General features: G+C 38.9%; 1 protein-coding gene across 10 annotated transcripts; it reads left to right on the top strand.

The window, feature by feature from the left end:
* Positions 1–29,150: 29,150 nt before the first annotated feature.
* On the top strand, positions 29,151–118,902 carry FBLN1 (fibulin 1). 10 transcript variants are annotated; one of them, XM_068657807.1, is made up of 19 exons: positions 29,151–29,336; positions 30,669–30,879; positions 47,083–47,182; positions 54,890–55,025; positions 66,586–66,757; positions 69,189–69,248; positions 70,787–70,867; positions 71,518–71,619; positions 72,898–73,035; positions 75,377–75,514; positions 77,727–77,870; positions 78,795–78,923; positions 79,422–79,547; positions 80,121–80,240; positions 81,129–81,260; positions 81,803–81,926; positions 94,873–95,015; positions 97,008–97,139; positions 118,024–118,902. In XM_068657807.1, the coding sequence occupies exons 1-19, from the start codon at positions 29,166–29,168 to the stop codon at positions 118,161–118,163; spliced, it is 2,499 nt and encodes an 832-aa protein (XP_068513908.1). In that variant the 5' UTR covers positions 29,151–29,165; the 3' UTR covers positions 118,164–118,902. The 10 variants fall into 10 exon arrangements, with proteins under 10 accessions (XP_068513908.1, XP_068513925.1, XP_068513917.1 ...); XM_068657838.1 differs by lacking the exon at positions 29,151–29,336 and adding an exon at positions 29,436–29,586; XM_068657853.1 differs by lacking the exon at positions 29,151–29,336 and adding an exon at positions 30,048–30,082.
* Positions 118,903–121,896: the final 2,994 nt, after the last annotated feature.

Consider the following 121,896-nt stretch of genomic DNA (forward strand, 5'->3'; position numbering starts at 1 on the left):
GCAATAACAGTAAATAATAAGGGTAAATGTCAAAATAAACTATTTGAGTGATGCTAGCCTTTCTACTTAAAAATGAGTGATCTCTAGATCTCTACCATATGAGAACTATGGCGTTGAGGTATTATGACACAGTTATAGAAAATACTTCATGGATAAATGAAGTAGAGGTATTTAAACTTATCATACCATACTTCATATTTGTAATAAAACTCCCAGTCTCCCTCCAATGTCACTTAACCACAAATTATATGGTTTATTCAGAGCTACAGAGCTCTTCCACAACCTGAAGGGTGCCTACAAGAAAGCTGGGGAGGGATGCTTTGTAAGGGCACGTAGTGATAAGACAAGGGGGAATGGTTTTAAACTAAAAGAGGGTAGATTTAGATTAAATATTCAAAAGTTCTTTACTCAGGGGTGGTGAGGTTGCCTGGAGAAGTTGTGGATGCCCCATCATGGAATTGCTCAAGGCCAGGTTGGATGGGGCTTTGAGCAACCTGGAGTGGGAGGTGTCCCTGCCTATATCAATGGAGGTGGAATTATATGATTTTTAAAGTCCCTTCCAACACAAACCGTTCTATGATACTACAGGTGTGCTGACTGAGTAGCTATACAGCTAGCTTCAGCAGAAATGTTGAGCCTCTGCTGCATCCTTTCCTTAAATGTTGTGATTAACTTTTTTTTTTTTTTTTTTTTTTTTTTTTTTCCCACTTCCTCTAAGCCAAACTTGTGAAATTCAAAGGAATCTATATTTGCAAATTTTCCTCTTATTTTGGTTGAAACTGGCAAGAGATTCAATGTTACTGTGAGAAGAGGCAATCTGGGCAGGCAATGTGATTGTGCAAGTGTTACTTCTACAGAAAAGGAGCAACTCATGTTAACCTGTGAACATAGCATAAATATTATACGTTCCCTAGTCCACATCTCTGAAAATGTTAAGATGCGTTATGAAGTAATTTTGTATAATAGTAACTATTTTAGAACACTTCACTGTTAAAGTCAATAAGCAGCATGATAATACTTTAAACCCATTGAAAAGTAATAATGCATCCTAAAAATAATAATAAAAATTATAAATTAGAAATTTCAACCACTGGAAGAAAAAAACAACCCTGAAGATGAGTACAGACAGATGGGGGAAAGTTTATAGCTGCTGTTTGATCCTGCCCTCTTCCCCCATATCCAAACTATAGATTAACAAGTCCTGTAACTCAGTAGCATTCAGTCTAATACATTATGCTTGGCTCTGATTGTACCCTCTCAAAAAAATTAAAAGAGGAGAGAGATAGAGGGAGGGATTTTGGAGATGAGAAAGGAGGAAAAAAATACATATGTATGTATTTGAATCTTAAAAAATAGTTTTGTACAAAGGCTTAGAACAAGGGAGACCATGATTGTATATACTTGGTCTTCCACATGTCTGACCACAAGAACATTCTTTATGCTTTCTCCTCTTACATTTCTAGCATGAAAAATTAGAATGATAGTGTAGAGAAAAACATAAATTAAACCTACTCTTACTTTCTGTGCTCACTTGAAATTTAAAGAGATTGTTGCACAGTACTACTTTCATAAGATTGTTGTATCAAATGATAAAGACAAGTGAAGCAGAAGAGCTGACTATAGCAGGTTAAATATACTAAAGATTGTATGTCACTTTGGAAAGGTACAAACATCATTAAAAAATTGATAGGTACAATGGGCTTCAAGTTGTATCAGGCATCTCATAGGCTTGAACATCTAAGCCAATACACACACATTGAGCCATTGCAGGTCTTGTATTATTCTGAGTTACTACTTCTGTAGTTCTCTGTGGGTATCAGGTTTGCGAGGACCTTTCTTACCTGCCCTCTGCCATGTGATAACAATCACAGAATCAAGTTTGGAAGAGACCTCCAAGATCACCTAGTCCAACCTCTGACCTAACACTAGCAAGTCCTCCACTAAACCATATCACTAAGCTCCACATTTAAACATCTTTTAAAGACCTCCAAGGATGGTGACCTAACCACTTCTCTGGGCAGCCAATTCCAATGCCTAACAACCATTTTGGTAAAGAAGTTCTTCTGAAAATCTAACCTAAACCTGCCCTTGTGCAGCTTTAGCCCATTCCCCCTCATCTTCTCACCAGGCACATGGGAGAATAGACCAACCCCCACCTCACTACAGCCTCCTTTAAGGTACCTCTAGAGAGCAATAAGGTCACCCCGAGCCTCCTCTTCTCCAGGCTGAACAAACCCACCTCCCTCAGCCACTCCTCATAGAACTTGTTCTCCAGACCTCTCACCGGCTTTGTTGCCCTTCTCTGGACTCGCTCCAGACAGGCTGGGGGATGACCTGCTGGAGAGGAGCTCTGAGGAGAAGGACCTGGGAGTCCTGGTGGACGACAGGTTGACCATGAGCCAGCAGTGTGCCCTTGAGGCCAAGAGGACCAATGGCATCCTGGCGTGCATTAAAAGGAGCGTGGCCAGCAGTTCAAGAGAGGTGATCCTCCCCCTCTACTCTGCCCTGGTCAGGCCTCACCTGGAGTACTGTGTCCAGTTCTGGGCTCCCCAGAACAAGAAAGACAGGGATCTCCTGGAAAGAGTCCAGCAGAGGGCCACAAGGGCCACAAAGATGATACGGGGCCTGGACCATCTTCCTAATGAGGAAAGGCTGAGAGACCTGTGTCTGTTCAGCCTGGAGAAGAGAAGACTGAGAGGGGATCTCCTCAGTGTATATAAATATCTGAGGGGTGGGGGTCAGAAGGATGTAGCCAACCTCTTCTCAGTGGTTTATGGGGACAGGACAAAGGGCAATGGCCACAAAATGGAGCACAGGAAGTTCTGCACTGACATGCAAAAGAACGTCTTCATGGTGAGGGTGACGGAGAATGACGGAGCATTGGAACAGGCTGCCCAGGGAGGTTGTGGAGTCTCCTTCTCTGGAGATATTCAAGGCCTGTCTGGACGCCTACATGGGCAGCCTGCTCAGAGAAACCTGCTTTGGCAGGGGCAGTTGGACCTCACGATCTTTCGAGGTCCTTTCCAACCCCTAAAGCCCCTACAAATTCTGTGATTCTGTGATTTCCTTCTTGTAGCGAGAGGCCCAAAACTGAACACAGTACTCAAGGTGTGGCCTCACCAGAGCTGAGTACAGGGGACAATCACTTCCCTAGACCCATTGGCCACACTGTTTCTGATACAAACCAGAATGCTGTTTGCCTTCTTGGCCACCTGAGCACACTGCTGGCTCATATTCAGCCGACTATCAACCAATACTCCCAGGTACTTCTCTGCCAGGCATCTTTCCAACCACTCATCTCCCAGCCTGTAATGCTGCTTGGGGTTGTTGTGCCCCAGGTGCAGAACCCGACACTTGTCCTTGTTGAACTTCATACAGTTGGCCTCAGCCCATCGGTCCAGCCTATCCAGATCCTCCTGCAGAGCCTTCCTACCCTCAAGCAGATCGACACACGCAGCTAACTTGGTGTCATCTGCAAACTTACTGAGGGTGCACTTGATCCCCTCATCCAGATCATCGATAAAGATATTAAAGAAAACTGGGACACCAACTGCTTCTGAAAAACAGCGAGTCTTGAAAGTAGAGCATCTACATTCATACAGAAATGCAATCTAAATTAGTCCTAGTTTGGGCTAGCTGAGGAGTCTCCAGTCATTCAAGCTTTCCACAGATAGTACAGCTGACAACATAGAGAAAGTGAATGGGCCATTCTATTTATTCTCAGTTAACATGGTAGATAATGAAATTGGAAGGCAATGCATTTAAAATTGTAGAAGGAAATGTCTGAAAGCAGTTTCATCACATATAGTGATGAAATAGAATCTTTAAGACAGTTTAATAAAATCTATGGTTAATGAGAATCTATGGAACTGCTTTGGGTATGATGTGAAAATTACTGTGTAAACAGTTGTGTGTCAAAGCTTAAGCTAATTATTAAGACAACCATCTGATAAATCACTAAAGTATTTTAAGAACATGTATAGTTTCATTCAAGGTAATGGAACCATTAGAGATGTTACACATTTGTTTTACCAGGTCAGAAACCAGTAGTTCAATGGTAGAAGATTCTTTCAAAGAAGATTCTTTGGGAAGATTCTTTCAAAGGTGTCTATTTTGTCTTTCTCGTACTTCTCCCTGAAATAAATAGCACAAAGTACTGTTAAAGGCAGTACTTTACAATAGATGAATCAATGTTCTGATCGAATAAGTAGTTTGTTTTGGTCTTTTTCTCTAGCTGTTTTTTGATGGTAGTCTTGTTTTTCCTTTTCCTTTAATGCCCACAGACAAAAAAGAAATTATGAGTCCTACCTTCTGCATGATCTGTTTGACCTCTAAAAATAGATGTATCCTCTAGAAAACATAAATTATTAGAAATTTACATACTATAAACAGATAATGAAGATTGCCTATTTTAAACATTTTGCAGCATCCATTTTTTTTAAAGTAGATGGTAAAGTCATTTCATTCTTCAACAATGATATCACTAAGCTTGTAGCCCAGATGTTGTTCTCATTCTTGGCAAGTAACATTAAACAAAGAATGTATGGTTTTCAAATGCTGTTCAGTTTCAGCAAAAAGCATTTATGCAAACAAAAGCTGTTGTTGTGTCTAGAAACTGTTGTTTATCTTTAGAATGGAGCCATGTTAATAGCTTTAATATGCTAAAATATGATATCCTAGATGCACAGAATAATCAAATTCTGATCATTTTGCTTCATGTCACTGTCATACTGTGATCTGAATTAGGACTATGTGCAAGAGAAAGAGATTTGAATGGTGAAGCTTAAGGCCTGAGTAATTTGGGCACAAATTAGATACCATAGAAGTCTTCACGCATGTATTTTTATTCTTTATAGAAAGTATAGTTGTGTTTTGAACTTTTAGCTGTATTTTATGGAACACCTAGAGAAAATACATGCACAACAGCTGTTGTGCTGCATCAATATACAAGTTTATTCACCTGATTAAACTGAGATCTGTCTTGTAAGAGAGATGTATATTGAACAGACATCATGAGTCTTAGTTTAAAGTGGTTAAATGTCCTCATCCAAAATCATTCAAGTCAGTAGTGGGATCTCGATGCCTCTGGTACCTTTATTTTCTGATGAATGCTTATAATTTTATCAAATGATATGATGGTACAAATGAAGAAATATCTTCATGCTCATTTTACAGAGAACAAACAAGGACTGAAATTGTTCAGTTGAGAAAAGACTCCGTGTTAATAATTATGAATATTTGAGTAGATACAAAGTAGAATGAACAGTGTATTCTTGTGATGGCTTACTTGAGTGCCAACATTAATTTTCAGTTTTAGCTTTTCTGCTTTTGCATGAACATTAATACTTCATTATAAAATAGAACACTACCACTTTTGAATGGGGCTGGCCTTTTGTATGTAGCAAGTTATTCCCACAAGGATAACCAAGTTAAAAACAGGTTGTCAAGAGGTTGTGGCATCTCCCTCCTTTAAGTGAGTTATACAAAGGTTCTAGGTGACCCTGTTTTGAGAAGGGGGTTGGACAAGATGACCTCTTAGTCCCTTCCAAATTCAAGCATTCTGTAATTCTGTGATTTCATTTCCTGGCTCATTAATTAAAATGAATAAATACATAGAATAAAAATAAAAAAGAAAATAGCATAAGAAGTTGCAGCACCATTCAGAGCTTTCTTGGTGAAGATATTCAGCAAATCACCATGAAAAAGTTTGTAAGTTTCCAATGCAGAAAAGTTAATATGGCATATTAACTTATGGGGAATGGCAGAAGGCTGCACTCCTCATAGTTGTCAGGTGCAATCGGATAGACAATATAATATTCTAACCAGGCAAAGTTTAGCAAGTGAGAATAAGAATACAGAATGTAATTACAGGTCTCTATGGAGTAAAATGTATACAGCAATTCTCTGCATGACTTTATCTGGATGGCTCCCCTGATAAGTCTGTGCTCCTTTTCTTTTACAAAAAAAATCTTTCACGGGTCTTGTTGAAGAAAAGTCTACAGCTATATTCAACCCCCTAAAAATTAAATGAGGAGTGGAAAAATAATTTCTTCAGCCACAAGAAACACTTCAAATGGAGTTTGTATCTTTTTAAACATCTGCTTCAAATAGTGATGGGGAAAAAAAAAATCAGGAATCAAATGTTAGTTTTGATATTTTAGTGTGACTTGTCTTAATATTTACTTAATGTTCAGGAAAAATGATGAGAAGAAAACAAGAAAGGAAGTGGAAGTTTGGAAGAGAAAAGAGTTGACTATGATTAAAGTGAAATTTCAGGAAAAAAAAAAAAACAGTTAAATTTTTCATCTGTTTATCTAAACATCTTTTCATCTAAACATCAATGTGACATTCAGTGGAACGATGGAGAATCCGTATGTCAGCTACATAAAATATAATTGCAAAGCGTGACTTCCAGACCATTTGGATGACTATTGAGGCATGCAATGCGTAAGCCAGTTCTGAGTAATATACAAAGATTGATTCTTAGTTTGGTTTCCCGTTGCTTTACTTTGCTTAGGTAAGAATTCTCTGGTATCTAATTAAGTAGGAAACTGGGATCAGATAGGATCCTTCTTTATCTGAGTACCTGTCATCACAGGTCTTAATGGAAGTTAATTGTTTTTTGGACATTCATGTGTCTATTGAATCTGGTCTGAGTTGCACAAATTGAGGAATGTAGAAGAGACAGTAGTGCAACTACATTAGGAAAGCAAAAGAGTAATTTAATTTAGTTTTTTAAAAAATAATTTAGGCAATCTGACCTCATTTGTTTCCTGCTTTTTAGTTTTTAGCCTTTCATGTTTGCCCTAGAACACTTTTTATCTATGAAGATTATGCCAGTCCAGCTAGAAATCAAGCAGGAGAGCTGAATGCAAAAGGAACTAGCAGGAATGCAGTTGGAGTAACATAGAGCAATAATAAGTGGCAGGTAGGGAATTCTAATGTGCCAAGGTAATAGAAAAAAAATAATAAAAAAGAAGTTCAAATTTGCCAATGTGCAAATACACCAATCTGGTACATTGTCACCATTCACTAGTTCCCTAAAATGTAACACAACCCAAGTGTACCCAGGGAAGCATCAGTTCACATTGGGAATTTGCCGTTATTTACCAAGGCAATTCATGGTCACTTACCTATGTGTTAGATTTTTATAGCTGAGTTTTCTATGGTCTAGAGAACAATTGTTATCTGATACTGTGATGCAGTATTCATACTTGGAGTTTGAGTGTTCATATGGAGAACAGAGAGATTTCCAATGGGATTCTGAACTTTAAAAACACTATTAAGAAGATTCTTCTCTTTTGGAAGCTTCTTGAATCTCAATTACAAGGTGCACTGAGGAGGCAGGTAAATCGTATTTCAAACTTTCATTGGAGATAAGCCTCTATTATCAGGATCAGCTAAGCAGTTTAGTCTAGCTATAAGCATATCTATAGGGACAGAATTGTAGCTTAGGCTTTGTGCTCATACAATGGCATTAAAAGCAAAGGATTACCTTTCCACCACCTAGTTCTTAGATGTAGGTATGAAAGGCCATGGGCTACTGAATGCCTACTTTGCTCTACAGCAGATTGCGTGTGGAACAGATGCTAGCCTCAAGACTTGAATTATTTGAATGCATTTGAATTGATACTGGGTTTTGCTATGATTTTATACAAACTATCTATGCTAAAGATGTTTTTAACTGAGATGCCATGTATAGAAATCAAACCCACAACTCATTACAATCTAAAGCGATTACAGTAAGTTGGAAGTTTTACCACTCTTGTTACTTTTTTCTATATAGTCATATAGAATTGTAACATCTGTTATTATTACAACCACTAAAGGGCAAAAAATTCTCTGCTCACATGCACAGCTTCCATTGCCAAAGACCCAGCAATTGCCCCTAAAATATTCTGATTTTCATCTTGTTGCTATAGCTACCTCTTTCGTTCATGCTGTTGAAACATACAGTAAGAATGCTGTAATTGTAACATGCTCCCTGCTGTCTTAAATAGTTTTTACAGCAGTATTTTCAGAGTGTTTGTGAAGTGTACCATATGGTTTCCACACATGAGTGCTGACCAGACTGGTTATTACCAAAAAACATGAAAAACACATCTTCAGAAACTCATGTCCCTTACTCCTTGCCTCCTGCATCAGTTCATTTTTGCAGAAGATCTGTAGTAAAGCAGTCTTCATTAAAACAGGATAAACTGAAATCAGTCTTTTCTGTGTATGTTAAGCTGTTGCCCACACCCAGGACACTAATCTGTGGCAGCTCCACTACTGCTGGTTGTCCTTGTACTCCTCCTAAATTCACTTTATGGTGAATATGTCTGTTCAGAATGAGATTTCTAGGAGTTTTGAGCCACTGAGATATATGGAAGTTAGATGGTAGTACATCTGGCTGTAGAACACTCACTGTGGGTATCACTTTTAAAAAGTAACTTTAGTTAGCACAGTTATTTTTAAATCACATTCCATTTGAAGGAGGGAAAAGATTCATAGTGAAGTGCTCTATTTTTCTTTGAAGATTTTTCGTATATATTTTAACTAACCTTTTGTTTGGCTAAGTTCAAGTAATAGCTATATGAGCTTGCTTCTCAGACAGCTATAGCTTTCCAGGTTTCTAGGTTTACGTAATTATTTGTTTATTTCTTTCCCTTCTTATCAATTAAGGAAAAAGAACGATTAATTTAGTTGTACATTTGCTGTAAAACCTGTGATTTTAACTCATAGAGTAGTACATTCTGATAAAGTTAAAGCCAATCAGTATTCCCAGAGTGAAGGGTATAATAGTGGTACACCAATTTGATTGATATATATCAATATAGCTTTAGCTACTTTTGCACAGTAAGAAGTCTAATATTTTAACACCATAAAAACTGTTTTTTTACAAACTATTTTTTTTTTAGCATGGCTATGGCCATTGCTAAAGCTATAGCAAAACTGCTAACACAGACTGAAGATTAGTAGAACCATTTCTCTGCTCTGGAAGATGGTATTATGTTATGTTTGAGGTGTGTATGTGGGTTTCAGAAGCACAGAATGACAGCTTTTGCTTTGAGAACCTCACTCACTGAATAACAAAATCTCTCTCGAAGTTTTCTTGAATCTGTATGAAAATTTAGAAGATAAAATTCAACTGCACATCTATGTAAAGAAGTTAAATGCACCAAGACATTCTACTTCTTTCTTTACTTTAGGATCTGACATACAGAAGTGAAAGGCGCAACATACTGATTTTCTCCCCTTCAGACCAGGCAGCCTAAACATAGATGAGGAGCTTTGTGTAATATAAGCGTAGCTTTGCTGAGCTACTTGCTGAGCTCAGCATTAGCACAATGGTGCTAATTTACAACTAGTTTGGCCCATAAGTCAACTTGGGTTCCTCAAGTGTCAAGACAGCAAGAAGGATTTTCAGATTTTCTGAACCATAATTATTGTCCTGTCAATCTAGCAGGATAATAAGGTATTACCCCATCATTTATACCTTGGGCCAGAAGAAGCATGCCAAGGATGCATCCTCTGACACTCCTTAAAGTCACTGCCTTTCTTTCTTTGCCTTATTGCCATCCTCCTCCCCTCCATATTTATAAAAACAGTACCTGTTGCATTTGGAAATTAATTAATTTATTAGCATTTGTAAATTGCTTCAAGTTCTATGTGGAAAATTAGTGGAAACCTGACTAAATGTGGTCTACCTAAGAGACTCAGTACGGCTTCTAAGCCCTGCTTTAGCAGACCTGAGTGATCTTTCAGAGGATCAATATATTTGTGGACAATGGCATTTAATGAAATCCTCACTGAAAGCTTTTAAGGAAATCAATCAGCCATAGAACAAAAAAGATGGTCCTTGAATAGCTAAATAGTTAAGCAAATATCAAATAAGGGGGATAAGAGTACAAAGTCAATTTCACAACAGACGTTGGTCACTGGTAGTCTGTGCTAGGATCTACTGTATTCAACATACATACAAGTAACCTGGAAATGGAGGTGAACAATGAGGGGGAGAAGTCTGTGAAAGATACTCATCATTCAAGGTAAGTAGTTATTCAAAGTATAAAGGAGAAGAGAAAACTGTAAAGAACTTATAAAGAGGGTAATAAAATGGGACTTGAAATTCAGTGTAGATAGATGTGAAGTGATACACATGGTGAAAACAGCTCTAGAGTTGTATGTAAAACTGAACCAGCTGTAACTACTCAAGAGCAAGATTCTGAGGTTACGATCTTTAGCTTCATGAAAACATTGATTCATTGCTCAATGACATTCAAAAAATAAATCAACTGTTAGGCATTTCCAGGACTGAAAACAGAACAGAACACCATTATGCCACCCTGTGCATTTGTAGTTCAACCATGTTTTGAATACTGTGTAAATTCCGATCCCTTGATCTTAGGAAGGAGTACATTAAAACTGGAAAAAGGTTCGGAGAAGGCAAAAAAGGTTTTGTAGGTCTGGATCAGTTTCTACTGAAGGGATGGATTAGGAGGCAAGGTATTTTTAATTTGGAAAAATGGTGACTTAGGGGGCTGATGACAGAGATTTACAGAATCCTAAATTTCATGGGTATAGTCTACGGGGATCAGCTGTTCACTGTCTCTTGTCAGACAAGAACTGAGATCCATCAAATGAAACAGCCTAAGTCACCTAAGCATTGTCTATGCTTTAAATTTATGTGTATCTTGGTGGAGAGTGGACAAACACTTCGAAAAGAAACCCACTGAAGATTATTAAATAGAAAAACTCAATTGAGCTCAGGAAATGCTGGAGGCTGAAGCACTATTAAAGGGAGAGGCAAGTCTGCTTTGGTGCTTCTCCTGCTCTTCTCTGAGCATCCGTTTATGGCTACTGTTAGAAAAAAGATGCTAGGCTAAGTGGACACTTGTTTTGAATCTACAGATGAATTTCTTCTTCTCAGCTCCAGATGCTGAGCACTCATGCTCATAATATCTGAAGTGCAAATAGCATGTTTCTTTTTAAAAAACAATAAAGACAAAAGGTACCTAATTAGAGATCAATAGGCATGCAGTATTCTGTGTTACTAGGCTGCACAGATATCAAAGAAAGAACTTAGAGTTGATATTTTTAGAAAAGGCAGGGAGCCTGGATTCCAAATCTGACTGAATTGCAGTACATTTAGATATTTAATTGTATCTGATGTCCTTGAAAACTGGGGCATAAAGTATCATACAAGGAATATTAGAAAATTATGATTCCAGTTAAATTATGTTGACTTCTTTATTTTAATTAGCTGTTCATCTCTTTTCTTACTCTCTAAGACTATTAAGCTGCTGTACATTCAATACAGGGTGCGTAGAAACTCATGTTTCTGTTTTAAGTTTTCATCCCCAAAGCCTAGAAAGAGAAAACAAAACAAAACAAAACAAAACAAACAAACAAAAAAGTCCAAAACCAATCTGATCTTAATAATGATTTTTGATTTTCCAGGAAACATGACTGTTCTATAAATGTGCTCTGTTGTTCATTCAAGCAGAATAGTGCTCTCTGCATTTGCTGATTCACTAAGGCTTTTATGACACTTTAGAATGTGTAACTCTTTAGAATGTCTTTTTTTTTTGAAGAATCAACTGTTTTTCTTTGTTCAGCTAAGACTCAACAAAAAATGTATGTGGTTCTTTAATGCATATATTTATTAAAACCTCAAACTAATCAACTTAAGGTCTAGAAGAATGTTGATGTCCAGGATTATATTAATGTTTTCAACTATTTCATCTGAGATTTTATGTATGAATGGATGTTCCCAAAGCATATACATTAGATTAATATTCAGTTCACCACAGCTACAGTGCATAACATTTTGTAATGAATTCCAGGGATTTCAGAAGAGTATATTTTACATTATCAGCTTCATCTTAATGCTCTTATAGCAATTAATCCTTTTTTTTATTTTTTTTTTTAATTCAACATCATGAGATTTATACAGGTTTAGGACTTTGAAAATAATATTGTTACATTAGCATAAATCTACTAATGAAGGGCTAAATAGTGAAAAATCTCATAATTCACTGTCTATCCAGATACTACCACACTGCCCATCATTAGCATGCCTCCGTTCATACTTAAATAAGTCTTTTAGTTATCACACCAGCACTCTGAATTCCACCTAAGACTGTTTCTGACTGATGAGAAAATGAATACATATGTATATATATAGTATACGTAGCAATCTAGTACAAGATTTCTGATAAAATCAGGAATTTGTTCACTACAATAATGCATTTGCTTATATTATTTGCTGTTCGCAGTGTATATTGATTCTCAATAATCATAATTTTCTGTAAGGGCAGCACATTAATTCTTAATGTCAGATTCATGTGCAGTATAACAATATGAGGTAGTAGACAACAGCCTGTTTCTTGGTCTACACATCTAGGAAATAATAAAATGCAAAACCACAGAAAATTCTTGAGTTGGAATAAGAAATAATGTTTCTCACATTTTGAATGAAGGAGGGAAAACTCATTAAGAATTTTGCTACCATCTTCTGTGTGTGCAAGAGTCAAGTCTAAAATACAAAAAATGTAGATCATCATGTTGTTCTTTTGATTTTTTTTTTCTTTCTCTGGCTCTAAAAAATAATTTTATTAGCCAGTTTACTTGATGGCATCTAGCATTTTTAATAGTTTAGCATATTACTTGAATCATAAGTAAAGTTGAATATGAGCCAGCAGTGTGCCCTGGCAGCCAGGAGGGCCAACCGTGTCCTGGGGTGCATCAAGCATGGCATCGCTAGTAGGTCAAGGGAGGTGATTGTCCCGCTCTACTCTGCTCTGGTGCGGCCTCACCTCAAGTACTGTGTGCAGTTCTGGGCACCACAGTATAAAAAGGACATGAAACTGTTGGAGAGTGTCCAGAGGAGGGCTACGAAGATGGTGAAAGGTCTGGAGGGGAAGACGTACGAGGAACGGCTGAGGGCACTGGGCCTGTTCAGCCTGGAGAAGAGGAGGCTGAGGGGAGACCTCATCGCAGTCTACAACTTCCTCGTAAGGGGGTGTCGAGAGGCAGGAGACCTTTTCTCCATTAACACCAGTGACAGGACCCGCGGGAACGGGGTTAAGCTGAGGCAGGGGAAATTTAGGCTTGACATCAGGAGGGGGTTCTTCACAGAGAGGGTGGTTGCACACTGGAACAGGCTCCCCAGGGAAGTGGTCACTGCACCAAGCCTGTCTGAATTTAAGAAGAGATTGGACTGTGCACTTAGTCACATGGTCTGAACTTTTGGGTAGACCTGTGCGGTGTCAAGAGTTGGACTTGATGATCCTTAAGGGTCCCTTCCAACTCAGGATATTCTATGATTCTATGATTCTATGATAAGACAGAGTGCATCACTTCCTGTCTAGTGGGCATTCATTCAGGAAGATGCTCAATGCAGTTTGTCACAATAAACAAGAGTTGTTGTGATCAGCTAAGAGCATTATTCAAGTGTTTAAAAATTATGCTTAAGTTTAAATTCCTTGCTGCACTGGAGTTTTATTTCTTAAAGTAATGTATGCCACTTTCAATATAACCAAACAATTTCTGTTTTGCCAGCAGATAATATGTGTCTGGATTCAGGCAATTGCCAAAAAGCATCTGCTATATTGTCTTTCTCACATTAAAAAAATTGTTCTTAGTACATGAGAGAGTTTCATACAGGCAAATATAAGCAGCAGAGATCAGATTAGGAAAGCCAAAGCCCTATTAGAATTAAATTTGGCTAAGAACATCAAGGGCAACAAGAAAAGACTCTATAGGTACATCGGTGATTAAAAGAAGACTAGAGAAATTGGGCCCTCTCCAGAAGAAAATGGGAGACCTGATCACCCATGATACAGAGAAGGCCAAGGTACTCAGTGACTTTTTTGCCTCAGTCTTCACCAACAAGAGCTCCAGCCACATAGCCTGGCCCCCAGAAGGCAAAGTCAGGGACTGGGAGAATGATGAACCACCCAGGGTAGGAGAAGTTCAGGTTTGAGACCAACTAAGGAACCTAAAGGTGCACAAGTCTGTGGGACCTGATGAGATACATCCACAGGTCCTGAGGTAACTGGCAGATGTAGTTGCTAAGCCATTATCCATCATATTTGAGAAGGTGTAGCAGTCCAGTGAAGTTCTCACTGACTGGAAGAAGGCAAACATAATACCTATTTTTAAAAAGGGAAAAAAGGAAGACCCAGGGAACTAAAGGCCAATCAGTCTTACCTCTGTGCCTGGCAAGATCGTGGAGTAGATCCTCCTGGAAGCTGTGCACACAGAAAATAAGGAGGTGATTAGCAACAGTCAACATGGCTCCACCAAGGGTAGATCATGCCTGACAAATCTGGTGGCTTTCTATGGTGGAGTTATAGCATTGGTGGATAGGAGAAGAATAACTGACATCATGTACCTGGACTTGTGCAAAACATTTTGCACTGTCCCCCATGATATTCTTGTCTCTAAATTGGAAAGACATGTATTTGATGAATGGACTGCTTGATGGGTAAGGAATTGGCTGGATGGTCACACTCAAAGAATTGTGGTCAACAGTTCAATATCCAAGTGGGGATGAGTGGTGTTCCTTAGGGGTCAGTACTGGGACTGGTGCTGTTTAGCATCTTTGTTGGTGACATGGACAGTGAAAGTGAGTGTACCCTCATCAAGTTTGCCAATGACACCAAGCTGCATGGTGTGGTCAACATGCTGGAGGGAGGGCTTCCCATGCAGAGGGACCTTCACAGGCTTGAAAGGTGGGTCCATTCAAACCTCATGAAGTTCAACGGTGCCATGTGCAAGGTCTGGCATTTTGTTCAGGGCAATCATAAGTATAAATACTGGCTGAGCAGAGAATTAATTGAGAACAGCTCTGAGGAGAAGGACCTGGGGGTGTTGGTGGATGAGAAGTTCAACATGAGCTGCCAATGTGCACTTGCAGCCCAGAAAGCCAACCATGTTGTGGGCTTCAAAAGAAGTGTGGTCAGCAAGGCAAGGAATGTGATTTTCCCCTTCTGCTCTGTTCTCATGGAGCCCTGCGTTCAGCTCTGGAGCCCTGACACAAGAAAGACATGGACCTATTAGAATGAGTCCAGAGGAGGGCCACGAGGATGATCAGAGGGCTGGAGCACATCTCCTATGAAGACAGTGAAGACAGGCTGAGAGAGCTGGGGTCGTTCAGCCTGGAGAAGAGAAGGTTTCAGGGAGAGCAGGTACTTCTTACAGAGGCCTTACGATACTTAAAGGGAGCCTACAGAGCCTACAGGAAAGCTGGGGAGGGATGCTTTGTTGGGAATTGTAGTGATAGGATGAGGAGTAATGGTTTTAAACTAAAAAAGGGAAGATTTAGGTTAGATATTAGAAAGAAATTTGTTAATGTGAGGATGGTGTGGTTCTAGAACAGGTTGCCCAGAGAAGCTGTGGATGCTCCATCCCTGGAAGCATTTAAGGCCAGATTAGTTGGGGCTTTGGGCAACCTGGTCTAGTGGGAGGTGACCCTGCTCAAGGCAGGGGGGTTTGGAACTAGGTGGTCTTTAAGATTCCTTCCAACCCAAACCATTCTATGGTTACATGAAATCTGTAGTAATATAGGCAAAACTTAATAGATTTATTTTTCCCGTTTCTCACTGGGAAGACAAACTGGCTGTTTGAAAGGAGACACAGCATGTACAAAAAGAGTTGCTTTTTAAATTACTTCAGGATGTTAAAGTCTTTTTTTCTTCCCTTAGTACTCCTAAAAGAGTGAAGCATTGCAAAAATGCTACAAGGAGGATTTTCATTCTCATAAGGATCTCACTGTTTATATTTAATTTCCATAATGAATTTAATGTACAAATCTTAACTAGCAGTAATGCTTTGAGCACACAATACACATCATAAAAACAGAAATAGCATTCATACATTTGCTTCCAACATTTTTCATTCTGCCCCCTACACACCCCATGAAAAAATCATGTTCTGCTTCTGATAGGTCCTCAGGACCTGCTGGACCCTTAGAGACTTGAGACAAACAGTCACTGAGCTGGAAGGGAAGGCTGTGAATTGTGGTGCAGCCAAAGAAGCTGGTTCTATCCCTTTGTATACCTGAATTACTAGTTATAAAGCATAAGCCTCTGGTTGTGCTAGATATGGTGAGGTACTCCTTCAAGCAGCTCTACTTCATATATTTCCAATGTTTGGTCACGTTGCTTGGAGGTATTTACAATCTGAGAGAACTGGAGTAGCATATATGGGTCTTTGCCTGCTGCAGTTTGTGAGGGATAAAATACACTGCACTCTGCAGTGTTGTCACCTCAGCACTTTGTGTCATGAGAATCTGCTTTAAGTCTTCATGAAAGATTGTTGCATGCATTGAAAACATCTAAGGCTGTGCCTGCTTCTGTCCCAGTCTGGTGTGTATGTTACATAAGGTAATATAAGGCAGGTACAGGGTTTACTTGCCATCTTCCTTCTCTTCCCTCTATGATTCTGTGGTTCTGTGATTTCCTCTACCAGTCAAAGTTGCCATTCCTGCCATTGTCTAGGGTGGATGCTGTTTGCTTTCCTCACTAAATGTTGAAGGCAAGACATTCTGAGCTTGAAATGATGCTCTGAACACTTCCTTTGAGGTCATGAAATATCATGTAAGACAAACTGGTTAAAAACATGCTTGCAGCCTTTATTTTCTGCTTCGTGCAATTGTTACAAGAAGGTGGTTTGCTTCTCTCATTTTCATCTGCATTATTAAGCCTTCAGAACTCTTCTATTCAGAGACTTTATATAAATCCTTTAAGGATTCATTTAATCCTTTAAACCAGGGATTAAATGAACTGAAAATCTAAAGAATCCTTTTAAAAGAATGGGAAGTGACTCCATACTAGAATTCAGTTGTATCTGCCAGTTGCTAATTAACTGAAAATTTTAGGTGAAAAACTCAGTTTTTGTTGAAATTCACTTCTAGGTTCCATCTCCCCTTCTCCTGAGGCTTGGTCTTCCTAAGAAATTACAACTTCCTCAATGCCCAGTGTCCATCTGTCTCCTACAATACATGACAATATGTCCACAAGACAGTTTAATGGGAAAGGCAGTCAGACTGCCTAGCACTGCATATCAGAATAATTATAATGATATAAGGATACAGCAATAAAAATGATCATGAAGAATAAAACAGGATCTCACTGTTAAAAACCTTTATTTACAGAACAAATGCATTTCAATTGCAGTATGGAAATACAGATCTTAATATTCATAAGACCATGGAATTAAGAGTACATTTTACACATCAATAAATGACATCCAAGAATAACAAACACATGGTTGATTATTGTATGAGTAGAGGCCAATTGCCTGCTAGTTTTCATTTTCTTTGATGGACAGAGTATGGCCAAAGTAATCTCCACAATGTAAAATATTTTATCTAAGTTGGATTGGTTCCTGTTTCCCACAAAGTCAATGGCCTTCAATGGGCCTAACTCTTGCCTGAATACTTACGTAGTCATTTGAGACAAAGCAAAGAAAATGAAAGAATAAAACCACTGTTATTCTGTCTTGCAATGATCACCGGTGCTAATAACATGAGACATGGGAATGGTGGATAGATAATAAGGCTCACTCCATTTAGAGTATGCCAGACTTTATCTGTTCAATTATACTGTTATATTGTACTGTAGGGAAAAAAAATATAAATACTAAATCAATGTTTTTAATTGTGCACAAGTATCTTACATAATTAGCTAATTATCAGACAGTAAGCCTGACAACAACTTCATTGAAAGAGTTGTTGGTTGACTTCAGTGGACTTTGGAGCAAGCTTGCATGTAAATGTTGTGGGTAGTTAGGGTCTGGCGGCCGGAAGATGTCGCGATGTACGGAAAGGTGGAGCCCCTCCCTTGATGGACAGTGGCGTGTGGCCAGTGATGTAAGCAAGCGGAAGTGACGCTATGGGCCTCGGCTATATAAGCCCATGTGACTCGACAATAAACGCCATTTGCCATCCACCACATTGGTGTCTGTGAGCCGATGGACCGAGCGGCCTGGGGTTGGCCGCCGTGCCGTTCCTGAACCAGGTCGCCACTGCCCCCTGAAGGCAACAAAATGTACAAAACTCTCTTGATTATTTGTAATTAGATGCTTTAATTTTTTTTAAAGACTAGATTTCAAATTGAGTATGGTCTATTCTAACTCTGTGGGCAGTAAGTATTTGTGTTGATTCAGTTAGTGGATCAGTAACGTATTTACCTTGGCCCTTTAGTCATTGAAATTAACAGTAAACTTCCTGCTGATTTCAACAGCAAAAAGGTCTGCACCATAACTAACCACAGCTCCTACTCTTCCGTACTTCCCCAGATATCTTGTTTATTACAGAAAATACATTTTTAAATGTTCTTTATTTAATGATCTACAGAAAGACATTTAACTCTTTCAATTTAAATTTATTTTTTAAACATCAAAAGCTAAGAAACTGGTTGCTTGATATGAGAAACAAAATACTTTGATTAACAGCTTTCTTTCTCAGTCTGTGTATATACAAAACCTATGAATAGAAAAAAAATGTTAATGTGGTATATAGTATATTGCAAATATTGATAACATTTAGAAAGATCTGTATTAAAGTAATTTTCCTACTTAAAGTTATACTTTTCATGGACTAGTTAAAGCTTATTGTCATGCAAGCTAAATGAAAGAGCCTAGTGAAACAGGCTGTTGTCAGATCCCACATGATAAATTGTAACTTCAGGCATCTCCATTTAAATCTCTCTGCTAACCTGTTACCAATTAGTGACATATGGGTCCAGATTTTCTTCATTCAAAGCAGAGGCTTTAGGAATTTTTGAGTCTGAAAAAAGTAGACATAAAAAAGGATATGGGAAATGTAATAACAGAAGGAACTTTAAATCTAAGCCCTATATATGATTTTACAAGCAACATCAGAGTATCTTTAAGTGTTACAGCTAAGTGTAGTCCATGTGTTAAAGGTCAGATGGTAATCGGTATTTTTCCAAGTCTAAGTTTCAATACTTTAGCTAGGATTTTTGAAAACCTTCCCTTCCCTTCCCTTCCCTTCCCTTCCCTTCCCTTCCCTTCCCTTCCCTTCCCTTCCCTTCCCAGATGAACTGGAGTGTCTTTGAAGAAACACTACAAAACTGCCTATGCTACAAATAGAAATACAGAAAGAGGTAAGATACTATACCTCCTTTTTTAATAAGAGTTGGAAATCTTGTGTTGCAAAATTGGCACAGTTCAGTTCAAATGAGTGGAACCATGAGGATTTACACAGTTGACAGTCTTGACATACATATATTTATACTACTCTTGCATTGTTGGTTAGGATACCACTTCTGTTTTACTTCATGCCATGGATGACTTCTTAGAGTGTGCAGTCTTCTCCTGAAATTATAGCCGGAGTGTAGGAGTTCTTAGGCAAAAACATCTAACTTACTGAAATGTGTAAGTGATATTTGAAATAAGAATTCTTCATTTTGAGAGACACTGATCATTAACCTCCCATCTCTTTCCACTGGAACTGTGGATAAGTTGAACCAAAAACCAGACCAGTGCAAAACTGCATGCATGCGTACATAAATACACAAGCAAATATATGCTCAAACTTTGCATTTTTGTAGTGATAATTTAAGTAAATTGTTTTCTTGATTTTCTAGAAAATATGTACCCTGTTCTTATGATAACTAAGAGTTCTGTAAGAAAAACAGCTATACATATATATATATATACTTCTGAGTCCTCTGCAATACAGAGAGGAACACCATGAATATGCTTCCAAATAAAGTACAACCTGGGTGTGCAATGCCAAAGTAGTACAAGCTATGTAAAATCTGAGCCAGACAAACTCACATTTGCTGAATTTGATGAATATTTCATCTTTAAAAAAAAAATAAATTGGAACAGTGTCACATAGAACAGAGATAGACAGATAGAAATTGTTATGTGCGTACTCAGGTTCTCAAGCTGTGTAAGGACCTCATAGTCGTAATGTGTGACTTAAATCGCTCCATGCTGCTATATATGTTGCTCAGCTCTTATTTACAGTGACTGTAAATAAGAAAGAGATTGTAAACAAAACCCTTTTATGTTACTCTGGGCATAACAAAGTAACTTCTAAGTGTTTATTAGTGTACAATGGTTTTGTGGCAGCCAAAGTGTTCATCAAAATGACTGCAAATAAATAAATAAACCAAAAAAAATCAAAGAATGTCAACTAGGAAATACTCAAAATGATAGCAGCAACCTGAGATGGCTGAAATACACAAATCATTTGTCATTATTTTGATATAATATAATAATTTGTCATTATTTTAGGTTCCCCCATTATTATATGTTTTGACTTAAGGGCCATAAAGGACTTAAGACCCAATGAAAACATCTAGAAAATACTGTGAATACTCACAATAAGCCCCAAAGAGCCCATGCTGAAAGCAGTATTAAAGCTGCTAAAATCTTTCCAATGAGTACTTTTTTGGCCTTGCTTACCTGCCATCATAAATAGTGAGGCTTGTATAAGGTCACATTTAAGTCTCATGTCCAGCCTGACTCTGCTTCTAAGAGCAGTTATGTCTTTCAAACAAGAAACATATCTAGTTAATCTTCCATCTTAAAAGCTCCCAGTCTGATGAGAAGCTGTTAACAGCTTTGACAGCTTAAAGCCTGAGTATTTTAACTGCATCTAAGGCAAATAGTAAGTATATTTTGTAAGGAGGAGCCATGTAGGAAGGGAGAAAGTATGAAAGGAATTCTGTAGGCTACCATCAAACAGTTTTTTTCCCTTGTTATTTATTGAGATCACTTATACTGTTATTACTACTATTAGGTACTGTTTTTATCAAGACAATATCTAGATATCTCTCGCACAAATGGGATCCCACCAGATAGTCTAGCTGTATACAGCTAATGTCTATGTAATAAGATAAGGGAGTGATTCTACCATGTGTAACCATTAGCAATAGTCATGATGGTGTGACAGCATGTATTAAGTAAAAACTAGCAACCTGTGTATTTCCTTGAAGCCCAAATGAAAGCCCCTGTGTGTTCACTCCTGTAGTTAGCTCTACCATGTAGGTTAAAGATAATATGGGATGTACTTTCTTGAAATACAAGCGTGTTCTTGTGTCTGATCTCGAAGAAAGTCATTACTGAAGAAAAATTAAGTGACAAGCTGGCTAGCCCTTTTAAAAGGAGAACATCGTTGCCCTCTTCATAGTAACAGACTATTCAGAAAAACAGTCTATTCAGTTAACACCTTTTCAAAATCTAAGGTCACTTTTAGACATAAAAGCAATGCTGACATTATTATTCATGTCATTTTCTCCAAAAATGCGTTAAAAACATCAGGAGCTCAGCTCCAGCAAGAAATTTTTACTAGAAAATGTACAGGAAAACAGGAGAGATCATACAGACATTTCTAGTAAGGATGGATTTTCTAAAAAAATGAAATAGATCACTATAACAACAAATGAAGTCCAAAGGACTTCAAATTGCACAAATGGTCAGTAAATACAGAAGGAGGCGTGAGTAGTGTGTACATGGAAAAGATTGTTTTGATCCATGATGGAGCCTTGCAAAAGCTAATTTTTAAATAGCACTTGAGAAATAGTAGTGAAAGACAACAGTTCCCAGCATATATATTAGAAAATGAAAAGTATGACTGAGCTTTTCTGTATAGGACACTTTATATAACCCAGTTTAGTAAAGAATTTAAGGGCATACATAAATTCAGGTGTGTGAGTAATCCCGCTGAAATTAATAACACTATTAAAAAATTAAGTGTTTTGCTATATTGAAATCAGACTACATGACATCTCATGGGAACAAGTCCTACACTACTCTGGTAGGAATATTACAATTTACTTCAGTGGCAGTTATTTGCAAACTTATATCTATTTTTAGCTTTTCTGGTTTGGGGCAAACAGTCACATTTCTTTCACCTAGGAAAAGAACAGCAGCACTTTAAAATCCACAGGAAAATTTTCCAGAGTTCATAAGAAAAATGCATCTAAGCTGGAAGGACTGATAAGGGGACAGAGAGATTTTATTCAGTGACCACTAACAAGTATGTGAATTCAGTGTATTTAGCAAAGCCCCTTAAAAATGGAAGATGTATCATGATAGAGAATCTTCATGGTTAGATTTTTAGTTGTTGTTTTTTTTGTTGTTGTTGTTGTTGCCATATGACAATACTACTGTATTTTCTTTCATGTGTTGAATGCAGAATTTCTTGTTACCTGGTGATGTGGTTTTCAAGCTTTGTGTAGTAGTCAAGAAGTGGACAGGAATAAGTTGTGCACACTACATCTTAAAAAACATCATGCCACCAAACAAGTCCTGATTGTAAAGTATAGCTCAGTAGCAGAATATGTGGTATAAGGTTATATTGTGATTGATATTAATGCCCTGGCTTTGGTAAATGAAACAAACAAAACAGTATTGGATTTTGGTATTGATGCCACTAGGTGGAACAGATCTGAGGTACAAGACACATTATGAGAAATATCTAAATATGTGTAGAAACTTCAGTAGATTACTGAAGTAGATCTGATGAGACCTTTGTGGAAGGTGTGGAACTGTTATCTCTGTATCTTTGTGCATACATGTTCTAGCAGTTTAAGTTTGTTGTTGTTGTTGTTTGTTCAGATCACAAAGTCTTCTTTATATTTTGATGGGAACAAACAAGCTGAAACATACTAAGTACAGCAAAGTAATGATTAGTCTGGTGTAAACACATATTTAAATCATCCTTAATTCTGATAGCTTCAGGAGGTACAAAATAACATGTTATTTTTTTTTATATTTGTTTCACCAAACTTTGTATATTCTAGTGTGTTTACAGTGAAATGTCAGACCTGAGGGCAAAACATTTCATCAGTGTTCCTTTAACACGATTTTTTTTTTTTCTGAAATTGAGAATGATTTCTTAAAATTTCTATACAAGATAAACTGTCAGTGATGCCATTGGAAGGTATGTCTGCATAGGTGCTTTCATTTATAAAGTGAGAGGTATGTTTTACTCCAAGGCAGAACTTTGGGGAAAATTAATGATGCTAGTTTTGTCTTAAGGATTTGGCAAATTCTCAAGAATAACAGCCTTAGTAATTGTAAAAGGTCACTTCAAGTTGTAAGCAGTCTGGATCTTAGTCTTAATAGAGGCAGGTCAATTTCTTAGGCAATCTTGATTTTCCTTGTGGGGAAGGGTTAACAGCAGTATTGGCCCCACTGAAGTCAGTGGGAATGTTGCCAATGATTTCCTTAGAGCCAAGATTTCATACGTCTTTAGCAGAGCTATTAAATACAGTATATTGCATAAACTGAAGAAAAATGTGAAAGATGCAAATAAAGAAACTTCTTTTTATGGTTTCAGGTTAATGATTCTGCAAATGTCTTTCTAACTAGCTATCTGCTTTGAAAGAGCTAAGACAATTTATACTACCCTTAAATGCATGCCTAATGACACCTACTTAACAGAGAATCGAAAATCTTAGAAGAATCCCATGTTCTGACTTGCAATGAAGCTATGACTTACATGCATAAATTAGATTATCATAATGCCTGACCTGTATGTTTGTGGAGCATTTCAGAAGTACAAATTATGGAATAACTATCCAAGCAAATGTATGTATCAGCTGGAAATTTTTCTGTCTGTAGATTTCTATGTTTAGATGAAAGAATAGGAGAGCTATTCTGAGCACTAATATTATTCTAACATAGACAATTGTATAAGATGCTGTCTTTAAATAGGGGAAATAGAAGTTAAGTTAAAATTGACCTAAATTGCTTCATATCAATTCGTGTGAACTTAATGGCTCAAGGTTGCTAGTTTGTAACAGCTAACTGTTCTGCAGCTTGTTGAATTTTGTGGAGTTCAAAACATTTTACAAATTGGGTTACTCTTATAGATAAATGAGGCACAGAAAGGTAAAGTGTTTTACGAAAAGATGTCTTATAAGCCAAGAAGAGAGCTGGAAGCACAACCTCTTTTAAACGCTGCACAAATGTGCTGTTTAGCAGGCCACATTTCTTCCAGATAATTAAATCCTGAACGGTTGGGGCTTGCAGTATGTGGGGGGTCGTTTTTTGTGTATGGTTTTTCAGCTTCACTGTGGTGTAAGCTGCTGCTGCCACACCCTCTTTTCATATAGCTAGGGACTATTCTTTCCTCTAGTAGGAATATGTCATTGAGCCAGTTCCAAACTGTATGACTAGGTCTAAGAACAGTTGTGAGATCACAGCTGAAAGAACTAAGCAGAGAGTGAGTGGAAACAGCTTGCTGGAATAAATGGATAGCACAGGGCTGGTTGGTTGGAGCTTGTTTTTAAATTGAACCTCACATCTGTTGCTAGCTCTGCTTCCAGAGCTCAGCAAGGACCTAAGGGAACATGAGAGTAGTCCCTTACAGACAGAAAAGTCCATTTTTATGCAAAACCAAAAGTAAACTCACAGTTGCGCTCCAACTGTGAGCCAATCTCCTCCTCTACGTAGGCTGTGGCTACTGATGTAGTGTATACAATTCAAAATGTCTAACCTGAGACCTGGCAGCCATAGGGCACATGTAGTATGGAACAATTTAACCCATTAGGGTTCATTTTATAGATATAATCTCTTTATTTTTACTTTTTCAGTTGTCCAAAGGTATTCTGATCCAGCCAGCTTTCCGATTAAGAGCCAGTGTCCACCAACTTTGCATATCCCAGATGTCAGTTTCTGAAGAACTGTACCAGAAAATATGGTAAATTTATAGTATTTTCTTTCCAAACAGTTTGCTGCACTACAATAACTCTTAAATTAATTTGTATTAAGGTGCCCTCTCATAGCCACCACTCAGAATTGTGTAAGCATTGGCTAAATCCCCACTCCTTCTGTATAATATTATTAACATGTGTTTGTAGCATCAGGCCACCAAGGAAGATCTTGGGTTCCTAGGACAAAGACATTACTGCCCAAGTAAAGTCTAGAAGAATGGTACATGAGTAAATAAAGTTTGTGAACCTCTATTAAAGAAACCAAGCCTGAGGAAAAGAAACAGAGGCAGTATGTGAGGCTCAGGGAAAGGAAGAAACCCAATATACATCAATTTACTATAGAGTTTTATCAGCTCTGTTCTGCTGACTTGCTGCTTACATTATACTGAGTTTAAATTTCAGTTTCTGCTGAGAGGTAAGACAAAAGTTTTCTGGCAAGACTGGGATTGTTTGCAGATGGATAGGATGGCTTCTTTTCTTATTAGATTTAGGCAAAAATGTTTGTAAATAATGGAGCAAATTAATAAAACAATAATGAAACAGCCCTGAATGAACTAGGTTTTAAGTGACCACGAGGAAATGTTATAGAAAACTGTATGCCCCTGATGTTGAGCTGTTAAATACAGTAGACTCTGGAATTTTATTTATGCAAACCTGAAATGTCTTGTATTCTCTTTTGTATATTTGCTCTTTCCCAAAGATCATTTGGTCACATACTTGGATATTTTTTTTGTTTGACAGGGATGGAGCTCAGATTTATCAGAGATGTCAGGAAGGGAGAAGGCCTTTTGCCAGAATGGCCTTTTGCCAGAATAGCCATTTACTTTATTGATGGCTTTTCCCCACCCTTTGTAATGAGATCTTATTTCTGTTTGAACATTGAAACTAACCACTGGCACAGATGCTGATGGGCAACTTTAAGAGTCACCCCTTGAGAAACTGCAGCAAAAATAATGACTGATCCCTGCTGTTAGAATTGCGGAGGCTCCAGTCAGAGTCTAAGGCAATACCATTGTCCCCTCCCTCCAAGCCATATGTGCATGACTCACATTGCTCTCCATCTTATGTAAATGGAGCCTCAACTTCCCAGGCCTGAGGTCCTGGAAAGTGCCTTGACTGTTCACAAAGACTAGCTCTGCCTGCAGTGACACGACAGAGTCTAGAAGGGGAAAGGAAATTTATGGGAAGGGGGAGATCTGAGAGACTGCAAGGATGCAACTCTAGAAGGAGAGGCAGGAAATACCTCATGAATGTCAGACTGACTTATCCCTGAATTCTACAAGTAATGCCACAAGGGATATGACACGGATCATCAAAGCATTCCTTTATCCCCCAATAAACTCCTCTTTGTCTTAGAAGCAGACCCTATACATATTAATAGAAAACCATGGCGTCTCTTGAGTGTCCAAGATAGATTTTTTTTTTCTTAATTTGTCAGAAAAGAAAACAGAACACAGGCAACACTTACAAAATAGATACAAACTCAAAAATGGGTAAAAACTCAAAGAAGTTAGAATCAGTGATGTCAAAAAGGGCTCAGGGTTATGAGTCTCAGTCTGGAATATTAAACAACAACAACAACAAAAAAAAAGTTGAATTTTGCCTTGGTATTCACAAGCTAATCCATGCAAAGAGGAAAAATGTTCATAGATCAATCTAGCAATGAAAGGGTTCTTCTGTGCAGGGAAAGCTCTATTAACTAAGCTCTTCTAACAGTCCTTATGTATTATTTGAGCATAGAGACCAGCTACATTTCCTGGTTTGGTTACAAGCATCTGTATTGCTGTCCACAGAGAATAAGTGGCTTGAACTATTGGCATCCACATTATTTTATATACATGTATATATACATATCTATATATTTATATAAAGAGCAGTTCAAATTTAGGATGGTTATAAATTTCATCTGACATTGTAATTATTCTGGAAAGAGTCCCAGACCAGCTTAGCTACAGGATGCCTTCATAAACCAGATGGGATATAAGATGGTGCCTAGGCTAGCCTTCTTGACTAGACTTGGAGGCATGATTTCCTATGTATTAGAGAACAGAGCAGGCTCTCAGTCCTCCCATCTTCCCTTGCTCATCTATGGCCTGGCATGATTCAGGCCAGTATCACTTTGGTGTGGATAGTTAGTAGTTCTGCATTTGAGAGCGAAGATGAGCCTGTGGCTTGGGGTACAAACTGATTTATCAAAAAAGAGATTTTATTCCAAGCTAATCCCTGGCAAGGATAATGGAAGGTGCATACAAAGTGTCCACAGGCTACATTACCCTAAATTGCCTTGATGGTCACTGATGATACACAAAGCACAGAGTACAAACAAACAGTAACTTCCCTGTGAGTATGAGCCCACAGATCTATTAAGAACTGAACTAGATTGCTTTAGACACAAAATAAGCAAGAAATGGTGATCTGTGATGTCATTAATAGTTTCAAGAATTAACTAAGGATTGTGGTGCACTCATCTCTGAAAACTCTGATGTAGATTATTGTAAAATGTGTGATCTAGTTTAATCAGAAAAATGTCTGCCTTTTCAGGACAGACAAGAGAGTCAGAACGGTTCCCACAAGCCTTAAAAATCAGTTTCCAATATTAAGATGTTAAAAACAACAAATTTCCCAACTTTCTAATATTGAAACAATTATGTGACACTGTTTCCTCGTGTTGCAAATAGAATGTCTTCCTTATTATTCTAATTATTTTTTAAGTCAGAAAAGTTTTTGGTAGTGTTTTCTCTAGGAAAGAAGCTGAATGCCAGTTGTACTTTGCATATACTAATATTTGGAGCTAAGCTGAATGACTCATTTGTACTCCAATAGATGTGGATTTGCTTACTATAGAGTGTTTTTTGTTTGTTTGTTTTTTTTAATGTAGAGTCTTTTTTTAATGTTGAGAGATAAGATCTCCATGGGCTTTTCTTAATCTTTGTGCACGTATAGCAGTGAATGAGTAATATTTTTCTTCAGAAGGCAAAAGAGGCCCTTTTATGCGTCTTCAGTATGGCACATTTCCTTAATGAAAGACAAAACATGGCTTCAGTTTTTGCCATGGGGCCCAATGAGTTTCCCTTCGGTAACTACAGATAGATTTCATTTCCAGGTGTATCTATTTTCTTCCTTGCAATATCTGTCAAAACAGGGAAGATAAAGCAATTTCCTTTCCCTCTGTTTTGCTCAACTTCTGGGACAGATAGGTGGAAGAAAAAACAAACAAACAAACAACAACAACAAGGCAGGATCTGGGAGCTGCAGTAAACCAGAAAGGCTAGGAAGTACAACAGTTGGGACAATAGGGCAGCTTTGTTCACCAGGTAGAATTTGATGTCCTTACATAGGCTTATTTAGTCCATTTCAAGAATTGCTATTCCCACAAAAGTAAACAAATAAAGAAAGAACTGTGAACCTGCTACCATAGATGGTAATGGGTTTGTTAGAGTAATTCAATTCTTTGTTAGAGTAATTCTTTGTCAGACCACTTGTGTGTATCTACTCTCAACAAGACCCTTGGAAATGACTTGCGTAATGATTTGTTACACTGTCATTACTCATTAATCTGAGCTTCTGCAAATGATTTTTATTCTTCTGAAGTAAAAATAAAATCCTCATTAAAGAATTTGTTTGTTTTAAAAGCTACACAAAGGATTACAGGGCCTTTGCAAACAGATGTAAGAAAAAATGTGGTTATGCAAAATGTTCCCTCTCATGAGCCCTTACTTTCCATTGACTTCCAGGAGCTTTGAATTGAGCCCTAAGTGCATGGCTTAGCTTATTATGAAGCTTGGAGTCACTAATTAGAATCACATGTACTCAAGGCCACCGAATGTGATTGTAGGGGAGAGTCCCAATTTATACTAGAAGTATGCATTAATATTATGCAAAAGAACCACCAATAACAACAAAACCAACAAAAAACTATTATGAGATCTTGAGATAACTATAGCTGTGATGGTTTCTAGAAATATTTCTTAAAACAGTTACTTGAATTTGCCTTGTTTCTGGTAAACAGCTTGTGGTGGCAAACTAAGCAGGAAGGAAGAATTCTTACTCTAGATTAATCATGTCCACACATGGTGTTAATCAGAGTAAGTCCATGTGTGGACAAGCTATTATGTGTGACTTTACAGTGATTTAGTCAAACTGATGAACTTCTTTATATTCACCTTTAATCAATTAGGAGTGGGTATAAAGTGAAATAAGCCACAATGGAACTCAATCCAGGGATTCCATAGATGAGATGCCCCAGGTTCAGTAAGCTGGTACAAACAAGGTGTCATCTTTGTCATTTGCCTCCTGCAGCTGTCTGAGGTGTAAAAGATCTGTAGTGTGGAGGTTGTGATGAAACACCGTGAAAGTGTCGCTATAACTGATGTTAAACTTAAAAACAGGGTGTTTAAAGAAGAGAGATGCGTGTAAGGAATGGAAGCAAAAAATACACCCAAATATAGTCAGTCCTCCATCCTTCTTCCCCTTTCCCAAATGTCCCCTCCCAATAAAGTGGGGACGGGGGGGAAGAGGGAGGGGAGAGAGAAGGGGGAAGGAAACAGTCAAAAAGCTGACCTGGCAAAATATGATCATGGCACTAAGAGAGTGGATAAGGCTAGTTCTTTGGTGTCTCTTCATGCAGCAGTTAGGAGGTGCTGTAAGAAGGTAGCTGGAGTAACAAAAAGAAACAGCCCTCCACCCAGTCAGTGTCAGAGCTACAAAACCTGCTCCCAAAGGGTATTTTGGATGATAAAGGTTTACTCATGTGGAGACTGGATAAATACCTGGAATAGAAACTCACTGAGGGCTACTGGTTACACAGAAACTGCATTCCACAGAGGAAATGCTCCAAACTCAAAGCAGCCGGAGGTTGGAGGACATCACATGTGCTTGCCTTGGTCTTACCCTTCCTCTGGTGAGCACTTACGATCATCGCTGAAAACAAACTTTTGGCTAGTTGGACTACTGGCCATGTGGCCATTTTTCTGTTCTTGTGTAAGGAAAGAGCAAGTAACCAGGTGCAGGAAAAAATGCATGCTTTCAACTCTAAGTGCCTTAAATCTAACATTGGTATTGAGGGGTTACAACATGAACAGTCCAGTCAGGGTCCCTGTGACACAACAACCAAGTAAATATAAAGTGCTTCCAACTGCTCTTCTGAGTAAAACATAGGGCAAAGTGTAGAGGGGTGATGAACTCCCCAGTTGTTTCCACATGCATTTGCCTGCAAATATTATCGCCCACATTATCTAAAAGATCTTGGCAACAGCATAGCCAACTGGGTGCTTTCAAACCAGCTCTTCCTTTGACCACTATCAGTGTTTGTGTTCCTGTTTAAATAAGATAAGAGGTAAAAAAAAAAAAAAAAAGGGGGGGGGGGTCGACAGAGCAGAGCTGACTGCCTCATTTGGGTAGAAATTCTCATCCTGTTTCTTTACAAGGAGGGGGAGGAAAAAGGGGAAGGTTTTTTTTTTTTTTCCTCCAGTAAATTTCATTGAAATATTCTAGAATACCTCTCATTTTTAAAGCCCTCTTCATAAAGAAAAAAAAAAAAGTTATCGTGGAGTAAAATCGGTGGAAAGACCACGAAATGGGGGTTGGAAATCTCCTCTCCAGAGGTTGAACCCTGCCTTCCCGGCTAGGTGGCTTCTTTTGTTTTGTTTTTGCTTCACTTTGCTTTTTGTTTGTGGCTTTCTTCTACTTGGCACCGAGGGAATTTGCTGCATTTCCCCCTCGCAGAATCAGTCACGCCGTCCCTAGGTTCACGCTGAGGATCTGCAAAGTTTTCCGAGCCGAAGGGAGTCACTTTTACAGCGTGTGTGGGGGTGGCGGAGAGAGAGTAGGGGTATCAGATGCAATAGGGTCCCTGCCTCCCAGCCGCAGTGCTGCTCTCCTCTGCCGAACACTTGCAGGCTGTGCAATTAACAGGGCAGGAGGTGAATTAAATCTTTGTGAAGCCCACCGAGAAGGGGGTTCCTGCGAGCTCTTTCCCAACAGGTCTCGGGCGGCTGGGATAACAACAGAAACACGCAGCAAGAGCGAGAGAAAAGCGGGGAGCCCCGCCGGCCGCCTCAGGATCGCCGAGCCCCCCCCGGCCCCGCTCGGTGCCAGTGCTCCCGCCGGCGGCCGATGGACAACCTCGGCGGGGCCCGGCCGCTGCGGCTGCTCCTGCTCGTGGCGCTGCTGCCGCCCGCGCTCCGCGGCCAAGGTAAGGGCTGTCTGTCCGTGAGGTGACCCCCGGAGCGGCCCCGCGGGGCGAGAGGGCTTCGGGGAAGGGGGCGGCGGGGACCACCGTAACCCCCCCCCCGGGTGTCCCCGGGCAGGCTTTGAAGCCCCGCCGCTGCCACGAGGGCGAGGGAGCAGAAAGGCGGGGCGTGCACCGGCTCCGCTGCCCGAATTGCGGAGGGTGCCTGCTGGGGCGGCCGGGCTGCAGCTCTCGGTGCCCTGCAGTCCCCCGGCCCGGCTCGTTCAGGGACCCTGAAACGCCGGGCTTCCTCTGAGTTGCGGTGCCCCGAAGCCTGGCCTCGGGATAGGGGGCTGGTCCGGTCCGCTGGCTGCGGGACCCCACAAAGAAAAGTGGGACCAAGAGTGTGGAATCGCGCTGCTGCAGGAGGCATAGCAAAGCAAAGCGTACGGGCCTTTTAAATACTGAAGTATTTATGAATGATATCGCGTGGTGGGGGTGCTTGTGAAAGTAGGGCTCTGGATCTAAGCCCGTGTTTCCCTTTCTAGATTATGCACTTTTTTCCCATTCTCTAAAAACTATATAAACGGAGGATATTCATTTAAGTCAGCAGAGTAATCCAACGAAAACATAACTGATAAGATACAGCAAAGAAGCTGCTTTTCATGTGGTGACGGTGAATTTATCCTAGCCCGCAGCTAAGTGACTTTCTGCTAGAGGAGCACCAAAGGGGGCCTTTGCGAGTTGAGGCTTGGGCATGCCATTCCCCAGGCAAGTGTTTACAAACATATGGTTCCTGGCATCAGCCTAACAGCTGCAAACAAGAACTAGTGAAGTAAATTATTTCTTATCGTTGCAGTATTTTAGTTCTTATATTTTTGTATATTGCAGAGCATTTGTCACAGATACCTTGCTTTTGACAAAGAGGTGTTAGCTGCTCCTTTTTGAAAAAGGAGGAACGGAATAAAGAAGCTTAAGAAAGCAATGTTTAGTGCTAAAATCCCAGGGCAGTGCCTACTTTCTTTCAGACAACAGGGTACATCAACAAATTTGTAACTGTGATTCGCTGTAGGGGTATAGTAATTCTCAGCATTATTGTGAAACACTAAATAACATCACTTTGTAATGCAGTGTACCTTTAGCCTTAACTAGTGCACTGCTTTTTAGAAAAACTAAGTAATTAGATAAGTTCTGGTTTTCTAAGGTTGTTATCACAAAGTATAGACAAATTTGGTGATAAAAGGTACGTTAGGTATCTAGTCTCAAATAAAGATCAATACTCTAATTTCCCTGTGAGTTTCTGCATCCTTAGGATTTTGAAAACAGTAACTCGGATAAAATTAGATTTGCATGTTTAAAAGCAGTTAAGAAACTTTTTCTAGGACACTACTTCTTGAAGAGTAGACTGCTGAGGTTAAATATTTTTTGAGAATATAAATATGCTTTCGTAATTACTAGCAATCGTAGTTGCTGTAAGATAACTTTTCTGCATTATTTCACAAGGCCATCTGTGTTTTGCAGGCCAATGAAGAAACTACATGGTGAATTCATGTTATGCAAGTATATGCTCTTTGTGGCAGAGTCTGGATTCCTCTGTACACCTAGTATCAAGGGGCTTGGGGTGAAGATGATCTTCAGAGGGCTTTACAGATACAATTGCCAAGTTGCTATAGCAACATATTTCTGAAATACAACTTCCTCTTAAGCTTCTTTCTGTCAGTTTTCTAACTGATTTTCCTTACTAGTGAATCTCCAGTATCTATTAATCAGTAGTCCTCATTCTGAAAAAAAGAAGAGGCTGGATTAAGGGGAACTGCCCAGTGCATATGAAGATAGTTATGCATGTCATTCTTTGCAAGAGTAAGGGTCCTAAAAACCTGCTAGGTTGTATAACACAACTTGATTTTCCTGTAAACATTGCATTCTTGTTATAAAAAAAAAATTGCCTTGGTATAAACTACTGTCTCTGCTGAAAAAGATGGATTACTCACATCATTATGTCCAGTCAGTGTATGAACAGTTCATCCTCTAGCCGTGCCTTTGGCATGTCTTGGTACTACAGACACAGACAGTTTAACTCACTAAACATCTGGAAACATAGCTATTCAGGGTGAGCTTATAGTTTGTAATAATAATAATAAAAAAATGTTCCACTGAGTGTGTGGAATGAGTTTTATTTTAAGATCATGGCTTTTACATTTGCTTTCATAGAAGTAAATTTATAACAAATATATGGGTGGAGGTAGGACTTAGAAAAGACTAGGTTTGTGCTTTCTTGCGTGTTATCATAGAGAATATCTCCCTAAAAATCACATACCAACAAAAAGTCTAATTCTGAAACATGAGTGCTATCTTTAAATTAGTTTTCACTTGAATTTCCTTTTAATAGTCCACTTTCCGGCATGACATTTTATTGCAATCAGGGGAAGAACAAAATGTTAAACTCTTGTTTTTCATCTGTATAATTGAAAGCAGACATGTTAGTGAAATCCAAGATGAAAATTCACAAACTAGCTTATCAAGTTACTGCAGTATATTTATACTATTCTGTCAGATTTCAGGCAAAATCTGATAGCAGGTCAATGGATTTTCAAAATTTATTTATTTATTGTATCGCTTCAGCCCATTCTGCAAGTTTCATATCAACTCTACATGTTTTTAATAAATAGTTGTCTTAAGACCAACTGAAGTTCAACAATATTTTTATTAACCTTTTTTGAAATGAAGGATGGGTCATAGGTCTTCCAGAACTTTTCAGAAATAGGTACCTGGGACCATAATAGAATATAAATTTGATTTCAGGAGTTACGGTTAGACCGTAAGAAGTAGTTGGCAAAATCAACTGAGTAAGCAGATTATAGGTCTACTAGTTGTAAAGAATACCTGTAAATAGTACAAGGGGATGAGAAAGAGAAGATCAAGAAAGAGAGAGTTGAAATCTGAATTAAAAAATCATGGCATGGGTGAGAATTTTCATGGTGGGATACAATGGTTTAGTATGAAAAAAGTAAATGAATAAAAGTTTATGAATACAGTTAGCAAAAAGTGATAGTAACAGTGAATAAGGAAAATGAATAAAGTTAAGGAAGAAAAAACTTAGCTGATCTTTTTAGCTGGAATAGACAAACATTTCTGTAAACCACTTGGGAAAAGTGAGGCACATGTATGTACACGTAAATTAGATGGAAGGAAGTAGGTCAGGAGCTGAGATTTTAGTAGTTGAGTCATTACATGTAATAAAACTGGGAGAGTGAATAACACTGCCCCAAGATAAAACGTATTAGTGGAGCCAGAAGGCTGAGAAGACTCTGCAGGGTAAGAAATAATAGAAACGTAGAAACATTGTAAAAGTCAATGAAGGAGTCAACAGGAGCCAGAACAACAAAAACAAAACAAAACAAAACAAACAAAAAAAAAAAACAAAAAACACTGGAAGGGGGCATATAAAGCAAAAAGACAGAATACGAAGGAGAGAAAAGGTCGAAACAGATCAGTGAAGAGTCCTAGAAGAACGTAAAGAATTCCTGGGTGTAATATTTTATAAGTAAATATCAATTTAGAAACATTCAGGGTAATGTCAGGTAGCTGGGGAAGGAATAGTCACAGTAGTGTCTACAAAGGTGATGTACTGGTTAGTTTACAGTGACAGGGAGAATGCATATAATAAAGGAAAAATTGTGACAGTGACCTGCCTGTTTATCACACAGGGTGATGATTCTTGTCCTGCTGAAATCATCTCTTGGCAAGATACTAGGGTGCTTCAGTAAGAGTTGTGTTGAAATTCTTCTCCGTTTGAAAGGATACAATAATCTCCAGTGCTAATGCTTTGCTTAATACACTGGCACATCTTCAGCTAATGCAGTTAATGAAGATTTTCACCTTCACTTTTTACATTTTTTTAAACACTTTTTTTTTTTTTCTTCCCAGCACTTTTGCATCCTCTGTCTCTGTTTTGTGCTTAGCATAGCTTACTTTAGACTTCTTAAAGGTTTTAAGAAATTGCCCTCCAGATTTCAAGTGTGTGCTGTTGGATCTTACAAAAGGAACTGAATAAGACTTTCTAAATTCTCAGGAATTTTCATTTGAGTTCATTTTAATTATTCCAATTTGTTTTTAATTTTCCTTCTAGAAGAGTTGATGAATTTTCCACACAAGTACAGGAAGTACATTGGAGTCATACTATTTTCTGAATTATGGTAGCATCTGCAAACAACCCATGCTGCACAAGCACATAAGACATTCTTTGCTAAAGGGTTCACTTTAGTACTGTCAAAATCTATGTTGAGACCTTGAGCTTAGTAGTAGAGAAAGCAATACCTAAAGAAATGCCAAAGTAAGCATGTGGATATAGAAATACTTTGACTGACATATTTGAGTTTTTTTAGGACATTTACTGAACATTTACTTAAGTATTTACTTAAGTATTTACACTGGAATGATACACCATGCAAATGCTACCAGCACTACATCCATTTGAAATATTACTGTCTTCTAGCTTTGAAGGCCTTAGCACTGACTGAGCTCCAGGCTCAGAGTACTGAGTACTTCTAATGTCTGTACTTGGGAAGAAAACCTGGAAGAGGTAGATATCTATTTGCAGCTCAATATATATAGAGAGAGTTTGAATAATGAGGAAAATCTAATGTAAGACAGAGTTTTAGAAATGTCTCCAAAAGATAACTTTTCCTAAATCATTGCTATATAAATATATAAGAGAAATTTATCTTTATTTTGTTCCTACTTTGTAAAGCCTACAGGTTCCTTCCAAGTTTATTAGTTGCTTGAACCTTGTCTCATTGGGCTGTATAGATGTGCCCATCTATATAGTCTTTCCAGAGTATTCTTTAAATATAGCAGCAGTACAATATTAGAATCTTCTATCATTGTCTGTCTTTATCTTTTATTTGCAATAGCAATGAATCACAGAATCACAGAATTTTCTAGGTTGGAAGAGACCTCAAGATCATCGAGTCCAACCTCTGACCTAACACTAACAGTCCCCACTAAACCATATCCCTAAGCTCTACATCTAAACATCTTTTGAAGACTTCCAGGGATGGTGACTCCACCACCTCCCTGGGCAGCCCGTTCCAGTACCTAACAACCCTTTCAGTAAAGAAATTCTTCCTAACATCTAACCTAAAACTCCCCTGGCGTAACTTTAGCCCATTCCCCCTCGTCCTGTCACCAGGCACATGGGAGAACAGGCCAAACCCCACCTCGCTACAGCCTCCTTTAATGTACTTATACAGAGCAATAAGGTCACCCCTGAGCCTCCTCTTCTCTAGGCTGAACAAGCCCAGCTCCTTCAGCCGCTCCTCATAGGACTTGCTCTCCAGGCCCCTCACCAGCTTCGTCGCCCTTCTTTGGACCCGCTCAAGCACCTCGATGTCCTTCTTGTAGCGAGGGGCCCAAAACTGAACACAGTACTCGAGGTGCGGCCTCACCAGAGCCGAGTACAGGGGGACGATCACCTCCCTAGCCCTGCTGGTCACAGTGTTTCTGATACAAGCCAGGATGCCGTTGGCCTTCTTGGCCACCTGAGCACACTGCTGGCTCATATTCAGCCGACTGTCCACCATCACTCCCAGGTCCTTCTCTGCCTGGCAGCTCTCCAACCATTCCTCTCCCAGCCTGTAGTTCTGCTTGGGGTTATTGCGCCCCAGGTGCAGGACCCGGCACTTGGCCTTGTTGAACTTCATACAGTTGACCTCAGCCCATCGGTGCAGCCTATCCAGATCCTCCTGCAGAGCCTTCCTACCCTCGAGCAGATCGACACACGCACCTAGCTTGGTGTCATCTGCAAACTTACTGAGGGTGCACTCGATGCCGTCATCCAGATCATTGATGAAGATGTTAAAGAGGACCGGCCCCAGCACCGAGCCCTGGGGGACACCACTAGTGACTGGCCTCCAACTGGACTTGGCTCCATTCACCACAACTCTTTGGGCCCGGCTATCCAGCCAGTTTCTAACCCAACGAAGCGTGCGCCAGTCCAAGCCAAGAGCAGCCAGTTTCTTGAGGAGAATGCTGTGGGAGACGGTGTCAAAAGCCTTGCTGAAGTCAAGGTAGACCACATCCACAGCCTTTCCCTCGTCCACCCAGCGCGTCACTTTGTCGTAGAAGGAGATCAGGTTCGTCAAGCAGGACCTGCCTTCCATAAACCCATGCTGGCTGGGCCTGATCGCCTGCTTGCCCTTCAAGTGCCGCATGATGACTCCCAAGAGGATCTGCTCCATGAGCTTCCCTGGTACTGAGGTCAAACTGACCGGCCTGTAGTTCCCCGGGTCTGCCCTCCGGCCCTTCTTGTAGATGGGCGTCACATTTGCTAGCCGCCAGTCAGCTGGGACCTCCCCCGATAGCCAGGACTGCTGATAAATGATGGATAGGGGCTTGGCCAGCTCATCTGCCAGTTCTCTCAGTACCCTTGGGTGGATCCCATCCGGCCCCATCGATTTGTGGACATCCAAGTGCCGTAGCAGGTCACCAACCAGTTCTTCGTGGATGGTGAGGGCCACATCCTGCCCCCCGTCCCCTTCCACCAGTTCTGGGTACTGGGTATCCAGAAAGCAACCGGTTTTGCCGCTAAAGACTGAGGCAAAGAAGGCGTTGAGCACCTCCGCCTTTTCCTCATCTCTTGTAACTAAGTTTCCCCCTGCATCCAGTAAAGGATGGAGATTCTCCCTAGTCCTCCTTTTTGTGTTGATGTATTTATAAAAGCGTTTTTTATTATCTTTAACGGCAGTAGCCAGATTGAGCTCCAGATGAGCTTTGGCCTTCCTAATCTTGTCCCTGCACAGCCTCGCTACATCCTTATAGTCCTCCTTAGTGGCCTGCCCAATTTTCCAAAGATTATAAACCCTCTTTTTTCTCAATAAACCCTCTTTTTTCTCAAATGCTTACACAGTAGATATATCTCACTTAAGCAGTATATAAAAAACATTGTTATTGCTGATTTTCTGGTTAGATGAAAACAGAGAGATCCCAGTATGAAACTGATTTTCCTGCAACCATTTAACATGACAAATTACAGGAGTGTTTGAGCATAAATGTGTTTTATACTCTGAGACACACTGCTCAGTTACACTTTCATATCCTTCCTGTTTCAGTTGCTTTAACTTAAATGGATGTGTATGCTTGCACTTGAACCAAAGTTATTTGAGGTCTATCTAAAGACTGTCATTTACTACAGTACATATCATGATCATGGCTTTAAACAAATGAACAGGACTACTAACAAATGAATTATAACACGTTATATAAAACTTCTCAGTGATATATTTTCTGAAGATTTGAAAGAAGAGATCAAGAGAAGATAAAAATTTGTTCCTAAATGAGAAAGAAAAAATACACCATAGGATTATCAACACAGTGTGAAGTAATTTCATTATTTGCACAATGAAAAAATTCAAGTTAATTTGTTCACAGAGAAGACATCTGGGTGAAGTTTCAGGCTTCAGCTACCCAGAAGGTGGTTGAGGTGTGTAACAGCCTGTCTATTTGAGGTAGTAATGGAAACAGTGGGTTTAAATGGTCTTTTGGAGTGGACAGTAAGGTAATATAGTAGTAAAAATTATCTGCCAGTAAGGACATTTGAAATACAAGCCCATTGCATAGAGAGGTTGTGGAAGCAGTCTCACTTGCTATTGTTATGAACAACTAAATAGAAATCTGCCTAGAACTGATCACATTTTATCAGTTCTGCCTGAGAATAGTAGGTAGGACAAGAAAATCTTGAGGGCTTCTTCATCCCTATTTTCTATGTGTTTTTTTTTTTTTTTTTTTTTTTTTTTTGTTTCTTTGTTTGTTTTTATGTGCATATAGGATACCTTATGGTTTTCCTGCAATAGGTGGAGCCCTTTGTAATTTTTGAGTAGCCAATTGTCTCCCTTTTTTGAATGACTTTTTATTAGACCTTAGGCAAGATAAGAAACCCACACTTAAAGCACTTACTTTCCCTGCCAGAGGAAATAAGGCATGTTGCATTATAGCATTGCCTCCCTTAAGCTTGTCCTTATCACCAAACACATCAGCTACCTCATCACCAGCTGCCACCATCAACAATTTTAAGAGCTACTTTTATAAACTGCAAACAGACTCCTCATAAATTGAGGTTTGGCCATATCTGAAAAATCCCCTTAATTGTGTGACAGCCATTGCTGGTACTACTAGAGCCACATTCCCAATAAATGAGTGTTTTCCAGAGCTAAGGAAATTTCCAGTAAAATGTTGGCTGTTTTAAAACCAACCACAAAACAGACTCACATACCAGGCATTTCCTTTAGGGTGCTGCTACTTTAGTTAGTATGCTCACTGGGTTTTCTTAGCAATGTCAGCTATCCTGAAATAATCACACTCAGCTGAGAATTCATCAGAAGGTAGAGGCTGAAATACTTAAAGGGTCTTTGTGGAGAGCATCATGTTTCTTAGCAGTGTATAAACTGTGGGTGATTATCTGCCAGTCCATAATTATTAAATATCCCCTCCCCACCTGGAAGAGATACGCTGTTGTCATCAGAACTCCCAGAATAGCCTGGAGTACTGGAGAGAGCCAGTGGGTGATGGAGAGTCTTGTAGACTGCATCAGATGCACTGGCTCCTGGCTTGTGCTTTTGTGGGAAGGACATCTTGGCTATCACACGTACATTATGAAGTTTAAGCTGGTAGATTCATAAGGGAACCTGTAAGAACAACGTAATGGGAGGACTGAAGATATCTTTCTATCCAAACGTTAATAATGCAGCAGTTTGGCTCTTTCTTTTCCTCTTACTTGATCTGTATACTGGCAAACGTGATGTGTGGTCAAGCTAAACAAGAACTGTGCTGTAGGGTACTTCCCATCAATACCAACTTGCTCTGTTTCGCTGGGTGTTTCATTTCCAGAACAAATTTTATTCCCTGTTTCTCCTTTAAACCCCCAACTCACTGCTTTCTATACCCGTTCATACTTTTGCCAGAAGGGCTTGATATGTCTCTCACAGAGCTGTAGAGAAGATTCTTTGGGAGGAAGAAAAGCATTCATTAACATTATTTCTTTCTCCATGTATGAAAAAGAGGAAGGGCATCTTAATTCCATCTTTAGTCTGAAGAGATCCAGCAAATACACCATGCCGTGCTGAGGATGGTATGCTTTCCTGCATCAATCCATTGCTCTTAATTCAAAGCATTCATTTCAGGGACTTGTGAGGCCAGATTTTCTGTTGTGTGGATGTCTGCTTCATAGTTTCAGGTCTCCTCTACCCTTTATTCTGTGTCTAATCCCTAAATTTACACTCAAGTTCAGGATGCAACAAGGCAGTAGTTGTCATGTTACTCTGTTACCAGTTAGACCTTTCAAGTCAGCTAGCTCCCCTTGTGTAAACACGTCTCTGTCTTATTTGATACAGTATATGGCTGTCCAGAGTATGTTTGCATTGCCAGAAGGAGCAATTCTACAGTTTGTTATAAGGACAGCCAAAAAATCAAGACTACAAATCCCAGATGCCAGCACTTGACTACTACCTCTGCTCCAAAGCAGCTGGCTTGTTGACCTAGTATTAGCCAGGTTTCATAGTTTCAGGAATAATTGGTATTGGCAGTGGCAGACCAGGTCAAGCACAGCCTGTCTGCCCTGAACCCAAAGCACAGTAAAGCCTTGGACAAGGGGATATACTGTTTCTCTGTGTATATCCAAAGGGTACAGACATAAAGGGAGGTTGGAAGACAAGGAATGTAGCCCTGAATAATACAGATTGTCATCTTGTTATTCTGAGGATCAAATTCTGTACGTAGACTTGCATTTTTTTTTTTTTCAGCTGGCAGTTAGATGGATGAGCACCAGTGGTAAGAGAATTTTTTCTTAACAAGAAAAGAAAGGTTTCCTCAGAAAGGTACACTGTAAAAGTTAAAAATATTTTTCTTATTGGTAACCTAAACCAATGCATGTCTACTGTAAGCTTGTGTTCCAGAAATTCTGGATGACATACTGTTACTGAAACATGTTGGACTAGTGCTGAGCTTTCACAGAGTCCATCTGCTGTCTGTATCATATCTGCATATGCTGAGAAGTGATAATCATGTTCTGTTTTCTTGCATTCCATAGTGCTGAGTCTCTTACAGAATAAATTGAGTAAAGGGCAAGATCTGCACCACATTTTACAAAGTTAATTGATGTGTTTAAAAGATTGAAAATGCCTTAGTAAGGAGTTGGGACCTTGACTTGGATTTACTTCCCAATGTATTCCCAACTACAGTTGGTTCTGTGGCTGGGAAGGTAATGAATATGACGGTTACATCACTTGTTCTGAAGAACTGGAAAGCTTTACTACCACTAGCTTGATAAGCCTATTGTTACTGAGGTGTAGCTTTGGTTTGATATTATAATTAGTGGTAACAGTTTTATAACTGTTCCACAGATCAGCACTGAGTAATGAACAGCTATCTAATACTGGGTTGTACATGGGCTTTTCCATCAGCAGTGCAGCTGTACAGAATAGCTGCTATTACAGTGTTACTTTAAAAATCTGACCCTTTTTGATTGAGCTGGAGAGCTAGTATCATGAAAATCATCCATTCCCTTTTACTCTTGCTGACTTTTTGCACAATTCCCAGAAGTAATTAAGGGTTTCTCATTCCAGGAATCATGCTTTTGGATAACGTTCTTAAGCTTATCTTTCCTTTGCAAAAAATATTCACTGTAGCAGCTGAATAAGCAATTATTACATCATATAAGTCTAAAGTTATACAGATTTTGACCACATTTCTTGCTTTGAACTCCTCCACAGTATGGCAGTCCTGTTAAGATTAGAAAATAACCTTTTTTAAAAGTACCATATGCCCATTCTTTTTGTCTGTGTCAGCATAGTTCATAGCTAGCACATGAATGCATCGTGTGTGCAAAACATCTTAAGTTGTGGCCCTTAATCGCTTCTTGTCTAATAAGTCTTAATGATGACATCTTTCCTAAAAATAGAGACCTGAGTTCCAGCTGTGTTTCTACTGTACTCTTCCCTGAAGAGGATTCCTGGAACTTCTGTCAGAATACTGCACATGCCTCTCTAACATCATGACAGGGATCCTAACTGTTGCCATACTAGCATGTATAATTTTCACAACTCAAGTTCTCTTGGAGGCCCTGCTGCACATATGCTTTTTTAAAGGGATAAGGCCATGATGATGCTGCATTTGATTTTATCCAAAGTAGGCTTGAATTTTGTCCTGAATCAGTAAATTAGCCTGCAAATTCCCTATATCTGTGGAAGGCAAATGTGTTAACAGATCGTGGGTTTATCTTCATATCTTTCTGTCTAATGATATCAAAAAGCTGAACAATTGCTTCACAAGCGTACAAAATGGACCACACTGTGTATTCCTGCATGTTACAGCTTTTCTGTAGGGTTCTTTGCTCCAAATAGAAGTGCATATTTCATCTGAACACAGACAATATCATGAGCCTTTCCCAGAAATGTTTTGTCTCTCAGATGCCTGAGATTTCTTTGGCTGACTTGCATGAAACATTAAGCACTTGGCAAAACAGTTTGAAGGGGCACCAGGTTCAGAAAAGCAATACTGTAATTTGTACTTGAACATCTCTGGCATTCCAACACTGAGAGGTACCACAAGCCAGTCAACTGCCAGTAAAAGCTGCATGGTTACATTCAGACAAAAAAGAACCATCATTTTTTATGCAGTAAGTGAGATTCTCTGAGATGTTGTTGGGATAGCTCCTGTTGTCTGCTTTCCACTACCTCCTTTCCAGATGCTTTGTTTAATGAGCTTGTGGTTATGAGAACTGAGGACAAGCCCCATGCTGTTGGTTCCCCTGAAAAGGGTGCAAGAAGGCACGAATAGCCTCACTATGAACTGCTTGCGCAGATTTCCACCTGGGAGCCACATGAATATGCACATGTATGGTTCAATCCACAATACTCGAAAAATACAGTTTCAAGACAATAAGTCTGTCCTCTTTCTAAATAATCATTAACAACTCTTAATGACAAAAGGTTAGAATAAATTCCAATGCAGTCATGAGTTGAACCTGGAAGTGTGAGGCAAGTACTTTCAGAGACTTCGAAAGGATAGAGCTTGGTCCACAAATTACTATTTTTAAAAGACAAACTGCAAAGCTTGAGAAAATGTTTTTCACTCTTTTATTGTTATGTTTTAGAAGAATGGCTTTGAGGGTGGAGTCCTTTTTTTACTGTTTGTTTTTCGCTTCCCTCTATTCTCAAGAGAGTTTTGGCAGGATCTTTGGAGGATATGAATTGTGATGTCACAAAAAAAATGAGCCTGGACTGCAGTTCTTCCTCAACAATGTATCTGAAATCCTTCTTTGTCTGGATACACTCCTGCAGCCGAGGTTGCTTAGCTTGGCCTGCTTTGAATTCTTGAGTTATTTGGTTGGAGTAGAGGTGTGTTGCCAGAGCTGGGAGGGAATCAGTGTCCGGAGCCAGGGATTGTACTTCTGGGGAGGAACTTGGCCAAAGACCCGTTTGTATAAAGCCCTGCAGAAACCTGCAGCCAGCTCTGCACTTTAGTTAATTGTGCACCATTTTTCAACACGGGTAGGATTAATTGCAGACAACAGCACTAAAAAACAGTTATTTGTAACACATTGTATGAGATCTGATGCATGAAATGTTTGTTGGCAGTACACTGGCAGACAGAGAGCACCAGACAGGGTCCCTATTCCCAAAGAACAGATCAGACAAAAATGCATGTCTTTCACCACAGGCAGATATTTACAAGACAGATTTTCTCTGTATCATTATAAGCTACAATTAGCTTTTAGACACTGGCATAAATTCTGAACACACTGAGGAATTCAAAAGAAACACTGCCTTGACTTAAGGATGACAGAATTTTGACCAATATTTTGTGTATGTAAGTAAGACTAGAAGGATGACCTGGGTCGTTGAGTACAGAGCTCTGTAATAAACAAACATTTAATGTAACTCAATTTGGAAATATAATGATTTTCATATTAAAAAATGTTTGGTTTACTTGATCCCATAATTCTGATTATTGTTTACTGCTATAATATTTGTTGATGGGAACCACATCCTTTCACAAGCTCTACTTATCTAGGCTTAGAATGGTCTACTTCTTCTAGCCTTTCCTCATATAACAGGGCTTTTTTTTCTACTGACCATCTTCCTAGCTTTTCTTAACACATTTTCCATTTTGATTTAATCTTTCCTAAAAAGGGATAGCCAGAAATGTGCTCAGTATTCAAGAGCTTTGCACAGTAGAGCTGGTAAATGCCTTAAGGGTACCAACATTTAGATGATTGACGCATCCAAAATATTATTAAACTTTTTTCCCCTTTTGCTTTGAATTGTTGGATTATCATCACTAGACAGGAATAAATGTTGTTCTCTGAAAGCAACTGTGATACTGGGGAGGCTTATCTTCTCTAACTGCTTTTGGCTGCTCTTTATTGCTCCATGTATGAATATCTACCAGCACTCCTATAGGAGAAGCTACTCCTATAAGTTCCTTCTGGTCTGTGTCAGAATAAATGTGATCATAAACAGGTTAAATAATATTTCCACTTATCTTGATGATTGCAGTAGGTTAGGATGGACAGATGGAGGGAGGCTGTAACACCCAGACAGCAGGAGAACCTAGGAAACAATAGCTTAGTAACTGGATAGGGAGATCCAGAGGAGATGGATGCTTGCCCTTAACAGACTGCAGAAAGTCATTGGTGAAGGTGGATAGTCTTGAATATAATGCTGCTGTTTATTGAACTTTGTACCTTTTAAATATGTGTGGAGCAAAGCTAAGAATGAGGGAATCATGAGGCATTTAATAATCCAGTGGAGAGAAATGTGTGGGAATTACCTGATGTACATTCCCTGTTAATGCCACCAGCTAGCTGTGTAATTTGAGCAAATGATTTCATCCTTCTTTATTTCAGCCTCTCTCTCAAAAATAATTAAATGAGATTTGCCTTCCTCTGTGCAGCACCAAGACATCCAGATGGAAAGGTCTTACTTATTTTTTCATTAAGGAATCAGTTACAGAATCAGTCATGTAGGTTGGAAAGGACCTCTTGAGATCATCCAGTGTTTGAACGCTCTCACAGTAAAGAAGTGCTTTCTTGTGTTAAGGTGAAACTTCATTTGTCCCTCTTCTTCATGTCAGGTATTTATATACATTGATCAGAACACCACCATTACCTTCGAGTTTTCTTCAGGCTAACAGTCCCAGCCTTCTCAGCCTCCCCAAATACAAGATACTCCAGTATATCAGTCATCCTCGTGGCCCTGCACTGAACTTGCTCCAGTAAGTTAATCTCTGTCTTGAACTGGGGAGCCCAGGACTGGCCACAGCACTCCAGGCAAGGCCTCACCAGTGCTAGATAAAGGAGAAGGATCATCTCCCTGGACCTGCTGGTGGTGCTCTGCCTAATGCAGCCCAAGATGTTGTTGACTGCCTTTGCCACAGATGCACTGGTTCACTGGCATATGTTCAGCTTGGTGTCCACCAGGATACTCAGGTCCTTCTTTACAGAGCTGCTTTCTGGCTTGTTAGCCCTCAGTGTGTACTGCTGCCAGAAGGCTATTTTTCTCCAAATGCAGTACTTGCATTTCCATTTGTTGAATTTCATGAAGTTCCTTACTGTCCAGCTCTCCAGCCTGTTGAGGTCCCACGGGATGACAGCACAACTGTCTGGTGCATCAGCCACTGCTCCCAGTATAGTATCATTTTTGGACTGACTGAAGGCACCCTTTCACAGTGTCCAGATCATTGATGAAAATGTTAAACAGTACTGGAACTAGCATTGAGCGCCGAGGTATACCACTAGTGATTTGTCCACAAATGGACTTTGTGCTAGTCACCACAGTGCTTAGGGACTGGCTGTTCAGCCAGTTTTCAATCCACCTCACTGTCCGCTTACCTAACCTGTACACCGTTGCTTTAAGAGGTTGTTACAGGAGACAGTATCAAAAGACATATGGTGAAGTCAAGGTAAACCACATCCTTGCTCTCCCCTCATCCACCAGTCTAGTCGCCTCATTATGGAAGGCTCAGAGGTTGTCTAAGCATGATTTCCACTTCATAAATCCCACTTGATTTCTTCTGATCATTTTCTTGTCCTCGTGTTCAGAACCAGTTTCCAGGAAGATTTTCTCCATCATCTTTCCAGACAGTGAGAGGACACTGACAGACACCTGTAGTTCCCCAGATATTCTCTCCCACCCTTTTTGAAGCGAGGGTGGACACTTGTTCTCCTGTTCTTCAGAAACAATGTTCTTCAGTCACTATGTTCCTGTTCTTCAGTCACTATGACCTCTCGAAGATAATTGACAGTAGCCTTGCAATGACATCAGCCCTCAGCACTCCTGGGTGCAACCCATGAGGTCAATCAGACAAAAGCAGATGAAACAAAGATTGCATATTTGTTATACAAGGAGCTGTCCAGTATCTGGACTGCAAGATAATTAATAGGAAAATGTGACTTATGTTGTATTCCAAGTTCTGATACACCTGCTGTGCAGTGAACTTTTGCACTTGGAATATGAAGCAAACCTGTAGTGATTGTCAGCTCATTAACATTTTTTTTTTAACATTTATTTTTATTTAGTTTTCTTCAATTAGAGATTTCTACAAAAATCATACTCTGTACAAATAGTTATCTTAAGTATGCTTTTCCTCTGAGTCTCAGGGCTGGTAGCAATTGGTATCTATACCATTTTTATTTCATATGTTAAGTGATCAAAATATGATGCAGCTTTCTGTCTAAATACTTTTGCATTTACAGATGTTTCATTTTTGATTGAAACATATTAATTAGATAATCTCAGGAAAAAATAGTTCTGTAAATTTACTTATAACAAGATTTGTCTGTCTTTCATATCAGTCAGTTATTTTATTTATCTTCTTCAGGATTTTGGAGGTTCCTTATTGCTACTGCCACCTTTGATAATAAAGGAATGCAATTGGACATAACCCTTTATTATACATGACTCTGTCTGAACTATTTTCTGCAGATGTTCTTGGTCTGTGTCTTTGTTTGGAAAGGATAAGGGAAGCTCCAGTTTGCTTCACAGAGTAACTCGAGTACTTGGGCTGGTTGCAAGGTATTAATAGATGCCTCATTTGGCCATGGATGGGAGCACTGTTCTGTGTGTAGATGAGGGAGGGCAGAATGAACTTTCTTTTTCTTCTAATTGGCAGATGCAATGCCATTTACTAAGGTTGTATTAAATATATTGTGTTTTTCTTTCCTCACTTCTGCAGATCTTTCAATGGAAGAATGCTGTGACAAGGGTATTGAATGGGCAAACAAAAACAGAATATGTACTTCTCTACCATTAATTTCCGAGTCCAGAGAGTGCAGGTATATGATTATATATTATATTTATTATGCTATGATTTTTATTTTCGTGTAAAACAAGGGGAATGGCAGGTATAAAAGCTGGTTATAAGATGTAACACCTAGCTCTTAAAACAAAATTTTCTAATTTCATATCTAACCTTAGAGAAACCTGAAGACCAAATTTAATTCCATTAGGTCTTTTCAATTTCTGCTATTGGTCTTGTGCAGAGTCACCCAGCTCTAACTTGTTTGACGTGTGCTGTGTCTCTTAGTCAAGTTTTTCACTGTACTCTGGTTGCAGGTTTTGGACTCAGCCTACATTCCATGTATCTCAGCATGGCTCTGCTAATGTCAGCAGAACATCTTCAGTTGATACTGACTGAGAATCTAGCCCAGGTTGAAATTCTTGAGTGAAAATTTTCCAAGAAAAACAGCAGATCATGTACATGAATAACATTTTGAATAATATATAGATTGCATGCATACATACCAATGTATGTAAAACAGCCTTTCAAAATTATTTATTCTGTGTGGTGTCACATGGGTAATTGTCTGCAGTTCTTAGTTGTGTTTCAGGATCAGAGAGCTTAAAGTTTAACTCACAAGATTGCTAGTTACTTAGGGCATCCTACTTCTGTCAAATGTATTTGTATAATATAGTAACCTTTTGTTAATACTTAATTTCTTAATTCAACTGAAATTTAATATGATACTAATTTCTTTTTTGTTATCTAGCAAATGAAATAATGAAGTTAAATGTTAAAATTAGTAACACAGTAGTATTTTGGTTATACCGAATCTCTTATAGATTTAGAGACATTCATATTTTTTCTCTCAGTGATAGCCTGTGTTATTTTTGCCATTAAATAAGCTTGCTAATTTTATTTGCGGAGCTAACAATTTGCAGTTGGTAGTTTGAGGCGCAGCTTCACAGAGGACTTTACATCTCTCAATTTAAAGCACAATGCATTGCCCACCTCTATCTTCTCAAGTGGATTGAAAAGTGATTTAATCGTAGTAATTGTAGAAATGTTGGATCGATGATTATTAAGGAAAGAATTTGTCTTGCAGTCAAGTCTGCTCATGTTTTTTGACTTTTGCATTTGTATTGGCAGCAAAAGCAGTCTCTTACGCAGAAGTATTGACAGATAGGGCTTAAATCCCAATTTAGGAAATACTTGAAGAGTCAGCAGAGTTACAGACGAAACAGGCAAGAAAAACAGGAAACCATTTATTTATTTTTTTTTGAACAATCTGGGAGCAAGAGTCTTTATGATTTAATGATAATTTAATTAATGTGAGTTGTGATTCTGCTGTAACTGTAATACATTCTTTCAAAGTTTGCTGTTTTAGAGAGTCTTTAAGACTTTTTAGGATAATTGAAAAAAAAAAGCTTACTAATGTTTCATCTAAGTTTTGAGCATAAATGGTATCTAATTAAGTAAATTATAGTGATATAATGGTAAATCAGAAATGGGTAAACTCATTCTGTGAGAGACATGAGCACTCAGTTGACAGAAATAGAAGTGGATATATTCAGTTGCATCTATTCATAACTGTAGAATAAATAAATATAGCTCCCCCGGAAGCTTGGCTCCATGCTAAGAAATGACTCAGTAAAATTGGCAACTTTGACTACTTTCTTTAACGGCAATATTATTTTACTCCAGTTATGGTTGCTAACTGGCATATCCGTGAAATCGTATCATATATCAGCATATCAGCAGAATCACTTTATGATGTTATTTCAGATACAAAGGTAAGAGCCAAATTGTTTTGTTAATTACTGGTATAACCGTAGACAGAATGATCAGTGATTCATTTTGCAAGCACACTTGGTTAACAACATTGATTTTGCACATTCATTCCTATTGCACAGAGATGTGAGTGAAACCCAAACCAGATTTATTACATCTGCTGAGGTCTAGGAGGAGAATATGGCACAGGATGACTGATTTATTACAGATTTCAAAAAAAGCTTCAGATTTCAAAGCTTGCTTTCTATTTAGACATATACACAACAGGAGCTGCTGGGGACCAGGGTGTGTGATGTCTGTCATTTAGTTGGCTGTTTAAACCACAGCTGGGGTCTTCTGACTATCTAGTGCAGCATGGTGTTGGACAAAGAGTCTGAAAAAAAAAAAAACCAACAACAAAAAAACAAAAACGTGTTTTAAAAAGCTATGGCCTCTTGGGCCATAAATTGTGTAATTCTGTAATAAATGATTCCAGAGATTGGTTGGTTTGCCCTGCATGTGCAAACCAGCACAATGTTTCAGCTTGGGTTCACAAGGTTAGCAGTTGAAGGCAAAGGAATACATTGTGAAGTGAAGAGATGAAGTTACTGAAGTAAAAGTGTTGCATAGTTACATTGCAAAGACCATGCAACACAGAACAGTCTGGGTGTGAGTACATGTTCTGGCAGACTTTGCATGCAGTTTTTGAATCCTGTGCATAGGATTTAAAACATAACGGCATCTCAGATTCAGTCCTTCCCTCAAAGCAGGCCCACTCCTAGAGTTTTCTTTTGCTGTTTTAATCACCCTTTCTTTTATTTGTATGAGGAATAAGCTGCCTTACTGAATTAAAGTGAAACCACTTGACCTGATTCCAACCATTTAAAGTGCATTCATAGGAATCAGGAAGGGTTTCCATGCAAGTACTACCATTCTAACATCTGCTGTGCTTCTTAGAAACAGACAGACAGTTTAAGGTTTTGGTGTCTCTTTAGGATACAGCCCCCAAATTCCCTTGTTGTTATTGAGGAGCTTAACATCTGTGTCAGCATCACTTAGTGAATATGGGACAGCCCAAACTGCAGATATATTTGCTTTCTTGACCTACAATGAAGGTGAGCCAGCTGTCAGTCTGAAGTTCATGTGAATTCATAAGGTATACTTGGCTGCTGTTACTGGGTTTCATTTAAGTTGAAGCAAGGCTCCTGGTAATGTTCAGTCATGTCTACAATCTCTTATTGTGGTTGCTTGACCCGCAAATGCATATACCTCATTGCATTATCACTCTGGAAAGTAACAGTATTTTTATATATGCCTTCATTGCTCAGAAAATGTGAGTGTAGGGTTTTCATGAATTATATATGTGGCTGTTATAACAGCAGCTTTTTGCCCATTCATCCATTTTCTTGTGACATGGTCAAACTCACAGCAGCAGGAAACAGCTGCCGTTTATTTTTGGAACTTGACCTGTCCCTTTCAAAATGTAGAGGTTCCCCTGCTCAGAGCTCTTAGCAAGTGAACTTAGTTCCTGGGCCAGAAATAGCATATCTCCGTATGAGAATTGCATGTCTTTAGCATTGTGTAGTCCTTTTGGAATTACATTTGGAATAACATTATTCATTATTAGTGTTGCAGGAATGTGTAGAAGAAGGTACACAACACTCTGCTAGGTGCTGTGCCAAAACAGAGCAAAAAGGTGATCCAGGTTCCCAAGCAGACAAGTAGCAGTCCTTGAATGCAAACTCAAGATGGGAACACAAGGAAGTAGTAAGAGAAGAGCATTTGGAAGGATAGGAACCAGATGTTTAACTGCTGATAGACATTTATTAGTTTATGCCATTGTATGCCTGGAAGAGCCTGAGACTTTGGACATCAAAGTAATTGCAGTTTTTTGTCTGAAAAACATCTTTAAAGTTACTTTTGGAGCGTTTGTATTCGTTAGTTATCATCTCTTCTCTACAGCTTGTTCAGTGTGCCTCCCAGCTATTTTTGGCTTCACAGTCAGAGGGACAGAAGAACACTGTGTCTTACAGTGACTAAAATCACTAATTTTTACTAGAGTCCCTTGCTGATTTACAACATATGATCAAATATATGCTTTTAATTGTTGTGGCACATTAGTATTTTCACTTGCCATGTTGTTTCAGTCATAATACCAGGTCTTGCTCTTGCTCTTCATTTTCCTGAGTTCCCTTGTGTTGCATGTTAAATTTTGAACTGAAAGGTCCAAGGGTGGAAGAGGCAGCTTGTCTTGGCAAAATAATTCTGGAGTGGAATCATGCCTTTTTTTTGTTGTTGTTGTTGTTAGTTTAGTTTACTTCTACTATATTTTGTCAAAGGCCTTCCATGAATAACACCTGTGTAGTCTGAAGACAGGCTAATAAGCAGGAGGAAGGCAGGGGATAGTGAAGGGGTTTTATTGTTTAAATTAGGGTGAAAAAAAAAAAAAAGAGATAAATTGTTTTCAAAGCAAAGTTAAGTTTTAATGTTTCTATGGAAAGAAATAAAAGGAAAAATAGTTGATTAGGAAATCCTTCCTGTTTGAGGAGTTTACCCTCTAGAAAGGATAATTATAATAAAGGTAAAATGAAAAGAAATATAGGTGATTAGGAAACCTGTACTATTTTAGGAGAGCACTCTGAGGGAAGGATACTAAAGATGAAAGTGTTGTGGAGGTAACTGGACATGTAGCTTTGTTAAAATTTGTTAAATACTAACAGAAAGTAAAAATGAAAAAATGAAAAACAATTTCTTAACTTGATTTATAATCAAATTATGTAGTAATGAAATAATTTGAATTTTAAATGAACATCTGCAACAAAAAATAAGTATTTTTAAAGGTCTGAGTGATTTCTGTCTGTTAGTGAGCCATGAATAAAATCCATGTTTCAAAGACCAGAAAATTAATTATTTTAGCTCAAATATCCTGAGTGAACGTCAGTCATGAGGCTACCTGCTCCTAGATATCCCACATTTAATGTTTTTAATCCTAGTAATATTTCAGCCATATTGTAAATACATATTATAAGTATTTAGTTCAGTAAAGTTCTGTTACACTGTTTTAACTGAAAAACTGAATACGGCACATGAGGATGAAGTAGCCTTTGGCTTTTTTTATTTACTAGGAGTAATTAAATACGTACTTTCCTGGATTTGCTTTAAATTTCTCTCTTTTTTAGAGAAATTACACAGGAAGAGTTAAAAGGTATTACAAAAAGAGACAAATCTTGATGTCCTGTTAGCATTAGAAACGCCTCCTTTACTCTGCTGTGAAGCAGAAAGTGAGTATGGATTATATTAGGGTCTAATCTAAGGGGACACATAATTTTGAACAGGTAGGGACAGAGAATCTTAATCTCAAATGTCTTGTAGTCTAAATTGCTTCTTGTGACATGCTATAGAGACTATCAGCATGGGAGGCAGTGTGCAAAGGGAAAAGGGTTGTCAACTGGGCACATTGAAGTACAACTGTGAGATCAGTACTGTACAGATTCCTGTAGCATTTTACTCTACCATTTTTCAAGGATTTCTTCCTCTATTATAGTCATACAAGGGCTTACAGTCTCAAGCAATATTTGCTACCAATGCAACTTCACTGTAGGATTTGGGCAACAAAGTGTGATTTTATCGTTGTTCTGAGAATGAACAAATGGTATTTTAATCTAGAATTTCCATTCAATTGATGTTTAATTCCTTGTTGCAGTTGGGGTGGGCCACATGACATGAATACAGCTGTGGGAAACATTTTGAGAAACTTACTTGTTTTGGTTGGAATTGCCAATTTGTCCAGGATTTCAAAGAGATGATTTGCATTTGAAAAAAAAGAAAAAAAAAAAAAAAAAAAAAAAGGACACACTGGAAATCAAACAGATCTACTGAAAAACTGCTGCTGTTTGTTTGTTTGTTTGTTTGTTTATCCATGGCTAATATCCCTATCCTCAACAGGACTTGGAGGGCTAAAAGAGCTGGAAAGTCTCAGCTCTCACACTCTTGGGCTTGAAGTTCAGGTTTCACAGGCTTCCAGAGTCCTGACAGGCAGACCACCCCAGAGCTGGGCAGGGAATGGAAACTCTGCTTCAGAGGGAATCTCAGCAACAAAAAAACTACATATTCTTCCAAAATGGAACTAAATCAAATATCAAAAACTTCATATATTCTGCCAAGTAAAGTTACCGACCTGGGCATAACTTCTAGCTATGACTTTAGAGTCTATTTTTGAATAAATTGTTCATGAAGTTAACCTAGTTTTTGTTCCTATGCATTGAAATCCTGTAGCTACTTTTGTCCAAGTGAGAACTGCACAGTCAGACCATTACAAAATCCAGTAAATAAGAATCATGAATCTTCGGGAATGTAGCTTGATATCCTTGCATCACCAGTATGCACAGGGAAGCAGAATCTGAGCCCTGTGTGTTCCCTGCTTTTAGTGGGCTGGACTGGATGGCTTGGCCACAGAGTGGAGGGAATCCCTTATAACATAACCCCTGGGAGCTGAAAGCTTATCCTATGGTCATCGAGAGCAGTGAAACTCCTTTAGGAGTGATTCACAGGAATCTACTTCTTGCAGATGACAACAGGAAAAGCATGTGGTTCAGTAGTGCAGCTAAACTCTTTTCCTTCTACCTCCAAAATTTCTGACAGTGTGGAAAAAGAATTTTTAAGAGTAAAGGGTATCGGCTTACTGAATATCTATACATCATCTCATGTATTTCTACTAACCCTTGAAAAGATTTTTCTCGTGAGTTGAAGTTAACAGGGTTAAGGGGAAAGAAAGATGGTGAATATTATTAACAGTGAAAATAATGTGTTCAACGTTGTTGGTCTGTAAGATGTTACAAAGTTTCCCAAGCCAGTGGGTATAAATTTCATTTATAGGGTCCATCTGAACATATCTTGTAGAGCTTTAACATAGCTGAGCATGCCTTTTAAGTGCCTTGGTTGTACTAGAAATATAATTTATCATCTTGGATTACCTTTTGGATAGTTTCTTTTCCCCCTAGCAACTCATGGAACTTTATTCTCAGTGGCACAGCATTATCAGAAAACAGATAGATATGTTTATATACTTGTATGTGTAATCTGATTTGTTTCTCTTCTTTAACTTTTTTTTCCTGTTCCCCAGTGTTTCTTACAGGAGCTAGTGGTGGAAGAGCTTTAAGATGCAAGATCCACCCACAATGCTAGTCAACAGTTGCACATAAGAAAAGAGTGGTGAGAGGAGAGACATCTCCTTGAGTGGGAGTAATGACAGGAGTGGAAGATTTTAAAGCCTCCTCACTCAGATTTTTTTTCCATAGGAAGGAATTAGAGATAGTGTTTTCAATTCATTCACTGAAATGGGGATAAAATGATTCTATGAGCAGTGGAACTAACAGAGCTTAGTTTCCTGCTCCATTGTCTTTCTTCACCACTTTCTTGCAGTACACTCTGTTTCTTACTGTGACTTCCCTTGATACCTTCAATTCTCCATGTATGTCCAGTTCTCCCACAGAGCAATGCTCTGAGCTGCCTTCAGTGTGTTGTACTTGTTTGAGCAAGGGGAAACAGGCGCTGGGATAGAGTGGTCTCAGAATTGCAGGCTCTCACAGCGTCCAGAGCCTGATTTTTTTCTATAGTAGAAGCATTGATTGGGTTCCTACCATCCTCTGTTCAGCCACCAGTTGTGATAAAGCTTACAAGAATGCAGCATCCTAGAGATAGAGCCCACTGTCAAATGTGGTTGAAGTTATCCATTTACTTCAAAATTTGTTGTGAGAGACTGCAAGGTGGACAGACAGTTTGTCTTAAATATACCGCCTTAACAGTACTAAACATGTCAACCAAAGTTTCTGTCCATGTCTGAAGAATATTTTTACTTTTGAAGTAAAATGTACGTCTGTATGAATCTCTTTCTCAGAGATTTGTAATAGTGCACATTGTCAAAACCTGCTGCGTTATCTTTTCTTTATCTATTTATGACGTTCTTAACCCATTGCTTTCACCCTCTTATCAGCATGACTCAGGTACAGTGCTGCCGCAGCAAGTTGGAGGAGCACTACTGTTCAGATGGGATCAAATTCGCCAATGTGCGTGAAGAGTGTGACTCATATACTGGTGAAAATTCCACCTGTGAAGCTGAATACTTTCAGGTGAGATCTCAGAGCTAATTCTGTTCATCTGCTAACAAATGGCTGTCCAGATTAGTATTAAGGGTTGATCTTGAAGGTCACCTTATTCAGTCCTGATTCACATAAATAGTTCTTCCCCACCTATGCATCTTGTCCCTGTTGACTGTCTGCTTTATGCTTCTTTAAGAGAACAGTCCTGCTTTGAGTGAAGCAGTCTGTTTCATTACATTTTAAAAAAGACGGGTTGTAAATGCAAAAAGGTGGAAATTCTCAAATGGGTAATTGGCTAGGAAACAACTTTTGCATGAAGAGAATACATCAACACAATATAGGAAGGGATGGGTGTGAAACTCAGTCTTGATTCAGTCCTCAGCTCTCATTAGAGCTTTATGGACTAAGATCAAACTTGGTTTTCAGTACTGGTGGTCCAAAGGGGTAGGATTGAAGTTAATCCTTGCAGTGTACTTATAATTCCAATTAGTGTGCATGTCCTTAGTTGACATGATTTTGATTTACAATTTGAGACATCTATAAGCTTGTGATAACAGGGTTTGATATTAGAATAAATATGCCTATCGGTGGCATCTTTAGTTAGTCTGCTCCCTGCCCTCCACCTTTATTATTGTCTTTATCTCGCCTTTCTTGAAAGTGATCATAGTCTTACCACCCTGCAGAGTGTTTTTGGAAGAAAGTTCCACCAGTAAGATCATGACTTTTTACATGACCCCCAGTCATGGACAGTTCTGGTCCTATTACAGATCTCTTTCAGTGGTGATGAAGATACTTTTTTTTTTTTTTTTTAACTCTTGTATTATATAGAGGATGGCAGACAATGTCCAACTCACAAGTTGAATTGCCCTCTAAAATGAAAGATTGATCATATTTCTGGCAGTAAGACCCCACTGATGCCCATGTACCTATTAGAATTACTCATGGACTTAATAGAATGAGTCCAGAGGAAGGTCACAAGGGTGGTCAAAGGCACCTCTCCTATGATGACAGCATGAGGCAGTTGGGGTTGTTCAGCCTGGAGAAGAGAAGGCTCCAGGGAGACCTTATAGCTGCCTTCCAGTATCTAAAGGGGGCCTACAGGAAAGCTGGGGAGGGTCTCTTGTCATGGAGCGTAGTGCCAGGACAAGGGGGAATAGCTTTAAACTAAAAGAGGGTAGATTTTGATTAGATATAAGGAAGAAATTCTTTCCTGTGAGGGTGGTGAGTCTGGGTTGCCCAGAGGAGCTGTGAATGCCCCATCTGTGGAAGTGTTGAAGGCCAGGTTGTGTGGGGCTTTCAGCAACCTGGCCTAGTGGAAGGTGTCCCTGCCCATGGCAGGGTGGTTGGAATTAAATGGCCTTTAAGGTCCCTTCCAATCCAAACCATTCTGTGGTTCCGTGCTGGGGTTGTGAAGTAATTCACATTCTCACTGTGAGTAGAAGAAAGGTGACGCATCTGTTGAGCTAGATGTTGGGTTGTCACAAACTTGTTTGCACATGTAGCATGATTTCTTCTCTATGGTAGAGCATGGGATGATGGAACCACTGAGGGGATATCTCTCACTTCTTGACCATGTGTAGGATGCATCCTGCTCCTGTCATGGAGGTTCTTGTACCCTTAGAAAGCCTGCTGCCCCTACTTGATTATGGTAAGAAAAAAATATTTAGCCCTCTGTGTCAGTACGCTGAGGGCCTAGGAACAGATGAACACGGATTGTGATGGCAATTACTCTGGTGATTCAAGTGCTTGCTACTAGAGACGTGTTTATAATAGCAGCACTGTTTTAAACACATGTCAAGGCACAACCCTAAACCAGAATGCAACTGTTCAAGGAAACACACTTTCCCATCAATGGATTGGTGTTTCCATATGTGGGCTTGTCAGTATAAAGGAGAAGTTAGTGATGTTTTTTAAAATGGCCAGGATTCTTTAAAGATGGCAGGTTTTCATGATGACAGCTGTATTATTAAATAAAATGGACTGGGGCTTGATCTCTAGCCCTGAGAATAAATGACTCAGCATAGCTCGTGTCACGTAAATGGCATCTTTTCCCTGCAAAACACATGCATGAGTGCTGTTAGGAACACTCTCTGGCCTGTGCTTACCCCCAAATATGCTTCAGTGTTGTCTGAGAGGATGTTAATGGCCATTACAGCTTGCTATTATTTAAACAGTGGAGATGACTGTAGGACAGTGCCAGAGCCCATATTCTGTCCCTGTTTAATTTACTAGTATAAACATTGTCAGTGCTGTTTAACCTTTGTGAGCCACATTCTGCCCTACTACTCTCTTAACAGGAATATTCAACACTTAGATACACGTGGGTAGCTGTACTAGTACTATTGTAAATGATCTCCTTGATTTATGATCTAGTATCAGTGAACAATTCATCATTTCTTTTGCTGGTAACATTTTGAATGTGATGACCTGTAGGCATGCATTATAGTTGGTGATTGTGCCCTACTGTGGTAAACAAACTTTATATCAAGCCCACCTCACATGGGCTTGGATCTCACTTTGCTTAGGTTGGTCTATTTAAGTTTAGCTTAAGCAGCACAGTAAATCTTTTGGATCTGTGAGACAGCTAATTTTCTTTTGAATCCAAAACATGCAATTAGAAAGAAGATAAAAAGGCCATGTTACGAAAACAGTTGCCTCAGCTTTTACACTTTCAGGCTGCAGGCATAGGTAATGATGGACATAATTCTACTCCTCCAGTTTCTGGGAATTATAGCTTTTATTGCCTTGAAAAAAATTAATGCAATATTAATCATTAATCTTTAAAATCTTCCTCAAAATATGACAAATTCAGGATTTGTTGCTGATACAAGAGATTTAGACATGGTGTTACAAAAACTTCTACCTGTGCAGCTCTGCAAAAGGGGAGAAATTTGTACAAATCTGACCTTTAAGGTGCTTGGATATCTTCCCAAAATTTGTCCTAGATGCTTTCTTTTTCCAAAGATCAAGATATGGCCTTCTCTCTCAAATTTTGTCAAGAATATTTTGTTTGTATATATTAGTTGATCATAAAAGTTTTATTACTTAGGCCTGCTGAGCATTGTTTTAATTTTTGTTCAGCTCTTCAAAAGTTACGCAAAATTCCTCTGAGTTGCTTGTATTTTTCTCAGTCCATTTTTCATAGCATTTACTGATTAGTCTGAATTTCAGGAAGTGAGAGACCTCTTGTGGACAGACATACAAAACCTATGTTAGTACATGGTTTACTCTTAAAGCTTCGGTAACTTAAATGGTGACATAAATAATAAAGAATTATTATTAAATGTAACTAATTAACAGAGCTTATAAACAACAGGAATTTCAGATGCTTCCTAATCACATGAAACATAAATTTCCAGATGTCTTGCATGTAACTGTTGCTGGACTGAAGGCGATCGGCTCTGGGGCAGACACGCTCTGCAGTGGACAGGGGCCTCTGGACAGGCAGGGCTTTTTCTCTGGCATCGAGGCCACTCGAGACAGTCGAGGAAGCAGCCAGGGCCCGGCAGCCCTCACGAGGGAGGCTGATGAGGTGTAGGCCGAGTGTGGTGGTTTTACTGTGCTGGGCAGCTAAACACCACAGCCTCACTCCCCCTCCTTAGATGAGGAGGGGTTAGAAGTAAAGCAAAGAACAACTCATGGGTTGAAATAAGGATAATTTAATTAAAGGGAAATAATAATAATAATAATAATAATAATAATAATAATAATAATAATAATAATAATAATAATAATAATAATAATAATAAAGAAAGATTAGTATGAACTAAACAATTAAACTAAAGGAAAAAAAAAGGGAAAGGGGAAAAGGGAGGGGGAAAGGAAAAAAAGGGAGGAAAACAAACAAATAAAACAAATGAAGGCTATGTGGAAGTGCAGAGGAAAGAAATTACTCTCTACTTCCCACAAATAAGCGATGCTTGACCACGTCCTTGAAGCAGGGCCTCAACACACATAGCCGGTGTTCGGGAGGAGGACCGATGTTTTCACGAGAGCCTACCCCTCCCCTCTTCTTCCTGTTTCCAGCTTTTATTGCTGAGTGTGACACAACATGGTATGGAATACCCCTTTGGTTGGTTTAGGTCAGCTGCCCTGGTGATGTTTCTCTTCTCACTTTTTGCCCACCTCCTAGGAGGGTTAGGGAGAGTCCTGATGCTGTGCCAGCACTGCTCAGCAGCAGACACAACACTGGTGTGATAACACTGCTGTTCCAGCTACAAGTGCAGAGCACACCACTATATGGGCTGCTGCAGGGAAAGTTAACATTCCAGCCAGTCCCAGTACACAGAGCCGGCAGCTCCCTCTCCCCGGCTGTTCAAAAGCTGCCCCTGGGGAGCGCGGCGACCTGGACAGGCAAACAGGGCGGGGCGCGGCAGTTAATGCGGGCAGGGCGAGCAGGGAGGGCAGAGCGATGCCCCCGCCCATAAGAACAACTCCTCTAACGGGTGTCTACCACTAGCTAGGGCGTAATGGTCTACACTAGGCAGAGAGCTCTCCCTAGGAAGTCTGTAACCACCCAGACTGACTTCCCGCTCAGCAATGCGGCAGTTCAGGTCTCTGGATGCAGGGAGTGCCTGAGCCTGTTGCTGCCCTATGAGAGACACCGTGTATCTGAGGTGTAAGCAGGTGGATGACCTGGTCTGCCTGGTGGCAGGGCTCAAGGAGGAGGCGGAGAGGTTGAGGGCCATCAGCGAGTGTGAGCAGGAGATAGACTGGTGGAGTGACTCTCTGCAGGGCCTGAAGGAGAGGTACCGGGGTGAGACACCCCAAATGGGGGTGGAACCTGCCCTGTCACTGTTGGGTAGAGGGAGGGGACCTGGGAGTTGAGGATGAATGGAGACAGGTCCCTGCTCGACATCTCAGGCAACATCCTCCCCCCCGCCACCACCGGCCTCACCTTCCCAGGTGCCCGTGCACAACAGGTTTGAGGCCCTGGAGCTTGAGAGACTGGTAGGTGAGGTTGAGATAGAAAGTGCACACAGGAGGATGCCTAGGGCGAGGAAGTTAACTCCATGCCTCAAGACTGCCTCCACCAAGAAAGACAGAAGGGTAATTGTTGTAGGTGACTCCCTTCTCAGACGGGGAAAAGGATGAGGTTGAGGGTCTGGACAGTAGCCTGAACCCGGGAAGCAAACCTGCAAAGCATGTCAGGACTGGGGGAATTACTGAGCATAGGGATCGGGTCCAGGCAGAGCAATGCATCACAACCAGTGCCACAAGAAAAGAATGGAGAGTCTTAGTGATCGGAGACTCCTTGCTGGGGGGCACTGAGGCTCCCATTTGTTTGCTGGATAACCTACCCAGAGAGGTGTGCTGTCTTCCTGGGGTACATGTCAGAGACGTTAGGAAGGCTCTGCCACAGCTCATTAAACCAGAGGGTTACTATCCTTGTGTTGTCATTCAGGTTGGATCCCGGGAAGCTGCAACTAGAAAAATTAGGAATATTAAAAAGGACTTTGCATCCCTGGGAAGGTTGTTGAAGGAATCAAGGGCGCATGTAGTGTTCTCCTCTGTCCTCCCTCTGGGTGACCGGGACCCAGGAAAAAGGAGAATGGGACAGGTGAACGACTGGCTGAGGGGGTGCAGTCTGAACCCAGGATTTGGGTATTTCGATCTTGGGCAGCCTTTTGAGAAGCCGGGTATGTGGGCTGCTGACCGACTTCAACTCAGCAAGTGGGGCACAAGTGTGTTGGGGAGCAAGCTCTCTGGGCTAATTACCAGGGCTTTAGATTAGGTTTGACGGTGGAGGGGAGGGGAGCTAAAAGTGACAGAGAAGGGCTGGGAGAAGTTGTCACTGCTGTCACTGTTGAAGATAGTAGGGAAAAACCTCTGAGTTGTGCCATAGGATCGTCCAAGGGCTCCTCAGACAAGGTAATGATCCTGATAACGCTGTCTGGAATTTTCTTCTTCTTGCATCCCTCCAGGGGTAACTGTGCCTGCTGCTTCCCTAAAGTGCCTGTATACCAATGAGCGGAGCATGGGAAATAAATAGGATGAGCTCAAGATCTGTGTTCAGTTGTGGGGCCACAATCTTGTTGCAATCACAGAGACATGGTGGGACTGCTTGCATGACTGGAACACTGTCATGGAGGGCTGCGTCCTCTTTAGGAAAGACAGGCTGGGGAAGTGAGGGGGAGGAGTTGCCCTTTATGAGTGGAGCAATTGGAGTGTACCCAGCTCCACCTGGGGGAGGGTGAAGGACAAGTGGAGAGCTTGTGGGGGTGAGAAGGGGTGGGCTGGTATGGGGGATACTGTTGTGGGGGATACTGTTGTGGGGGTGTACTGTGGATCACCAGATCAGGAGGAGGTTGATGAGGCCTTCTACAAGCAGCTGGTAACAGCCTCATGATCATGGGGGACTTCAATTTTCTGGACATCTGTTGGGTAAGCAACTCAGCCAGGCACGTGCAGTCCAAATGGCTCCTACAATGAGTTGAAAACAATTTTTTGTTGCAGGTGGTATAGGAGCCAATGAGGTGGGGGGTGCTCCTGGACTGTGTCCTTACCAACTGGGGTGGGGTTGTTAGGGATTTGAAGGTTGGGGGCAGCTTGGGATGCAGTGACCATGAGATGGTGGAGTTCAAGATGGAACTTGGTGGAAGAAGTAAGGCTAAAAGCAGGATTGCAACCCTGGACTTTCAGAGACCCAACTTTGACTTCTTCCAGGACCTGCTTGGGCGTATCTCATGGGCTAGGTTTCTACAAGGCAAGGGCGCATGTGAGAGCAAAACAGGGAGGCTTGCAAAAGAGATAAAAGACAATAAGATTTTTTTATTTTTTTTTAAGTATGTAAACAGTAAAAGGAAGACTAGGGATAATGTGGGTTCCTTGCTGAACGTGGGGGGTGTCCTGGTAAGGGGAGAAGGTGGAGATACTGAATGCTTTCTTTGCTTCAGTCTTTGCTTCAAGGACTTCCCATGGGACTCCGTGACCCTAGAGGGAGGAGAAAGAGTCTGGGAAGTGGAGATCTCCCCCCTTGTTGACAAGGGAGTGGTTTGGGAGTGTCTGAATGGGCTCAATGCACACAAATCCATGGGTCCTGATGGGATACATCCACGCGTACTAAGGGAGTTGGCAGAGGTGATCGCCGAACCGCTCTCTATCATGTTTGAAAGGTCCTGGAGAACAGGAGAGGTGCCTGAAGGCTGGAGGATAGCCAATGTCACTCTGGTCTTCAACAAGGGCAAGAAGGAGGATCCGGGTAACTACAGGCCAGTCAGTCTCACCTCTGTCCCTGGAAAGGTGTTGGAACAGCTTGTTCTGGATGCCATCTCCAAGCAATTGGAAGAGAAGAATGTTATGAGGAGTAGTCAGCATGGATTCACCAAGGGAAGTCATGCTCAACCAACCTTGGGTAGACTAGGGGAGAGCAGTGGATGTCATCTACCTTGACTTTAGCAAGGCTTTCGATACTGTCTTCCATGACATCCTATTAGCAAAGCTGAGAAAGTGTGGGATAGAGGAGTAGACAGTCAGGTGGGTTGGGAACTGGTTGACTGGCTGAGCTCAGAGGGTGGTGATTGGCAGCGCAGAGTCTGGCTGGAGGCCTGTGACTAGCGGTGTTCCCCAGGGGTCAGTGCTGGGTCCGGTCTTGTTCAACATCTTAATCGATGACCTCGATGAGGGAATAGTGTCTGCCCTCAGCAAGTATGCTGATGATACAAAGATGGGAGGAGTGGCTGACATGCCAGAAGGCTGTGCTGCCATTCAGCAAGACCTGGACAGGCTGGAGAGATGGGCAGGAAGAAACCAAATGAGGTTTAATAAGAGCAAGTGTAGAGTCCTGCACCTGGGAAGGAACAACCACATGTATCAGCATAGGCTGGGGGACGACCTGCTGGAGAGGAGCTCTGAGAAGGACCTGGGGGTCCTGGTGGACAACAGGTTGACCATGAGCCAGCAGTGTGCCCTGGTGGCCAAGAAGGCCAATGGGATCCTGGCGTGCATTAAAAGGAGCATGGCCAGCAGGTCGAGGGAGGTGATCCTCCCCCTCTACTCTGCCTTGGTCAGGCCTCACCTGGAGTACTGTGTCCAGTTCTGGGCTCCCCGGTACAAAAAGACAGGGATCTCCTGGAAAGAGTCCAGCGGAGGGCCACAAAGGTGATACGGGACCTGGAGCATCTTCCCTATGAAGAAAGGCAGAAAGACCTGGGTCTGTTCAGCCTGGAGAGAAGAGGACTGAGAGGGGATCTCATGAATGTGTATAAATACCTGAGGTGTGGGAGACAGAGGGATTTGGCCAACCTCTTTTCAGTGGTTTGTGGGGACAGGACAAGGAGTAATGGTCACAAGATAGAGCACAGGAAGTTCCGCACCAACATACAAAATAACTTCTTCGCAGTGAGGGTGATGGAGCATTGGAACAGGCTGCCCAGGGAGGTTGTGGAGTCTCCTTCTCTGGAGATATTCAAAGCCTGTCTGGACGCCTACCTGGGCACTCTGCTCTGAGGAACCTCCTTTGGCGAGGGGTTGGACCCGATGATCTTTTGAGGTCCCTTCCAACCCCTACAATTCTGTGATTCTGTGTGCATGTGTGTGTTTGTATATAAACTTCATTTTCATTTTGTTAGACGCTGGTGATTTTTCACTCAAGGCAGTCAACTTCAGCTATCGGGACAGTATAGTAAATGCTTATTTTAAAGTAACTGTATGACATTGAAGTATATACTTGTGCTCCCATCTTTATTCCTTTCTGTGAGAAGGCAAGGAATAGGAGCAGTGAAATGATCATTGGACTGGATAAAGGCCACAGAGCTTTCTGTCACATAATCACAGAGAGATTAAGGTTGGAAGGGACTTCCTGAGGTCATCTGGTCCAATCCTAATGTGAAAATCAAGCCATGGCTTTGATGCTGCATAGACCTTTGCTAATAACAGGAGAGAAGCAAAGGAAAAATCATGGAGATTATCAGGACCGCTTAAGAAGCAAAGACTTGGAGGCAGTGAAAGTGTGTAATAACCACTTGGTACCTAAGTAGTACCATCCATAAAGGCAGCAGTGGTTTTAGCAAATGGGCGAATGGTCATCATAATACGCCTCCAGGCAGCTGGCAGCCTTTGGAAAATGGCTGCAAACACACTGAGAACTGAACTAATATAGAATTCAGACTGCATTCCAAACCGAAGGGTAAGAGTTGAATAGGCATATAAGCAGAATAGGCTAATAATCCTGGAAAGAATTAGTGTGAAAAAGAATATACTGAGATTAATCTTACCAGGGTAGTGACATAGTGCCATGTGTCTCAGAATGCCAGAGTGCTCTGCGAACATCAATTAAACCAGACATATTACTGTGATATTATTACCATTCCACAGTGGGAGAACTAAGAGAAAAGGAAAATAAGCAACTTTCCAAGTTCACAAATAAGATGCAGAGCAGTATGCAAGTATACAGAGTCCTGAGTGTGGCCATCCACCAGATTCTCCATCTTCTTTCTTTAGTTGAACAGGAAATCTTAGGCTTTAGGACTGCCAGTAGAGAATCTTTTAGGGTCAATTACCATAAAAAACAGTTACCCTAACACCAGTTAAGAAAACATTTGGTGCTTTTCATCTCTGAATCATTTTGCCAGTGATATATCAGCATAAATTATCATCATTATCAAAGTGTTAAATCAAGATGGATCATGCGCAATTAAAATAAATACAGGCTTGAACAAATGGTTCAATGCATACAGTTACGTTAAATAGGGATGCAGTTTCTCATGGACATTGCAAAATTTAGCAGGCTCAATACTGAAGATTTACATTAGCTGGAGAGAGATTTTTCTTTAAGTTCTGGCTCAGCCTGGAGGTGATAAAGAACATAAGGTTATTCAGCACTTCAAGAACAGCAGAATTAATGATCACTCTCTACAAAAACATCCAGGGAAACTCTGTAACTCCCAATTTGAGCATTGTGTAACAAGACAAAGTAGATGTGAGTCAGTTAATATGCTTAACAGCAGAAGCCAGTGAGGATATCCAGAAGGATATACTATGACAGTTTGGCAAGGCATCAATCAGCTGTACTCAGTAACTCAACATTTTGTTATCAAAAATACACAAGCTTAAGTCAAACAATGAATCTTCAGCTCAGTTTTGATTTCTGTCTGGAACTTATGTTTGTGAGAATTGGAAATCCACCAAAATTATAGACAGATGTTAAAAAGTTCAAGAAAGGTGCCTCAGGAAGTTGTTAGACAAAACAAATCCTCAGAAATGTGGCAATTCCTGAAAGAGATCATCAAGTCTTTATTTTTAAATCCAGAAAAGATGGAAACATCCCAGACATGTTAGCGATGAAGCCAGAGCATCTGCCACGGTACAGATGTAGTTGGAGAACAAAATAATAAAAAGGTAGTGAGAAACTGTCCAGTCAAACAGTAGCTAGTGAGGGAAAATGTGCATCTTAGCATTATGGTGGGCATGAAAGGAAGACCTCAGTACTGTCCAGGAGGGAAGAGTTCCTGCCACACAGCATTCTGCAGCGGGGGAGGGATTGGGCTGAGTATATAAAAGAAGTACAAAATAGCGTGCTTGTCTACAGCATGGACTTCATTCAGAATGCTTCAAAGAAAGAAAATATGAAGGAATGAGGAAAAAATGCTTTATTATTTTACTTTCCTGTTGCTTTAGGCTTTAAAAGAACTTTTTACTGCCATATAGCAAGAGAAACATGTATATAATGCCCTATATGGGAAAAAATGAGAATATAGGTAGTTTCAAAGTAGTGAAAGAAATGTAATGGTTACCTCCTTTTCAGTAAGTGAATTGTTTAAAGTGCAAAATTACAGAAATTTAATTCAATGTTTAGTTGTTTTTTATTCCATCTGCTCTGCTTATTTAAAAATTAAAGGAAACCTCCACAGGATTAATTTATGTATTCACTTCTGTGGTGTATCCCTGGGGTGTAGTTTAGCATGTCTAGAGGGTGTGGGTTGTATTTTATTGCTGGAAGCCATGTGAGGACTGTGATGCTTTTAAATAATGCTTGATTATGTGGTCTGTTCTCCAGAGCAGAAAAGCTTGTCTTTATGACCTGTTAACACTAGCTTTGGATTAATTATATTTGTTTGCTTGTTTGTTAGTTTTGAGAAGGGTATTTTGGGGGGCGGAAGTTGGATAGGCAGTTTAATTTTAAACTGAATCATGCACTTTACTGATTATGCCTCCGTTTAATGATCTGGATACAAAAGGGATGCAGAGGTGTTAAAGAGTTTCTGCTGTTCGCTGGTGTTCAAAACTGGGGTTTGCAGGCAGGGAGCCTTGTCATTCCATATACATAGGTCCTTCCTATGTTCTGGTCCTCCACATCATCATATTGGTATATTTGTGCACACACATCCAACATACACAATAGTTAGGAGAACTAGATTTGGGTACCAGGTATGACTCTGTGTAGGCCAGACCTACAGCCCACTGAACTCAACTATAGATTAAAATAACAGCCTAAGTATACCAGAAGCTCTGAAAGAGTTTGCAGGAAAAATTCCAGCAGTTTGCCAAGGTGATATAACACTATTGAAACTACTGAGAAAACTTGCAGTGATTTGTCTGGGGCTAAAATGTGACATTTATTTATTTATTTATTTATTTATTTATTTAACAGAAATGTTGTCACTGTTGTTTGCTGGGAAAGACCACCCAAGTTCAAGGACAGAGTTGTGAATCCAACCTGAAGATAGGATACCAATGTGGAATTGTCTTCAGAGCTTGTTGTGTGAAAGGACAAGAAGGCACTGATGTGTCCATCAGTGATGATGCTCCTAAAAAGGAACCGGGTATTTTACCTTGCAAATTATAAAAGATTGAGAGAGGAAATGATATGGGGTACAAGGAGTGCTTGTACTTTAAACAGTTTCTGTTGCAATTCTTCTAACTTGAGACCTCCTTTGAGTAATTTAATGTACACGTATATTGACCTTTTATTTTATTTTATTTTATTTTATTTTATTTTATTTTATTTTATTTTATTTTATTTTATTTTATTTTATTTTATTTTATTTTATTTTATTTTATTTTTTGCTAGTGATAGCTGAAATGTATATCACAAGAGATTAAAAGAGCTAAATAGTGGTCACTCAGTTCCTTGTATCAGAACTTAATATGAGACAGTTATTTCAGTCATTAATGTTCCTTATCTTAGAAACTGAGTATAAGCTATTAATTTTATTTTTATTTGTTCTTTTAAATGGATTTCAAAGCCAGATGGCAGTTTCTAGCTATGCAGAATTCAAATGTTGCCTTTTGTGTGAGGCAAATGCCTACAAATTTGAAATGCTTAGTCTGTCTAGGAGAACTGAACATTTCTGGGCAACATTGTGTCTCTGCATTTACTTCAGTGTTGTCAGAAGAGAGGGAGATCTAGACAGCAGCAGCTCATGACACGCTTCTTCATACCGAGTCCACAGATCTGAAGAGAATGAGTGTGGACGTACTGACACTTACAGACCTGTTTTTTCTTTTTTCATCTTTCACTTAACAGACTGAACTGAAACTGCAGAAAAGTCATGCTGTAGGATGTTGCCTCCCTCCTTCATGGGCTGTTGAGCACTGAAAACATGCACTCTGGCTTGAAGATGACCAGTGGCAGATTTTAAAAACATCACCCTAATCAATCACTTAAACCCCACGACAAAAACTTGAGCTGGTGTGCTTAAGCCAGTGTGTTAGCAGATTTGTTTCAGGTCTCTGAAAATTGACCTATGTCACTGTACACCCTTATCAAGTAACCTGTAGAAATGGCTTGCTGATTTCTTTGTGTACCCCTGTCATAATAGGGGAATAGCCCTTGTCCATTTTCTCTGACTGAAATGTCTACAGCAGTAGATACTTTGCACCTAGACTGTGTTAATACCAAGAATTTGCAGACTTAAAAATGTCTGTGTGACACGAGAAATATATCAATACCCAAAAATCCAGAATTACAAGCACAATGTACAGTATTTTTCCACTTACCTCTATGGGCAAGTGGCATTCACAATGACCATTAATGCAAGATGTCAGCAAGTAGGTCAGGACAAAGTTCTTACCATTGAACTAAGAAACAACCATGTGGTTGGAGATGTGTCAGATAGCCCTATTAACAACAAAGATTACCTGTAGAAAGGTAGAGCAAAGAATACTTGAACAGCACCTTCCCTAGTCACGAAGAGGAGGTCAGTCTCCATTTTGTATGGCAGCTTCTTAGAATAGTACCTTGTGTTTGTATTGCACAGTAGCAAGACACACAAGGTATTCTGCTGTAGAGAGTAAGACAGACTTCATGTATAATGCTTTCTTGGTCACATAAAGAGGAGTCTTGGGTAACTGCATCCCAAGAGTCCTGTACAAAGTCAGACAAGACTTGGACAAACTGTTTTCAACAGCCTCTGCATGACCAAAATGTATCCTTATGGCCTGAGAGGTTCACTGCTCACAGATTTGCTTCCAGATCCATGACCAAGTATTTGCTTTTAAGTGACCATTGGTTGAAAGACATACAGATGAGTACTGCAATGGCACTAAGTTTCCTGCTCAATAACCAGAGTATTTTGAGATTGTGTTTTTACACATCTCACTACCAGCCCACAATTTCTGAAGTGTTCAAAGTGGTGGAGACTGGCAAAGTCCATTAGTTATTTCTCTGACTGATGAGTAGATTCAGTCAGTAGATGTATTCAGCTCTTTTCTGCCCTCCATATAGAGATAAAGGACTCTCATGACACACGTATGCAGCAGAAGTACTGCTGATCATGAAGCATATTTGAAAGAATGCTATAATTAGGTGCCTAAAAGTTGGGTGTGGAGTTTTTTGGAATGAAATCTAAATAAATAACTGAGGTTAATCTGATTTTCATTAAAACTGTGAGTACCCCAAGCTACTATAAAGTCAGTGGAAACTAAGCATGCCTCAACAACATGTCTTATGAAAATCAGGTTAAGCTCTGCTTAAAAGCCTAATGGTAAGAATCTGCATTTGAAAATCTCAGCCCATATGTAATCTATGATCACAGCATGATTTTCATATTGAATCAGTGAGTTGGAAAATGCCTCATGGGCATGTGCATCTGAATGCCAAATTTAAGCATGAAATAGCTGCAAAATATGTAAATAATGCTTTTTAATTTTGTCCTGTTGTATCCAAAACTCTGGCCTGAATCGCATCCCAAGTAGGCAGCCTTTTACTGTGAGAAGTGTTTCTCCTCTAATGTCTGTCTCTACTCTTTTTAGTTGAAATTTCAAAGGAGGAACTAGACCAAGAAGATCCTTATCTGCATGATGGCTGCAGAGGTAAGTCAGGTGACTAGTCCTTTTAGCCAGCTCTTCTGTGATTATCTCCAATAAAGGTTAACTAAGCTTAGATCTAGCGATTAGCCCAAACCTTTTGCCTTGGCTAGCTAAGGGTAAAAAGAACAGAATGAAGATGCTTTTTAAGAAATAGTAGGCCATTATGTGATGCTTCAGTTGTTCGTAAAGGAAGGCATTGTCTGCCATGGTGACCAGCTGAAGCTAACCCAGCTGAAGCTTAGACTATACATTTAACTTTTATTTGACTTCTAGTTGATAGCACCTCAGATGTGTTATTCACTGAACCCATGGAATACTCTGGATTCTTCAGAATCAATGGAGTCTCTATTAAATATGTGCATTCTTTTATTCTCCTCTTGGAATGATCAGAGTGATTGGATATGAAGTGGAACTTGTTTCCTTTTGTGATGCATCACCTGAAAGGAAGAAAAGCAGCTAGTGTCCTCATTAGTCAGACTGTTCTGCCTCCTGGGAAGAATGTGTTGTTGGGATATTGTTCTGCTAAATATTCTGATTTACTGCTTGTCATGTGTGATTTACATGTCTATAAACTTACAATAGCAGTGATTTATTATTTTCTACAGGCATTTCAGAACTAAGTAATGTATTTCGGCTAAAATCAATTTAATGGACTTCTATTCCAGTTGCGAGATGATTTACTGTCATGCATGTTGTATTGCTGTTGTACTTTAGAGAGGTTTAAAACATGTACTAAGGTCATTAGCCAAACACTGGCTCTAACCAAAAACCAACATGGGCTCTAAAAAAAAACAAAACTGTCTCTAACCTCTGTCTCCAGCTGCTAGTTACAAGAGATCAAATTTAAAAAAAAAAAAAAAAAAGTTACATATTTTCCTAGCATTATTTCTTTATGTAATCATTTGTTGAATTTGTCATTTAATCATATGTCTTCAGGAGATGGATTGGTGTGACTAATTACAAATCAGAGTTTCAGTCTGCAATATATTTTCTGATAAACTTGGCAAGTTAAAATTACGTGTGATTTTTCCAGTCTTCACCAGGTGAAGCTTAAATTTCCTATGCAGTGAAACTTGCAACACTTTGCTCCAGAGTACCTTCCTGGTATATGAGGAAATAAATTCTGTTCTTCCAGCACTTCCATGATAGGTTTTACTTTGGCTGACAGGAGATCACATTATTAGCAGAGGTTCAGAAAACAGTAACTGTCCATCTCAACCTCAAAGTTATTGTTCCTTGTAATGTCATTACCTTTGCCAGTACTATGTCTGAAGACCAAAATTTCTGTTTTGTATTAATGGCCCTGTTCTCAGTAGAAACTGTGGTAATTTAAAAAAAAACGTTTTTCTTTAATTCACTTGAAAGTTTTAGTTATAATAGCTGCATTTGCCCACATTGATAGTGCTTATCTCAAGCCTTTTGTTTAATGCCTATCCAGACGTTCTTCTGAAAAACAGAAAAGGATAGAATCTGTTTGTACTAAGAATATCAATATTCTTAAAACAAATAGTTGTAAGTATCTAACCCTTTCTCTATTGTAGGAATATTAAAAGCTTCTATTATTAATTTATTTCTGAATGAGATCAGAAAAAATGTTTTCTTCATGATGAGCCAAATTTTGGGTAAATTTCTTAGTCCTCTTTTTCTGTCACCAGAATAACCCCAGCTCTCTTCCATGTTCTTTCTGATTCCTGTACACAGTTCACTAGATCTTTAGTATCCCTGTAGTATGGTTTAAGTCTTTTATGTTCTCTAAACCTGTTGTCACCTACAATACTGTCTTTTCTCTTTCATGTTTCCTGCCTGCTGAACAGGAAAGAGGACATGCCGTAGCTAATTCAGGAGTTATGTTCTAATATTTATAAGCTGAAAATAAAGCCAAATGCAGCTAATAATGAAAATGTTTCATTAACTTGTGGTAATGCCTCTTCTATTCCCCATTGTATAGTAGTAATCATACAATGTTTTAACTTATCAGCAAAATCTGAGGAGGTTTCTGAGCTCCTAACATTTTCCCTTCACATTCTAACAATGATGGGTTTATGAGCAACTGTTTAATTTACTTCCTCCTTGTATTCATTTTTAGTGCTGAAAAAAAAATAATAAATTGCAAATGCTTCTAGAGATTAGCCCTTTCCTTCTTCTAATACCTGTGTATTTAGTTATTTGTTTTTTCTAAATAAATCAGCAACCATCCTGCAAATTTTTGATTTGTTTCAGTCCCTGTGAAGAGCCTCCTAATTTTATAAGACTTCTTAAAATTTCCAATTAGGTGGTGGTCCCTGCTCTCAGCAGTGCAGAGACACCGGATCCAGTTATGTCTGCTCCTGCTTTGTTGGGTATCAACTTCAACCAGATGGTGTCAACTGTGAAGGTAAAAGAACTAAAACCTTTACCTCAATAATCAACATCCTTATTTCAAAAGAGCAAGAATAGGTTAAAATTAAAAAAAAAAAAAAAAATTAAAAAAATCCAGTCAGAAGAGATCAGAATATGTTTATATCAGCAATGAAAGGAGGTGAAATCTTAAAAAGAAGACATAGTAGATTTTTAGCTTTTCCTTCTGAGCAGAGCCAAAATAAAATACCTGTGTTCTATTTTAGTAGTAGATGATAACTGAGTAGTAGATAATAATTGATAAGACAGATGAAATAGAGTAAGATTCTTCAGCTTGTTGAGGACACAACTGACAAAAAGGTTGAAAGTTGTGTGGATCATTAGTGGCCTGAGAATAGTCAAGAGGGAAGAATTGTTCATTTTCCCCCAGAACAAAAAATACACGGGCATCAGATGAAGTGGGCTGGGATGGAGCTCATCACACTTGACTTCAGACGTAATGTGGACATCTGCTTCGAGCTAGTCAGCCAAGGCACTTTTTTTTTTTTTTTTTTTCTTCTCTGTTTAAGAGAAACAAGCACTTCCAGGGCATAGTTCATCTCACATATTTTGAGTAGTTATTCTAGGATGAAAAGTGTTACTCATCAGAAGTGCCTTTTTATCTCAGACTGAAAAGGGGGTCTAGGTAAGTAGCTGTGATATAAACTTCAGAATATAAAACAGATACTGATGATTGGTCAGATTAACACTAGCTTAGTGTGAAATATAAAAAGAAAAAACTTATATTTGACATGTGTGGATGCCAAATACTCTTCTGGGTTCAAGACAAAGGTGAAAAATTCACAAATGTCAGTAGCTAGAAAGTAGAAAGTTGCAGCCTGTGGCCTGAGGAGTCCTTAAGTTATACGTGGGTGAGATCCAAAGCAAGAGAAACATTTCTGAAAGTTTGCTGCATTCAATAAGTCACTATAGTTATATAATCATCTGCTACTAGACCCAGTCAGGTGATTGTTGGTCCTTTGCTCGCACTTGGTACAACTTCCTTCTGTTCTTAAGTACAGTGAATCAGTAGTTAGTCTTGTTAGTCAAAACATCTAACACTCTAAGAACAGAGAGGAGTAGCCACGTTTTGGGAGTGGGAGGACAAACCTACACCATTCTTTGTATCCTCATGCCCAAAATAATCAGTGGTTGGAGGTGTGCCCACAAACAGCCTTTGATCTCTGCTCTTGCCAGTAGTTTTGTGTTTTTTATTTACTCTTTTTTGTTCTTTCTTTCTCCATTCCCTATCCCCCCCTCCCTTTACATATTCCAGATATTAATGAGTGTATCACTGGTACACACAGCTGTGGGATTGGACAAACTTGTGTCAATACATTAGGATCCTTTCGCTGTCAGCGGGACACGAGCTGTGGAACTGGTTATGAACTAACTGATGACAGTCGTTGTAAAGGTATGTCCTGGACAGAGAAACTGAAATCTTCCAGATTTACATTTTAGAAAAGAAAAACAAAACAGAAAAACAAAACAAACAAACAAAAAAACAAAAAAAAACAACAACAAACAAACAAACAAACAAAAACAAACCACAAAAAACAGCAGCAACAACAACAAAACACACTACCAAAACAAACAAACATTAAACCATCATCATGTCTTGCTCTTTTTATGTTTTCAGAAATATGTGTGTAAGCCATAGTTATACAGGGGCACACAGACAGCTTTAGTTCTTCTGGGACAGTAGTTTTCCTCCTGTCACCTTGCAAATACCAAATACAGGCTGCCTGTGGACTATGGTAAGACTTCCAGAAGAAAGAACTATGTTTATTATACATTGGCAAGTTGTGCTATGTGACAAGAGCTGATCTGCAGGCTGAAGCAGATGATTTTGAAGAACCCACACTCACACTGTATGCATTTTTGAGGTGTTTACTTCTGGCTAGTTCTAGTCTTGTTTTAGGAACTGGTTGCTCTTAATGAGTGGCGTGCCAAAGTCCTGCTCCTGGCACATATCTGATGGTTTATTTTCATCTTAAAGAATCAAGTTTGCACATCTCTAAGTGCAAAGTGGTAAGTGAAATGACCAAGGCAGTTCAATTTTGAAAATGCTGAGGTAGATGCATCCTGGAAAAAAAAAAAAAAAAAAAAAGTAAGCCTTTGTCTTCAGTAGGATTAAATTCATTGCAATGAAGTTCACTTCTTAATCACAACATTCTTGAGGATGTAAAAGTGAAAAAAGGTTAATACCAGTGCTGCTGACTACCTGTGTTTGAACACGAGGGTAATAGTCTTTTTTTTTTTTTTAACTAAATAAATTAATGATTTCATGTTGCATCTAGCTCAGAGTATGCTGTTACGTGTATCCATAGCTGCACCTGACATGCTACCTTTGCAAAGATAAATTGGCAGCAAACACCATATGATGTAGAATTGGTTTCCACTACCAAAAGGTCTGTTCCCCCAGACCCTAGAATTGTTTAAAAACAGTCTGTAATTTCATTTAATTGAGTAAGTTAACTCAGACAAAATTCTGTGTAGGGTTTTACTTCACAGAGTGATTAATGATGAATAATAGATTGGAGGGGGAAAAAAAAAAAAAAAAGAAAAAGCTGATAAATAAACTACAGCACAAAACCCCTAGAACATAGAGATGATGGTTTTTGAAAGTATTGTGGTCCAACTTCGCTGCCTTCGAAGTAAAATTCATGCTGATTTGAATGACATCAATTTTAGGCCCACAAATAGCTTACCAGCAAGTATCAACAATACTTTTCTGGTGGAAAAATGGGAATATAGTCATTAAATTATGAATGCCATTAGCTTTAGAAATTTCTTATCTGGATAAGATATGGTAGTGAAGTTAATTATTAACATTATGTCAATAATGATGAAAATAGAAAATTAATAATCTTCATGTATGATTTTTAAATGCCTTGCAAAATGACATGGAAAATATTTGTCTCATTACTGAGTTGTGCAGCATATAAAACCCTGCTGATTTAAAACAATTCTTTGTAACAATGTAAAACCCATACTAAACTTAAAGTAGGCCCCACAATCATTTTCTGAATCTTACAACCGCTAGGGATAAGCAGTTGTCTCTACTCTTGTTTCCATAGCATAGATGGGAAAGCCAAGATATGCTATGGCTAGGAAGTTTCTGCTTTTTAGAAGTTTCAGAAAATTTCTTCTCATTGTGAGGTAGTGAACATCAAATGTTAGTCACTAGCCACTGTGGACTAGGTTATGTTCATGAATGAAACCTTGTTAGCCCTTGTCTGCTTTGTCTGAATCATAATTATTCACAAATATTTATTTTCTGTAATGCAGTAGAATGGAATATTAAAGTGCACGTAAATCATATTTGTATGCATTTTAAAGCAGAATAATGCAAAAAGGCCTTGATATAGGTGAGGTTAAGGTTAAAATTAAAAATGCAGTTGGACACAATTAAGTCCTACTGACTTCAAAGATAAGCCCATGTATTAACACAGTGCTGAATCAAGACTGAACACTGCTGAACATGGTGCTTCAGATGCTTTATAGTCATTTTGAACCATTTAGTTATGAGAACTAAATGTGTAATAGCATAATAAACACATACATGCCTATATATGTTTTTACTGAGATTCTGTTTGAAGCAACAGTACAGGTTGATCCTGGATCACTGCATTGATATGCATGAAAATATGCTGAGGATTAATCTGTCTGACATTTTAAACTGTCTTATGTTTTAAATGTGATGAAAAAGTTTGTCAAACTCCTGCTAACATTTTTTTTTTGTGATGTACCAGATATTGACGAATGTGAGACCGGTACTCATAACTGCCCCCCCGATTTTATCTGTCAGAATACTCCAGGATCTTTCCGTTGCCGACCCAAGTTACAGTGCATGAATGGGTTTATACAAGATGCGCTAGGCAACTGTATTGGTAAGACATACTCTTATCTCAGTGAATACTTAGTGATGCTTAGGAGTTAATCTGTAGTTTCACTGGGTGAGTTCTGAGCTTCTCAAGTCATTCTTCATGTATGTATGTATTGCTCTGCTGTCTTTTTTCTGCTTTTTTAAAGACAGGGTTGGTCACACAGGTAAGATTTACAGATGAAAGACCTCTAAATAAGACTTAAATACTAGCTACCTATTTTTAATGAGATTTGGGCACTTAGCTGCATTTGAACATTTTCCTTAAGTCTTCAGAGCTTTTATCTGAAACAAAATCTGGTAAAAGTGGTATGTTTTAATCTCCCTCTATTCAAAAAGTTTTAGTTAAAGCTTAGTATAAAAAACTGTAAATTATGATTTCCTCTGTAACATACTTCATTGATATTAGTACGAAGAGGGTCTAAAGATATGTAGGTCTTTCTAGACCTATCACCTTTAGCTGTGGTTTATGAAGAATATTACTATGTATGAGAATGAGGGACTAATTATCATACACTGTGGAGAGGAGTTTTATTTTAAAGACTGCGTAGGACGTGTTGTGCTAATGTCTTGTTTCCAAGACTCCTGTCAAGTTATTCTGAGGCTCCTAAAAAACAGAGTTAAAACCTTTCAGTAAATATGTTAGAATTACTGGTTTCCAGCATACTCTAAATGGAATTGTCTAATGTGACCTACAAATCTGTCAGTTATTCCCTTGGGTAGTGTTTTCAAGTCTTGTCTTAACTTTAATATCCTCACAGCGGCATGGTGTGTTTTGGGCTTGTGGAACTGGCTGAGCAGCTGCAGCTGCCAATTCTAGCTCATTGTCAGCCCCACATTCTCCTGACCATATTGTACTCTGTAGTGCCAAAATCTGATCCTGGAAACACTGAGGCTGAAAATAAAATTGTAAAAATTTTGCAAACAAGATGAAGGGATCTGGTTGTTGTGTACAATAAACCCTTTGAAGACACTTACATGCCATAGCCAACACTAGATCCACAGCTGTAGAAGTTACCATGTCTGCACTGACAGTAAATCCGCAGCAATTTGCAGCGATAATGGTTATGTCCCCTAATATGAACTTGCTCAAAATAATTAGCAAAACAAATTCACAAGCTGATTTAACAAACTGTGAATAAAATGCTGCCTTATATGGTGTCGAGGGGGAAATAGTAATAAAGCTTTACTGTCTTTTCAACAAAGCAATTCTTTGCTTTTTATTGTAGCAACTGGAAAGCAGTAGCTCTTTGACAGCAGTACCACTGTGAAAAGTAATGGTCATGCACCAGTGAAATAAGGAGGAAAACTTGAGGCAGGGAAGAAGTAGGCACGTGAAACTGGATATTGCTGAAGGTTTTGAGATGCAGGTCCATACATTCACAAGCAGTGACTGTTCCTACAGACTGTCAGGTCTTAGATATATTAACATTTCCAGTTGTCGCAGGGTGTTTTGGTAGTGGCAAAAAGTTTCAGACTCCTGAAACTCCTTCTCTCCGAGCTAATAGCACATTGCTAACCCTGGATAACAGTGAGTTTCTTACCTTCTTGATTAGATAAACTGTACCATATCATACTCTCATACTCTGATATAGCTTAGTCTCATCTCATTACATATTCTGAGGTTTTACTTTTCATTTTTTATTCTTCTGTGTGTGTATGATGTCCAGTTTGTAAAAACAAAAAACCCATATATTTCATGGATGGTAGAGGGATGCATAGTGAATACACACATACGCATGCACACAAAAAGAGCTGTTCAAGTTCTTAAATGTTTACATGAGATGAGGTAAGGTATTCATGGTGAATACCTGTGAGAAGTAGTTTTTCTCTGTAAAAATGCAGACAACTGCTACCTATACGACTTACTACATCTTACTTGCTGTAATCCTCACACATAGACTGTAACGTAACTGGTTGAGCTGGTAAACTGAATTCTTCATCATCTCTTTGTAAATCTCAGGGGGGGATGACTTGTAAAGGCCTTTAAACAAAGACAAATTCTACAGCCAATTTCCTAAGCTTTTGAATGGGATCTGGGCCTTTTGTACCTCTCCTAGTCTTCACCCCAGAGGCGTAATATTGTTGAAGCTAAATGACACAAATGTTTGTGGTCCTGTGAGCAGAGCTTTTCAAACCACGAGGGATGTAAGAAAAGCATCTTACCTGAAACATCATTAGACAGCAGATTGTTACATTGACTTCCTGTACTCTTGCAGATATCAATGAATGCCTGAGTACCAACATGCCATGTCCAGCTGGGCAGATATGCATTAACACTGATGGCTCATACACCTGCCAGCGAATCTCACCCAGCTGTGGCCGAGGGTATCATCTTAATGAAGATGGAACAAGATGTGTAGGTAAGTAACAGTTCTGAAGAAAAAAAAAAATGTTTTAAGAAAATGAACCACGTGTGTTTACTGGTTTCTTGGGCTCTGCCTAATTTTCTCATGTTCCCAGAATCAGTTCTTGATCCTGTTCTTTCATTCATGGCAGTCACAGAAAGTGAAGAGTGACAAAGATCCTCTCTGTCCTTCAAATTACTCGTAAAACACTAAGAAAAACAGAAGTGACAATTGCCTCCCCTGAAAACGGCATTGTCTGTGACTATACCAGTATACTGGAACAATGCTGTGTAATCTAAAATCTCCCCAATAAATAGTTATAATGCAAGAATCACCTGCCACATAATGTCTCTCAGAAGACGTTCAAATAAGGTTGAAAGGCAGATATGCCTTGGGCTGGCATTTAACTAAGGTATCTGTTGCAAAGAGAGGTATTTTGCCTGCATTTTTAATTACTTTAAACGTTTATCAAAGCACAACTGACTGTGGTCTTCCAACATCTTATTTTAGGTGAAGAAATAGGTTCCATAAATATTGAATATCCACAATAAAATGTTTTTTCACCTAATTTCCTCCAAAGATTATCTGATTTCTCGATTTCCTGTTTTTTTTTTTTTCTTCCCAAGTCCCATCAAGATTTACAGCACATGTATGAGAGATACCTCATTCTGTAAGAATTTTACATTTAGAATTTTGCAATTAGTACTCTGATCTTGTTGAAGCTAGGTGCTAGATCCAAGTCTCACTTTCTCACTTTCTGTTTCAAAAGTTCACAATTACCACTAAAGAAAGCCCATAAAACACTTGTAAGGCAGCAAGAATTTATACTTTATTTTACAGATAGAAGGGACACACAAATGTGCATCTAAACTAAGAGAGCGTGTTGCTCTTCTCTCGACTTGCATCCTCATAAGTGTACTTACATTTCCTTTTTTATAGATGTGGATGAATGCTTATCTTCCAGTCAGCCATGTGGCGAAGGACATGTTTGTATAAATGCCCCAGGCAATTATCGCTGTGAGTGCAAATCTGGCTATTCTTTTGATGTCATCAGTAGAACTTGTGTTGGTAAGTTGTACCTATCAACTTACGTAAATCCAACCATGACATTTTAAAAAATGAGCCTGCGTAAAGAACATTATGGCTTTCTGCATAACCTTTCATCTGAATGTAAAATTGACTACTGTATTATTTGTATAAATCTAATACCATACTAAAGACATGCTGATACTTCAAAGGAAGCTGAATTAGTATTGTCAACATGTTATCTGTTATCCTACTAAAAGGTAAGATTATGAGAGTGCATGTAATTGTTTTCTGTGACTTTTTTTTTGTAGGCACCTACAGCAAAACATTCCTTTGGAAGATCAAAGTGACTTTCTTCTTTATATTGTCTAATTCAGTTATGCACAAGGGTACTTCTTAAATGAGCATTTTGGGTAAATCCTTCCCTCTCTAATTTTAAATCTGGAAAACAAAAATAAAACTCAAAACCATGGTCCTGTCCAGAGTACTGCTCCAAGGAAGCCAGCCAATATATAGATCTCTGTATGTTTATCATTGCAGATATCAATGAATGCAGACGTTATCCAGGCCGTCTTTGTGCTCACAAGTGTGAGAATACTCCTGGTTCCTACTACTGCACTTGTACCATGGGATTCAAACTTTCAACTGATGGCAGGTCATGTGAAGGTATGGCTATATGTGTAAGGTATATAGTATGAGATGTAGCTTGTCACCGTTTAGCTATTCCTGTTTGATTTTAGTTCATAAGACTGCTCTGAATTGGTACAAGAAATCAACCCAATGTTGTCCCTTTGATAGCATGAATGCTGCTATGAATAATCAAGACTGCTGTAGTCCACAGTTCCAATATTTTGTCCTTTGGCTGGATCACACAGAGGTGTATGTGTCTGTATTTACCGCATTTTCAAGTGATGTGACTAGATCAGCTTCAAGAGTTTCACAACCAGCTTTGCTGATATCCAAATATAAAGATGCAGGTGTGGTCCTAATGACTCCCTCCAAGTCACACACCTTGAAGGACAGTGGGAAATAATAGCACACAGTAACATATACTACCAGACCCTCTTGAGAATAATACACCCAAAGCCCATTATTTCCTGTTTACTCAGTAATATGTAAACCATCCTTTCTTAATTATTAAAGAAAAAAAAAATAATCAAACTTTTACCTCAGTCCTGTAATAGGAGTGACAAATACAGCAAGAAATTGAGGTTTCAGATGTATAATTTTGCATTTCAGATTTAAATGAGTGTGAGAGCAGCCCCTGTAGTCAAGAGTGTGCCAATGTGTATGGCTCCTATCAGTGTTACTGCCGCCGTGGCTTTCAACTTAGTGACATAGATGGGATTTCATGTGAAGGTAAGAACTGTCTTTGCAGATAAAGGATTCAAGCATTTTCAGTTCACACCATGACATACATAAATAGTTTAATAGACTCTTAATAGATGCATTTTAACATTTGATTCTGTTTGTTATTTTCCTGTGAAACTATGAAACTGTACTTAATAAAAGTCTCCCACCCATGCCTTTGTCTAGAAATAACTCTGCTTGATTGTATGGTGTCAGCTTTGCTGTTTACACAGAACTGTAACTTCACATACTTTCCTAACTGGTCAGAAATGTGCCTTCAAAATTGATAATTTTTTTTTTTTTTTACTGAGCAACTAGCACGATTTCTTGTCTTCAGCAAGTGAACATACAAACGTGTTTGTGTGTTTCATATGTAATATACAATATTATTACATGGTATTTTATATATCCTTCTTTTGTGGCTGGTTATGAATTAATGTGTATGTAGGTTTTGATCAAGTAGTAGTAGAATGTGGGTGTGACCCAGTGGACAAGATCTTGAAATTCAGCTTAGATATCTTGGACTTAATATGCAGTAAGAGCTTGGGCAAAACATCACCATTTCCTTTTTATTAAAACAGGAATAATACTATTCCTCTCTGTCCCATTAGTAAAGTACTACAATAAGATGTCACTGTATTTACAGTGTTATTACACATTTATAAGACAAAAGCAGACTGTCTCTTAAGCCCTTGGATTGCTTTTAATTTTCTTCACACCTCATTTATTCCTGACAACCTTCATTAGATAGTTGTGGCCCTAATCAGCAATTGTTTTTGTTTTCCACTAGTTAGAATCACAAAATAGTGTTTCAACCTTGCAGCATGAACACCATATATGTTCACTTAGTAAAATGCCATGCAGACATAGTAAATTAGTGGTGTTTTCCTCTTGCAGATATTGATGAATGTGCTTTACCTACTGGAGGTCATATCTGTTCCTTTCGATGTATTAATATTCCTGGGAGCTTTCAGTGTACTTGTCCCTCCACCGGTTACAGGTTGGCACCCAATGCACGAAACTGCCAAGGTACATTCAAAGGCTTCAGGGAGATGTAACAGGATTGTGGGCTTCTAAAGAGTTCTAGAAAGGTTTTGTATTTATAGTCCTGCAGCACTAAAAGTAAAACAGTCAGTAACAGCTTGAAATCTGGAGGGACCAATTTTTTTATAATAAATAACGGGATCCAATAGAAGTTTCTTTTACAGCCTATAGAATGAAGTTATGTTTTATACTGCTCTTAAAGAATTTGAACAAACTCGATGAAGATTCCCACTGTTAAATGATATGAATTAGTTTATCTGTCAAAAGGAAATATCATAAAGCTGTAGACATTTCAGCAAATATTTAAATCTTGCCCACTTAGTGGCACTGCTGTTCTTCCTTTTCTTGTTCTTGTGTGTTGGTTGGGTTATTTTTCTTCCTTTTGCTCTCCTGCTTTCCTTAATCCTGTAATAATGTTTAATTGCACCCCATATTCTCTAGTACCTAATGTGATATTTTCATCATACGGCACCTGCAAGTAGAGGAAAAGCATGTGTTTAACCCACTCACCTTTTTTCATTTGGCAGATATTGATGAGTGTGTTGCAGAAACCCACAACTGCTCTTTCAATGAGACCTGCTTTAATATCCAAGGGGGCTTTCGCTGTCTGTCTTTGGAATGTCCAGAAAATTACCGCAAGTCTGGAGATACGTAAGTACTTTCTTTTCAAGGTACATTGTGTTTTTTTTTGGTGGCATATTCTCCTCACACTGCTGACTGAACAGATTCTGGCAAATACATACTTTACTGGTTAGGCCTACCCCAAGTTTTGCACACATAGGTCTGGTCCTTTTCTCATGGTCCTATCTCAGTCTAAAAAAAAAAGGTATTCCCTTAAGAAGATGCCATGTGTCAATAGTTTCCATTATAATGTTCTCTAGAAGCATATGTTGATGTTCTCTCTCTGGCTACCTTGCAACCAGCCTGTTAGGAGGATTACATTCAGCTTCAAAATTCTGACTTTTCTGTCACACTCAGCCTTTGCTAACTATTATATTCCAGTGGTAGAATTACCTCTTATGTTGGCTCTTAACCTAGGTCAGAGAAAGCTATTCTGGTCTTGAAAATACAAGACACAAATATGGGAGGAGGGGTAGCTGGTAGCTCATTTACACCCATCCTGTGGTGCTGGCAATGCTAGCTAGAAGCTGTTTCAAAATTTTGGTGGCATGGCTGATGCAGATGGCCACTTTTCCACCTGCCCTATGGCTTTAAGGCCACCCTGTACTCCTGTACTCTCTGTATATCTCATACCCAGGTAGGTGTATGCATCAGGTCGAGAGGAAAGCTGATAAATGACACTGGTTACCAGCTTACTATTTTGCTCTTCACAATCAGTGTTCGTATACCCACTATCTCTGTACCTTCTCTGTAGAATGAAGCTGGTGCTTCCAGCTTCCTCAGAGGGACTTTGTGAGGATTGATTAGTTTCAATTTAAACCTTAAGCTGTAAAATGACAAGTAAGTGGTATAGCAAATGCATTTGATCAGAATGCTGCAGAGGGATTTCATAGTATAAAAACAAATATTTATAAAATACGCTTTTGAGATGCATCAATAGTAAGTAAATTTTAAGTTATGTTGGTCACATCAGTAAACAAGAAGTGCCTCATGATGCAGATGTTTATTTGTAACATCATGTGTTATTTGTATCTATCTTAATTCAAAAACAACAACAACAAAACAAACAACAACAACAAAAATAGCACACCTCATTTGTAATGGACCACAAAGCAGAATTAGCAGATTTTTATTCTTATGGACATCCTAGAGTTGAAAAAATTCATTTTATAAAATAGCTGTAAACACATATTCCATTTCATCTTCTTTCTTTTCTATATTTTTATGGATGTATTGAAAGTAATGGCTATTTGAGATGTTAGGGATTTTGTTTGGAAGTAATAGAATGTCTGAATTGTTTTTCTGTCTGGGTTGTTGCAGCTCTGTAATGGCTTACTCTGCCTAACCCAGATTCATAGGGAGAGATTCTTCTGATGTGCTAGGGCTATAATTAGGCTGTGAATCAGAAACAAATCCTGTAGCTGCCCAGTAAAGTTCTAATTATTTTAAGTCTTTGAGTGATTATCTTGGATTTATTAGGCTTTCACCTCTTGACAGCTTCAGACAAAGTTACTAAATATATTGTCAAAAATGAACTTGCATAAACCAAAGAGAATACAAGTTAATTATCTGTATTGCAAAATGTCCAAATTAGTTCAATGGGCAGATAGGTACTCTCCTACTTAGCCAGTTATTATTATACCAGCATGCCAATATCAGGGTGTGTGTCTTGGGTTACCTTGTTCCCAGTAGGGAACACTTCCTTAAGATTGTTCTTTAGTGCCCTTTCTAATCCAAATTAATTTAAATATTCTTGTATAATTTTTGGTATATATAAGCCATCATAACTGATAGCTAGCATGTCTTTGTTAGCCCTTGCATGATAATGACATTAAATCACTTTTTCAACTAAACTTGTGCCAGGATTCTAAAATTAAAATATCTGGCTACTTATATCATCCTATCTATTAGAAATACTGGTTTCTTCTCTTTTTTATTCAAAACACATTCCAGTTTCACCAGCTTGGCCTATCATAAGAAAAACAACACGTTTTCTATGCCCATCAAGTTAACATGCCGTAGAACTTTTGACCCAATACTCCAAATTTTCTTTGGAATAGCTATAATATAATAAGACTTGTATTGGTAATACAAGTTTGTTCATTATTTTTCCTTAGAATTCTTATGTATGGGCAACCACTCTCAGTGATCCAGAAACTTATTTACCTAATAACTTTAAAGCAGAGATTTTTGCATGGTGGTTGTAGCAGAGGTGATTGTCGTTAGATGAAGTAATTGCAGGATTGTCAGATGCTATAGGCTGAAAGCTCAGAACAGCTTACAGTTATTCTCAGCTTCATGAGTCCTGTGTAAGCATTCTCAACGACCAGCAAAGTGCCTGGCATGGTCTGGTCCTTAATGTAATAATTTTATTGATGGTCTAAACTATTTTGCTTAAATTGTGTATATATATATACATATATATATTTTTTTTTCTCATAAGCCTATGGGCTTGGTATTTTTCCAAGGATAACTATGATTTACAGCTACTCACAATAGGACTGCACTGCCCTTGCCAAACACTTTTTGTTATCAAATTGGATAACAAATAAAATCTCTTTTTGTGAAACTGAAGTCAAACATTTTTAATATTTAAGCCAAGAAAAGTAGTAGAGAAGATAAAGAGCAGTTATGGCGGTGTGTCAGAAATGTATGCTGCATTGAGCTAGATTTGGAAATACTTTTGTATTTTAGACATGCCTGCATGCTATTAATGTTGCCTGTTGCTTCTCATTATTAGAACCTGTTTTTAACTGCTTAGAATTTTGCCAAAACATAACCAGTGTCTGAAATTGTACATGCCAGGTGTCTAATTCAGGCTCAAGTTTTGGTAAATTTCTGCCACTGCTGTGTTCACTCATTTTCAAGAACAAGGGTAGGCAGGAATACATTGGTTTGTGCGTTTAAGAAATTTCATTGATTAATTAATTTATTTTTTCATTGAAGAGTTTGCTGTCAGATTTTGGAGCAGAAATCTGAAATTTGTTAGGGGATTACTTTTGCATTTTTTGTCATCCTTACCAAAAACGTGTGAAACTTTTAAAGTTAAAAATTTTTGCAAAATTGCAGCTAGCTCTTTTTCATAAACCTTATAAAAGAGGACCTGGATGGGTAATTACCCATGTGTGTCAAGGGAGTGTCAGGACTTCCTGAAGCATTTCTGAAAGGTATTTAACTTCTGCTTAAAGTCCTTCAGTGATAAGGATTTCATAGCCTCTGTGGCAATCTGTGTTTGATTATCCTTCTCAGTGCAATTTAATTCCTCTTGTCAGTAGAGATGTCTTCCTATTTTACCAGCAAAAAATCCTCTTCTGATTTAGCAGACATGAGCCTCTTAAAGGAGTCTAAATTGTGCATGCACCAACTTCACAGACTGTCTGAGCACATTCCCATGGCCAGGAAAGAAGCCTGATCTCTGTAATGTTAGCTACTACCAGTCCTGGACCTGGCATTGCAGACCCTGACAGTCCCAGAGCCTCTTACTTTTGTGCTTTTAAAGATAACCCAGACTTCATGAAAGGTCTTTCTAGTGTAGAGAGAAGAACCAACTCTGTAAGAAGGAAAGGCATCCTTAGGGCGGAGACTGAACGTAGGGAGAGAGATCTGAAGGTGCGAGCAAGTGAGGAAAGTGATCTGGGAGATGCTTGTGGGGGTGGAAAGTAAAATTGTATAAAAAAATCAGAGAGAAAGATGAAATAAACTGTGGAAATCAGTGCAGGATATGATGGGGGAAAGGGTCAGGACCTTTCTGGTAAAGGGTGATTAATGCCAGGTTTAGATGAAGACCATCAGAGCAAGGAATAGTTTGGGGTAGCTGCACAGATACTAAGGAAACGAGTATGTTTTGGGACCAGGACTGTGAGACTGAAATTGAGAGGAACAAGTGTCAGCCAGGAGAACATGGAGCAGGAAGAGGATTGGCACATTATTGAAGATCCTGATGCCAAAAGTTTGATTGAGCAGGAAGGGCAGTAAGCAAGGAAGGAGCCCAGCTGGGAAAAATGAATGAATCAAGGATCACAGAATCATATAACGGTTATGGTTGGAAGGGACCTCTGGAGGTCATGTGGTCCATACATCCCTGCCAGGGCATAGGATAGCACATAAATGCTCAATGCTGAGGGCAAAATGGAGATGGGTCTGTGTCTTCTATGGCTTAAAGCTCTTTGAAAGTTTTTGGCTCCAGATAGGAGGAACATGCAGAGTATATATCCACACTATCAAGGGAATGCCTTTGTAGTGGAGTATATTGTAGGTGGTGCAGAAAATCGTTCCAGCTCTGGAAATCTGCAGGATTGAATTTCAGAAATGTGTAGTGTACAGTTTGGTAATCATACTTGGTTTGTCATTCAGCAAGTTGAGATGGTTTCCCTGTATAAAGTAAATTACAAAACCACAGATCCTGAAAAAAAAAAAAAAAAAAAAGTTCTTTTCCCTTCAATGTATAAGAAAGTGTTGTAAACCATTCAACTTCTTTTGGCAAAATTGAATGAATTGCCTCTGTACCATGTGAAAACCAGGCACAGAAATTAACAGGAGGGAAGAATATTTTCTGTTAAATGTATTCATTCTCTAAGATAATATATTTTTTTGTTTTAATAGTTTAATTTTCCTTTATGAGTAATCAGTATTTGGTATGTAAAATTCAATCTATTAGTGATTTCTTGAAGCCAGTATTTCAGCCAAGTAAAAAACAAAACAAAACTTAAAACTGAATAGTTGAGCTAAATAGCAGTAAGCTAAAATAATCAGGAATTAATTCAGGAATAAGCATTCAAAAGCATTATACACTTATTTTTCTAACCCATGCTTTTCATTGCAGAGATCTGCTGAGATGGGTCTAAAACCCCCTCACTGCCAAGCGGTGTGCATTTTCTCTGGCAGCATCACTCCAGCCCTCCCCTTCTCCCACAGGTTCCCCTGTGCTTGTGGCCACAGCGACGCATTGTGGTGGCCAGGCACAGCGGCTGCATGGCCACTTCTTCCATCATGAGACGCCACAGAGCTGCAGTGGCACCCAGGGTCTTGGGCTACTCATTCGTTACCAGTCACCTGCTGAATTCCCCTACTGTATGATTTTCTTCTTTCCACTGGTAGCATTTAAATAAGGTCTAGAGAGTACACCGTGATTTAAATGCTCTTTACCTCCTTTACGGTGCATGACTCCAGAATGAACTCTGGCAATAATATTTGTTATCTCTTCTTTGTGGTTATTTGATGGAACACTTAGCACACATTAACTAAACCCATAGTGAAGTGAGCAATGTGTAGTGAATAAGATAAAAGATGATGAATTTTGAATAATTCTTACTCCTAACCACAGGCACATCTGTCTCCACAAATAACTTTCTGAATCAGCAGAATGTCCTTTTCCAAATCTTAGGAAGCTGAGAGATTTGAGGGTTTTTTGGTTTAAAAAAAAAAAAATCTGGTTATTAAACATGTTTTACTTTTATAAATGAATTAAGTCATGGCATTTTTATGAACATATCTGTGCTTCCAAAAAGATTACATGGAGAAAACATTTTCAGCTAAGATATTAACTGTGTTGGCTTGCTTCATGATTTCAACAAAACCAAGTAGCTTCATTATTTCGACAAAAGTAAGGAGTTCTCTCTAGGGGAGTTAGTGATTACATTTCAGAAAAGAATGCAGAACTCACTATGCCTGAAAATATTCCAGGAGTATCCACTTAATTAAACTAAAATAGACTTAATTAGATGACCATCCTGTGAAGACTTGTGTGTGATCTTTACACACATGAATAAAATTAAGAATGCATTAAAGTCTTCAAAGCATTGCTTTGTACTTTGGGTTTGCAAGTGGTGTTAGAAGAGAGCATAAAACACAAAATGCATTAACTGAAGAACTGAGGTTGCTTTTAACTACTCTTTTTGAAAATGATTATTTCGCATATAATTTTGATACCAGCTACTCTTGTTAGGAGCTCAACTTAATGTGATAAAATAAAATAAATGAAATGGGCAGTCAGATTTCTTACCACACTGTGAGGTAATAAGAAGCAAACCATACCTTCATGCTGGAGCATTTCACTGTGAAGAAATTAGTAAATAGGTTAGGTTCCAAAATCTCAGCCTGTGGATTGAATATGGGTTCAGAGACTCTTTTTAGAGTCTCTCCCAGAGACTGGGTTCAGAGACTCTTGTAGACACTTTTAATGGATTCACAGCTGCTCATGAGGCAAATTTGGAGCTAAATGCCTTACCTGATCATCCCCAAATTTTGCAGAGTCAACATTCAGCTCAAGTTGTCATGTCTACCTCCACTTCCATGCATCTGTCTGAGGCTGTTCAGATACCAATTTGAATGTGGTGAATTGAGCATATCTTTAATCCTAACTTCATGTAATCTTTCCTTTTATGCAAATTTGTAACCACTTCTCAAACCCACCAGGTAGCATGTTGTGTCAGATCCTGACACATGTGGTAAACGTGTCACATGTAAACGTGGTAACACCTTACTATGTTGGTAAACTACAATGTTTTTTATTAGCTGTGACATAAATATGGCATATACAGGTATGTGCATGGTACAAGACAAACTTCTCTCAGAAACAGAAAGGGATGAGATTGCTCTCTTTATATAGATCAGGATTTCCAGTGCTGACATTGGGACTAAATTCATTGTTCAGTTTTGGCCTTCATAGTTGGTCTTTTCAGTTCTCTGGACTTGTTGCTGGAATACGGTGCTTAGTGATAAGGAAAGGAAACAGCCATTAGCAGACCACAGTTTTCTCACTCACCAGCATCATTCCTGTGATTTGAGCCTGTGTAAGAGTGGACTGAGTGTGTAGGACATGCTAGAGACATCAGGCTGTAGCATCTTTTTTCAGTTCTTGTTTAGATGAGTGTTATGTCAGTTCTCTTCATGTAGCAGAAAAATACTCTGCTACATGAGAAGAAGGAAGATTTGTTTTTAAAGCAAATAAACCTGAATATACAGACAGTGTTGGAAACAAGGTTTATGTTCCTCTGGATGCTGTCAGATGATGAATGTACATAGTGCAATATCCATATTGTCTCTTCTCTCAGAAATACCAATTCCTTCTAACCCTACACTATGCATTTCAGAATACTTTGCTCAGTTTTAAAATCAACTCTAAAAGGACATCCCAACTAGGACACAGTGAACTCAATAATCACTTAAGATCTTAGGATCTTTTGGACACATGTCCAGTCAACAAGAGAATAAAACTTAACAACAAAAAACCTGATGTTCTCCTGGGGAAGAGCTTAGCTGTTCAAATGCAGTTAAACTCACCAGTGCGGTGCCAGACTCAATCCATCTGTGCGTGCAAAGAAAGAGAACACCTGACACACTTCTGAAAGTGGCAACCCTCCTCCAAAAGCACCGACTGCAGACAAGTTCACCGCTATTTAATAAATGTCCATTTGCTATGTTACTGAGATGCCAGGCTGAAGAATGGATACAGTATGCAAGTCAACATATCTTTTCCCATCCCCACTGCCCTTGCTATCCTGTCACGCTTGCTAAATGTACGCTAACCTTCCTCTTGTCTTGTGTTCTCACTTTTCTTGCAGTCGCTGTGAGCGCTTGCCTTGTAATGAAAATAAGGAGTGCCAGAGCCTGCCTCTGAGAATAACCTACTATCATCTCTCTTTTCCTACCAACATTCAAGTACCTACCGACATTTTCCGCATGGGCCCTTCCAATGCTGTCCCTGGGGATAAAATACTGCTGTCCATCATCAGCGGGAACCAGGAGGGTTTTTTCACCACAAAAAAAGTGAACAACCACAGTGGTATTGTAGTCATGCAGCGGCAAATCACAGAGCCCAGAGACCTTCTTCTGACAATTCAAATGCAACTTACCCGCCATGGAACTATCAACACATTTATTGCCAAACTTTTTGTCTTTGTCTCTGCACAGATTTGATCCTTAACTTTGAGGCATAAGTTGCTACATTTTCTCTTTTGAGAGTAGCTTTTTTTCCCTCCAATTTTAATAAAGTTTTAGTTCATCTATTGCATGCTGCTCTTGCATTTTATTTGCCATCATCATTACAGTTTTCCACCTTCCCCCATCACTGAACATCTCAGTTTTGGGAGATTCTTGTGTGTACTGAGCATCATTATAAAAAGCAGAAGTAGGTATCCAAGAGGTTATTATCTGAATATATTGAGGACTGAAATTACTAATTTGATTTACACAATAGTGGAGTTGGTCTCATCTGATAATACACAGCTGCATATGTTTAGGACTAAATTTTCAAAACATGGTAGATACATAATTTACTGAGACATCATTAGAGAGTTTCATCACATTTGTGGCAAACGCATTTTTTGAAAATCAAAGTCTATCAAAATGTCATAACTTAGGTCTTTGGCATCTCAGAGATGCACCAGTGCACAAGTTGCTCTGAAAATGTGGAACCAGATTCTCAAGGTGCACCAGTTACATTGCTGCTGTGTTACGGCCAGTGAGCCTGTGCTGATTTACACCAGGTGCAAATTGCACTTCTACCTTCTGAGGATGATATCAAAGAGAATCTTTTTTGTAAAATTTGTTTTAGAGATTTTTTCATCTTCTTTTCTGTGACATTTCCATGGAATTGTACAGCTAACCATGGCAAAATAACAATGGGCTCCTAACAACACCCAGTTAGTAGCAGAGAGCTCCTGTCTATTTCACAGGCTGAAAATTGTCTACAGGAATATTTGAATAAGATGTTGGTATCATAACACTTTTGTCTCTCCAACTTCTATATCAAACATAAATATGCAACTATAAAGACTTCACCTGTCAAAGAAGCAGGCCTTAAAGGTCAGCTAGAATTCCAATATCCAAATCTTTCTTCTCTTACTTCTATGACGTCAAGAACAATGTAGACTGCACAACTGGAATTTCTTTGGAATTACACTGTTTCACAAGCTGGAAGAGGACTTACTGTACTCTTTAGTCCTTGTATTGATAAATATTTAAAGCTCAGTTGCAGAGGTATGATCTACAAATTAGTGCTCTTTGACACCATCCTGGGCTCAGACATCTCTGTTCTACACAGGCAGAACAGTCAGTCCGCAGATGAATGAGGAATAATCTGTGTGAAAATTAATATTAAAAACACCTGCCTATGTGAATACAGACAGCACTGGCAAGGTTCAAGGTTAGAAACTGGGAGCCTTCTAAACCAAGATCACAAATCTTAGTCACCTGAACACAATTATTTTATTAGCTGTAAGCTGTGGGCTCTTGGGCTCATTGTGAGCCAAGGATTACACTAGGACATGATTGCAGCACTCTGCCAGAGTATTACATGTTCCCTAAGGCAAAGTTTATCCTAGCTGGCTGACAGGAGTTCAAGTCCCATGAGGAATGCCACTGTTTAATGAGTCTGTTGATGCATACTCACAAAGCTGCCAGTGGGGATAGAGTCCCCACTTTAAATATTGAAAGCACAAGCCCGTTCTACTTGAGCTAATGAGGTTTCTTACTGGCACAGAAGATACTTGTATATAAATGCCCTCTGGCTACCAGTTCATTATGAGGCCATAATTAAGTAGGATAACGATTCAAAAGTAAACTTCATTTTTGCAAGCATTAATATATATTTGTTTGGCAGGAAAAGAAGGGAGTGTGAGAATTTGGCCCTCAATATTGAAAAATTATACCATATTCTATCATTTTATTGCATTCAGCAAGTAATTCAGCAGCATGGAGCTCAGTGTTAGATGCTTCAATGCTGCAGTGTAGCTGGAACTTTCGGGAATGTGTCATTATGTAGCACCACTTACACGCATGGTTCTTTCCAATGGAAATGAAATCAGGGGTCCTCTTCCAAAGAACTTACCTATTGAATCCAACAGAGAACATGACAATGAATGTCATCAGAATCCAAAAAGAAAGAAAAAAAAATGTATCCAGGAAAGCATTATATACAAAACAATCAGTGCAACTGAGCTGTTTCTTAATTTACTTCTTTTATAAAAGAAAAAAAGTCTGCAGGAGGTAACAGCTCCAAAACTGCAATTTCTGATAGAGGAGGCAACTCCAAAGAAAAATTTGAGTAAATAAAGTTCTCAGCACATAGGAAGAAAGTTTTGTCGATCATAGTATCCACAATTGGAGGATGTGGGCAAAAAGGAAGTTCTCAGCTAGATAGATCAAATGCAAAGATGATGTGTAAGGATAAAGGAAGATATATGTTGAAAGCAGAGCACACCATTAATAGTAAATATGCAGAATTTGGAATGGATACTGGTTGACAAATTGTTCCAGAAGATGCCTAAAGGTGTGCAGTCAAGGCAATGGTAGAGAAGTGTTACTAACTGCATTTTGGATAACCTGAAACATTTTGTGGAGATACCAAAAGAAAGATCAGAAAATCAGGCGGTGGAAAATGAAAGCACAAACTCAAGTTTAATGGTGAGGACAGAGTACACACAAAATGTACATTTTGTGTACACAAATACACACACAAAAATGTGTATTTTGTGTTTGGACAGACACAAAAATTGAGGGATTTTTAAGAGGGGAGAGAAGCAGTGTAAAGAAATAGAGCTGATGCAAAATTTTGTCATGTGTCTGGTTACAAGCTGACTGAATCTAGAAATTAGCTTTAGTTAGTAACTAGCACAGATCACTTGTGATCATGGTGATCCTCTGTTTCTATACACAAGGTACCTAATTCATGTCAGAATGCTTTACTCCAGTGATTCAGAAGGAAGAATTTTGAACATCAATCTTACTTAGGACTTCATCGTAAACAAATTAATTACTTTGTTGGATAAGGATTTCAGAAATGTTTGTATTTGTCAAAAGTTCCAGCTGAAGTTGAAAGTAAGGCTCCCTTTCCTTCCCAGGAAGGAACAAAAGCAGTCATATTGAACACTTCAGACACTCCCACCAGAATGTTTTTGCCTACAAATCTTTCTATCTAACTACAGCTTTGAAAATTTAGGGTGCTGTACATATTGTACCATTATTTCATTAGTCATGAAGGCCCAAAATGAATTACACAAGCCACTGATTATTCATGTCTCTCAGACCTTTAGTAGATGACATTGTTATTCTATAAGGCAAAGAGAAGAACTTTTAAAGAAGTGTTTCAGGATTCATAAACACATTATTGAAGGTAACCAACCTGACTTGGCTGTTGTGACCCCAGCTCACAGATGGAAGATTCAGCTTTTGTTTGTATGTCTGTATATATGTAAACATCTACTAAACTCCCATATGAACAGTAGAGAAAAAAAAAAAAAAAGAGGGAGAGAGATAAACAAACATGATTGATACACATTTTGCCTCAATTCTTTGTTTTGCATTTTGAAATTGACTCTTTTACACTGGATGTAGTCTATTTAATTTAGCTCATCCTATTGTAAAGATGCAAGGGTCAGCTTGCTGGAAGTCCTTTCTGAATTTGGCAGCTGGAGTTTAAAATAAGTGGGTGGAATCTGTTATCATAGGCTAGACTATTATGTCCATATATATACAGAATTAATTTGTTCTAAAATGACAAGCATGAGGCATTTCAGCAGAAAGTCCTGTTCTGTCCCCTATGAGATATCTAGGAAATCATGAAATTTTGTATCTAGATGAAGGTGGGAAGGAAAAGATCTTTCCTGACCTGTACCTCCATTCTTTAGCTTCACTCTGAACACATTAACTATGGAATGAGAATAACAAACCAGACTCAGCTGGTGTAAATTAACCCAGCTACATTGCCTTCCCTTAGACTATGCCAATTCACATCTGTTGAAGCATGATTCCTTAATGTTGATTCATGTTTTCTCTTTTATCTTTATTTTAGCTTCATACAATATCAGCATGTTTGGCTTTGCTTTCTTTGATGAGCAAATGTGGGTAGCATATAATAAGAAGTTACTGATGTATTTATTATTAATAGGGCCATAAAGTCCCTTTGAACATTTGAAAAAAGATGGCTTGTAGGTGTGGAGTTGGGTAACACATTTTGAGAAGAGTAAGAACCATTTGTTTCTAGAGGTATCTTACAAACTAAAGCTTCCATTTTTGTTTCCCTTTTACTCAGTGAATTTTTTTTCCTTTTAATCTTTCAATTCCCTCCCTCTGACACTGCAGTCTTTTCTTTCTTCCACTTAGAAATATGAAGAAATGGGCAGGTCAAAGTTGAGATCATTTGTGGGGCTTAGTCACATTGTAAGTCCCAGCACAGCCCTTTCATCTCTCATGAACACAGATCGGGTATTGTGTGAAGTTCTTGAACTGTAAGTGACTTTAAATTCACTCTGGTGGACAAGGGTGAGAAGAAGTCATTTAACTTTTAATAGACTTTCAAGGACGAATGAGCAGCTGGTTGAGATGGAATATGAAATGACCCTTACCACTTCCCCAAACTCAGAATTCAATCTTTTGAGGTTTTAAATAAGGTGGTTAACTTTTTCCTCCCCCAGTTTCTATTCCTCTGTGTTTTCTCAGTTTAGATAGAAAGGGGTGTGTGTGTGAAAAAGACTGAAAAGAGGCTTTTCTGACTCTTGCTGTACCGAAAATTGTGAAAGGAAGTGGTCCCTTCTGATATTTTCTGACAGATTTCCAGAATGGAAACAATTGTTTCTGCTTTATATGACTGATATCAAATGGAATACAAAGAGGCTTGTGTAAATAAGTGTAGCTTGTCTGAAATCGGTGAGACCATGACAAGGCACTGCAGCTGAGGACCTGGGCCTAGTCCTTTTGTCCTGTTTGTACTTGTAAGGAGACTTTACTTGGTATCCTATGCACTACAGTTCTCCCTATTTTTGCATGCCTGGCTTGACAAATTGGGTTTGAGGTGATTTTGACAGCAACTCTTAGCCAAGTCAAATTTTTCTTTGATCCAACAGTCTGTCTTAAGTTTTTGAGGTAAAATATCGGTTTATATATATCCGTTTTATATCGGTTTCTAGCTCCCCAGATTGCAAAACACAAAGTGATTTATTTTCAGGATACATATGCATCTCTCTCTTGTTTCTCTTAGTGTCAGACTTGAAAAGACAGATACTATCCGTTGCATTAAGTCTTGTCGACCGAACGATGTCAACTGTGTGTTGGATCCAGTCCACACAATTTCCCACACTGTCATTTCACTACCCACGTTCAGAGAATTTACAAGACCTGAAGGTAAGTGGTTTCTTTCTTGTTCCATGTAATAGACTACAACATATAAAACCTCCACCGGAAATCCTTGCCTAAAGCCAGACTAGCTACCGGTGCAGTAAAGTGTTTGCACAGTTCAAAATTACAGTGTGCTATTCCTTTAATTAAAAGCTTCAATATCTAGAGTTTTAATTTTATGGGGGGAAAAAAAAAGTCTGAGCTCTAATTCATACAGCTTCCCAGTATAAGGACATACATGTAGGAAAAACTTGGTCTAAATTCCCCTTTACATTTACTCACATAATATCGGTGTGTCCCGTGATTTCTCTCTTCCCTCTTTTGCACGTTTTGCTGTAGGAAGTAGGTATTCTTTATATTTCTCTCATCTGTTTATGGTCTGTTGCATGCTATTGGCAAGTGACTTGTTCCAGTTGTATCTCCTTTATCTCCATGTAGGCCATAGATCACAAAATAGAGTATGTATTTATACATCTAGTACTCTGATTTGCTGACTTTTGACCTATGAAAAAATAGTGTTACTTTAAAAATATAAAATAAAAGAAGGGAAATTCCTATAAAATAAAGGAAGGGAAGGACTGGCCAGAAAGCTTTTAGGCATCCTAGTGAGCAGCTGCTTAGTTGTACAAAGGGAGTTTACCAACCCAACATGGTGAACTTTGATGGACATATTTGCATATTTCTTCAGCTTCTTCAGCCTCTGTGGTCTCTGTGAGCCTTCAAGTCCTGCAATTTCAGAAGGACCACACTCACTTTGCTTAGTTCACATATAAATTTACAGATTGAGAGACAATTTTTGCTACTTGGCATTTGTATTCACTTTCTGGTGCCTTCTTTGGGGATTGCCTACATATCCAGAGGTGGGATGACTGCCTTCACCTCAGCTTCTCTAATGCAATGTATTTCATGATGAAGGTACAGAGAGAGAAGAAGGGGAGGGAGGGTGGGAAGATCAGTTTGGAAAAGTTTTTAAAGATCTTAAATCCCTGTTTCTGATCCACCCAGAGTCTCAGCTTTGCTTCCTGAGGAAGCTGTTCTAAATGAGAGCCAAAGCTGACTCTTCATTTTTCTATCAGTCACTCTCAACCCCTTCCAGGCTGAAGAAGTAGGGCAAGAGACATCACAGTTGTTGTTCATATAGGAACAATTTAGCCACCAATAGCATGGATGAATAGAGCTGCTGTATATTGCAGCAGGCTTGTTTCAGGCCTTAGCTGGCCCTACATCACAGAGAATGGAGGAATGCCCCATAGCCACTTTTACTCCCATACACACCCTGTCAGCTTTACCAGGTGTACTGGCAGCAGAGCTAAGGATTTGGCCCAGGATGCTTACCAAACAGTTCCCTCATTAGTCCATCGTGATTTAATAAAACAAGATGAGGCTTAGTAATCTGAGAGTAATACCAGAGCTCAGAAGTTGTTCTTTAATTCAGTGCATGGCCTTGGGTGAATTCTTACAGCTCCATGGTTTAGTTTCATCATCTGTAGAGCAAGGATAATAATATGAATAATAATACTTACCTCCTTCACAAGAAGCTTGAAAACTAACCTAAATCCCTCCTCCAAAAAGGACTCTACAATTTGTAACATCAATGCTTTGTGCAACTGCCTAAGGGAATCAGAGTTCAGGGGTCTATCTGTTTCATCCCCCTCCACTCCCTACCCTGTGGATACTTAGTGTTGTCATTTCTATGTACATGCTAGAAGTCTGACTGATTCCTGAGTGGTGTTTCTGGACTGCAAAGTAGCAGTGTTTTGGCTTCAGGGCTTCTTGGATGCTACAGGAGGAGAAAATAAATCTATCTGAATGTTCTCTTCCTGCAAAAGTTCTTTCTTTTCTGTTCTAGGAGACAACCTCTCCAAGGGAAAGGCAGGGGAATATTTGTCCTCCACTGCCTTTGTGGACAAGTCATTCTGGGTCAAATGATTTTTTTTTTTTTTTCCAGAGATACTTTCACTACTTCTCAGTACATTCTGTGATACCCTTTATTTGCAGAGATTATTTTTCTTCGTGCTATCACACCTACATATCCAGCCAACCAGGCGGATATCATATTTGACATAACAGAAGGAAATTTAAGAGATTCCTTTGATATCATCAAGCGTTACATGGATGGTATGACAGTGGGTGAGTAGACTGTTTTCTGCTTACAGTACACTTTCTTGTCTCAATAGTATTATAGAACAAGGTCAAAGAAATTGAGCAATTCTTTTACACCTTGATTTTCAAGCCTGTATTGATTTAAAATTCTCCCTCTCCAGTCCAATATGTCTAATTTGAATTTACATCACTTTTTTTTTTTTAATTCAAAACACCAGAGGCCAAACTTTAATTTGAGAAGTATTTTGACTTTTTTTTCAGAATTAATTTTTATTACCAATGCAAATGGCTTAGCTTTAAAATTATGGTGTTTGTCCATTACAATCAAACCAAATATAAAATATGTAGTGTGTCAACAAAGACACTGTAAATTTAATTAACGGTTCTTTCATGTTTAAACAGCATGGCATCAATTTTTTGGATAATAATCAAATCTTTATAGCAGGACTATTTTACTGAATCTGTTCCCTGTTTTGATATTAAATGACAGCCTTGTTCAGTTTTAAATAAATATCTTTCTGTTGAGGATAAAATGGATCTGTCACACACTGTGGTTTAGAAGAAACTTAAAAAGGAGTTTTACCTGTGTATGTGAGTCATGCGCTAGACCTGCATCTCATCACATAGGAGGGAAGGTCTGCAACACAACCTGGGGTCATACCTTCTGGTAGGTTTCTTTCAGAGCAAGGCTCTTTGGCAGGATATAATGCATACTGTGTGAAGCAGCATGTAATCCATCTCACGTATCTAGTATATTACACGTGTGCATACAGAAATGTATTTACAGTGTTTACCATAGCTTGGCTCTCACTCTGGGACCCAACATACCCATGCGTAGCTGGCAAATGATGTGAAGGTCACAGAGCAGAAGCAGGTCCCAGCTGCTCTGCCCCATGTGAATCACTAGTGCAGGGGCAGGGGAATATTCTGTGATTCTTATGCTCAGAGAATGAATATGCCGGGTCTGGCTTATTGTAAAGTATTATTTGATTGCTCTTTATTCAAGTTTATTTATGAAAATAAAGGACCACAGTTGCTAGTGAAGGCTTGTGCTTCATGACATGAATGTGCACGTTCTGCTCAGGTTTATACATGTGTTTTTGGGCTTCCTAGCAAGATTTGTCTGCATGGAAAGAAAAATCGTTGCTGTGCTTTAGTTTTGTGAAGAAGCCATATTTAGTGCGATCTGAAGGTGGCACTGTTGCATTTTAGAAGCGTGATTGTATAGTATCAGCTGTGCAAAGCTTTTATGAACTGTAGATAAAAATCGTAAGTCATTAGGTTTATATTTCTTTCTTTATCAAACAGAAGTATACGTGTGAATGCTGAGAAAGAGGGAGAGTCTGTTAAAGCAGGATGATAAGATTACAAATTTCAGGTATTGGGTTGATTCTTTAAAAGAGTATAAATGTTATCAGATCCCACAGTAGTTAGAGTAGCTTGCTTTTCATGCTGTGTGCTTCTTTCTGTCTAAAATAAGAAAGAAGGATGTGTTTCAAAATTTGACTGGCCAAGGCATTTGCCTGGGGGAAACATTTCCATTCTGAATAATAGGACTGCCTGTTAATGGTATTTTACTTTGTAAACTAGATATATACCTCACAGTGTTAGGAGAGAAAGGATATTCTTTTGTACCAGGCTGAAAGGATATGATATATGGCTAAGTACATTCCCATCTCTGTAAAAGAATTGGGCAATGGTTTCTTCACCTCAGTTCCCCCATGTGCAACATGGAGATGATAAAACATGCCTACTACTGTCTTAATTAATTTTTGTATGTAAGAGTTTTAATTAATTCCTTTATGTAAAAGTACCTTGAGATTAATGGATGGAAGTTGCAAAGTAAACTGCCTGCAGCAGAAATGGAAAAGGAAAAACAAAACAAAAACCCAACTGATATTACTTGGAGGGGCAAGGGATCAGGACAGCACGTTGTATGTGTGAAATTAGGATTGCAAATAATTCTGCCAGCAGCAGTTCTGCTGCTCCCATCATAATATTGTTTTTCTTTTTATTAATAATCAGAATGTTAGGTGTTCCCATAAAAATGCTGGGAAATTTTCAAGACAAATAAGTAAGATGGGATCCTAGTCCACAGGAATTCACAAAGTGAGTCCCTTTTATAAAGAAAAGGGAAGGGCTTGTATAAGGATGGAATGAGAGGAAGGACATAGGTGATATAAGAAAGATTTATTGGTTGTACCATTAAATTTTAAGAACGTTAGAACTGTGGGGATGTAACATAAGAACTCTAGCAGTGAAAATGTCCAGCTAGCCCAGTAACCAGCGTCCAACATGGGCCAGTAATAGACAGGTATAGTGGAATCGTTCTCCAAAGGTAATGGTCCAACTACTGTAATCATCAGTTTATATGTTTCTGGGAGTACACATCTGGACTGCCTAATGACACATTATGGATATATTCCTCTTGAATCTGTTCAGTCTCTTTTTAAGACTTTTTTTTTTTTTTTTTTTGCTGCTGATAATAAAACATAGATGCATGGGTAAAAATACTAATAAGCATGTTTAATATTCTGTTGTAATATTTCAGGAGAAAAGGCCAGTGTAACAAAGCTATTTTATCTGCTAATGGAAATTAAATCACCATTAGGTGACCCTTCTCTACAAGAGTAAACACAGAATGCCTCTATAGGAGTATTTTATTTTTTTTAAGAAAAGACATCAAGTAGCTCAGAGAGAGATGAAATGCATAAGAGCATATGGAAAAAGCAGGCAAATATGTACTAGTCTTACTGAAAGAGCTGAGTATAATAAACTCTGACTTGATTTTAGAACAGAGGAAACCAACGAAGGGATTCAAAGAAAGGAGGGAACACTGGTAAGAGGGGGAGAAAAGACAGATAAAACAACTATGAAGATGTTCTTACAGAAGTCTTTCATTTTTAGAATGTTTTTGCTAGTTTGTCACAAACAAGGAGAGAGATGACTGCTTAAAAAGGAACTGCACCTAGGCTGTGCTTATGTGAATGGAAAAGAACAAGGTACTCTCAAAAGTGTAACATAAAAATGTGAAAAGGTGCAGCAGATTTCTTTTGGCAACAGTTTAGAGAAGAGGAACAGCTGTTAAAGATGGAGTTTCTGAAGGAAAGAGAGAACTTAGGCATTGATAGAGAACCGTGGAGTGAAGAGAGTCAGCTCATCAGTTTTAGGTCTTATACCATTAAGCTGACACTGAGACATCAGGGAGAAGATGTTAGAGAAACTGAGAAGTATGTAGGGTTGGATGGAGAATGTCTGTCAGCCTGGTTTGTGACTTTTTGGTGGTGCTGAGGAGATGGGAGCTGAGGTCATACAAAAAGATGAGGATGTTTAGGAGCAGGTTGTGAGAAAGAAAAAAGAACACTAACAATGAAGGGAAGAGCTGCCCCAGGGGAGGGTTAGAAAAAGAAAGAACAAGGTCTCCCAAAGGAGACATAGAAAGAATAGCCACTGAGGTACGAGCAGAAAGAGGCAAGGACAGTACTGCAAAATCTAAGAAAATACATCAAATGGGAATCAATGACCATCAGTATCAGATATGGAGGAGCCAGAAGAAGTAAGCAAAGACTACAAAAAAGTGACAGTGCCACCCTACAGAAAGAGTCTTACAATGGAACAGAAGGAACAAAAGCCAGCCTGCTGGAATGGCAGTGTGTAGACTTCATGCAAGCTGAAAAAATAAAAGAACTGAGCAAACAGCTGCCTCCAATATTTCTACCCAACTGTATTAAAGATGCTGAACTCTATGCTTCCATTGTTCAAAACGTTGCGTAAACTCTCTGTTGGCTGGTGTGGTTACAGGCCAAGATGGCACTGAATCCAATAGATACAACGTAAGGTTAACAACTGCACATCACTTATTAGCATGGGCAAGAGAAAAACAGAAGTGCAGACCTATTCATTTTTTTTAAAGCTTTTATAGACTTTTCACTGCATTCCTCCTTTAACCAGCTGTCAGTGCAAAATGAAGAATGCATTTTCAACCTGCACAAAAATGTCCTATTAATGCCTAAGGTATTATCAAGTACTATAAAACATTTTCCCCCTCAGCTACACATTCATTTCCTTGGGTGACTGTAATACCACCTTGTAGTCTGGTAGGCTTCAGGAAGGTTTTAAAATTTCTTAATACAGCTAAAAGTAGTGCTGATAGATTGAAATCTTCCCCATCACATTTGATACTAACTTAAGTAGATATTCTTCTTGCCTATGAAGCAGAATGATACTATTCTTAGCAAAAACACCCAGAGCCAGTACAATTAGAAAATTTCGGTTGTACCTGTAGAGGTTCTCAGGGGTGTTGTGCTAGTGCTTGAATACGTTGGTATCCAGTTACTTATAATTTTACAGATATGCAATACTGCTCTTGATTGCTATTGTTATATACAGGCATTCATATTTTTCAAATCATTCTGTTGCAGCAGGTACAACTCATGCATTGTGTTAATGATTTAGTTTTTCATCTTTCAAACAGATCTAGGATTTGTGTTATGCCCTATACATATAAAACTTACTGTTTGCTTAAAGTTATCATTTGAGGAAATTGAATTTATCATAGTGCCTATCATTTGAATGCTTCTTCTGCCTCTCAGAAAGCAAAGAAAACTGAAATCATTGCAAGTGGCAATGATTTCAGTTACAGTTGCAAGGATTCCACTGCTACCTCTGTCCTGTCTTCCTAGGCTCTTTTCCATGCATATTAATTCATGATGTTACTGTTGAACCATTACAGAAAGTGTCTGAACTGCTGTTATTGCAACAACGGATTTATTAGTAGTCTTATTTTTACTGTGGTACCATGATCATTTAGTATATTCCAGAGGCTGGACAGAGACTTTAAAAAATGAGCAGAAGGCAAACCAAAACAGATGGCAAAAGAAACTGTGCTTGTAGGATCCGATACTGGTTGTGGGTGGGAGAAGGAAACTGAAGTCTTATTTGACTTTTAGGCAAACCTGCCCTTAGCACAGGGATAGTTCCATAACTCACAAGCAATCTGGCCATTCCCAGGCACAGCAAAGTCTTTTCAGAGTCTGCCACACACATTTGTGTGGCCTGATGTTAAATTCAGAGTCTCTAGATTGCAAAAGATGTGTTCTAAACTTAGTTGGTGGGCCCACTCTGCAGTGCTGGGCAAGTGCTGGGCAAGTATCTTCACACTTCTCTCCACTTCTCCTGTATGCTGTTTCTCTAGGCTCTTTACCTGTCGGCCAGAAGCTGACTGGCTCATACTGTGTGTTTGTACAGCATTTAGCATAATGAGATCCTCAGACTGATCTGGGCTTTCTCACATGGTAGCAATGCTGAAAGTAGCAGTTCACCTACAGTTGCTTTTCTGTGATAAAATGGAGCTTGGCTAAAGGCAGAGCAGGGGTGCCCAGGAGAGCTTCGCTGTTTGCAGGGGCAAGGATATCAGCACATATGTTATCTCCCCTTGTGGATACTCTTACTATAAAGTAAGCAACAATAGCCACCTTTTGTCTGACTATAATGTCATTAGCATGAAATGACAATGGTGTCTGGCAATACAAAACCAATGCTGTCCAGTCATTCACAGCGAGAACACAGAGCAGTGGCATAATTCAGCAGGTTTTTAGACAGGCTCTTGCACCCTTACATTAAAAAAGACACAGTCCCTTTCAGTACCTTTGTTCTGGTTTCAACCAGGCTTGTCCCCTTCACAAGAGGAGCCCCTCAGTGAAGAATATCTTTTGATTTTTTTTCTATGCCAGGTTGCCCTGTTGAAATTAGTAGCTACGCATTTGCGACTAGGGTACCCAGAAGCCATTTGGTAATGGGAAACCTAGATTTATTGCCTGAACCTGCCCTTTTGGGATGCTGCTGACTGCACTGTGCTGTAGTCAAATCTCTCAACACTCTCCTCCCTTCCAGAAAAAATGTCAGGCTGAAGAGCTCTTCTGGAGGCAAACCAGGAGGTGAATTTTCATTTTGCATCTGAGAAACACTGCTTTTCTGGTGAGAATGAGTCTCATGCTTGAGCAAGATAGCCTTTCAAGTGCCAGAGTTCACTATCACATTACAAGTATCTGATTAATCACATTTTCTTCCCTGATCAATATTCATTTCACCCCTTGGGTGGGAAGATGTAACTATTACAAAAACATTCATCCACACCATGTTCGGTTACGGTTTCTATAAAGCCAGCAGACAAATAAATCATACTGCAACTCTGAGTAAGTTTTGTGAGCTGTATCATGAAGTCAGGAGTCAGAGACCTGTTTTTCTGAGGAACTTGAAGTATGAAATATGTGTGACTCAATCAGCTGCTTCTGTGGCTGCTCCTGAGTTTGTGTGTTGATAGCAGGCATCTCATTCCTGCAGTAGTGCCTACATCCAATAGAAGCTGGAGACAGAAGATAAGAAACTTGAAATATATTGTAAATCTTTCCCTGTATGATGCACAGATGCATGGCTCACTTAAAAAGAACGCCTTTGTTTCTACAGGGGTCAAATGTGGTGAAACGACCCCTTATTTCAGCCTTATTTTGAGAATTTCTTTAGGGATTAACACACATTAAGATTCAGAAAGCTTCCTTCTGCAGAAATTCTGCAAACAACACCAGCAGAGCTGTCGCCTCTAGGTGACGACTGAGCGGCTATCTAAAGGCTTTCATGTCAAATCCTCAGGATTAGGTACTTTTTCTTCCTTGGTAAGTTGAATCACAGAACCATATTATGCTGTGTGCCATAATGTGGCTCTTTGCCAAGGAATGCTTAGGGTTAAAGTAATTAATTGCCCAGGTGTCATGGATATGCTACTGTATCAAAGGTTGGCTGAAACTGAGTAACGTGGTAGTGGGACAAGGTAGGGTAAGCTCAGCCACCCTCCCTAAATGGAGGAACTGTATGTATGTTAAGCACTCAGGTATTACTGTGATGGACACTAAACCCTGCATAAATAAGATTGTGGAAATAAAGTATCAGAAAGCTGACATACGTGATTTTGAATGTTTTGCACATTTGGCATGGAAGATTTTCCACCTGTTTTTGTAATACATAAGATTCTTATACTATGCGAAGCATGTTGCATTCTCAGAGGTGGAATAGGAAGGATTAAAATATCTATGGTGGAAACTATTTTTTAATGAGACTACTTCAAGTACAGTTATTGCATTTTAGGCATGAGTGATTTCGCAGCATTGTCAACATTAAAACCCATTGCGAGGTTTGGCTGGAAGGCAAGCCAGAGATCTGAAAGCACTTCAAGTTTGCCAAACCAAGATAAGAGCACATCTCTCTGAAGTTATTTGGTATCCTTAATAAAGATCATAGTATTTGTAAACTAGCCAAACCTCAGTAAAATCAAAGGTTGTTTTTAATTCTTTCATAACACCAAGCCTCCCTATGATCCAACATGACAGATAATAGCTTTGAAAATATTTACCATTTGTTTCTGGCCAAAAATGTATTAATACCATGAGGCCTCTTTATTGCCTTTTTATTTGATGCATTTCAGCAATCAAAGCTTTCTAGAGAAGCTCAAGTGTTAATGAAATTTAACTTTTTTGGGTGGTTGAAGGATAGCATTTATAATAAATTGAATCCTAAATTTCTAATCTGTTGAGTAAGGCTAATCAAAAAGATCCTGTTTCCTTAGGTACCTGCTGAAACGTAACTCCTGTGATGTAGTTTCCTTTTTCATTTTCCTTTCTTCAGAGGTGGAATGAAAGGCTGAAAAAGAAGCAGATTTAAACAGTTTTAGCTAAATTAAATGACGACCTGTACCCTAGGTGAAAAGTTCAGAGATCATGAGTACCTGGACACAATTATACACACAATAATTATATTTAGGCACAATTATTTGAGCAGATTTCAAATGAGAACTTTGTGTTTACATGTTTTATAAATGATTAGTGTGATCAATAGATACTATGAACATGTTAGATATGTGAGCAATAGGCATCGCTTGTGGTCACAGGCACAAGCTCTCACAGTTACACTGTTCTCTTTTTCTGAAGGGTGTCTTGCCCTACATCTGATCCTCCTTTACACCTCTTGGAAAAGGATATGGTATAACTCTGAGCTCTGCTGTTAAGTAGCAGTTGTTGAATTGATTTGTGAACATAGACATTTTGCTGGACCTGAAGTTAACATGCCAATACAGTCAACATTGCACCAACTGGACACAAGTCGTTAGGAGTCCTGTTTATGCCATTGGTGCAATATTCACTGTTGTGGTACCTAAATTGCCATTGCCTTTCTGTTCCATAATAGGGAGTGTTGGAGTTGTATTAAGTGATCTGGAGTTCTGTTGATGCTCAAAAGGAGAATCTTCTTTCCACATCTGAAAAAACAAACAAACAAACAAACAAACAAACAAACAAACACAACAAACACTTCAGCATTTTCCCTGTTGTCTGCATTACAGCTTGTATGGCAATCTTCTGTTTTATTTTTCAGGGTGGAGGATATAGCAGGACCACTATTTTTTGATCACTTTAAACCATTTAACTACTTAAACCATTTAACCACTTAAACCATGAAATTGCCATGAGTGTCATATGACTTATGTATGTGTAATTGTATGTGTCCAAACTCACTTTTAAAGCATTTTGTAAACACTTGTTTGCTCAACAGTTGAAAATTAGTCCATTTTCTTATGAAACTGAATAAAGATCTGAAAGGTTAATGTTTGAAAAGCATGTTTTTCAAAATCTTGGCTCCAGATACTTCAGCAAAGATTTGTATAGCTTCACTCCTGTGAAGCAGTTCTGCATCAGCATGGAAACCTTGTTAACATCCAACTCTAAATCTAATTCTCTAAATCTATGATTTTATGAAATGCTCACAATCGAACTTGAATGAAGGTCTAACTCACAATGCTATGAGGGCTATACACTTCAAAGCAAGAGGAAATCTTTTTCAGTACTTGTATTTTGATTAATGAATCTTCTGAATCCTTTAACCATATTAATGTTTGTCAGGTGTGGCAGTTCCAGGATTAATGATATCTTCAGAGCTATTTTTCTGTATATGGTTTGATGCCTGCAGTGATGATTCCCAAGAAGTATTTCATTTTCCAAAGAACAGCCACTTATTAATAAAGCAGATTATATCTGAAACTACAGAGCACCACATAGCAGGAGTCTACATTGTTATTGTCACAAATAATTGAGAGAAATATAGATAGCTTTCACAAAAAAAAAAAAAAAAAGATAAAAAATAAATAGGACTGTTAAGCTTTTGAAAGATGGAGGAATCTAAGGTGTGCATTAACTATCCGAAGTCAGCAGACATCTGGTGGTCTGGGAAATACCTGCAATTTGACAGCTAGATTGTGCCTTTAGGCACAGTCATGAACTAGAGAGGAGTGGAGGAACATACTGCCTGTGAGACTGTCTGTAGAGGCACAGCCTCCTGCTGTGAAGGGCAACGAGAAGGGCTTCTAAAAGTACATCAGCAACAAAAAGAAGATTAGGAAAAATGGGTGCCACCTGCTGAATGGGGCAGAAGATCTGGTGACAGAGGACATGGAGAAAGCCTAAGTATTCAGTGCCTTCTTTGCCTTATTCTTTAATTATAAGACTCACTTTTAGGAGTCCCAGGACCCTCAGAACAATTGGAAGGTCTGAATCAAGAAAAACTCACTGTTTTTGAAGGAGGGTTAGGTTAGGGAACATTCAAACTAACTGGACATACACAAGTCCATGTGAGTTGATGGGCTGCAGCTACTAGTCCTGAAGGAACTGATGGCATTGTGAAGTCACTCTCAGTTATCTTTGAAAGACTTTGGTGATCAAGGGAAATTCCTGAAGACTGAAAGAGAGCAAATGTCACTCTTTATCTTCCATGAGAGAAGGGCAAGAGGAAGGTCCACAGGTCAGTCACCTTAATCCCCGGGAAGAGGGTGGACAAGTCCAACTGGAAAACATTTCCAAACGTATTAAGGACAAGAAGGTGACTGGAAGAAGTCTGCAAGGGTTTATGAAGGGCAAACCATGCCTAACAACCTGCTGTCTTTGAAGAGATTACTGGATTAACGCATGAGAGGAAAAGAATACACGTTGCTTATCTTGACTTTAGTGAGGCTTTCAACTCTTGTCTCCTTTAACAATCTCATAGGTAACCTGAGGTAGGGTGGACTAGATAAGCAGACAATGAGGTGGTTTGAAAGACAGCTGCACCACCAGGCTTGAAAGGTTGTGTTCAGCAGCACAAAGTCCAGCTGGTAGCCAGTTACCAGTGGTGTATCTGAGGGATCAGTAACTGGGGCCAATACTGTTTAACATCTTCATTAATCAATTGGATAGTGGGACAAGAGTGCTCCTTAAGAGGTCTGAAGAGGACACAAAACTATGAGGAGTGGCTGATAAGCCACAGGGTTGGATTGCCATGCAGAGGGACCTTGTCACGCTGTGGAAATGGGCTGACAGAAATCTCATGAAGTTCAGCAAAGGGAAGTGCAAAGTCCTGCCCCTGGGCTGGAATAACCCCATGCATCAGTACGTGCTGAAGACTGACCAGATGGAAAGCTCTGTGAGAAAGACCTGTGTGTCCTGGTGGACACTGAGATGATCATGAGCCAAAGGCAACCAGTGGCTTCCTGGGATGCATTAGGATCCTGTTGTCAGCAGGTTGAAGGAGGTGATCCTTCCCCTCCGCTCTGTTAAGGCACGTCTGGAGTGCTGTGTCCTGTTCTGGGCTTTCTGGTGCAAGGAAGACATGGACATATTGGAGAGAGTCCAAGAGAAGGAAGGTGCTGAAGAGGATTAAGGCACTGGAGCATCTGCCGTATGAGGAAAGGCTGAGAGCTGGAATGGAACTGTCTGGCTCATAGAGAATCTGATTGATGTGATGGGAGGCAATAAAAAAGATAGATCCAGAGTCTTTTCAGTGGTGTTGGTTGAAATCGCAAGAGTTAAAGGGCACAAACTGAAATACAACAAATTCCACTTAAACATAAGGTAAAAGTTTTTTTTTGTTTTGTTTTAATTATTATTTAATAATTTATTTATTACTGTGAAGGTGGTTGAACACTGGAACAGGTTGCACAGAGTTTTGGAGTCTCCATACTTGAAAGTATTCAAAAACTGACTGGATACATCCCAGAGTAACATGCTGTAGGTGAATGTGCTTTGAGCAAAGGCTTGTACTAGAAAATCTTCAGAGGTGCCTTCCATTCTCAACTACTCTTTGATTCTGATAGTGGTGATGTTGAAACCATGACATGACTGGATTGCTATGAAAGAAAATGTTTTGCAGTTTTTACCAAATGCAGTAAGACATTCCCTAATGTGCAATGTTTAAAACATTATATTTTCAAGGATTGGATACGTAAACGAATTATCCAACAGATAATTCACTTGCTTCTCCCCTGGCATAGTATAGGTCAGTAAGTACTGTAGTAACTATGTTGACAAGTAATTTAAACACTGAAAATCATTACTTTGGCATAGCCTTTTGGAATAAAGAGATGCTTCTAGGAAAGGAATTTAATTATACTTTAACTTATGCAGAGCCCCAAAGACTTTGACAGAAAAAACAGACAAACAAACAAAAAAAACACTGGATAATATAGCCTAAACTACATATTTTCTGTTTGTGACCAGGCTGTCAATTGGTTTTCAACTTTATTAATGAAGTTTATGTATTTGTAATGAATATTGAATAAGAAATAACTTTTTTTTTCCTTACAGATCTCAACATGATTTCTTTGAAATTAAGTCTATAGAGCCAAAAAGCAATTTGGCTGTATAGTTTCGGCTTCACACTATAGATATGTATTTACATGTTGTAGACTGATATAGTCTGGTATTCAAGCCTAACCTGCAACTCACTGTCTATGGTTTGATCCAAGGAAGCATTTATTTATGGCTGGACTGTTTTTTTCTTGCTCATTTCTGGAATGATCCTATCAACAATGATCCTTTTAAAATAGCCACTGCAATGTTCATTTCTCTAGCCCTAAACTTCCTAATTGCCTGAACATCTCTTGGAACTATGACTAGGGTCATACGCAGATGCATCTGAGATGTTACTCTTAATTTCAAAAATCTTGGACAGCAGTATAAAGCAAGAGGCCTTGAGGAGAAAAGCAAATTTAAAATTATAGTTTAGGATCTTGCATTAACATGAGGAGATCAGTGTTCTTGTATTGCTTAAGGGAAACTCATAAGTGTGCTTTTCCCCTACAAGAAATTGTTCATTGCACATTAATGCTAATTTGAAGATGTTTGGGGCTAGTTTCCTTTAATAGCATTGCAATGGCTTTAAGTTCCAGGAGGCTGAGATAACCTTTCTGCTTCACTCCTGCAACATCCACAAGGGCTTAAATAAGTTTTCTAGCATTAAGAGAGAACCTATGTATTTAATCTCATACACCTGTGGCTTGACACAGACTAGCAGCCTATTTAAAGGCTACTTTTGTGATTTCAAAAGATCCATTCTTTAAAAAAGGGTAGTTACTGTTGTGTTGTGGCAGATAGGGCTGTTCATTTCTGAGAAGTCTGTACAAAGGACCAGAGGGGTTTTTGTGATGAAAAAGAGTTAGAGATCTAGAAATAGCCAAATGTAGCACTTCAGAACACGGGCTGAGATAATTTGGAAGTTCTTATAAAGCCCAATAAGTAAGCTGAGTTTCAGCTGAGGTTAGGCTCTGGCTTGACAGCTCTCATTTCCCATATTCTCTCTATTGTACTTGAGTTTTTCCAAATTAGTCATTTAATGTTCCAAGTGTCCATTTCAATCACATGGGAAATAGGTAGAGGAAAAATGGTAAAGTGTTTTATGCATCATTGAAAACTCTCTCTTGTAGGTGTCACTAGCAGCTCATCCCAAATGTTCAATCAGAAAAGTGATAGCACTAACTCTCACCATATAATAGCATATTTTCTTGAAGAATCTTACTGTATTTTTTCAAAGGGGACATGTTGTGATGGACTTCAGCTTTCACTTTCAATCACATCTGTAGACTCATAACCTGAGGATTAGGAAATATAGGGGAAAAAATAATTTGCTTGTGCTGTTTAGCATTTTACACAGGATTTTATTTATCTCACAGATAATCTCTGAGTTTCTCTGAGTGAGAAATGAGTGTATTGCTACCAAAACATCACGCATTCAGCATGAGAAAGCTATACATTTTTCTGTCCTAGTATGTATTCCTACCTCTCACCTGTTAAGCCTCATACCCTGCTCAGCTTTTCAGTCATGCTCTCCTGCCTGTCTTGCTGGCTTATGCTTGACTAGGAATTTCTGGGGATCTCAGAGCTAGGGAGCCAGTGAAACAGGCCGTGCAGCAGGGACAAAGAAACGTCATCACACATAAGAATTACCAAGAGGATCCTATGAGATTCTTTAGCTTTCCCCAGTCCTCAGACCCTTTGCCATCTATGACTATTTTACAATGCAGATGATATTAACATTCTTATGGAACAATATTCCACACAATAATTCACATCATATTTCATATACTAAATTGCACTTAATTCTAACTAATGCAAAAAATAAATATATATTTTAATATGGTCAGTAAGTAGTTCCGCTTCCAGTAGAATGAATGAAGACTAACTCTTGATTGTCATGTCATTTTCTGCTTTGTGGAATTTAATTTTAATAATGCATGGACAGGTTGCAAATGCACATGCATAAATACTAGCTGTGAGTGGTTATTTTGAAGGAAAAGTGAACAATGAGATATGCTCAGACTTGCTTGTCTGCATTTGGTATTTCAAATATATATCCCATCCTTTTTATTTTAGATAACTCTTTACACTTTGTTTCTCTTTAAATAGATCTCAAAAAAAAAAAAAAAAAAAGTGTTTCGTTCCATTTAGGGTTGGATTAGTATGTTCACTGTAGAATAATGATTCAGAAATAGAATAATGATTCAGAAAAGTGAATTGTTCTTTTTTTCACTAGTTCATGCTCCCTCAGTAATTCCACACAATCCATATAAAGTTTAGTCAGTTTGTGGTCAGTTTTTAGCTGACCACAAATCATAGAAGTAAGCAATGTAAATACATATATATAGTTATATATATTTTATATATATATTATTTATATTTATGTATTTATATTATAGATTGTTTTGCTAGTATTTTATTTATATATATATATATAATAAATATTTATAGATATTTACATTTTTATATATGTATATTAGCAAATTTTCCTGAATAAATCATTTATTTCCAGAAAAATTGGCTAAATTAATAGTTGCCTATAATGTCAAGTGTGAAGTCTTGTTTTAATGAAAATGAAAATGAGGTAATGTTGTTGGGTTCAACCAACAGTAAAAAGCTGCATTTCTTTGTTAAGTTGCCACCTGAGAAGAATCACAAAAAGGAGGCTGTATGCTTGTTATGAGCACAAAGAGGAAAAAAACAAACAAACAAACAAACAAAAAAACGTAGTTTTGTCACTGTCCTTTGGCATGTGATGACCAGAACAAAACAATGTAGCTGTTACCCTGTGTGTGAGGAAAAGCATGGGAAGGTGGTAAAAGGAAAAGAGGTCTTGTGCTTGTTACTTAATACAAAGCTTGCAATGTGGTTGAGGGGATTGATCACATTTTTGATAACTGTGTTTATGTACATTCCTGAGCATAGCCCACAGGTTATTTGGAAGAACAACTTTTGATTTGGCAGTAGTTTTGGTTGTTTATACATACACAGATACATATGCCTGCATATGCATATGCAGATAAGGCAAGAAGTTTACTTCAGCACATCCCCTCTTCCAGCAGTCATCAGGTACAGCTGCCCAGTAATCAGCTGTCCCTAGTGCCTCTCCCTCCAGCTTCTGATCCTTTGCTCCCCCCCACTAACACTTCTCTGCTTGATTTTATGAGTGTCCTTAAAAGTTTATCTGAGAATTTCTTTTTGAGGAGCAGCACTTTTAAAGGGCTGAAACTTCTTTCTGTACTCTGTTCTATGCTACAGTTTTAAACATTTAAATAGAATCACAAATCTTTCCCCATGGAAAATCTTTCAGTCTTCACCTCTGGAACAGAAAACATACCATGATGCATTCTCTCCTAAAACAGTTTTTCTAGTGGCAATGTGAAAATAAGCTTCATGCTTGCTGCTTCTGCTTTGCTTTCTGGCAAAGTATGGAGATCCCTGCTAGAGGAACTTTCTCTGGAGAAAATGCAAATGCAGTGTTCCACGAGTGGTGTAAGGAACACGATGACCCAGATTCAGTGCATGTGTAATTTCTACAGATTTTGTGGTTAGCAGTGAAAAAAAAATCTAAAACAAAGTATTTTAAAGAGTGTTGCAAGTGCTCTTCTGGCATGTTGGGCAGTGAGCTTAGCACAGAAATCAGAATCCAGATTTTGGATTTCTGGAAACCAGACACTAATCCACGATATTGCAGGGACTTGTCATCCCGAATGGGTTAATGTGCTAACAAAACAGAAGTGCTTCTCCTGAGTTCAAAATGGAGCTTATTAGCAAATTGGCTGTATAATGTAAAAATACAAGCAGAAACCAGACACAGAGGTGAATTGCCTGAGGGTGCCACATATTTCAAAGCAGAGAAATGTAATGATATCTTAAAGGGGTATGGACAAGCCAAAGAATACCTGTGGCATCTGATTACAATAATAGAAATTCTGCTGAAAGGCTTAGGAAGATTAACAATATTAACCTTGCTGTCTTATTTTTCCTGTATACTTTGATAAATAGAGCCTCAGTAATCCAGTGATGGTGTCTCTAAGATACTGGTTATTGTTGTTATTTTCACTTGAAAAAAAAAATTACATATTATTTAGGTTAGTGTCTTCACTATATATGATGCTGTACAAGAAGAATACCTTCATTAAAAGTGTCATGCTTTTACCTTAGACAAAGTTGAAATGCAACATGAAGGGAGACGAAACAGAGTAAGAGAACAGCTAGATGTGTTAATTACAGAGCTTTAGAAGTTCTGGGCCATGGTCAGACAATCACTGCAGAAATAACTGTGACATCCAAAAACATACTGCAATTCAAGCTGAGGTTGTTGCTCAAACAGGTCAGCAGATGGAAAGGATTGGTGTAGATCCTATTTCTAATACAGGCAAAGTGAGCAAGAAAAAGATTTATTGTTGTTTTCTAAATGGAGAAGGTCAGCAAACCATGAAAATACCCAAACAGATTTGGTATGGGTAATAACATCTCTGCTCAGCTAACAAAAAAGCAAAACAAATAAACTGGAGCTGATGGAAAATAATCTGCCTGGCCTGTGCCATTTAGGCTTTTCTGTAGGCTGAGTCTGTGTTTGGGTCACAGATTTTGAACAGAAGAGGATAAACAGCAACAGCAGCACATCAGACTTGACTGTAACAGCACTCTCTTAAGTATACCTATAGACAGACGCTCAAGATTTATGACACATGGGATTCAGCAGCAGTGAGAATCTGCTTTGACTTTTGTCATTGAGCCATAGAGACATTAGCAGCGACATCCCATGACAGTTTGGTCTGTAAAAGCACAATGGTGTACTAGTAGCATATGTATACGTTATATGTAGCTTAGGAGGTGCATGCAAATGTAGTGACCACCTATGTTAGCTTTGAGAACTTTGCAATACCATTGGCTGTATTGAATAACACACCTGAACCTTCAACATTCCCATATAATCAGAGCCATTTTGTTCATTTATTAGCAGTTAATTTATTAGCAGTTATTTACCCAGTTTTATATATAATCTTTTTCTTCTATAGGCAAAGGTTTTTGTTTTTTTTTTTTTTTTTTGGTGTGTGCAAAACACTGATCTAGTTGAAAACTGATTGTGTTAAAAAGTGTGGGTGAACTTGCTTAAATAAATTCACTCTGTTTACCAACTGTGGCGTCTGCAGCTTTGCTCCCAGAGAACACCAGCTGATCTTGATGCTTGAGAGCACCCTGTTTTCAGGTCACTTAATGAGTATCACCATTCTACATGTCTGGCATTCTACAGAGAATGACTCATAGAATAGCGTGCACTGCTACAGTAATCCAGGACCATATCCCAGTCTGCGGGTATCCCCATGTAACCTCTAACTGGCTCCATCTGGCTACTTTGCTTTCAGATTGGTAAAAAAAAAGACTGAACTGTCCCATATCAGTCAGCCTTTCCTAGCAGGAGAGATTCTTCAGTCCCTTAATCATCTTTGTGACCTTATGTTGTACTCTCTCCAGTAGCTCAATGTCTGTCCTGTACTGGGGAGCCCAGGCCTGGTCACAGCCTCATCTATGTGGCCTTAGCAGTGCTGGATAGATGGGATCAATCCCCTTGACCTGCTGGCAGTGGTTTGCTTAATGCAGCCCAGGATACCATTGGCCTTCTTTGCAGCAAGGGCATGTTGCTGGCTCATGTTCAACTTGATGTCTACCAGGACCTCCATGTCTCCCTGCCTGGCTGTGTTCCAGCTGGTCGGCTGCCAGCACATACTAGTGCCTGGGGCTGTTCCTCCCAGGGGGCAGGATGTTGCTCTTCTTATTTAACTTCATGAGGTTCCTATTGGCTCAGTATTGACCCCTGGGGTACCCTGCTAGTTACAACTGGACTAGTCCAACTGGACTTTGGGCCACTGATCACCACCCTCTGGGCCTGCTCATTCAGTCAGTTTTCAGTCCACCTCACTGTCTGCTCATCCAGTCCATACTTCACAGCCTTTCTGTGAGGTTCCTAAGGAAGACAGCATCAAAAGCTTTACTGACATCCAGGTAGACAATATATACTGCTCTTCCCTCATCTACCAGGCCAGTCATTTCATCATAGAAACTTATCAAGCTGGTCAAGCATTCAATCAAGCATAACTTCCCCTCGGTACTCCTTATAATTTTATTTTCAGTACATTTAAAAGCTGTAACCTTCCTATTACTATAAAGTTATGTTTTTGTACTTAAAGTTCAGCTAAAAATGCTGAAAGAGCACAAATTGGGACCCAGCATTCATCTGACAAAAGACAGTTACAGTTGCTGTAACTGAAAAATCCACTTCACTTAAAAACATCTAGAATTATTATATGTGCCATCTTCAAATGGATCCTCTGTTAAACACTTTATAGATACTCACTGATTCATTCAGCCATACTTCATGTACTGGGCCTGAGTGAAACATTTTAAAACTCCTGTTTTTGTGAGAGAAGGCACAAGGCACTACTGGCCTTGTCTGGGTCTGGGTTAGTTATGCCTCCCTAGTACCTGACAACTGGCACAAGACATTAGAGAATCAGAGGCATTAGAGAATCACAGGTAGCATTGAAAGGCAGCAGCACATTACAGCAGGTGACCTTTAATGGCATTACTGAGACCTAGGACCATTGTAACAGGATCACTGGGAACTAAATAAATATGCAGCCAAGTTTCAGGCTCTGAGCAGCTTTGTTGCATGGCTTCCATCTGTGTTTGTCCTTGAGTTTGGCTGAGAAAAAAAGCTCAGGTTTTACATTCTGGCATTCATCACCAAAAATATAGAATTGGAAGCTCTCAATGAGTCAGTCTTGAAAAGCTGAAAATCACGTGTTCCTGCCATATGCATTTGTCTCACAGAACATTTCAGGGTTTTCCTCCCTCCCTCCCTCCCTCCCTCCCTCCCTCCCTCCCTTCCTTCCTTCCTTCCTTCCTTCCTTCCTTCCTTCCTTCCTTCCTTCCTTCCTTCCTTCCTTCCTTCCTTCCTTCCTTCCTTCCTTCCTTCCTTTTCTGTGTGCCTGACATCATTTCTGAACATATCAGCAAAGGAAATTGCTGCACATTTAGAATAACAGCAGCTTTATATGCATGCTGTAGCACACACCCATCTGACTGCATCATCCTATTTATTTATTAGGAGAGAGGAAAGAATCCTTCTGGAATGCTGTTTTGAGATTCATTTCAGGACAATCTAGGACATTGGCACAACAAACTGCATAAATCAATATTGTGACAGTATTTTGTTTCCTTACACATTCCTTCAATTCATTGCTTCAATGTAGCTGTCTTAACATGCATTTGCTTCCTAGACCAGCAGTAAGCTTGATTTTGAAACAGCAGCAAAAAGTATTGGGTAAAAAAGCACTGACCCATGAAACATAATTGTTAGACCTTCACAACAGAAATTCCTTATTTTTCTTCCTACTAGCAGGGTGCATCCATATAAGAATGAGAAAGTTACTAAATGCTTTGAAGGCTATATCAATAGTGTATGGACAAATCCTGCACTGTATACCTGCTTACACTGGACCAGCCTGAGTAGAACTGCATTACATCAGAAAAAAAAAAATACAGTTTGTAATCCCCCTTCTAGACAGAGTAGAGCAAGAAAATGTAGAGCATTATAAAAAGATTGCTAAATGGAACCAGCAACCTGTGTCATCTGAGGCTTGGTGATCACTACATGAGACCATAACAGGGTGGGTTAAACAACTTGCCAGTACTGAGCGATTCCAATGCTGCATGTTTCTGTGGTTGTCAGTTAAAGCAGTGCCTGCTATAATGTGATGTATTGTTAGCAAAATGCTTTAAATGCTACCCTAAAGGGAGGGCAATTTAAGTGAGGCTTTTCTTTTTCAATATATCATCTGCAAAGCCCAGTAGTTTTTATAAGGTGCAGGAAAGTGGCCAAGAAAACAAAAAACAATGTGTACATATAAAAGTATATATGTGTGTGTATGTGTGTGTATGCATGTACATATAAATTGCAGGGGAAAAATGCTTAGAAAGTGTATGCATCAAAAATGGCAAGCAAAGTGAATGTGGTGAAAAGTTTGCAGTTTTACTGCATGCTGAAGATATTAGTTTGTATTTAAACAGGACAAAACTGTAATGTCTTCACTGCCTTGGAAAAAGGACTTTCTTTTGTGTAGGTCTGAAGTTTTAATGCTGTTCTTTTTAGCCACATTTGTCAAGAGCCCGAGGACTTATCGAAGTCCCTGTGGCCCAGACAGGCTTCTCCCATATCCTGCCCAGAGTTGAGGAGCCCCATTTCAGCTTCAGTGCCTGCTGGTCTTCACCTTCAGCACAGCCATGGGTCCTCTTGTCCTGAACTCTGACCCATGTTTTGACTCCCTGCCTTGACTTTGGCCCTGTGTCATCACCGTGAACTTGCCCGGTGATCTGGACTTTTGCTTGAAGCTGGTTGCCCCCTAGCCTGCCTTGCTGCCCAGCTGGGGCAGTGGGACAAGTCCTGGCTGGAGAAGACCTCTCCTGTGGGCCCTGTGGAGCCCCCACCACTCCCAGCCCCAGTGGTCCCTCACCTGCTGCATGCCAGCACAGGGGCTCCTCCAGGTAAAACAACCTGAAGGACTGGAACTCTGAAACATGCAGTTCACTTCTTACCACTTCCTTCCTTATTATCAGGCCCTGATGTTGGTGAGGAAGCAGCCACCATCCATATGCGGAATGATGCTGTGATACTCCCCCTTTCCTCATTAAACCGACCTGCTTTTCTTTCCAGTGTTTCCTGTGGAGTTTTGCACCAACAATATGACACACTAACAATTTACAAATTAGTGTCATTTGCTGTTTATGTGGAGCATGTTGATTGTATTGTTCCGTTGTAATTACCATTACAACGGATTTCTACTTTTCCAAGTGGAATGAGGTTCACAACACAATACCAAAAATTGCATGGCATTCCCAGATGTGGGTGTTGTACTCCTCAGGATAATGTGGCTGTTGGCTGAAGAAAGCTTACAGACTTTATTTCTTTGAATTAAGAATTAAAAAATAATTAAAAAAAAAAAAGAATTTCCTGACAATAGCAGCATTTTAGTACTATTTCTAGATTTTCAGCAAGGTATTTTGATTCAAAAGTTATATCTAGTTTTATTTCACAAGCTTTCTTTCATGCTATTTACCGATCGAATAGATAAAGTAACATTCCTTCAGCTATACTGAAAATGAAAGGGAGTTTTTCTCTTGCTGAAGTGAAACAGGCTATAGCTCATCCAAAACTATTTGATTTTCTTATTAATGTCAGCAACCTCTTTCTATCCCAACAGGTGTCGTGCGCCAGGTACGGCCCATTGTTGGACCTTTCCATGCCATCCTGAAACTGGAGATGAACTACGTCATGGGCGGGGTGGTATCTCATCGTAATATTGTCAATGTTCACATCTTTGTCTCTGAGTACTGGTTCTGAGAGAGCTTTTAAAATCCCAGACAAGGAAGCTGCTCCAACTTAAGTCATTACCACAAACTATTACATCATATACTTGTTTGTAAAACCCAATAGTGGTTCTTTTTTGTTTTGTTTTTAAATATTTGTTTTATAGTTTAAGACAAATAACAAGCTATTATGTTGATTAAACATAGGGTGGGGCAAATTAAGTGAGCTGATTTAGTTGTGTGTATAAATAAGTAGTGTGTAAAAGTGTTCAACTGCCTAGAGAAATTTAAAACTTTTCTAAATGTTTAGGCAGATCTTAACTATTGCTCCTTGGCCTGATAAACAAAGCAACTAAGGATGTGGAACAAAATACATGTCAGAATTCACTGGGATGAATATATGGTATCTTTGGATGGAAGAAGTTTGGTAAGGGCTAGTTATTTCACCACAATGTGAGTTACCTTAAAGGAGTTAGATTGTCAGAAAGTGCTGAATATTCACTTTTAGGCTCCAGTAAGATAACTCTGAACAAGCACCCATAATTACTAATCATTTCTGAAAAGAAATGATATTTCTTTGATATTTTTGATATTTCCTTGATATTTAAAAAGAGCCGTCCAGCTATGGCTACAAGAGGAAGTACAAAAAAAAATAGAAATAGGAGGAGACTAACAACCTGTTGCACATATTAAAAAATTACTCATTTTTTGTACTTGTTATTTGTTTGTAAAATTATGTTTGATTCTAATTAAACAAATACCTCTCTCTGAAATTAGCCTGTTACTGAAACTCAAACCTGTATCTCCTGTCTATTGTAGAGGAAAGCTTGACACGTTTTTAAAATTGGTAATAAGATTAGCATGTTAAGCTATACACTTCCTATGCACCAAACCAAGGCACATTTAATAAGATAATGCAACTCTCACAAATAAATGATTTTTTTAATGTATTTTCTGAGCATCAAGGTAATGCATCTTTTTAGTATAGAACAGAAAATAAATAGCTTTATGTTTCTGTTTTCTGTGTTTGTTAAGATACAAGAAAATAAAGCCAGATCAGAAGTATGCTATTCTGTTTAACAGAAGAAAAAAAAAAGTATAATATACAAAAATATATATCCTATAAGCAAATGAATTATATGTGTATATTACACATTCCCCACTCAAAGTAGTTTGCTAGTTTGGTCATTAGTGGCACTAGGCATTTGCTTCTTTCCTTTATACAAAAGCCTCTGAAGCTAAAGGGAATCTTTCCATTGGTCTGAGTGATATTTGAGTTAGACTAAAGAAGACCATCCACTCTGATCCATTGCAAATAAAAGGACATAGCAACTTTACTGTATACATACAGACTTCTTCATGCAGTTCTCTGTGGCAGGGAAAATTCCTTGCCTTCAGCTTTCTTGTTCTATAAAATAAGATTTTATGGTAACACATTCTCATAAATAAATGTTGACTAAAAAATACCCTCTCTACAGTATTTGGTTCTCCACTTACCGAGCATTCCGAACCCATACATAGCCTGGTTTTCAGAATATCAGCTTAAAATGTTTCAAGTGTTTTTCAGTGTATGACTCTACAGTGCATATGATTTCACTAAATATTTACCATATTTGAGTAGAAAAATGCTGTGAAGCCAATACTTTGTAGCAGGTGACTTTCATCATTCAACATGGAAATTTTGGAAATCTCCAAATTATAAGAGGTACTGTTGACTTCAGGGATTAATAGCCTAGGTAATTCTGATTTAGACCGGAAATAAAAAACAATATTTTATTAAATTATGCTAACAGACTACAAGAAAAGGAGGATGGAAGATTCCCATTAAATTGTCAAGTTCTTTTTCTTGCCAGTAGAGGAAAACTAAGTAGCTCTAGTACCAAAAATATAAAAACTCTTTCCATCTGATTTTCTAGACTGTAATTTGTGATCCTTTATTTCCCCTGTAAGTGGTATTTAGTTGCAGTGGAAAGAACTTTGGGACAGCAGAAATCTAATTTTAGGGTCAATCTGATGAACAAAATAGTTTACTTTTTTTTTTCTTCTTCTTCTTTTTTTCTGTAAAGGAGAAACCACACACCACCCAACACGTACACCTCTTCCCTTCTGTCTGCATTTTTGAGTAAAAATAGGATAGAAAAATGATTACCGCTACCTCCTGGAAATTTTTTTTTCTGCATTGTTCCAAATAACATTTGAGAATTGATTTTTAAATAGTCCTGCTGTCTTATGAGAACTTTCATCCAGCAGATGATCCTATGTTTTGTGTATAATCAAAAATGGAGCGAGTGCTTAGTGCCATGGTCACTCTGACATGTCCTAACTTTTAATAGAGCAGCATAGAAAAACAGGATAGAAAAATTAAATAACATTAGGTTAAATATTTGTCTCATCTAAATCTGTCAATACAGGTTTAGAAAAACAAACAAACAAACAAAAAAACAACAAATCTTAATGTGTTGGAAATGAGACAAAATAAAACTATTTGTTTTGAAAACTAGTTTTCATTGGCAAACCACGAAAACTGTTTCAGTGGGAGAACATTCTTAGAAATGATCACAGATCCACACACATTGAGGGCTTTTCTTATGCTCTTCTCTGTTTGGACTGATTAGATACAAACTGAAAACATTTTACTTGTGGGGACTCAGAGAATCACATGTAAATGAGCTTTTAGCAGAAAACAACAAGAATAAGTATACACTGCCAATTGTTCATTAGTCTGCTTTTTAATGGTCATCCGCTCAGCTATACACTGAATTATCTCATGTGCCTTGGAAAAACAAGCACACACCACTAAAAGAATGAGTCTTGTTAATAATAACAAACAGTTACAGATACTACATACAATCAAATTGCCTGATTAACTGTCTTATTTGATGCAATATGAATATGGAGAGACAAAAGTGTTTAAAAATTCACAGGTGTTAACCAGATTCCCAACAGGAGCACAGCGGGTCTTAGGTTGCTCTTCCCAGAGCCGGGCATCCTGCATAAATGGGAAGGCTTTTTAGGCTGGTACAGGGTCTGCTTCTGGGAAAAGTGTTATGGCAGAAAAAAATTGCCTCAGAGTTATTTCTAGTGGGATTAGGATGATTTGCCTGAGAAGGCATTCGGTGTACATAGATGGTCCTGAAAGCAGGGCCATAGCCTTTGTCTTATTCAAATAGTTAAAATGATGAGTAACAAAATGGGAATATTTGAGGTCAATTTGCTTATATAGGCTAGTCTACTTTTTACTTCTTCTGTTTAAAAATCACTTTCTGATAGATCTGTAATTTATTAGCAGATAGGGAAGGCAAAATATCATAGCATACGTAATCCTAGCGTATTTATTCCCTTTACAAAGGATATGAAAGCCAAGGACACTAGCAATGAAGAACAAACATGTTTCATAATAATGCTTGAATCAGCACATTCCATGTACTAATAGCTGGTGTAGTGATGACAAAAGCTATTTCACGATTTGGATAGAAATCCTGTGTTTCATTTCAGGTTAACTTTCCTAACTTCAATGTATGTTAACTCTTGGAAGCCATTGGTGACTGCAACACTGCAGCATGGTAAATAGCTTGACATAACTGTGAATAGTTATGCATTACTTTGAGCTAGTGCAGCATCAATGTGTTCCTGTCTCAGCCACAAAACCATACTACACCTGTTTTTGGCCCATGAAAAATATTACAGCATCCATTTTGCCTATTCTGCTCAGGACTGCTTCATGAACTGAACATATGCAATGAATCAGTGCTCCAAACATGACCTAT

This window comes from Anas acuta, chromosome 1 (genome assembly GCF_963932015.1).
Source record: "Anas acuta chromosome 1, bAnaAcu1.1, whole genome shotgun sequence".
Taxonomy (NCBI): domain Eukaryota; kingdom Metazoa; phylum Chordata; class Aves; order Anseriformes; family Anatidae; genus Anas; species Anas acuta.

Bases quoted from the DNA above. Each gene is read 5' to 3' on its own strand.
- FBLN1 (XM_068657807.1), top strand. From the start codon at position 29,166: ATGTCCCCTCCCAATAAAGTGGGGACGGGGGGGAAGAGGGAGGGGAGA. The intron at 66,758-69,188 runs GTATTTTACCTT...TACTCTTTTTAG, and splicing joins TGCTCCTAAAAAGGAACCGG to TTGAAATTTCAAAGGAGGAA. The intron at 70,868-71,517 runs GTAAATTTCTTA...ATTTCCAATTAG, and splicing joins CATGATGAGCCAAATTTTGG to GTGGTGGTCCCTGCTCTCAG.